Source organism: Ceratosolen solmsi, unplaced genomic scaffold (assembly GCF_000503995.2).
Source record: "Ceratosolen solmsi marchali unplaced genomic scaffold, CerSol_1.0 scaffold10, whole genome shotgun sequence".
Taxonomy (NCBI): Eukaryota; Metazoa; Arthropoda; class Insecta; order Hymenoptera; family Agaonidae; genus Ceratosolen; species Ceratosolen solmsi.
The window spans coordinates 25,384,771-25,515,362 of record NW_011948412.1 but is presented as its reverse complement, the minus strand read 5'-3'; the positions used below and the strand labels follow the sequence as shown (position 1 = coordinate 25,515,362).

Below are 130,592 nucleotides of genomic sequence, written 5' to 3'. Positions count from 1 at the left end.
CGCTCTGAGTTGTCAACGGCATCAAATTGTATCCGTCGAACCGGCCTTGATAAAACAAGTCGGAACAACGAGTTGCATTTTGTACAAATACTATCAAATACTAATCATATATATATATATATATATATATATATATATATATATATATATATAGATTAATTTGAATATTTGATTTTTATAATAAAATTATTTCAATCCATATTTGCTACATAAATATTAAGATAAAATTATAAGATATATATACGTCCTTTTGTCAATATATTTTCAATCAAGGAAGAAATGATTTAGAGATGAAATTGAGCTATCGGATGAAAATTACTGCGAAAAGTATCTGATTACACACAATCATATTTATAATTCTTTTATTTATGGAGAGTGTATGATAATATTCATCTACATATAATTATTGTCGAGCACACAAGTTGATTTAAAATGTAAATTTTATTAAAAATCATCTCATAGTTATTCATTACACTTCTATTTGTCTGCATAAAAATAAATAAAAGTTTATTATTGTGGAATAACTTTTTGAAAGGTAGAAAAATAGAAAAAAAAGAATAAATATATTTATACATATTTATATAATATAAATAGCTCTAAATTTTTGAATATGGATATTATAAACCAATCTTCATATAACTTGTGAGTGAGCACAGATACGCGGTACATTTGGTAGGTCTTCATAAAGTTTCTATATTTGTTCCTAAAATTATAACTAAACGGAACATTACAATTATAATTTATTTAAAATACATTTTTAAATAAAATTATATAATAAAATTGCATCTATTTAAAATTTTTTTCGTTAATCTATATTGTAAGGATTTTATTAAAAAATAGTATTCTTATGACATAGTTTTTAGTACAATGAACATAATTTTAATTGTATTTTTTTTAATATAGCCTCTTCTTTATTATTATTACTACTATAATTCAGAATTTAATTTAATCGAACGTTTAATTCGAAATATATATTTAATGAGTAACTATGTTTATTATAATCATATATAATCATTTAAATTTTGAAACATAGCTATATTCACTAAGTTTTAATATATTTAATCTGGAAAATTTTATAGATAATATAAATTTTTTTTATTATTAATTTAAATTTTACGTTCGAACTCCGTTAAAACTATGAAGTTTATTATATTTTAATTGTACATGAATGAACTGCCTCTGAAAATGTGGAATAGAAACAAAGGGAATTTCAATGAATAAAGTAAAGATTTTTTAACGATAATCACTAATTTTATTGATATACAAGATATACATCGCGGGTAACGCAGGCGGCACTCCTACAAATATAATATGGCATTGCAATATCTGTTAGTTTCGTCGAAAAATACACCTCAAAATAGCGCGAACGCTTCAATGTTATCGCACGCAATATCTACATTTACTATTTTGTTCGGTTTTTCTTTTATAAATATCCTATTTTATTTTATTTGGAATTGTTTTAAATTCGCGCAATAATTTTCGGTTTATTTTTCGACGAAAGTTTTTTAATAATATCAGTTTTCATATGAAGCCTAGCATTAATTAGATTTTGTCTTGATTGATTGAGCCATTATTTATTTAATTTTGTTTATTTATGTTTTTGTCTTTTTCAAAAACTGTTAATTTTTCGATTGCCAGATGTGACTTGATTTTAATATTCATTCTGATGGAGCAATATTTCTAAATAACAATTTTAGTAAAAGATGGACAATGGTTACTATGTTTTCGATATGCATGAACCACCTTTCATGAAAAATATGTAATTTTTGTAAAAATTTAAAAGTTATGTCGTTTGATTAAGACAGATTAGTATGTCCTCTTATACGATAGATAAAAATAATTTCTCAATTTTATTTACAAAAATCTTAATTCATTCAAAGCAAATTGCTTCCATCAGTTTTACTTATTATGTGTATTTTTAAAGCTCATATTTTATTAGATTTAAATAATACTCAACTCGTATTATTTCCAAATTAAATAATAACATTATATTTTAATATTAATATTTAGCATTTCATAAACAAGCTCAGAAAAGCTTAATCTTTTAGAAATATAAATATAAATATTAAGATAATGATTGAAGTAATGGTTAAACCATTTTAAATTAAGTGATAAAATAACTTTTAAATAACAACAATGTTTCAACATTATTTGCAATTCGCTACTGTATGAAATTATACATTATATTTCTAAAATGTGAATATTATATGTATTCTATTATCCAAATGAAGTATAAATACATAATATAGAATATCATTTTTATATTGAACAAGCTGTATAATAATCATATTAATGAAGTTTCGCAGTTTGAAACTAAATGATCGTAAATGCAGCATTTCAGGCTCTGATAATTATTAAAATAAAAAATATTTTTACGTTGAATTGAATTTTAAAAAAAAAATGTTTCTAAAATTTTAATATATTAATATAAGTAATTTATTTTTTGCGTATACATTTATAATATCGAAAAAATATTAGTATTTGGTGTAATTAGTTTTAAAAATTAAAAATAAATGCAGCATAATTTATAATTAACGTTAAAGATAGAAAAAAACTTTTACCAATTATTTAATTATAATTTTGAATACAATTTCAAATATACATTTCATATACTGTTATTTTGTTACTGGATACATAAAAGTTAATAATATAAAGTAGCTCCTTGGTAATTTAAAAATTTTTTTAAAGCATTCAACAATTTATTACCATAATGTAATAGGAACTTTTGTACCAATTTATTTCTAATTCAATTTTTGTGATTCAATTTTTAATATTACTTCCAAATTTTCATCTCTTATATTAATTGAATAGTATTATTGAATTTCGAGAACATATGATAAAAAAATCTTTAGTATAAATATCACCATGGAGTGGCATTAGTATTAACCATACCATTTTTAAAATGAAATAATACTAACACGTTTAAAATATTAAAAATATATTGTATATTTGAAATATGTTGTTCGCATTTTAATATTTGTTTTGTTTTGGTATTTAGTAGCAGAATAAGCCTTAACGCATTTAAATGTTACAATCGATAAATTTATAAGCATAAAGTGAAATAAATTATGATAATTGATAATTTACATGAACGAGTCTTTCCCGATTTATTACAGTGGTGCAATACAGCTTAAAGATTTAATTTTTATATGGATATTTGAAACACAGAAATCAAATCTTTAATGAAATCTACAAAAATGTTGTACAGATCGCCGGTAAAACAAATACTCGATACAATCGAGCAACTTCAACGTCAGCGCTCGAAAAACGATGATAGAATCCACTCGTATGTACTAACGATACATCTAATAATCGAGATAGCATATCATTTGACAACTAAACCAATGCGACATACTTTCTGGTCCATTTTCTCTCTCTTTAACATTGAGTTATGAAGTCTGTTCATTAACAAAGACTTTTGTCGGCCTGGCAGATGCCCTCGGCAGGGGCAAGGAAAAGTCGCCCATTAGCACAAGCACAAAGCTGATAAACGGCAATGCCTTCCGACTTGTTGGTATTACCCTGGCGCTTTCCCGATGATTTGGTCGAGCTGCCGTGTTCTGGGAGAAGAGCCGTCCTGAGACCTTTAAGAAAGACTCTACGCGATTCAATTGTCACTGCTCCATCACGGCTTGTGAGTTTCATATGTGATAGGCAGGTGGCGCTGATTTCGCCGGCTGACGACTCGACGTTTATTCCGTGTGGCGCTCTCACTTCTAGCGAACGCGTTGCTGACTCTAATCTGAAATGAGAAATAGCCGAGTCCCTATATTTATTGGCGATGGGCATTTGTAAGCTTCGATCTCTTTATTCAACTTTTGCAATATATTATGCAGACAATATTTTTATTTTTGATGTGGTTTGCAGACAAAAATCCTGAAAAAAAGCTGAATTTTAAATGATAACTTAAATTTTCTTAATTTTGACATTAGAAGTGGCATTGCGATTATTTTGGTTTCATGGTCTCTTTAATTTAAACAATAATGAGCAAAAATATAATGAAAAATATCATTATCAATTTATTGATCGTTCCCCGTTTTAGATTTCCTATAATTTTAAATGCTGTGACATGTCGTGTTCTGCTAATTAACTACCAGCCACGAATTTTTTTTTCTGTGGGTTAATTAGAATATATTATTGTTATAAAATATTAAATTATTGTAGAATTAGTATGGTCTTGGAATAAATAAAAATTTGATATGTGACTGTAATTTTTATGAAAAAATTTTGAGAACAATTTTGTAAACTACTTTGTTTAATTTTTTATTTCATATTTAAATATAATTATACATTCATACATACATACATTTTATTGAATATTTACTCGAAATTTGTACAGAGTACTTTAAATTAAATTTTTATTATTGTGGATGTCGTTTATTTCATTCATATATAGTTTGAATCATATGTTGACGAATAGCCAAAAGCTTCTGAAATATATGTTGATCGTAATATAATTTATTATTAATTACTGTTTTGCACACAATTTGGTTATTTGGTTTTCATTTTTTTGCTTTATAAATCCGAATAAATAATGTGTATAGAAATTTTTTGCGTATGTATTTAAGTATTATATTATATTTCTTAGTTTATTTATAATTTTATTCTGCAAATAAATTTTAAAATCTTTATAAATGTAAATTGTTTGTATTTTATCTACCTATCTAATGAGCTTATTTTACATATATACTCTTACATACACACATATATATAATTATATATATATATATATATATATATATATATATATATATTAGCATTGATCATGTTTTATTTCTTTTCATTATTATTATATAATGGGATTATAATGTATGTTTAATTATGTAATTAAGCATTTCATTCACTGTGCGATCATAGCAATCGTATATGTCAGAGAAATAATGTAAATGAATTTGAAAGACTGCGATGAGCATGACTATAGTTGGTAGAAATCATCTATCATCACCTTAAATCACGCGCTGCTTCCGAGCTGACAAGGGGGGTTTGGATGCTACCTTCAAAGACTGCACCTCCAACGCCTGTAACCTTAAGAGTCTTCGCTCCAACGACAACATGTTCGTTGTTCGCGGAGAATAGAAGCTCACCATTGGGATCAGTAATTCGGAATGATTTCGACACGCATTCCAACTTATCTTCACCTATAATGAATATTAATTTTATGCTTATATTTTCTTTCATAAAGCCTTACTTATAGATCACAATTATTTTTCATTATAAGACATAACATTCTAAATACCATATTTAAGCTATGTATATCGGTCAAAAGAATCTTCTTCGATTAATTAATATAACTGATTTATTTGGTTAGTTGAATATTCATTGTTTTTTTCATACCTTTCGTTCTTCTATATTACTTTATAAAATTATATTTCCGCGTATATAAAATAATTTTTCAATGTTAAATTAGAATTTGAGATGCAATTTTTAATTATGAAACTTTAATAAATCTTATTTAATATTTGTATTCGTTTTTATATACATATGAATCTACTAAAAAAATATTAGTGAATGTTTTGAAATACTTACCCTCTTTAGCAAAGTTCCAATATTTTTATGTTCAAACAGTGAAATTAATTACTTCGTAATATTTGTTTTGCAATAAAATTGAACTATGTTATAAAAAATATTTTTCATTATTAATTCAAGTTACACAACCTATATGTATAACTAGTTCAGATTACGTCCGAGGATATGGAATACTGTTACGGTTTTATATCTAGAGGGTAGTGTGAATAACCAATTGCTAACAGCTGACGAAAACTAGCTATAGACACGATAACTTTATAAAACTTAAATCATCCATCATGCATAATAACTAATTTAATAAAATTTTACCTTTGCGTGATCAATAAAATATTTCGAACCCATTTTTATATTGAGCCGTCTGTCTAGAGCCGAGTTTTCTAATGAAATGTGAAGTATATATGTAGATAAAATTATATCTATTTCTGTATGATGATGTTTCTCGTATATGCTACTATTATTAATATGTATTTTATATTATGATTTAGAAAATAATGATAAAATCTCAAAATTTTATAAAGCAGAAAATACAATTTCTGTTATGAATATACTGGATGTATTGATGGTTGGGGTTATGAGGATACATTGGTAATTTTAAATGAGAAACGACTACGGTCGAATATCGTTTTACTCTGTTCCAGAAATAGCAAGTGTTTGAATAAAACTGATCACTGTATAATGCAAAGTGTCAGTAAATGTGTAAAAATTCATAACGATAGGGTTATTTTAAATATATGAGCGTGTGGAAAATATTGTCTAAGCTTTATTAAACTTTCTATTATAAATAGAAATGTAATGAATGTTATTTGGCCTAAGTATTTCAGTATTTATGAATTTTATCTCCTCGAAGCTATTTGAGATTTCATGATATGAAATTTTAAAAATTTGTAATAATGTTCTGTTTTTAAACTGCTGCTATGATTATTAATGTGCTTATTCTGGCATAAAAATATAGATATTTAGATACATATAATATATAACAACTGAATAGGCGTTCAATTCATCAATTGGTAAATTATCGCGTATGATATCATTGTGGTGGTGAGAATCCGACAGATGAAGAAATCGTGTATTTTCAAACGTAATGTTTTATAATATTTTACAGATGTATTAATTATAATTTTTTTTATATCTATTTTATTATATTTGCTTATTTAATATTTCATTTATTTTATTTAATGCTTTGCTCATTTTTAATATATTTTATCAATAATGTTTATTGGATTTTCTATTTGATTATATTTACTATTTTTTAATTGCAAAGTTAGTTGTCGTTATTCAAAAGTCCAGTGTCATTTATTATATTATTTGAATTATATTTTCACAATATAATAATGATTTGAAAAGTAATGTAATAAAAAATATAATAAAATATAAAAAAGCTAAATATATTTATAGTTATAATGCCATATAATACCATAAAACCAAAAAATTAATCAAAATCTTCTTATCAAGACTTTATATATAATAATCATTATGATCTTAGTGAGAGTACTAACTAAAAATTTAATACAAATTATTAAATTATGAAAACTGTTGTAAGTATATTTTATTATAGTGAAGAAGTAACTGCGTTTATCTATACTTTTCATAAATAAATTCCTAATCTTTTTTTATTGACAAATTTTATATTCATTGATATATATTAACATATATATTGACTGTTAATGATTATCGGTCATTATCTATTTTAGTTCACATTTTGTACATTTGACAAGCAATATATTTCAGGTGTATTTAAAAATGGATATTCTTTATATAGCTTTCTTTAGTAAATCTGGCATACGTTTTCTTTAAGTTGCTTTTACATAATTGATGGTAATAAATATTTTTAATAGTTTTTTTTTTATAGAATGAATATGAAAATATGATTTGATCGAATTTTAGATATATTTATTTTATAATATAATTGTATAATATAATATAAATAATATAATAATATAATGATAATTCTTTATCAATTATACAATTATTTAATTTACTTTAATCTTTATTTTATTTATAAATAGTTTGATTTTATAATACGATATAAACAAATTACTATTTTTTTGTTTAGATTATTCCATACAATTGGTTATTATAAGTGCTTTAATTTTGGGTAGCATATTTCAAATATTTGCGATACAAAATACAAATACTAATAAGTGCTTACATGCGTCGAACCTATTTTTCATTTCCTACGTTTAATTTGTCTGTCGCTGTTTATTACATCGTTCATTTGCGTGTTCTCCTTAACTGGCATTTGCCCCTTACCACTAACGTCGCTTACCGCTAAGATTGGCCGGATGAACACTTCGCTGAGGACTTTTCGAGAGCTGTGAAATTTTAATATCAAATTCCATGAAAATTACCTTCCTGTCAAGATTGCTAGGTAAGATTGCCGTTTCCTTCCCTATCATTTCGTGGTCCGTCAGCTGTGGCTCGATGTATATAGGGGGTGTGCAGCTTGAATTTGAGAAGGGATAGAAGGATCAGTTTTTAAGGCTACTACAGAAAAATACGGGTTTACAAATGAATTGACGATAAAGGTATTATTGGTCTGTTTGTATGTACAGTGAGGTATGTCGGGTGATTTACTAAATTTGCGATTAAAATGGATTTTCACAATTTACGTTTCTTTATTACTTCGTGTCTTTATATTAAGTGGATAAGTTATTTTGCAGGTATAGGATTATAATAAGTTTGGTTGTTAGTTATTCCTATATTGAAGATTCAATAGGTGAATAGAATTTTCATTAAATTTGTTAATATGATTTAGGTAAATAAAATAAGAAGTAGTAGGTAAATGACTGTTACGTATCTATTCATAATTTTTCTTTTATTTCTACAGTATTTTATTTAAAACTTGTAAAAATTTTATATAACAATTATTTCAATTTTTTAAACAGTGATTTGGATCGATATATTTCGTCAAATATTATTTGAGAAATAAATACATTCAAGTTAACAAATTTAAAATATCTTGCATTATTGATAACTTAGGCTGGACTTACAATTCACCAGATTCTTAGCGTAACCGATTATTAAAGTATTAAAGATTATTAAAGATTATGTAAAATTGATGTACAAAGAATTTTAACTATTTTTATCGAGAATTTGTTTTATTTTTGTTCATATAATATTCTATATCTTTTGGATATTTAAATAGTTATGGCAAGTTAGCTTGATTTTCGTTTGTTACGTATTTATTACGTCCAAATAGCTTTTCAAGTTTCATGAAAAGGTGAAAAAATTTGTTTATTCTTGTATTTAATTTTATACTTTTTCTATTTACAGTTTTTATGATATTTTGAATTGCTAATAACATTTATCCGTTATTGTGAATACATTTATAGTCTAATGAGCTTGTTTGAAAATTTCTCCATTACACCATAAATAAGCAAATGCTGTTAGCTCTAAACAAATTATAAATTCGGAAAATCACATTCTATTTTATAATACTTAAATTATAGTTATCATTTAACACTATTTGGTGGAGTATTAAGCAATCTTCTTTATAATAAAAAGACATGCAAAATTATGGTTAAAAATGTGTAAATTACATCATCGTTTAAATATACCCGGAATTCACTCAATATTTTTAAACTTACCGCAGCCACTAACTCAGTCTTCATTTATCATCTGTCTCAACCTTCGAGCACCTATATCAACCTATTTTTCTCTTCTTCCCTTAATTTCAGCAGGCAGCTACTGATAATTCGTAGGGCTATTTCCCAAGGTCATAACGTGGACTTATAATAATTTGCCCTCGTTTAAGGTCGTTACGGAGGTCTTTTGTATTTTGCGCGTGGAATGGACTCTTATGTGTTCGTTGCCTTCGCGCACAACCCTTGTCTTTCTCCAATTTTCAATTATTTCGAAGCCGCCCAGCCTCGTAACATGAATTTCTCTCCTAGCGACTAGATTGCACCGTTAATGGAATGCAGCTGGAACTCCTGCGCCCGAGCACTTGCTTTTCTTTGAACATATTCGTCCCGTGTAAATAAGCAACTATGTAAGCTATGATTGCAATTGTAACATGTTTATCTTATATTTAAATAAAGTATTTGAAATTTTCGTTTATGATTTGATAATCGTATGGTTAATTAAAATTCTAATATACTTTATTTAATATAGGAGTCTACTATATAATTTATATTATTTATAAATATATTACATTTTGATGTAAGAACTATTGATTTTATTTTAAACTGAAAAATAAATTTTCCACAGATACAACACAATTAAGAATCAATCCTTATTAAATAAAAAAACTATCAAGAAAAAACGTTAAAAAAAGTATTCTGATCTAAAAGCTTAATTTATAAAATGAAAGTAACTTCAGTATAATTCGATAAATTGAATATTCTTAATAGAATATTTTACATAATCTATTAAATCCTGTTCCTAATTCTATTGCATCATATTACCTAATCAACAAAATAAAATTCGCAACATCATATAACTAAATGTTTCAATGTCAGTGGTTTTTCATTCAGCATAACATCGAAGTGTGGAAATATTATAAAATAATTAATAGTCTATACATATTTCTATAATTCAGATTTAACCAGTATTTAAGGAATTTTATTGTTTAACTAGCGATAAATCAAAATTTTATAGAATATAAAAAATACTTGAAAATTATAAATGGCCTAATAAAAATAAAGATATTAGTAATTTTTGAAGGTGCTTTAAATTGAATGGATAAGTAAAATGAGTCAATCAGCATTAAAAGAATACTATAATAAAATAATAAATGAATATAGAGTAATGTTTTTAAATTATTTCAAGCACATAAACTCTACTACGAAGAAGTAACATCAACACAAACTAGTAAATTTTGTTGATTTGTAAATACTGTAAATAAATGTTTATTTATTATATAATGTGTTAATCAATTGTAGTAGAAAATTCAGTTTAAATTTTGTTTAAATAATACAAATTCAATCTATTTAGTGGTATTCAAAAACAATCGATGCTATAGAATATATTCGACAAATTTTAATTAAGTTTTTCAAACATTTTATAAATTGAAATGAAATTTACTCAAATGCATATTCGACTATTTTTTCACTTGCCTTCCATATTCTATCAAATATTAAATGTTAATGCTAATATCTATAGAATATTATAGTTCAATATGTTATTCTCCGTACGTATGTTTTACTTGAAGTAATTTTATATTTGTTTTACTAAATCGCATAATTTTCAATATACTTATGATAAATATTTAAACCATTTATTATAACTGATATAATGAATTATAATAATATGACAAATAATATAATAAATTATGAACTGTTGGAAATATTTTAATTGTTCTTTCAAATTTAATAACCATTCATAAATATTAGATTCATGGGCATTTTATTTTTATCATAGTAAATAATGTAGGAACAGAATTAGTATTCAATTAATACAAATCTATAATCTCTACATTCTAAAAATATTCTCATATTTTTTTTAAATCTACACAATTTCATTGAACAATTCATTAGATTAAAATGACATAGTTTGTATTAATATATCATTTTTAATTGATTTCTATAAAAACTTATTTTCCGAGTTTCTTAATTCAAAAGTAAAATACTTCATCGCGTAAAATAAATTATATTGAAAAAAAATTCTGATATTTATAAATATTCTAATGGGCTTTAAGTGAAAAGGATATACATCAGAGTAATCAGTGTAAAAGTTTTACACTTAATTATAAGTGTAAATACAGTGTTACAATATACTAAATGTATATTGTTAAAGATGAATTGAATAAACGGTAATAATATACGAAATTAATAGCTAACAGTATTAATAATAAATAAAAAATAATTATAACTATATGGTAGTTTGGTTTATTGTAAACATTTGTTTTAAACAAATGTTCGTCTATTGAACATTGTCTGGGATCAGGCTAAAAACCTCCTTATGATGGTGGGTGGAGGCTTGCTGGCAAGTGGAAGGGGCAATGCAATTATTGAATACTGCCCTTTATGTTTATAGTTTTTCCTTTTATTAAACATAATAAATAATGAATGGTTAATAATCTATGAATATTGGAATGAGTGTATGATATAATGAATATATTGGTGTTTCTTCAGTAATGGTGGTGGCGTTAAGTTTATAAGTGTGTTGGAGCGTGATTCCCCTTCTTCCTTGTGGTTGAGTAGTGTAGTGGGGAACTCGTGGTGGTAGGAGAAGCAAGTTAGTGCCGTCTTGGCAGCCGGCGAAGGGGTGAGCTGTAGTGTACGAAGTGGTGGGAGAACGGAGACTCTAGTCCAAGAATAGCGAATGTCCCAATAAAAATGATAACTGTTTTATAAAAACTGTCTATAAAAATTGTCAAAAAAGTATCAATAAAGGTATTTTAAACATTCCCATAAGTTAATAATGATTTCTGCCAATTCAATTTATCCAATAAAAGTTGTTATTATAAATAACATGTAATAAACAGTATAAAATATTCTTTATTATTATTGCTACTATAATTTAGAATTTAATTTAATCGAACGTTTAATTCGAAATATATATTTAATGAGTAACTATGTTTATCATAATCATATATAATCATTTAAATTTTGAAACATAGCTATATTCACTAAGTTTTAATATATTTAATCTGGAAAATTTTATAGATAATATAAATTTTTTTTATTATTAATTTAAATTTTACGTTCGAACTCCGTTAAAACTATGAAGTTTATTATATTTTAATTGTACATGAATGAACTGCCTCTGAAAATGTGGAATAGAAACAAAGGGAATTTCAATGAATAAAGTAAAGATTTTTTAACGATAATCACTAATTTTATTGATATACAAGATATACATCGCGGGTAACGCAGGCGGCACTCCTACAAATATAATATGGCATTGCAATATCTGTTAGTTTCGTCGAAAAATACACCTCAAAATAGCGCGAACGCTTCAATGTTATCGCACGCAATATCTACATTTACTATTTTGTTCGGTTTTTCTTTTATAAATATCCTATTTTATTTTATTTGGAATTGTTTTAAATTCGCGCAATAATTTTCGGTTTATTTTTCGACGAAAGTTTTTTAATAATATCAGTTTTCATATGAAGCCTAGCATTAATTAGATTTTGTCTTGATTGATTGAGCCATTATTTATTTAATTTTGTTTATTTATGTTTTTGTCTTTTTCAAAAACTGTTAATTTTTCGATTGCCAGATGTGACTTGATTTTAATATTCATTCTGATGGAGCAATATTTCTAAATAACAATTTTAGTAAAAGATGGACAATGGTTACTATGTTTTCGATATGCATGAACCACCTTTCATGAAAAATATGTAATTTTTGTAAAAATTTAAAAGTTATGTCGTTTGATTAAGACAGATTAGTATGTCCTCTTATACGATAGATAAAAATAATTTCTCAATTTTATTTACAAAAATCTTAATTCATTCAAAGCAAATTGCTTCCATCAGTTTTACTTATTATGTGTATTTTTAAAGCTCATATTTTATTAGATTTAAATAATACTCAACTCGTATTATTTCCAAATTAAATAATAACATTATATTTTAATATTAATATTTAGCATTTCATAAACAAGCTCAGAAAAGCTTAATCTTTTAGAAATATAAATATAAATATTAAGATAATGATTGAAGTAATGGTTAAACCATTTTAAATTAAGTGATAAAATAACTTTTAAATAACAACAATGTTTCAACATTATTTGCAATTCGCTACTGTATGAAATTATACATTATATTTCTAAAATGTGAATATTATATGTATTCTATTATCCAAATGAAGTATAAATACATAATATAGAATATCATTTTTATATTGAACAAGCTGTATAATAATCATATTAATGAAGTTTCGCAGTTTGAAACTAAATGATCGTAAATGCAGCATTTCAGGCTCTGATAATTATTAAAATAAAAAATATTTTTACGTTGAATTGAATTTTAAAAAAAAAATGTTTCTAAAATTTTAATATATTAATATAAGTAATTTATTTTTTGCGTATACATTTATAATATCGAAAAAATATTAGTATTTGGTGTAATTAGTTTTAAAAATTAAAAATAAATGCAGCATAATTTATAATTAACGTTAAAGATAGAAAAAAACTTTTACCAATTATTTAATTATAATTTTGAATACAATTTCAAATATACATTTCATATACTGTTATTTTGTTACTGGATACATAAAAGTTAATAATATAAAGTAGCTCCTTGGTAATTTAAAAATTTTTTTAAAGCATTCAACAATTTATTACCATAATGTAATAGGAACTTTTGTACCAATTTATTTCTAATTCAATTTTTGTGATTCAATTTTTAATATTACTTCCAAATTTTCATCTCTTATATTAATTGAATAGTATTATTGAATTTCGAGAACATATGATAAAAAAATCTTTAGTATAAATATCACCATGGAGTGGCATTAGTATTAACCATACCATTTTTAAAATGAAATAATACTAACACGTTTAAAATATTAAAAATATATTGTATATTTGAAATATGTTGTTCGCATTTTAATATTTGTTTTGTTTTGGTATTTAGTAGCAGAATAAGCCTTAACGCATTTAAATGTTACAATCGATAAATTTATAAGCATAAAGTGAAATAAATTATGATAATTGATAATTTACATGAACGAGTCTTTCCCGATTTATTACAGTGGTGCAATACAGCTTAAAGATTTAATTTTTATATGGATATTTGAAACACAGAAATCAAATCTTTAATGAAATCTACAAAAATGTTGTACAGATCGCCGGTAAAACAAATACTCGATACAATCGAGCAACTTCAACGTCAGCGCTCGAAAAACGATGATAGAATCCACTCGTATGTACTAACGATACATCTAATAATCGAGATAGCATATCATTTGACAACTAAACCAATGCGACATACTTTCTGGTCCATTTTCTCTCTCTTTAACATTGAGTTATGAAGTCTGTTCATTAACAAAGACTTTTGTCGGCCTGGCAGATGCCCTCGGCAGGGGCAAGGAAAAGTCGCCCATTAGCACAAGCACAAAGCTGATAAACGGCAATGCCTTCCGACTTGTTGGTATTACCCTGGCGCTTTCCCGATGATTTGGTCGAGCTGCCGTGTTCTGGGAGAAGAGCCGTCCTGAGACCTTTAAGAAAGACTCTACGCGATTCAATTGTCACTGCTCCATCACGGCTTGTGAGTTTCATATGTGATAGGCAGGTGGCGCTGATTTCGCCGGCTGACGACTCGACGTTTATTCCGTGTGGCGCTCTCACTTCTAGCGAACGCGTTGCTGACTCTAATCTGAAATGAGAAATAGCCGAGTCCCTATATTTATTGGCGATGGGCATTTGTAAGCTTCGATCTCTTTATTCAACTTTTGCAATATATTATGCAGACAATATTTTTATTTTTGATGTGGTTTGCAGACAAAAATCCTGAAAAAAAGCTGAATTTTAAATGATAACTTAAATTTTCTTAATTTTGACATTAGAAGTGGCATTGCGATTATTTTGGTTTCATGGTCTCTTTAATTTAAACAATAATGAGCAAAAATATAATGAAAAATATCATTATCAATTTATTGATCGTTCCCCGTTTTAGATTTCCTATAATTTTAAATGCTGTGACATGTCGTGTTCTGCTAATTAACTACCAGCCACGAATTTTTTTTTCTGTGGGTTAATTAGAATATATTATTGTTATAAAATATTAAATTATTGTAGAATTAGTATGGTCTTGGAATAAATAAAAATTTGATATGTGACTGTAATTTTTATGAAAAAATTTTGAGAACAATTTTGTAAACTACTTTGTTTAATTTTTTATTTCATATTTAAATATAATTATACATTCATACATACATACATTTTATTGAATATTTACTCGAAATTTGTACAGAGTACTTTAAATTAAATTTTTATTATTGTGGATGTCGTTTATTTCATTCATATATAGTTTGAATCATATGTTGACGAATAGCCAAAAGCTTCTGAAATATATGTTGATCGTAATATAATTTATTATTAATTACTGTTTTGCACACAATTTGGTTATTTGGTTTTCATTTTTTTGCTTTATAAATCCGAATAAATAATGTGTATAGAAATTTTTTGCGTATGTATTTAAGTATTATATTATATTTCTTAGTTTATTTATAATTTTATTCTGCAAATAAATTTTAAAATCTTTATAAATGTAAATTGTTTGTATTTTATCTACCTATCTAATGAGCTTATTTTACATATATACTCTTACATACACACATATATATAATTATATATATATATATATATATATATATATATATATATATTAGCATTGATCATGTTTTATTTCTTTTCATTATTATTATATAATGGGATTATAATGTATGTTTAATTATGTAATTAAGCATTTCATTCACTGTGCGATCATAGCAATCGTATATGTCAGAGAAATAATGTAAATGAATTTGAAAGACTGCGATGAGCATGACTATAGTTGGTAGAAATCATCTATCATCACCTTAAATCACGCGCTGCTTCCGAGCTGACAAGGGGGGTTTGGATGCTACCTTCAAAGACTGCACCTCCAACGCCTGTAACCTTAAGAGTCTTCGCTCCAACGACAACATGTTCGTTGTTCGCGGAGAATAGAAGCTCACCATTGGGATCAGTAATTCGGAATGATTTCGACACGCATTCCAACTTATCTTCACCTATAATGAATATTAATTTTATGCTTATATTTTCTTTCATAAAGCCTTACTTATAGATCACAATTATTTTTCATTATAAGACATAACATTCTAAATACCATATTTAAGCTATGTATATCGGTCAAAAGAATCTTCTTCGATTAATTAATATAACTGATTTATTTGGTTAGTTGAATATTCATTGTTTTTTTCATACCTTTCGTTCTTCTATATTACTTTATAAAATTATATTTCCGCGTATATAAAATAATTTTTCAATGTTAAATTAGAATTTGAGATGCAATTTTTAATTATGAAACTTTAATAAATCTTATTTAATATTTGTATTCGTTTTTATATACATATGAATCTACTAAAAAAATATTAGTGAATGTTTTGAAATACTTACCCTCTTTAGCAAAGTTCCAATATTTTTATGTTCAAACAGTGAAATTAATTACTTCGTAATATTTGTTTTGCAATAAAATTGAACTATGTTATAAAAAATATTTTTCATTATTAATTCAAGTTACACAACCTATATGTATAACTAGTTCAGATTACGTCCGAGGATATGGAATACTGTTACGGTTTTATATCTAGAGGGTAGTGTGAATAACCAATTGCTAACAGCTGACGAAAACTAGCTATAGACACGATAACTTTATAAAACTTAAATCATTCATCATGCATAATAACTAATTTAATAAAATTTTACCTTTGCGTGATCAATAAAATATTTCAAAACTATAACGAATTTCACTTTAAATGTTTAATCCTTATTTGTTACATACATCGTTGGTTCACATATAAATGGCTTAATATGAAATAGTTTTTAATATTGGATTCTAATTAGCTTGTATTTATTGAAATATACTGATTAATAATTTTTTTATCCAAATCTATACTAAGAAATATAGGTAAATATGTATTAATTTTAGAAACAACCACGCATAAGAAACCAAATGTAATATTAGTTGTATTTTAAAAATGTGTAATTATTTTCAAAAAAGTCATATATAAATTTTCATGTAGTGAATCTAATATTTGTAGGCATATTTATTACAAAAGAGTATAATTTTGAATATATTTCAATTTTGCAACGAAGTATCGGAAAGGTTGATTAATAATTAAGAAATGTAGCTTTGAAAAACATAAAAAATCCTGCCCTCTTACTCAGAGTAAATCTTGCAAGAACTTGCCCATTGTTTCCTCTCGCAGATGCAGTGAAGTTGGTCCAGGATTCTAGCATTAAGTTGCTTCCTCTTCTCGACTTGACACTTGAGGCTATCAGGGCATCCAAAATGGTTGCTTGACCTTTCAACTCGACACCACCGGGAATTACTTTTAACGAGCCAATGCCCTCCTGAAATATATAAGATGCGAGCTCGTGAAACAAGGTGTTCTAAGGCTTAGTGTCAATGTTTATATGTTATAAGACGTTTCAAGCCCCCTCCCCGTATTTTTTATTACTATTATATTATTTTGCATTTTGAAAAGATGGATGTTATTAGAAAGTTTATTAGAAAGTTCTAAAATTCGGTATATCACTCTTTTTCTCGATTCGTAATAAATTACAAATTAAAATGATTTTTTTCCATAAATCGAATAAAATGATTGTATAAAAATTTACAATAAAAAGTTTTAATATCTTTACATTATACAAAGAGAAGATAGGAATAAATATTGTAGTTTGTTATTAAAAAAATTGGTACTGTTCATCCAATTGTTCAGGATAATGCTATTATTTTTTAAAATAATTATGAATGTTGGTTTTAAATGTTCAAATTATTAGAATCTATTAAATATTGTAATTTTATTATTATAAAATATGGAATTTGAAAATTTAATTTTTCTGGATACAAGAAATCATTGAGCTATATAAGTAGCTTTGTTTAAAGCTTAATTTTTATATCTATTTCGGATATCCTATGAAGATTTTTGTTTCATAAAGTTACAGTTATTACTACAATTGTACTCTTCTAACTATCTATCAACATATCTTTTTCCATAATGTAAAAAAAGTCCAAATCAGGAAGATTATTACACGAAAAACTTATTAACGTTCATTAACAGAAGAAGTCGAGCAATTACATCGTACTTCCTAACAGGAGAAAGCAATGTAAAATGAAAGTAGGACGTAAGCATATTATCACAGTCACACTTATTCGATTAACTGTAGTAATTCGCTATAATTTTCCCATCTATCGAAATTAGCTTGAATTCGTATGCATTTAGTTACACTGCTCTAGCTAAAGGCCGCTTAATTGAGACCCATTTTGTTATTATGAAAATTAATTGAGCTCACGTGTGTGACGAAATTCATGTACGCACGCTTCTTGCGAGTGCATGAAATTTCTACGCGTTAATGCATATTCATAGAATATGCTTGGGCATTGATTGTTGTTTCTTTCCTACGCGTGAAACTACTGTTTATTATCTACTGTTAATATATTTTAATGATGCATACAATTAAAAGCAATAATATAATTCTTGAATCTAAATGTTCTTCAGAATGGGCTTATTTGAATATATATGTGATTTATAAAGCTATATAGAAATTAATTATGTAAGTATTGATGAAGATTATTAATTGTACCTATTGAAGTTTTACTATACCGATTGTAATAATTTATTTTAGAGAGTGATCACTAGAAATTTAAAAATATTATTTTTACAATCACTAAATATGGAAACAAAATCACGACAATTACGAATACACTTATTTTTATTGTTTACTATAAAAATAACTATTTATACTTTAACTAATTTATGCAATTATTGCTATTAATTTTAGAAAAGAATATTATTATAATTGTTAAGTATAGTTATGAAAGATACAACTCTTACAAATATTTGTTTTATATTTGACAATTTATATTTCATATTTGTTTTATTTTGTAACAAGTTATTTAAAATAACTCGTGAGTTTTAAACAGCTATTACTGATGTTTATATTGACTGTAAATGTTCTATAAATTTATTAAATTTATATGTTCGGAAATTTCTTATGTCAAAGAAAATTTGACTTATTGTATTTATTGTAAATTATTAATTTTCTATACTAAATTACTATTTTTCATTTTATAAATTACCAAAGTAATAAATATTATTAGTTTACTCTTTGGAACTTGAATATTATGGTTTCTTAAGTAAATCACGCATTGAAAATAATTAAAATTATTTACCATCAATTAAGACTAAATTCATAATTATAAAATAATTCAAGTGGATTTTTTCTTCGTTTATCGAAAGAATTATTTTTTAAGATGTCTATTTTTCTATTTTAGACGTCAAATAAAAATGAAATGTATTTTCTAATATGTCATTTATGTCTAATTGTTATTTTCATATAGCTTATATATTCAGCTGAATCATCCTAATCGTATACAAATAAAAATTACGTAGTATCAGAATTAACAGTGGGCAAGAAAAATTGTTTGTATATCGCTTGAATTGAGAGTATAATTAGAAATCCAAGTTAATCAACGTATTTATCTGAGCGTACACGACTATAATCACAAATGTTCATATAGCTTATGATTCGCGATTGGAAAATTGCAAATTCTTTAGATAAATGCACACTAAATATAGGCGATAAAAATTTACTATCTGAAGTATTTGTTATAGGAATTAAATTTATACAAAATCAACTTCATAGATAAGAATAGTTTAAATTTAATCCTAGATCTTTAATATCATAATAGCAAATCATTTTGTATTTTTAATTAGTGTGTACTTTATTATAATTTAATAATATCAAGCAAACTCCTATTATGAGACTTTGATAGTTTTCGAATTTTCGACATTCATAATAAGAAAATTAAAATTTTTAATATAAAAACAAATTAAAATATATATATATTTTGACAGATCATTTTTTATATAATTTTATACATATTTTATTTTTAATCGCATACAAATATATTGATTAATAGCTTTTTTAAAATAGAAAATATGTGTAATTATATATAGATACATGTACTTGTTTTATTAAATTTCAGTTAAATAAATTTTAAAGTTATTTAAATACATCCTTGTATCATACACCATAATGGGCCTTATAGGAAATGAATTACGTTAAATATGAAAATTGAAAAAGCACTTAATAATTTAGTGTATTAATCCATACAATAATTCAGTTTAATAGTTGAATTAAAGTATTTGGCTATATTTAGTTAATTTATTAGCCGTTATGACTTAATAATTTGTCATTCTAGAAGATTCACCTAAAATGGAAACAAGAAATTCAGCTGTGTTGAGCAATGCATAATAAAATAAGAACTCTAGACTATTATTATAGTTATCTAATCATAATGAGTAACTAATATCAAATTATTTTCTAGATTTTACAATTCTTTTCAAAATGTTATTAATTTTAATTAAAATAAAAATAAACAATAAAGAAAAAATTAATCTTTAATTTTATAAAATTTACAAAGTTTTAAATTAGTATTATAGTATCATTAAAATAATGTAAAAATTTTATTTAGAATAGTTTTTTTTTTAAATATTTTATAAAGTATTAACAACAGTTTTAATACGATTTAAATGAATATAAATAGGTTAAATACACCAATATGAAAATCTGCAATTTTAAGAGAACTTTTACTATGATATTATTTTTATTATTTTTGATAAAAGATGTGTAAAATGAAAGAGGGAAAACATGGCTTGAAAATCACGTTTCCGTCATTTGATATTGTTACATCGCTCAATGGGAAGTTGCTACTCTCAACGACTGATGCGTCGTTATTGCATTGACATTTTCTAATTATAATATTCTAGAAGATTAACTGACTTTTATCTATGATGTGCGTTTTAAGCAACAGTTTTGGTATTGAATTTACAATGTTTTAAAAGGTTATATTTAACCTTTTTTTTCAATAATTTACAAAGCCATATCGGTATACAAATGCCTCTTAAGTTAATTCGAAATATTTTTTTGACTATTTAATGACAACATTTTATAACTTTGACGGTAAAGTTTATTTTGAAATTTAAATACAAAAAAAATAATAAAGTGTATTATAGACTTTATTTAAACGTAAATACCATAAGTAAATCTTGATATTTTTACATTTCTAAACAATATATAAGATTAATCAAAAATACTTTTGACAAAGAAAAAGTATAAATCAATGTAAGTATTAAAAGTATTTGATTAAGTTTTAATTTTTCACTTTTTGTATTATTATATATTGTTGTATTAAATATATATTGGTGATATAATAAGCGTATAAACCAAACATCGGAATTATATATATATATATACTAAATAAAAAATGGTTATATAATACTTATTAATTAGATATTATTTATTATTATTATATATTATACATTATTATTATTATATATTATTATTTATTATTAATTATTGATATTTATTATTATATTAATTATTAATTCTACAATCAAATTTCGTTATTAATAATTCACGATAAAATAGAATATAACTATTACAAAATATAAACTATTGTACAACATATGCAATAAAAACAGGTATACAGCTACAATTCTATCGAATTAGCTAATTTAAAAATATCTCGACATATCTTATATTGCTTTAACCGCTTAGTACAGTGAAAGAAAAAAATAGGCGTTTTTAATGAATATGGCAAACGACGAATCAAATGGCACATTCTTTCTCTTATTGGAATTATGTACTGGTGTTCGAACAGCCAATGTTCGATAGCTTATATTTGTTGCCCGCCATAGGAAATGCTTGGGAAGGAGTTAAGTGGAAGGGCTGTAGAAATACAGTATGTTCTTCTTCAATAAATATGGTTTATTATATTTTATTTACAATTACATTATTAATCTGTTGGACGTATCCTTTCTTTAATTACACAGATACGGTTGCTTGGAACGCTTCTTGTGACGGATGTTTCACGACACAAGATGCTGCGTGATGACTATTGTTCGAGAATGAAGCCAGTTTCAAGACCGCCGATTGTCGGCATCGCCTCGCCGGCCCTTTCAGATCTCAGATTTCTGTAAACACTTGTATGAGAATTTTTCGTCTACTTGTTATGTTTTGGTTTCGAGTGGCCCGTAATGTTTATATGGTCTTCTTTCGTCGAATTCTCGAAAGTTCTAGATTTTTTTCTACGCCTCGTGTAAGATTCCAGTGCAACAACGACGATGCTTTATTGTCAGGCAAGTGAGCCGCCGGTGCATATATAAGGCAAGCACGCGGCGCGCCTCTCTCTCTCGCTGACCGGTCCTCTTGTTGACCGGTCCTCTTGTTGACCGGCCCTCTTGCTAACCACCGTTGCTCAACTGCGCTTGCGGCTAACATCTTGTCGTGACCCGACCATAGTGAACCGATCTAACCATCTACCAGTAGAAGCCATGGCACACGGGTCTGGATCTACCCTTATCAGGACTGCCATGGAACGGTCAATATTTTCAGCAGAGCCGTCACGGAACGATCAAGCCTTTGATTCGTGCGCGTATTCAAAAGGTTCATACGCTCATTGTAATCCTACTTCGCACTCACTTAACTGTAATTGCCGCTTAGTGTTTTAGTATATACTGTGACGAAGACACGTGGCCATAAATTTGGCAGCCTAGTTAATAATATACGTGTGCATTATTAAAAGGAAATCGGCAGATTTAGTAGTGATTTATAGTGAAGCCAATGGAACAATAATCAAAGTGGACGTCAATTACGCAGCAACTAACACACCTTGTCTGCAGCTAACAAGGTACATTTTTTATATTAATAAATAAGCTAGTCACACCTCACGCACCAGTCGATCGGGCAAACTTACGGTCTTTCTCTCGAATCAACGCTTCGACCCCGTACAGGCCCATAATACAAGTCGATACAAGTGACGCAATTCGTCAAGCACATTGTAAAGGCCAGACAACAATATATTGAATAATCGACTATTAATACATTACATTAAGTCCTTCAAGAGCACGAAGACTTGTCATTAATTACTCTTGTGTGTGACTAGCCCTTCTACTGCCCCCATAAATAATTAGACATAATTGATTACTCACCAAGTTCTATTAAATATCTTATACCATATCAAGTATATTTATTCATACATCAAACATACTTGATTCAAACACCATCTTCTCATGCTATGATCTCCTCATCTCCTCATGAGCATGATTGACGGACTACACCAGCTGATATTTATAACATCAGCATTACCTTAACTTCAAGATACTTAGTCATATCCATAGCATCTACAATAATTTAAGAATACAAGAATACACCCTCACTACTTCAATAAAATTATTTCTCTCTACATCAAAGTGCAATATTGTTATAATTATTTACCAAATAATAAACATTGTTTTACTAAATACATGATATTTTTTAGCCTTGTCACTTATTATTTCCTTTAAAGTTATCCTGACGAGAGACTAATCCACTGCACTATTGAATTGGTAGTTTTAGCCATAAACTAAACCTTTGAAATCGAACAACTATGAATTGTTGTTGTTTTTGTATGGATCAACAACTGAGAGGCACACTTCTTCTTGTCTTACAACAACTATTTAGGAGATGTTTTAATTTTATTCTCATACATCTTACACTCTCGATGGGTTCTCACAATCTAGAGCAAATAGCGTTATGCTAGTCTTGTGAGTACTAGCAACAATTAAGTATACTCATAAGAGTATGGGTTTGTTATGTTTATAATAGCGTCACGGCATCCTTGTTAGTTGATAAAAAAGTGCCGATCATTGCGCTAGAAACAATGAGCGCGACTGTGGTACAAAGAATAATAGAAGTGATTGTGCCGTGTATTATTTTAAATGTACTGACTTTTCCAAACCTCCAACGACCGTTGGAGAATTTTTTTAGAAGTTATGGCCGTTGAATAATTTCCTTGAAATGATAGTCATTGGGATTTTTTCTCAAATGATAATATACGAGAAATTCTCTCAATCTCGAACAACTGGATATCATTTGAAGCCAACATAGGCGTTCGCCTCCACCAGTGAATTATGTTTACGATCTCTGACTGAAATATCGTGAAGGAGGAAGACGAATTTATTATCATCGATATTAGTACGATGAATGGTTGCGAGGTTTGCCATCATGTTGCTGTTTTCGACCCTTCGAGCGACGAGACTGTTTTCATTTTAGTTTATCGACTAGATAATCGGACTTATAGTTTAAGATTAATCAGCTCTCAAGGGGCCCAAATTAATATGTATACAATTTTTTAACTTTTTATACATACAAAGTATTAATGGATTAATTGCATCAAAAGACGTTATGTTGGTTTATGTGTTATTAATTTTGTGTATGATTTACCTATAATATGAGTTCAATTCAATATTGGGATGATTATATAAATTCCTTTATGAATGTTATTCCAAAAATCTCTATCGAGCGTCCACAAGTTCAATAGTACATATAATCATTCATTTCAAAAATATATACTTTTATAATTCAATTAGTCACTTATAAGTCAAATTATAATTTCTTTTATCAAGCAATAATTTATTAAGATTTTAAGTAATTTGTAATAATTTTTTTTTACTAGTTTTGTACAAGAAGTATTATCTGGAAATACAAAATAAATATATTTTATTAATTCAATTATGGTAAAAGGGAGTGAAATAACTCTAGATTAAAATTTTATTTATAATAAATTTCAATATTATATTTTTCTAAATTACTTTTATTGGTATGTATTTAGGTATTGCAAAAGATATTAAGGACACGGTAAATATAGAATTGATATAAATTCATCCAAGTCAAAATTATATTTATCCAATGAGCTATTAATATTTCATATAATAATAAAAATGTAATGCGATAGTGGGAAAGCAAATTTATTAGTTCTACAGTTATGAGTCATATGATATTAATCATAAAGTTAGAGTAAAATAATTCCTATTAATAGTCATTAGTTATAAGAAAGCTTTGAATGTTAATTTCATTCCACAATGAATTAATTATTCGCAATAATGATAAATGATAAATAATTAAGCGTTGGCATAAAATGATAAACGGGTAAAAACAAGAGTAATATTACACTAATTACGAACCCGATGTTCGACCCGTAGTGCCGACTAGCTAAACTAAACGTCTCTCCATAACGGCCCCCCAAGAACGGATGCTTGAGGAAAAAAGAGGGAGTAGAAAAAGCAAAAAAGAAGCATACCGAGGGGGAAAAGATGAGTTCCATTAACCTAATTGAAAAAAATATCTCTGAATTGACGGGAATTGTCATTATCTACCACGTGACTAATCATTGTTGAATTTATAAAATGAGGGCCTCTGCGCAAAAATGCATATTAACCAGAGAACTGTAGAGTAGCGTATAGAGAATTTATTTAGTGATATTACTATTCATGTATGTATAAATTATATATATATACATATATATATATATATATATATATATATATATATTACAGCGATACTGTTTGTAACATTAACTGAGATTTTGGAGTCTAACTCATTCTAGGGTACCATTAACCAATTATTCGGCCGATCCTAGACTTGGTGGTAAATGAATATTTTTATTTAAATTTACTTTCTAATAATTTTCAAAATTAAATATGAGTAAATATATTTGTTTTTTTTTATTTCAATTAATTTAGATATTTCAAAATTTTTAATTTAGTTTAATAATTATAAAATTATGAAGAAAACAATGATTCAGACGTAAAAGATTTCACTACAATTAATTAAATTAATTTATTAAAATAGTATTTTAATATAATATATTGTATTTGTTCTAAATTAATACTTCATGATGTTACGTTCATTATAATTTATAATTGAATTCACTATGAATAATATAATTAACATAAATGAAACTAATCATTTAAATTATTTAATTTTATATAAAAATATAAATTCAGATGAATAATGTATTTCTTAAATATTCATTATTTACATAGAAATATCAGAAATTATAACAATAGATATTATCGTAAGTCATTTAGTAGTATAAACTATATTACTATTTCCATAATAGATTGAAGTTGAATAATTTTGAAAACTCTTACTTTATAAAACTTTTAGAATAAACTAAGTACAGACTCATATAATTGTCTGATAAAGAAACATACAATAAATATGCAATGTGAATTACAGAGGAATCCACTAAGATTCGACTTCACGTGACGTCTATGTATGAACTCTATCGATTTCCAATTAATCGTCAGGTACGTAGATTTGGTGTAAACTTTCTCTATTTTAGTCTTACTTGATTTAGTTGATGACGTGCACAGGAGTATTAATTCTGATATTCGAATGTTAGCTTTAGAGTTTTCCAATTTAGAACAGGAATTATAGACGATTCAGGATGAAGATTTTAAAATCTTACTATTAAAAATTATTCTATCGAATTTAAAAATATAACATTTCACGCAATAGTCGCACCATCGGGAATTAGTTATTTTTATAATTCATTACAATTCTTTGTAAGTTATGCGAAATACTAAAAAAAACTTGGTATTCGTTATCACTTGTAAAATTTTATTAATAAATTTAATTATCGGATATATATTTTTGGATATTAATATTATAGTCACTTAGTAACATCAAATTATTATAGAATTTATTTATTTTTTAATCCAAGATTTTTTTTAACAATTTTATAAAATATGTACATTAAAAATATTTTATTAATGGATTATGATTATTAGCGCTAGATAACGAAAAGATAGAAAATTCGATACTGACACAATTTATGAATATAATTAGGCAGTTTCACTTTTTGAAAGATAAGCCCAAAATATGAAACTTTTATTTTTATTAAGTTTCTATATACCTCATTAAACAGAATTACATTTAAATTGTTTATTTTATACATATTTTTGCATAAATTAACTAATTGTGTATCTATTTTGAAATAAAAGTGCTTAAATTGTTTTAAGTATTCATAAATAAATAATTTGTTTTGTTAAAATAAATTATTTTTTATAGTTACTGGTAATAAAATTTTAAATAGAAATTTATAGATATATTATTGTATATTTATATATATACTTTAAACATTTTTTAGATAAATTGAATGTTTTTGTAATAATATTAGAAATATAAAATAAAACTAAACTAAAAATAAATGTTTTTATTTCTAATATTCAGATAACAACAATTAATATTATATTTTTTACATTCATAACATTTTAAAGGAATATTTTAACTCTTAATTATTTATTTAATTAGAATACAATAAAAAATGTATTTTTTAAAATACTATTGAAAAATTATAATTTTTTTTGTATTTTTTAAAAATCTAATTATTAACATTCATTTATGATTCCATTTTTTTTATGGAAAATTATTTATTTCATTTACAAAGTAAAAATTTTTATATAGAAATTTATATCTATAGAAGGTAACGAAAGATTCCTGGTTAATTCATTAGATAATCAAGCAAGATTGAATGTGTCTGTCTTATAATTCTAATAAATCAATGCGAGGACGACAAAATCCATCGCATATACAGTACAAAATAACTACATTTTCTTTCTCTATCTTTTTTTCTGTTGTTCGTTTCTGTTCATAATACTGGAGGTATTGAAATGCTTGAACACTATATGTTCAAATGCAAATGAAAATAGAAATTGAAAACAATGACATCACAATTGAAAATTGAGGAAAATGTACAATATTTGGTTGGTTACAATGTAATATATTCCTTCATTACTTTTTAACAATTACAGAATTATACTTCGCATGAATAATCATAATAATTAACTTAATTTCTACAAATTTTTTTTATAGATTTTGTAGACATAATTTAAGGAATAAAATTAAATACTTTTATTTTCATCACATATAAATATTAATAAAATTTAAAAACAAAATTTCTTATTTAAGCAATGCACGTATTTTAATATGTTTCGATATCATTTTGTTTAATAAAGGATTAATGAACATCATTTCTCAGAATAAAAATTATTGTTAAATATTAAAATAAATATGTAGACAGATACAGATGATATCGTGGTATGTAAGATGAGATCTAGTTTCAAGATATTTATATAAAATTTATCTGAAGAAAAATAGATAAAAATAGATATACGATTATCTTTATTTTAGTTTTTAATATAATAATTTTTTTACTAAATAAATATTATTTAATATATATGCATTTAATTTTTTAAAAATTATAAAGCTGTAGAGTGAAAAAATAAAAAATAATGCATATATTACTTAAAAGTTATTAAATATATAAAAAATTTAAGATTCGTTTTCTTAATTACATTTGATAAGTAATTAATTCATTATTAAATTAATTATATTTCATTAATTGTGATCAAAATTAAAATATGAATTTAAAAATAAATGTTTTATTTATTTAAAATTAATCGATGCAATGTCGAAAGTAACAAAATGAAACAAAAGAATAGGTGAGTAAATATTAGCTTGCATTAAGATTACTTTATTTTGAATGTATACTTCCATTTTGTTTTACTTTTCATTTTAAGAATTCAGTATAGAATAATTATAATAATCAGAGAATTTTGAAATATAACTTACAAATATGTTTCATAAGTACTGTAGTTTCATCGAACAATTTTGTTTGAATGATTATTGATATTATCGAAAATTAGAATTCATTCTTACGAGGATATCATAGATATATAAGTTATAAATTAATACATAATATATTTATTTAATTATTAAATTACGAAAATATATTATTCAACATTCTTTTGTATTAATGTGTAATACATGTATAAATAAAATATGATTACATTAAAATTTTATAAAACAACTAGTGTTTAAAACAAACATAATATTATGGATTTTATTAATAATATAATGAAAATCTTACAAGAATGTGTTGTATACACATAATTTTATTTCATAAGAAGTATCATTGCATCACATACTTAATGATGCAGTAAAACTTTTGACTAAAGTTTTTATGTCGATTGATTTGCCTTATTTCTTACCGCCTTATTCTACCCTTTATAAAGAAAAGAAAGAACACCTTTTATTGAATTTTTCCAATCTTCGACGGCACCGATTTATTACAAGCATCGTGTAGAATGATTCCGTAGAGGAATCATAAAGATACGACGTATATTTTGCGAGGCAAGTCTTCTTTCATTGCAACCTCTCTTGAGTCGCACTATAAGAAAAACAATAAAGTTCGACTGGTTGGTAAAAAGAAGCATTGTTTTGTCTCCAATCATGAGACACCAAGTGAGTGGGTGAGAGAGACATAGAGAGAGAGAGAGAGAGAGAGAGAGAGAGAGAAGAGAAAAATGAACCCTTGCGTGGTTCCATACTTATATATATATGGGAGCGTCAGACGCATACTTCGTCACCTAAAATTCATGGCATAGTATTCACGTATATTGTATTTACTTGGATACACATTCTTGTTAGGTTCTTGGTAGGTTGTACAGTGTAATGAATATTTTGTGATACTTGTTGTATTCAACGAATTTATATTTTCTTTTCTGTCTCTTGTATAAAAAATAATTTATGTACCCCAGCATGAATTGCACAATTCCATTATAATGCAAGTCAGAAAAATGAAAATTTTATTTTCAATATCACAATATTGAAGTTTTAAGTAAAGAAGTCTTACAAATAATCTGAAATATATAGTTACAATACGTAGTTAGAAATAATAAAACTTGTATGAATGTTAATGCACTCAATTAGATAGAATTTAAATTAATTTAAAAAATCTATTTTATTAGTGAAGATAGAAGAGTATTTTTGTTAGATTATATTTATAACTTATTATCAATTATATGCCTTTTATTGTATTTATTCAGATAGTTTATCTGCTGAATGAGAAAAAAAACTTTAAAATTTTCATTGTGCATATTAGAATTACATATAACTTTTATTTTTGCAACAGTTATCTTGTAAATTAAGAGATATATACATTTATTTAAAAATTTTAATTAATTTAATTTTCAGAAATATTGCCATTTAATCTACCTAGGAAATAAATACAATTAAAATTCTTGCTAAGAAACACAATGTTAGTATTTTAATGGTCGATTATTAATAATCATATTATTCAGAATAAATGGGTATAATTTCAAAATATTTATCTTTTATTTATTAGAATCCAACATACTAAATATTTCGATAAAGTAACTAAATAAAATATTTTTTTTAAAAATTCTTGTCGTAAACAAAATACTAATTAACATATTGTATACATTTTAAATTATATATTTTTATATAATTGTACTTTTTTTAAGTAAGATTTCACCTTTTACATTATTTGTTTAAAAAGCTACTATATTCTACAGTTATTATATTCTACAGATAAATATTTATCTATCTTTGGCACCTTATTGTATAAAATTTACGAAAAGTAATTACTGTTTTTAAAAGATTTATTGAAATTCAGAACTTTATTAAAATCGTATTTGTGATATTGTGTGGTTCGATATTATTATTATTCAGATATTATTAATATAAATAAGAAAGAAAATTATAAACATTTGATGACAAGTAATGCGAGGTTTTAAAGCATTGGCATTGGAATTAAAGCTTTGAATTATACACTTAAGCAGTGAATACTTGCATTATTTTTAGTTTATTCTCAGGACAAATAAGGAAGATATTGTCTCAACTATACAAGAGATAAAAATCTTTATAGAAATGTTGTGGCTTCGGTGGTCTATATAGAACCGCCTCTCTTTATTTGAAAAAGTAGAGAGAAAAAAGCGAACAATGAATAGATAGATAGATGAATAGATATGCCAAGATGAGAAGAAAACTCTGGTTCTTAATTGCCTACAACGAGGCTTAATCGATCGATCGCAAATACCGGCTGGAATGAATATTGGCGAGAAATTGAGAGAGAGAGAGAGAGGAGTGAGGGTAGAATTTAATTTAGGTACGTTATCGACAATCATAAGTTAAAGGATTAAGCAAGAATAAAAAAGCAAGGATACTGCAGTATCATAATATTCTTCAATGATGCAAAGTTTAATTGACGTTTTTTTTTCCAATAAGCGATGAAGTAATTTTAATATTATATGAAATTTTTTTTTAAAAATAATTTGTTGAAAATTATGTTACAGAACTATGATACGTTGGAATGATTATTGATTGTTGCTTAATAACAATTTTTAAAATTATAAATAAAGCATAGAAGTAATTAATTATAGAAAAAATAACTGTATCCAATTAATATGATTTGCCTAAATGATTCCTTAAAAAGAGCATTTTAATGTTTGTGTCATTATAATGAATACATTAAATTTTTTATTTTAATAATTTTTTAATGTCATACAGATCATAGTTTTATACAAAGGTAATTTTATATATAGATAAAGTACCAAATATATTTAAATAGGCCTCTAATTATCAATGCCATAGTATATATGTTATAAGTACAAATAATTTATTACCTTAGACGAAATGTAAATTACGTACATGTATTTCTATTAGTTTTCTATTCTATTATTTTTTTATTATACTATTATACTAAAGTTAATTCTTAAAATAGTTGATCTATAATTATAGTCAGTATTTTATATTACAAAATATGCAAAAAGTATAGAAGAGTACACATTAATAAAATAGTTAAATTAAATTAAAGTTAAATAGGTATTTAAGTAATATATAAATACATGGTAAGCTTTATTATATGTGTAAATATAAGATTATTATTATTATTATTATTATTATTATTATATATATATATATATATATATATAAATTAATGATTTGATTGTTTTATATAGACTCTAGAAAGCTAATATTCGCATCCAATATGTTTATTTAGTTTACGAAAAAAAGTCACATGAATGAATGTTTATAATTTCACCTTGTATATTGTAATTCTCTGCATCAAAGTTCTATATGAATAATATATATTTATAATTTTTAAGTACAGAAATATTTCATTTTTATAATTTAATTTTTTTGTTACAAGTTCCTACTATTCCTGGGCCCATTAATCCAGCAGACACTTTTCCGTATTCATTCTACAAACCATTCTTCGTGCTTCATCTTCTATTATTCCTTTGTTAATCAATCAAAAGCCGGCAGACCGATGTGATCTACATTTTCGCTTATATAATTGAAAACATGATTTGGTTATACCTGGCAGAAACAATGGCTATAAATGAAAAAGTAAGGGAAGCATCAGAACTGAATGCGAATTTTCTTTTATATTGCGATGTCTCGCTTACCATCATATTCCATTTCATTGCACTTATTTTTCATTATTTAAGATTCAATTTGAATTGATATACGTTCTTTAATTGTTAAAAGATAAGATCTATTTTGAAATTTATAAGAAAGGTGACTGCAAATCACTATTCATATTTCATTTATAACGGGATTTATTTATAACCTGCATAGTGAAATGATGTAAATCGGAACATTAATAAAAATCATGTAAATTATACAATTTGACTTTGAAGTTCAATGATTATATATTGTTATATAGGATATATATTTGTATCAAATATTTGTGCATAGATTTAAATATAAAATAAATTTCAATTTAGATTACCATAATAAAGAATATTAGTATAAATAAGAAACTTATAATTAGGTATTTTCTTTATCTATTAAACAATCTAATTTCATGGAAATATTAAAAAATATTCATATATAAAGTTTATCTAGGTTCATAATGATACGTACAATTTAAAATAAATAACGATTAATAATGAAATTACAAAATATGTAATATATGCGAATGATATAATAAACAAAAACGTATGCTAATCAATCTATATACTTTATAGCATACGTGGAAACTAAAAATAATAGTAGATATAAATACATAAAAATCATAGAGATTATAAAGCGTGTATAGAATTCATGAGGTGCTGAAATATCTACAAGTGAAGTATGAAAAATAAATTTTTCAGGTTTAAAGAGTTTTCGTAGTTATACTTCAATAATTTCTATGATTTAAAATACATAATGTATTTTAAATCGTTATAATGTATCTTCATACAGTACCACTTTGCATTACTTTTTGCACTTTTTTATATTTATTATTATTTTTACTTTTACTTAATATAAGTATATTTTCTATTTAAAAATGTAATCATAAATGTGTTATAATATATAACAAAAATATTAAAGATTTTATTCTGTATCTGTATCTGTATGTAAATTTTAATTACATTATTAAAGAATATACTTTAGTAAATATAAAATCATCGCATTTTCATTGAAATAAAACACAATTTTAGATGACTTTTCTATAATTAAAATATAATAATATATAATATATAGAAAAATATTTATATGATATATAATAATTTAGAATTGACTAAATTTCAAGTATATAAATTGAATTTGAAGTTTACTTATATTTATATTGTATATTTATATATTCTTTTCTTTGGTAAAATATGAACTGATGAATTACATTATTCATATAAAATCATTATTTTTCTGAATATTAAAAATAAGATGAAAACTTTTAATGAACGTTAAAACATTGTAAAATATTTATTACGAATTTCTTTTTATTTATTACTTACATTTTTGTATAATAATATTTAATAATAACACTTAAAGAAATATAATTATAAGGAAAATAATTCATTCGGTTTCTAAAAACTTATCTGTTATACAAACAATTGTGAGGCATTATATTATTAAAAATGTTATGGGTGTATGAACGAATGAATTTTAATGTACAATAAAGAGATACTTTTTCAAGGAGTATAATATGACACAACGAGCAGATATGTTTTTTTCTAGGGCAAGTAACACGAAAATAAGAACATCAGAGTAAAGTATATGGTCGAATGTTTATAAAAGCGCGAACAAGAAAAAGATAGAAGAAAAGGCTGAGGACATTTCCCACGGGATTCTTTATTGCTGCTCTGAACTCTTTACTCACGGATTGATACGCAATTTCTATCAAGTATGTGCACCTTGTCGAGTAAAGAAGGTGAAAGTATTAGCAGCCGCTGTTCTCGATTTCACTGATAGTCTTCTACACTTCACCTTTTTCTTCGGAAACTCGATAATCAAGCTTCCACAAATGATTCAACTGAATCAGAAAATCGTTTTGATCTTCTGGAGTCGTTGCCGTCGATGTTGATGGCACGTGTGGGCGAGAAAAGAGATGATAATGGAAAATTAAAACGTTTTTAAAAAATAGGAATATTTCTAACACTAAAATCGTCAGTTTCTTTTACTATGATAGGTCTCTCTCTCTCTCTCTCTCTCTCCACTGCTATTTATACTATTCTACATATACAGTTAATTAGAGTATTGGTATAATTAAAGAATATATAGTAATTATGAATTATTAAATATAAATTATTTCGGAATATTTTATTATTCGTCTAGAATATTTATAGATATTTTTTACATAAATAAATAATTTCGGCTTATCGAACACATTCATTGAAATACGTCTGCTTGTATTGAATAATAAATGTACATAGGAATATTTGAATAATATTTGAACTAACATAGATGTATGCAGCTTAAAAATTTATTAAATTTATATAAAAATATTTATATATTTCTAATATATATTACGAAATTGCAATTCAATTAAATGGAACTTTTAATATTTTGTATAATAATATATTTGAAATAATACAATGAGTATTAATTAATATTGTTGAAGGATAAATAGTTATAAAGTAATACTATTAAAAAATATAATATAAAATTTTATCTGGTTATATTGAAAAATAATTAACTCTGAAATGTTATTTGGTGTAATAAACATTTTTTTTTATAGAAAATCTGTGATAAAGCTATGGTTAAATAATAATATCTAAACTTCACTAATAATAGCTTTATAATTTTAAATTATTCTACAACTTTTGAACCCGAAATTATTATTTCAACGATTTTTCTATTGCTTATCTTATAATTTTAGTTCATTACTTATATATTCTTACAGATTATCCTCTTAATATTATTAAAATGAAAATTTAACTTTTTGAAATGAATTATTCATATAGTTACATAGTTACATTAAGTGTTGTTACTTTTAGAAAGTTGAATAGTTTTGATCCCTACATTATATAAGAAATTATATTTTACTTTACGATATAAAATATAAAACAAACCTTATCTATTTTTAATTATTAATAAAAAAATACTTATAATATATTTTACATAATAAGATATTAGAACTTCCATTCAATTATAGCAACTATATTAATTTTTTATGCCTGTGTTATAATACTTACTCGCATAAAAATTCAAGATGTTAACTAAAAGTTTTTATTAAAATTTGATAGAATTCATTCTAAAATGACAATTAGACAACTAATTTAAACAGTTTTATCAATCTAACATTGATCTAATCCATAATTTCTTAGTCATCAACTTTATGCCTTCTTCCATTTTCTTTCTATATTTACTTTCCCCTATTTTTCAACTTTACCCCATTATCTTCTTTCTCTATTAATTTTCTTTTTACAATACTTTTTCTATTTCATTTATTCCTTCATCTCCGTCACTTTTCTGATACGCTCAATCTATACTCTCTTCCTCTCCTTTTACGTGTTCGTCAGGAGTTGATTCTCAGCGGACGCTGGCAACGAATTTACTAGTTACGTACTAGAACTTTAAAATGGAAAAATCACGGATATACCAAAGTTGTACCTGTGATTATTCTCAAAGCTAAGCGAAACTGTTTCGTCTACCGGATTATGTGTCTACCGAAAATCGTTCATTAAAACAATTATTATTCATTAAAAAAAAATCTTTTTTACTTTTCTTGTAAAGATATATATATTCTTTTATTTAGACCAAATACATACGTGAATGTAAATATTTATATTGATGTTAGTATAATTCTAATATTGAGGCATCATGTGTGATAAATAAGGAATCTAGGTAGATAATTACAATAATTAAACATTTTTTGGGACATGTAATGAGCGAAGTAAAATAATTCTACTTTATAGTAGATTGATTTTTCTGTAATTATTATTTACATTTATTTGTTATTTAAAAATTTATGTTTTAAGATAGGTATCTAAAGTAGCAAAAAATATTGTTTTAATATATATTTTATCCTATATATATAACTCTAAATTAAATAAATTTCAATATTTAAAATTATTTTTAATTATTAATTATCAAATTTTCTGGAAATTAATTTCTGCAAGATATATTAGTATATATAGAAAATAAGTTGAAAGTATAAATCCTACACATATTCATAATGTTAATTTCACGTATTTATAATAAAAATAAAATTTTTTAATAATAGTACAATTTTTCTTTTAAAAATGTAATTATTGGCGTTTGGGTAGTTTAAATTACGATAGATTTTCTTAAACCAATTTATAAGCTTTTTCATATGATATTCTTGTTTAAGAGGAGAAATTTATAAATGATTTTATACCGTTTTAAAATAATAATAAAGATAAAATTATTTTAATAATATTACTTTTAAAAACTAGGCAATGAAATTTCATTCGCTGCTGTTGTAATTTAAAAATCATTTTAAAAAAGTATATTCTAAATTAAGCGTATGAAAGAGGAACTTTAAAAATGATTTACAAAAATTGAAGTAATTTAATATATTATGATTTTCAGAGAATTTTCATGATATTTATTTATCCTGTCAGACAGATTAAACGCACCTTATTTATATTCTATACCATTATTTTGATAAAACAGTAATTATAAATTTTTTAATATAGAAAATAAATATAAGAAGTGAATATATAAGAAAAATATTTTAATAATATGAAAATTGTATGTAATCATTTTTTATTATTAAAAAACATTTTCTTTTAATATTAACAAAATTAAATATTTATATTCTGTCTGGTTTTATTTTTTTAATTTACTATATTGTATATAATAATGCAAATAATGTTCTAATTCCAATTTGTTATATATTTTTAAGCACAATACACACACACTCACACACATGCATGTTGGCATGCATACATAATGAGACAATGATATAGAAAATATCTAACTATAGAAAATACCTAAATATAGAAATATAGAATATAAAATAAATATAGAACCAAACAAATCAGAATCTTGTATACTTGATAATGCTTGTAATGAATATTTGTAATAACGTGTTCACATAATACTTCATATAAATGATTTACAACAATTAACGATTCAGGTAATTATTACACCATTCTCTGCTTGCCATACTCTCCCTTTGTTGATTTATGCCTGTGCTGTTGCTGTTTTGAATAACACAAATATAGTTTCGACCGAATCCAATTTTCCACTGCACAATAGAAATTAACCTTAACAGCTGATAAAAAGTTTAGTAGGATCTCGACATCTAAGCTTACCGTTCTTTGTTAGCGTGAGAACTCTTGCATTTTACAGCTGAATATCTATCTAAATACTGGCAATTTAAATGCTTTAACCTAACATATAACTGAGAGCTCTTACATATAGTGCTATTAAGAAGCAATTCAAATCAGCTTCCATTTAATTTTATCCGTACATTGCCAAGGTATTTCAAATGATATACATAAGTGTACATTATACGATTATTGCTGTTTCAACAATTAAATTTGATTAGTATAAGTTTCACGCTTAATTCAAGTGTATATTCAAATTTTAAATTTAGTTAGATAAATGATCATCCTTGTAAGTCTTTGTATCATTATCAATATTCTTCGATGTGCTAAATGTTATTGAAAGTCATTTTTCACGCATAGTTTAACTTGAAATGTTAATTGTATTTCAAAACAAAGTAATTATTAATTGATCGTTTGATATTATTTGCTATTTGGTGTATAGAAATATTATAATTTCTATAATTATATAATAAATTAAGAAATATTTTTTAATAAATCAATCTATTTGTAAGATGTGTTCATAAAATATTTTCTTCACATAATAAATTATCATATTTATTTATTTTATAATGTTAATATCGAGTTTTTATGTTATTTTAATAGAGTTTCGTATTAAAAGTAATTTGTTTTTAGAAAAAATATTGATACAAGCATAAGAATACTAATTAAATAAACAAAATTTTTAAAAGAAATTTTTGTGAAATTTTAAGAAAGAATATTTTTAATATTTTCTACTAAATAAATATCAAGATCATAAATTTGTATTATTTTCATAATTATAATTAAGAAAGGTGATTGTGTGGAGTTTATTAGTTTATAAATATAAATATTAAAAATTTTATTATATTATTTCAGTTAAAAAATTCAAATATTCGGTTAAACATGTATATTTAGGTATATTAATAAACTTTTATTATATTAAAGATTAAACTATCATTCAAAAATATATCATTAATTTTTTTATTTATGTATAGTGTTATATTTACGAAATATTAATGAATGATTTTTTTATTAATTTTATTATTTTATAATATTAATTATATTAATTATTAATATTAATATTAATAAGTAATATTCAGATGTAATTATAAAGATTGTCTAGTATACATTGTAAAAATATTTCACAATTAGAGAATTACTCGGTTATTACTGATATATTAGTCTTCATTAATAAAAAAATTTTCATTTTTGATATTCGAATTTTATAGTATCATAATTTGTGTTTGAAAATTCTCGAAGTGTTTCTACTATTCTACTAAATTTAGCTATTTATTACTTAAAAAAACCCTTATTGCAATGCCATTAAACGAAATGACAAAGTTATATTTTAAATCATTTTTTCCTTCTTATAGATTTTCAATATAAGAATATAATTAGAAATTCCGAACGGATATTAAATTGCCTTGATAAATAAAAAACATTAGAATAATTGAAAATTATTTTAATCCTTACTATATAAATAGCTTTTAATTGTGTATAGTGATTGCAACAAGTCAACATTGCAAATGAAAGTAGAATACGCATTATACATGTTACGTTTAGCAGAAAGAAGTTGTAAAATATGTTTTACTCGATATTACATGATACTTATTAATAAATGTAAAATAGCTTTGAAACAGCACTATCCATTATAAAATTAGAACAATGTTACAATAAATATGTTTCGAAAAATCTCAAGAGAGTTTAAATGACTTAATATGAAAGACTAGTGGTCCTAAGGTATACTTTAAGTATGCAACTTTATAGTGCTGAAGTACAAGAGTAGCATTCCATAAATGAAGTTATAGAGAAGAGCTATAAACAATATGAAGTACTTCTATATTTTAGTCCGTATACATATGAATTTAGAGTTGGGTTGTAAGCCTGCTCAATACGAACAATAAACTGTATTCAACGGAGGATATGTTAACATATTATATTCGTTGGTAATTTTGTTAATTTACAGATATAAATGTATTTTTATTTGAATTACTGAAATTTTAATTCTATGTTTACCCATTATGACAGACAATTTCGGCAGTATATACTTAATAAAAAATTAAATGTTTATTATTTAACTCCTATGTTATATTTAAGTAGGTCTATTATTTTTATGGTGTTACATAATTTAATGTTTTTTTTTCAGTATCAGTAATTTGTAACAAAAAAAGACATTGTAATAGGAACAATAATGCATTCGGATTTGGGAAACAGTAATATATTGAATTACTCAAATATTAAATTTATATTTCTGTTTTGTTTTTATTGTAGTTATATTTTGGAGCACTAAATCGTTTTTCGTTTATGTGTTAATTATATTTAAGTTTTGAATAATAGTAATCACTTGCTACAGTCTTAACCTGTTATTATCGGTTTATAAATTTTATTATTCTCGGACAAACAATCGATAGACTACTTACTTGCCTTTTGACTCACTATTTTTAATCTTGCTTCTTGTGTTTTCATAAAAGTGTTTTATAATATGAAATTAAAACTAAATAATAAGAAAAATTTAGTTTATAATGACCTCACAACGAAATTATAATATTTATTAAAAAGGAGGTGTAACTTACAAAACTGAATTCCATGACTTTGAGCAGCCACAGGGTGAGCGCGAGATTAAGTATGACAATAATGGTAAGTCCGAGAACCAAAAAGTACAGGCACCGTTGTCTCCAACCATAAACACCGATTCTTAGACCCTTATTGTACGAAGGTGTGTGGCATTCATTACTCAAAGCGTTTGTCCGCGTTCTGGTATGTGTGGATACAGCTTCCACCGCTTGGCAATTTCCACTTTGTCTTGGTATACTGCACGAATTACTAGGTTCATCCGACCAATTTGATTGACTTCTTGATAATCTAAAAAAATATGAGATTGAAGTTTTTTGTACATATTTTAAACATTATTATAACTTATGTTTTGGTTACTGTTTCATGAGGAAAGCTTATAAGAATGTAATTTAATCATTGAATTCTAATAAATATGATATAATATTTTGTAAATGTGATATAACATTATATAAATATTATTTAATAATCTATTCAATTATATCAATATTAATTCTTCATTTAATTATAATTAGTATTACTAAATTAAGAAAATATAAGAATAAACTTTTTGTTGTAATTATTGAAAAATTCGATGAGAATATTATGGGAAGACTCAGTCATAAAGAGAGATGATGGGCTAAAACAAATTTTTTGTATTACTCTAAAAAGTATTAATTTATTGTCGCAACAAAAATGTCATGATTATCTTTTTATTCATTTTTCTATTTTGAGGATTAAGTATTTAATATAAGTAAATTACTTTATTAACTTCAGTGTAATTGTTGTATATTTAAGATCATATCAAGTATATGATTTTAAATACAGAATTTACACTAAAATTGTATCTGTATTGCAGTACTAATTAACTCAACTTTTTGAGAAAATGGAAATATACTATAATCAAATTTATTACAAAATTACATTTTATCTAGTTAACAACAATATTTGCTTAATTTGCATAATTATATTTACACTTTACGTTTCAATAATCAATTCTAGTCCGAACGAAAGTAGCAAATTACAAATATAAGTGGATAAATAAATAAATAAATAAATATACTATATTCTTTCGGCAATCTTTAATATTTAATGTAAAAAAGAGAAACTGTATTATATATTCAACTTTATATCTGAATTCAATGTATCAATTTAGATTTATTTTCCAAGAAGATGTACGAAAGTATTTCACATAACTAAAATATTTTTTAAATGCAGTTCTCATTCGTTAAATGTATGCCAATATAACTACTATAATATTTATAACCATGATTAAAGCAAATAGAATTTATTTTGTAGTATAGAATATAAGTTTAAATAGATATAACTCAAATATAATAGTAAAATCTATAACAAATAAGTAATTAATAAAATAAAACTTGAAATTCAATATTATGATTTAAATTTCAATTATTGATATAATTAATAGGCATTTAATTTATGTCGCCATTAATAATTCCTTTAACAGATATTTTTACTTTTAAAATGGAAACATTGATTTTATTACACTAATTAATTACAATAACTAATAATAATAGTGAATTCGATTATTTTTAAATTATATTATTTTTATAAATGCTTAAATCCTAGTTGGAAGAGTTTATTGTAAATTTCAATAAATATTTTTTATTTTATAGGTATAGAATATTTGCAATAATTTCATAAGAATTTATAATATTCTTTAGAATTCAGATTTATTTTATACAATTACATTTAAAGATTTTTATCTATCAAATAAAAATTTATTTAAATTTAAGCATAATGGTTTTATAATTGAAATAAGCAAAAATAAATAATAAAGTATGGAAATATGAAAGTTAAATATAAGATGTTCCGATATTAAAATGTTGATACAAAAATTGTTGAAATATTTTTCAATATATCAAACGAAATAAATATTATTTATTTATATTTAAAATTTAATTTTTAAAAACTGGTGATATAATTATTTACTATTTAATATTCTATATTAAATTTATTACTTTAACGTCCATTTTAAAAATAAGATAATGATAATAGAATATTTTAATTAGATTAATAAAATTATGTAAGATTCGAAATAGATATATTAAAAATTTTGATATAATTTTTCAAATTATAAATATTTTTTAAATCTTTAAATAATGTGCGTTTTATTTATGATAATTCGTTTTACATTATATTGGTGATTAAACGATATATTATAGGGTTATTGAAAAAAGAAAATAAATGTATGATTATTGTAGTTATTGTTTAGTTTAATTTTTATTCCTATTTATATTAAAAATTAAATACAAGAATATGACATTTTTCAAGTGACGCTAAAATAGTAATTTACTTTATATAGAATTGTATTGCTTATTAAATATTTGATCAATAATGTTACTAAAAACTTTTGAAACTTGGTTTTTGAATCAATGAAAGTAGAAGAAAATAAATATGAAAATATATTTTATATTAATTTAGACTTGAAATCATATTATTTGCAATTAGAGAGAAGAAATACAGACATTCTTGACAAAACTTGGTGATATAATCTAAATTAAAACTAGCTTAGTTTACTTGGAAAAAATCAGATATATGTTTCTAAATAATACGTCAATTGCTATTACTATATTTGCTATAATTATATTATACATAATATTTTAATATTCCATATAATATAATTTGATTTCATTTTATATAATGCGAGTTATAATATTATAATTTGAAATTAGATTAAACAAGCTATTATTTAAATTTTATTATAATTATTTAAAATATATAATTTTAAATTCAGATTTAAAATCAGTTAAAGAAACGTTTGTAAATGGTAATATCATCCCTTATTTTTCTACGAGTTTGAAAGATATTTTATACAGATAAATAACTGTCGTTCTTCCATTTGTAAAAATATGCATAAACTCTATAAAGATGCTTGTCATGGGAAGATATTTTTATCATGTGATTCTCTGATATTTTGGATATGTTGTCATTAGTGTCAGAATTCGTGGAGGTGATGCAGCTTGCGTTGCCTTAGGGGTCTCGAAGCATGATGAAAGAAGAAAGAAATAGAAATGAATAAATTCGTATTTCAAATTGGAAGTTATTTAGTATTGACTTAAATAAATTATTCGTTGTGATTCTTCATACTTGCATTGTACTTATGCGGACTGCATGCAAAAGAAAATAAGATAAAGAAGTATGTATCTGCCCGTTGATATAATTACCTCGACAATTTACAACCGTAGCATTTCGATCCTTCATGAATACATTCGTCTCCACTGCATCTCGTAAATTTTGTTCTACAATATTTTTGTCACGGACTGTCATTTGAACACTCTGTCGAACCTCTATTCGATAAAAATTTTAGCTTTTCGAATTAGATTCTATATATTTCGGTATGATAGCTATTAAAAGAGAAATTCTTTGGGTTATCGCATACAAAAACTTTATGAAAATAGAAAATTAAATTTTCATCATAAATTAACATGGGATAAGATTACGGGAGCTAGTCGATCGCTTTAGAAAGATGTGTAATATCGGACCATTCTCGTATCACATAAATTGCAATAATCACAAAATACATTGACCAACCACAAATCTTGTTGTTGGTTTGTTATAAATAGGTTACACAATAAGGTACTTCACAGTATGTGTAAGTGATATTTTTAATCACATCATAGATATCATTCAAAGAAAATTTTAGTTTAAACGCAATTTTCAGCACTTTTATCGTAGATTTTATCAAATCTTCGTTAATTATTCAAAGAATTTTAAAGGACTAAAGACAAGTTTCTATAATTATAGATTATGAACTCGATTCTAGCAAACTTTTTGCAAGTAAAAAGTACATGATATTTAAAATGCTAAGTCCACTCAAGATAAAGCATTTTAGTTTTCAACGAATTGATAGAATCATTACGAAAATTGTTAGTTAAGAACTGTTCATCGACTATATAAAGAAATATAATATACAAATATATAAATATTATAAATAGTATATTATATACTATATTAAACTATTATATAATAGCCACTGTATGTTTTCAAAGTTGTTATCACTAAGATTTATAACGAAACCGAAATGTCTGCGCTAAATAAATACACTAATGCTAGTTTTAGAATGAATCTTATTCTTTCTTATATTACGAATCAATTAAACTAGTATGATTTTTATTTTAAATTAATATTACTGTCTTTTAGCGCCATAAAATGAAGTAAATTTCTTTTACATTATAAAATTTTGTTTCAAATTATCGAAAATATTTCCGAGAGAAACTTCATAAGGAGTATATATCATTAATAAAGGATAGATATTTTTTTGTCAGATTTTTTGTTATTTTTTGATAGGTATATTTTGTTTTCTGATTATATAACAAGAATTTCATCTGGTTAGACTAGATAAGAGACGAGAAAGATAAACTGATTAGACGAGCTATACTCTTCAATTTTAGGATGAACACACGAACTTAGTGGAAAAAATGCGCTTTCGAATATTTTTTCCATCACCCAAGGAATGAGACATAAAATGATGTATATGGCTTTCTTTTACCATTGGAACTATATGCTGGTTATAGCATACGAGAGCTAATCTAAAAATATTTTATTCGAATATGGACTAAGAGATTTTAGAGAATGAAATGTTTTCTAATTTGGATGGAAATCAAGTTTCTTCATTTCAATGAACAAAAGAAATTATAAAAATGTAGATCCATTTTAAAAGTAAAATGATTCATCTGTAATGCAGCATAATTTTATTTTAATTAGATATTAGATTATCAATTAAGAAGTAAGTAATTGGTATTTGTAGATCCGTTCTTTTGTATAGGAATGAAACTGGGTATTTCATGAGGCAATTATTGAAACATACGTCAGTCAACATCGTAATATTGGAGATTCAGTTTCCTTTGTATATAGAATGCATTATATAGGTATTGGTTTTTTACGGTACAATGAGTTATTTAAATTTCTAGAAATTTTAATCAAAATAGGGTATTTATTTTATCCCTAGTTTAATAAACGATAAAATAAATATGCTAACATAAAATTTGAATTATATAAATAATTTAGTTTCATATGGAATACATGATTCAGTTAAAATTTATAAACGCATTTTAAAGGTTTATCAACTCAAAATAAATTAAACATAATATTTTAAAATTATAGCACCCGTCTAGTTAAAATTTTTTATTCAGAATTCGAATATTATATTTAATAAGAATATTTAATTTGTTTGAAAATCATTTCTATAAAGAAATTTAATTTTAAGAAAGTCAATATAAAGAACTTAAGTATTTTGTCATCAAGATGATCAAATAATTATAATAATAAAAAAATGAGTCGGAATTGGACCAAGAACAAATAAATGCCTTATAAGAGGCGTGAGAAAAGTTATGCAAAACCTATAAAACACCTGTATATATTTTATGGCTTTTATGTGTGTGTGTGTGTGTGTGTGTGTGTGTGTATTTACGTAAATTAGACTAATTATTACCAAATCAGGAAGAAATTCAGAAAAAGTGAAAAATATATACGCAGGTAGGTTCTTATTATATTTGCTCTAATAATAGAGAAAGGATAAAATGATAAGATGGAGTAAGAAAAGATGTGCGAATTATATAATCCAATCGTTTCAAAGAGTCTCATTTTCATGTAAAATATTATTAATTTTTTTATTTATATATTTCCATAAATAACTCTAATTTTATTTTTATTAATTCAATATCTTTCATTGAATTATATAAAATTTATTATTTAGAATCTCATGGTAATTTCTTGTTATTGATGATTAAATTGTATTGCGCCGAAATTAATTGAAATAATAAATCTATATTGTTTTGAATAAATATTGATAATTTATATTTATTATTATAATTGAAAATATTATGTAGCTAGTAATTTTGTATAGTTTTATAACGATTGTAAATATTCTGCTTTAAAAAAGGCAGCTAATTTGAAGAATATATTTATTCCATTGCACTTTTTTTATTTTTATAAACATTTATAGATAGTACTTTATTTAATAGATGTCAATATATATTTTTTTAATGAAAAATTATGCGTATATTAAAGAAACACATAAAATAATAGTTTATATTAATAAAAATAGGTAAGACATAATTTACCATAATATTTATGTAAATACAATTTCATAATTCTCAGTTATGCATTACTTCCATCTTCCATCTATGAATTTATCTAATTTTTTACTATTTGTTGTAAATTTAAAATTATGTCGGCTGGAATTTTTTCAAAGATATTGTAATATTAATAAAGTAGGAATAAATAAAAATAAAATAAGAGCAAACTCCTTTAATTCCGTGCACGACGTACGTAGGAAAAGCTGAAAAATTATGTAAATAGCAAAATAATCTACATTACATGCCTAAACTGAAAGTGATACTTAAAATATTCAAAATTGCTTTATTATTTTGAAAATTTATATACACCTCGCATGATGATGCAGAAAACTCCTAAAAAATTAAAGCAAAATTGTATTTAGTCGTTTATGTTGGCTAATATGAAATGGTAATTTAATTGTCTTAAAATGCTGCAGGTGAATACAGATGTTATAAAACAGATGATTTTTTACATGATTTAAACCACATTTTTTTCCATTTCTTATACCATATCATAATCAAGTTTTAAAAGCTTTCTATCTAAATAGAATAAATGCTTTTGATGCAGATTACTTTTCAATTTCATATTTTATTAAAATCATATAATAGTTGTTTTAGAATGAATTAATAGAAATAAGAATATTGTTCTAAAGATTTAAAATAATCATTTATTTTTTATTAATTTGTGTTTGTAATTTATATAGTATTTATACAAATCAATTTATAATTCCGGACATATTAAGAGAAATGTACACTATATTGATATTAAAATACCCTTAAATTACTTGGCTTTTTAGTAAGATCAATAACCTATTTTTGTATTAGTACAATTGTGGTTTCAATTATCTATATATATATATATATATATATTGGTATTCAGATAATTCAATTTATAATTGAAATATAGAATTTAAATATTGAATATATCTATTTAAATATGGATACATGTGATTTTTAGAGTTAAATCAAGCTTTATATAAATAATATATATATGAAGAATATGCCATATGAAGTATTGTTGTAATGAAATAGTTGGTTTCATTTAAGTACTGCACTCTATTGAAATTATTCTAAAATACTTATAACGGATAAATATTAAATAATAATAAATATAAAATAACGTGCAGTATCCAAAACATTGTAATAAAAACGTTATATTATCATGAATTTTAATATCTGGTTTTTGTTTTAATTTTAATTTAGTTCTGCTATACCTAAAATTGTGGACTCTATTATTTTATGATACAAAAATAAAATTAATTTATAATCGAGACAATAATAATTTATTATTATATTTTGGATAATATTTAATTATTAAAATAAATGAATCCATTGTTTATAAAAATGGTCTATTTATAAATATTAAATAAAAATATTTTCTTTAAAATTCAAAATTTATTAGAAATTAAATACTAATCATATAAGTTTCTATATACGTTTATGAAGGAGATTTTATGAATATTCTTGCAGCTGTTGCAACACGGAGTTTCTTTGAGAATTCTACTTTCCTCAGTGATTTTGAGAATATGGATGAATCTTCTAAGAAATATAATGGCACAATAAAAACTTATATATTTTAAGCATAGTTTTCAGAGTAAAAAGGAGTAAGAAATGTGAGACATTGCTAAGCATTCTACATGGTGCATGCAGATTTCGGGAAATCATTTATGTATTCATATCTCACTATGTTGAGGGCGAAAGGTGCAAAATTTTACTATGTATTAGTCATGAGTATCGAGATTGAAATGTATTTGATTTATTGAGTGTATTGATTTTTTTTATCAGAAACTCTTGTACGTTTTTATACTTTTCTTCTTATCCACTATTAATCATGCATAATAAATTACAAAATTAAATAACTAAAATTAATTTCTTGCATCCTGAATATTATGAAAACAAAACATCTCTCTATTTATCATTTATGGTATTTATAAACATATTCAAGGATTTATAAGGAAATAAGTATAGTACAGATTTATTTCATATTGTACAATCAGGAGAGTTCATCCTAAATAAGAAAATTCAATGCAGTGTCTGTACAACTATATACACGTTAGTTTTGCAGATTTATTTAATTTACAAACTGTAGAAGAACGAGACTACGATTAATTAGTGGGTAAGATGTTGTTAAATTATAAGATCGATTAAACTCAGCTGTCCTGCTATTAAAAAAAATGTAGGTTATCATGTATTTCTCTTAAAAGCCAATATCCTCGCCAAGTTTGTACAAAATTAAAAAAAAAGCTATATTTTAAAGTGTTTTTTTATTAACTGATAATCTAATTTGAAATTTTTTCAGACATTCTAATTCATATTTTCTTGTATACTTTTTCTCGAAATTCTCAATTTTCTCCTCACACCATCAGCTATTTATCTCATGTAGCCATTATTGATCGTACTGTCCATTGTGACTTATAAAAGCTTTTCCTCTTCCTGCGGATGGTATACTAAATTAATTAGTCGTATAACTTTTTAAGATAGATTTAAAAAATTTTTAAACTTGATAATAAATAAATCTAAAAATTTGTAATTAGTTATCGACCCTTTATATAATATGCGAAGAGATTTAATCGTCAAGTAGGATAACCATTTCTGTTAAAGAGAAAAATTTACTTGTAGCTTCGTTGAAGATATATTTTGAACGTATGTATTCTACATCCAATTCAATTAATCTACTTTATTTAGATATTTATATTTATTACTTAATATCTATTACTTTATTATAGAATATGTTTTATATTATAAATAGAATATACATTATATTATATTATATTAGATAACATATAACATATTATATAACATTTTAATTCATAACATCATTTTATTAAAACTATCTTAATTATCTTTTACAAGACTAAAAATTAAATTTAAAAATATTGATGGTCGATTTAAGAACAACATAGTTAAAAATAATATAAATACTATAATATTTTACTCTTAAAGAGCTTTGAAATAATGTCGTTGAAGATTAATATAAAATACTAGTTTTGAGATTTCATTTTCAAAAGTGATATATTTTAATTTCTATTTCATAAGATAGTTAAGATTTCTGGAATAAACTGAGTAAAATAATGCAATATCATGACAAATGTTTTATTTTTATCAATTTCGAATCAAAATATTTAATTAATTAGTATATATGCAATAAATTATTTTATATAAACTTAGTTCTGTATAAATGTATTGCTGTTAAATTATTTATGAAAAGATTTCTTAATATCTTATCCGCTAATATAAGATATCACTAATGAGATTGATAAATCAGCTAATATTTTTAAAGATAAGAAAATTTTGAAGTTATTCATTAATATGTATGAATGTTTATTGAAATAAATAATATAGCACTAATTTTATACATTTTTGAATATTGCATGAATATTAAATAAATTTTATAAATTATAGGTGTATAATAAATTAAAAATAGTCATTGTTTTTCTTTACATCTATAATAAGGCGACTTTTTCATTACAAAATATGGATAAGATAATTACAGTTGAAAAATGTCATATATTATTAATTTAAAGTGAAAAGTATTAGTTGTTAAATAGACTCGTATATATATTTCAACAATTAATTTGAATATTCAACAATTAAGCCGTACATATAATTTAATTTATTATTTATCAATAAAAATTGTGGAAATAAAATTAAATATTTTGATTTTGAATACGTGTATTGCAGCCTCAAATTACTTAATGTAGTAAATTTTATTATTATTTTAAACTTAATACTTTATATTTTAATAGATGAAATCTATGAATAAGTGTTCTATAGAATACGTTTGCGAAAAATTTATAATTTTGTAACGTTATTTGAAATTTTTAGAAACTTTTCGTTCTCCATATACTTTTTCTTTGCCTTCCATGGTATAAATATATAATTTATTCTTATGATAATTTCATATCTATAAAATGAAACTCAAGTTTATTATTTTAAATCGAATTTATTAAGAGATCATGTATTTATGGCTGAAGAAAAATATATTATCTGTCAATGCTGACACAATTGTGCGCCTAACTGTATCGACATGATTTTGCTTATTTCCAAACAGTATGCCATTTTATTCATACTTGTAATTCTTTCACTTTAAGTGATTTTAGGATATTGGTTTAGCAATAGTAGCTCTTCATCTTTTGGTAGATTTAGTATCATATTTTCTGAATTACTTAAATCAATCATAAATTTTATTAAACTTTAAATAAACAATCTATTCGTTTAGCAATAATAATTCAAGTCATCTGCAATAAAGGAGTGATTTAGTAAGTATGAATTGTTTTGACACGAGATATAATAAGTAGTACAAGTGACAATCGTCACTTATAGGTACGATTGAAAGATCACTCTTGCCAGTTTATTAGTTGGTTAAACGGGTACCACAGATCTGTGGTCCTTCTGTTGATAACTATGAGTTGCTTTAGCCTATGCTAGACAGTTTTTAGGTTGTTGAGGAGCTAGTAGTTCGATAATACATGTTCAGTGTAAAGCTATAATTAATGACTAATTATATTTTACAAATCATCATATTTAAATGTACTGTTTAAATAAATAGAATATTTTCTTATTGCATTGAAAGTTCATCTATATAATAATATTTTTTCGACTGAAATTTTTAGTATATATTAAATGTTTTAATGTCGTTAATTTGTAAGCAGAAATAAAATAATACTGATTACTTTAAAATATATACCATGAAAGTTAGTAATTAAATATATAAACAGTAATATAATAAACATTTAATAAAAACAAAATAATTTAACTAATTCATATCGTATTTCTCTAGACTATTATTAATATATCATCACTGTATGAATTCTAGTATTACTGTATTTTATTCAATTAATGAACATAAAAAAATTTTTTAAATAAAAATTTATTTCATGATTTAAATTTTAAGGTAATATATATGATAATTAATAATTTTATAAATAAGTTGCAATGAACGAATTAAATTACTTTTATTCTAGATAATGAATCAAATCTACTATATTATTATAATGTAAATAATAAATCCAAATATGAAATGTACAAATAAAAATTTTGGTTAAATCGATGAAAGATCTCGCTTTTAATTAATTTAATTAAATTTTTTTTACAATTACCATAAATAAACAAAATTATTGTAAACAATCTATAATTAAACGTTAAATTGTATTAGAACATATAAGTAATTATAAAGTAAATATAAATACATAAATTACAAATAATTATTGTAAATATATTATATTCAATATTAATATCTATTGAATCATAAAAATATTAAGATATTCAATAATAGACACATTTCAACACTGTATGGTCTATTACTAAATAAATTATATACTAAATATAATCATTTACAAGAATTTATTGTAAAATCTTAACATTATTTGTTTCCAAAAAATAAATTCGAATTGAATGGATATAATTATTTTGAATAATGTTTTATACATTTTATTAAAAATATTCTTTAATTGATGAAATCAAGAATAAAATCATATAATTATGAAATTATGAAATTTTGAATGAAATTATATTGTTAAAAAGTTTTGGTATTATGAAAGAGTTTTTATAGTTATAATAACTATAAAATAGTATATAAATAACTAATAAATAGTCAATTATAAAATATATAAATAAATAGAATAATACTAGAATAACATCATTTTTATCCATGAAAGTCGCCAAAAATACCATAGAATATATATCTTACTAAATCTTAAATCTGTAAAAGTACGTTTCATCTTCCAGAATAGGTATAGATCCAGTATAGATCAAATTATATAAATAGTTGTCCACAAGTTAATTGTCGTATATATAAATCGAAAATATAAAATGAGTAGTTAAGTACTTTAAGAAATTTATAAATGCATAATAAATATATAATAAATATTCAATCATAGAAGTGTTCTATATTCTATTTTATTCTATATATAAAATATTCTACGATTTTGTACTCTATAATATTCTTGCAGAAGATATATCGGGTACTTGTCTCATGTGAGAATAATATTTAAATTATGTATATATATTGGTATTTTCAAGTACTGCCAATGGTCTTGTAATCTCCTTCCGCTCTTGTCTCTCGCCTCCTCCACTAAAATAAAAGCAACGATTATTGTAGGTGCTAGTTCGCATAATAATATCGCTTGCACGTCGGTGAACTGCGCACGCGACTAACTTTGCGAATCCCGAAAGCTCCGTATCCGGAAAGCGAGTTTTGTGCATGATGAAGTCACGGGACGGGAGGAGTGGGTTAACGTAGGGTCAAGATTACACAAGCAGGAATTGCCAAGTGGCAAGAGAGTCGATCTACTAGTCGGTAAACTCAGTCTCTCAGCTGTGCACCGAGACCCAGCACTTAACTCCGTATGGCATTTTGCACACCGAGCGTTGTACATGACTTGTAGGTTTACGTGTATATGACAAAGATGTTATCTTGTAAAAATTCGGCGCCGAGCCAAACGCGCGATGAATGGCGAAACCTAACTTGAGATATTTGTCAATGCTGCTCCCAGGCTTTTGTTTACTTACTGAATATTTATAAAGAAAATGGTCTACGATTCCCAAGCGAGTAAGAAGATAACTTTCCAATTCATTGCTTAGAGAAATAACTATGGGCTATTCATAACAGAAAAGGATCATGATTTTAAATTAAACATTATCCGGAAAAGATTTAATCAACCTTAATTACTTCATTCGTGCATACCATTTTTTTTTTATCGAAGTGGTAACAACCGATAATAGTACCAGGAACATATAGATTTTCTCTATTTTACCTATAAATAAAATAAAATATATAGGTATGAAACTTAATGTTTTTAAAATATTTTCCGACAAAATACGTTGTACTTACAAATAATATTAGCTTTAAAAAATAATTAATTTCACAAGTGGTAAATTATATATTAAATTTAAAATTATTTTATTTTGTATTTATACGTTCAAGTTAGAAATTTATTTCAAAAATATAATTTTTAATTTATGAATATTTGAAAATTGTAAAAGAGAATTTATATGTATTTTTTTATTTGCGCATAAAAGTATTATAGTATGAAATAGAAGCTTTTTATTGTTTTTTTATAAACTCTTTGTTCAAATTCTTTATTTTCAGAATTAAAATTTATTTTCTACTAAGAAGGTTTCATCCTTAGAATTATTATAGTAAATTAAAGCATAGATTTTCTCTACTCATTTTAATTAAGTTGTTGAAACATTGAAAAGTTTGAGTTGAAATTGATTTCTTTTTTTATAAAAAATAGTATATGAATTTGGTAATTAATGATAATGATATATATACAAATTTATTATCGTTAAAACTTTTAGTAAAAATTTAATAGGAATATCTGTTACTCTAATTTCTTCGTTTGAGTTAATTCAATAATAAAAATTATATGTATTTCAAATTTGCATATAAATAATAATGAAACTCGGATAAATTATTTCGTTTCTCGTTTTGAATTTACGTACACGCTAAAATAGGTACATATAGTGAATGTGTTTGTTTAAGGATGACAGAAAATTTTATATTATGTAACGGTTAAATAAATATTTCGGATAATACACGACAAAACAAATACATTGCTTAATAGTCAGACAATTTCATTACATAATTTTTTAATTTGATTGTATGTAATTGCATGATACTGTAGAAATAAACAAACAATTAATTATTCACCAGTTTATCAATTAGCCTTTAAGGGTTTGTATAAAATGAAAAATTTCAGTTATATCATACTGCTGAAAACAAATCTGAAAACAAGCTGAATAACATATTTGTAAATTGATTAATACAAAAGCTGTTTCTGCTGTATTATAAATGGTATACATTCAATCGGATTGAGTCTTAAGAAAATCGACTACATCATATAGTAAATAAACTTTAAAACAATAATTAAATATTATTAAAATACCTAATTGAAGAATTTCTTTTATTTATTTGATAATATAATGTCCAAATATGGATTAGATTAATAAGTTATTTATATAAACACAGATTTTCTCTCTTGGAAATATGTTTTGTTGAATATTCCATTGATATACCTATAGCACTCTTTTAATTGAAAATCTAAAATGTATCTAAAACCGTCTTAAAAATATCATAATATTCAAATAGTATGTAGAGGATTAATATTTTATAATCTATTTGTAGTTTTAATGCACTTGCAACGGGGGAAGTTAGAACTTTGTTAATCGAATTATACATATTTAATTATATAGATTATTATTTTATTATATAGATGGAAGTATATATAGTTGTCTCGCCAACTTTTCACTATTTAATGCTCTTGAAATCTATGTGTTATTAACTACCTACCAATACATATATATATATATATACATACATATATAATGAGTTTGTTTCTTGAACAAACTTTAATATTAATTTAATTGATGCAATTTTTTTTATTAATTTTATTACTTATTTCTTGCATTAGTACTTTAGATATTTGTTAAAATCAGAAGTTGTTTGTTCTCAATTAGAAATAAAGCTTAAAATATCGAAGTTAATAATATATGTTAAAAAATATAATTTAAATCGTATTTTAATGAAAAAAATGGATTCTGTTAATAAATATCTTTAATATTTTTATTAGAAATTATTTATAAATAGTTGTATTAGTCGTAATTATTATTCATTAAAAATTATATTTAAAGATGTATCAAAATTTATAAAATATAGAATCATTTATAAATGCATCTTTCTTTAACAAAAATTATTTTCAAATTTCTATTTTATTATTGAATGTAAGTCTTATGAAAGTAAAATTATGTCCATTTTGTTTATGATTTGCGATGTAAATGGCAATGTATTTTGTATGACGTATGATGAAATAGCTTTGGAAGTTCAATTTTAGAGTAAATTTTAATTGGTAATTCGGAATATATAAATATGAGCATTGAAAAGATCCGAGAAAGAAAAAAGTTAGACCTTTCGCAAATTTCAAATGAAAATGTAAGTGACAGAGAAATGAAGGAAGTACAGTAAAAAAGAATGACATCGTGGATAAGTATGTAACAGAATAAGGAAGACACGAAGAGTGAATAAATACTTTTTAAAAAATTAAAGGAAAGCCGATAATGGAACAAGAAGGATGGGAAAATTGCATGGTAATTGTGTGAAAAGGTGTGCAGGACTACATAAACGAATAGGCCTTATTTTATTGCAATCGTAGATTGACAGGTTTGCAGATCCTGTCCAGGAGCATCGTCCATTTTTTCTACATCTACGACGTACAATTAATCTCGATTTGGCGCCTCATCATAGAACCGGGACGATTTGCTGTGGGATTTATCTGCATCGTCTGATTTCTCGGTAAATCATATCTACTTCTGATTTCATTTGGCAAGAACAACTAGACGAGCCGGTTATCCGCGGGAATTTACCACCGGTGTATCCAAATATATTTTATACGTAATCATGAGTGTTTACGTTAAAGCTTCGTCAGTTTAATAGATGGAAAATATGTATGAAAATTATAGAAAGAAAGTAAAAGAATTACAAATATTAATACACATTTGGTTAAATCGTAAAATGAACTCAAGATGACTGTTATATTTTTTATTTTAAATATAATAGTAATACTAATGTTGTAACATAATTTCATTATAGATAATTACTTAATTTAATAAATTACTTAAATAATGTTAAAGTGAATATAAAATGTTTTGAGATAGTTTAATTTTATAAACATTATAAGAAATATATTTAATTTGATCAATGTGAGATTAGTAATATACGATATTAGCTTAAATAGAATATCAATTAGTAATGGATTAATTATTTATAAATTTAGAAAAATTTAGTCTATTAGTTAAAACAAGATGTTCTGCATAAATATTAATCTGTATAAAAGTAGAAAGTGAAATAACGGATAGAAATTTCTTTATCAGATAGAACCTAGCGTCACTAATGGCAAAAGCCCATTAGTTTTTTTAGTGTTTCTCAACGAGGACGTACTTTTCTCTCGTTCCTTTCTTTTGACCGCCTGGCATTCAGTTCGATCTTTCATTCCATTTTCCGTTTCTTCGCTATCAGTCCATACGCAATAACATTTTCAGACGACCTTGTGACAATTCCTCGGCGAAAACAGAATACATGAAAGTTTGTGGCATTTGCGCCTGTGGCGTATTCGAATTTTCGTTAATAGGTAGGGTCTGAATTTTTTCCTAGCTACCTATTTGGTGAGCTAGAACGATAAAAAAGGATAGTCATAGCGATATACTGAAAAATACATTTAATTCGCGTGATTGATCGGTGATATGTCAATGTGTCCAATTTACCCTGGCATTTTAGTCTTTTAATGAGTTCATATTGATGCCGCAGGATAAATCATGAACAATAAAAGAATATATAGACATATGCAAAGATACGATATTTGTACAGTTAACCTAGGGGCTAACTTCAATTTGATAATATTTTATCAAGGTATTTTTAAAATTAAATAACGAACCATGGCCATGCCACTTTAAGCAAATTATTATTGTTATTATACATTGAATTATAAAAGAGTAATTTATATTTGAAATAAATCAGTTATGATTCAACGTGATCTTTTTAGGAAGATATTAATAATATTAAAAATATGAAAAGTTCTAGAATCTAAATTTAAAGTAATATATAATATAATTTTAAATTTATTAAAAAATAAACTATTCTATATAACAAACTAATTGGATTACTATTCATATATTATGATATATTGGTGTATGGGGATTGATAAGCACATCGTTACGTAATTGACGGAAGTCCAATACACACGATTATTTTATTTATTTTGAATATTCAGTAATCTGACTTTTATAATATCAACATATAATATAAACTCAGCACACATAAAAGTAAAAACATGTAGACAATTTTATTCCGGACAATGTAATAATGTGGGATTTCGAGTATTTGACCAAGGCAATCTGATCGCAAGGGCAGGTTGGTATATAACTTTGCAACAATGTCCTCGGCACTTACCACCCAAATTTACTTGGTTAAATAGTGAGAAAGATAGACAAGTATTATTGATGCCATAGTGTGAAAGGATAGTAGTAGGAGGACGATTGTACGACTAAGAAACAAGAGCTGCGTGTAACTTTAGGAAACTGAAAATAAAGTAACTATTATCGAAACAAATGGTATAATTTTTATTTTGTGGTTGATTTTATATTTGTATAAGAAATGTAAATATAGTTTATAAAGACCTTTTGTTCAAATATTTTCTTGAAATATGAAAAATTATAATTTTTAATTTTTCAGAATATTTATTAGTATACCATTTAATCTGTAAATAACTTTTAAGGATTTACTATATAATAATTAAAAAAATAATTATTGATAGATAAATAAAAGCTTTAAATTAAAAATGAAATTTGAAAAAATATTCATGATATTATTACACAGAATAACGTATATTTTTATAATAAACTAAAATTTTAAATTAATAACTTTTATATATTTCAAAATCAACGCCATAATTAATGTTCAATATTCAGAATATTCAATACAGTAATCACAACTTGTAATTTGAATATGAAACACTAAAATCAGAGCAATTTCGTTTTTACGTTTTATATCTATATATTAATGAATTTAGAAATAATTTAATTATTATCAAAATATTATGAACAGAGCTATATATAATTTACAAAAATCAACTTTATTTATATTTATATTGGAAATAACGAAAATTTCATTTTCGATATTGCTTCGTGAAATTCTTCAATAATATTCTAAACATTAATATTTAAAAATAGAGTTCTATTTTGTTATTGTATAACAAAACTCGGGATTCAGATCGAAATGGTGAAATTCTACCAGCCCTTCCCTTTGCAGTGACTCATGTGATATCCACTCGTGGACAACTCAAGCTATAACTCGACACTTAAAATGGCATTATCATTTATACTTGCGAAACCTGCTTTACTTCAGCATTCCTTAAGTTAGTTTTCTTTATTTATTTACGATACTTAACTTGATTCCTAAACGATTAACCCATGTGTTGTAATATAATTATCTTTAGTATAAATTATTCGTAAATGTTAAAGGTGAATTTATAGTATGTATAATATCAATCATTTATATTAGAAAAATTAATTTTTTAATTAATTGAATATTATTTTTATTTAAAAGATAAATTATAAAAATTAGCCCATAAAATTTATAAATGATTAATAAATTACAAAATCTAAGAGCTTATTTGGAGTTGGATCCTACCATGAAAAAGTTACTTATTTCAATACTTACATATAATTGTATTTATAATTTAATTTTGCTAATTTTATTTTTAATCTTAAAAAGAAAATAAAAATAATTTCATTGTTTCATTCAATTTTATAAAATAATGAAATATGCACTGTTAATATCATACATAAGTATGTGTAATGTTATAAAGAAATATATAATTATTCAAATGAATTGATATATGTATAACATATAATAAAATTAATATTATAAAAATAATAAAATATATTAATAATAACACATAATAAAACATAATAAAACTACTGTTTTATCGTCGTTAAATACTCATTAAATAACAAATTTTCTTAAATTTTAAAAAATGTATCTAGAAACCAAAAGTTGAAATTTTAAAGTTGAAATATTAAAATTTATTTAATTTATTTATAGGAATCGTAGATCCTTTAATTGGTTCTATAATTTGTTCATTACAAAATAAATAGGAGTTTGGAAGTATAATAGTTTCGACATGACAATCGAGCCTACTATTAAATTAAATGAAACTGTTAGCGAAAGAATTTGTATTCGTATTATTCGTAAAGAATTAGATAACTTCGCAATTACTGAATTTACATTGAATATTCAAAGAAAGTGATAGGCAGACAGATGTACCGACAGAGAGATGCATTAGTAGACTGATGGATATACAGACAGAAGGGTAGAGAAAGACAGAGTGAGGGGGGAGGGAGTGTGTGTGCTGGAGAAATAGAGGAGATTCAGTATGCTAAAGTGACATTCAAGACGCAACTCAAACATAGCGTAACCGGTTACCTCGTGCAGAGCCACGCTGAGACTCTACGGAATTCTTTAGACTGGAGCTGTCGTCAATGCTCGTGTGTGAACGTGTAAATTTGCGCAAGAACGTTAAAAGTTCTTTACGGGAAAATATGTTGTTTAAATAAACGGTATTGAACTTCTAGTCGCGATTACGGTATTTTTTGGAGTAATTTTAATTAAGCGTATCAAAATAAATCTGCTTGAAAAAAAGTTATACTAAATAGAATAACTTGTATTGACAGATACTTTTTTAGTAATAGTAATATTTATTCATACCTCAAATATGGATAAATGCTATTTATTGACGAAGTTCTCTTATATAATATTCCAAAAAGCATATTCTTATAGTCAAATCTAATAATTATAATTATCTTCATTTCACTCGTAACAGCGTTTCAAAAAATTAAGATATTTGTATAATAATTATTTATTATTGGTATTTAATATGTATTAATTGGTATTTATTTTTTTTTTTTAACATACTGTTAAATAAAAAATTACCACTGATTGTTATATTACAAGTATATAATCATATAGTCATAAGTGTATTTAAGTTTATTAAGCTGTTATATAGATTAAATAAAAATGAAAAATTTAACACTATTAGACTGTTATTTTTATTATTACGTTGAATAAACTTTTAGTATTTAAGACAGTTATTCTCAAGTCATATGTAATTATATTTAAAGGTAAAAAAGTATATGAAATACAATTTTTTTAACACTTAAATTAAAAAATATTGTAATTTGTTATTACTCCACATATAAATTGTATTTAAATATTTAACCAATCTGATATATTACCTGATGTATCTAACATTCATAAATAATCTTGTTATTATTAGAATAATAATATTCTAATATTATTTTTTAAAATCGAAATGCAAAACTGCTGAAACAGTACACAGAAGGGACTGATACTAGAGGATGAAAAAAGCGCCCTTTTTCACGCATGTTCAGATATACTTTCCGTTCTTTAAACTTTAAGAGGATTATTAAATAAATGAGAATGCTCGATATTATACTTTAAGTGAATAAATGCTTAAGTTCTAAAGTAAATTATTTACCTTATTCAACGTTTTTGGTCGCGTGGTAAATCCACAAATTACGATTTAACAATTTATTGTTTCTAAATTCAATTTCAAACGTAAGCCATAGGAAATATTAGTTTTATAATTATGAAGTATTAAAAATACAATCAATAAAAATAGAACATATTATAATTATAAAATTCAACTGTTCCTTAATTTTTTCTAGTATTGCATAATATAGCATTGTATTTTGATAACTATTTTACGTATATAATTAATTTACAGATAGATTTTTTTCTTTAATATTCCCAAAAAAATATAACTTAGGAAAGAAAATATATTTCTTATAATTCATTTTGAAGATCATTCGTATCAAATATAATATATAGCTTCATCATTTCCTTAGATAATAATGTGTATTATAATAAAAATTATAATAATGAATATTATGTGAAAAGTAATTGTAAATGTTAAAGAAGAAATTTTTAAGCACATTAACGATAATATATTATTATTATTTTATATTATTATATAAATATTATTATAAATTATAAATACATATATAATGTATTATTATTATTAAAGATAATTATTACTAAACCAGCTAAAAATACTCATGTATGTATAAACGAGTGCAAGTATAAGTACATGTAGGTATATAACTCTTTTCGAAATATTAAATATAATAAAGTACAAACAAAGCTTTATGTCAAGCTGACATGCTTTTATTATCTGTTAAGCTCATAACGAAGAAGCGTGTTAACTCGTTTATGAACGTAATAATGATATTTTTCGTTGTTCACTATAGTGTTAGCAGGTAACGTACTTAATCTTAATATCCCTTTGTTCATTAATCTACTGGAAGTTTTTTTGTCATTCAAACAAGGTAAAATATTCTTAAATTAAAAGAATCAATTACCGAATTTATAAACAAATATTTGAAGAAACTTTTATAAGATTGTTTATATTCAATAATTAAAAATTGCTAATAAATCATATAATTCATTTCAGAATATTTAATTAAATGAAAATTTTCTGATCACTTACGATTCTCGTGATTAATGTTTTATAAATGAAAATATAATTAGCAATACAATAAATATATAATAATATCACATACAAAAGAATAAATTATTTATAAAATATATAAAAACTATATTATGAAGTATTCATATATAGATTATTGAAAGAAAGGTAATAAGACAAATGTAGTATATTTAGAGTATCCTAGATTTTAAAAATACATTTGTAATCGATGTATATTTATATCATTCCTTTAATTAAATAGTGTTTATTGAGTAAAATTTTTCTGAACGAATTTTTCATGTAAAAACCTCTCGACTCACAGAAAAGTATGAAAATGAAGAAATAGGTTGGCCCCATGAATCACTAGTTTGATAAAAATAAATGTTTCCGAAACGTGACCTCATATACCGTTTTCTCGAAAACTTCATAAAACATCCATAAGTATGATTATGTATGAAAACATAATTTATTTCTTTGATGGTTTATCTTCTTAAATATTAATCACGTACATTACAAATGAAAGATATGGATTACAAGTATATTTGTAGTGCTCATATTTAGTGTTAAAATTCGTTTAAATATGCATTTTTTAATAATGCAATCAAGTTTTGTTATAAAAATAAATAAAGAATGATTTTTCATTAATCATGAATCATATTATTCTAATTTATTATGATATTTCATTATATTGTGGTATAAAATAATTAATTCATTTAATATTTTATTATATTTTTGTTAAGTATAAGTGCAGTATCTTTATAATAATTATAAAATTTGATGATAATTACGTTATGCAATTATACAAATGTTAAATACACATTTTATATAATTAATTCAAGATTGATTAATTTTTGTATATTTTATAATACTACTAACAGTCTACATAAAGTTAGAAATAAGTAAAAATTCATTATAAATTTTATATTTTTCGATATTGAATTATTAATTTACTTTCTTGTTACTTATAGCTATTTTATTGTAGTAACTGAAAATTATATTTTTAAATATTAAATTTTATATAACACAATAGTTTTCAGATAAAGAAATTATTGCGTTCTAATGACTCTTTGCGTATTATTTTTAGTAAATTGTGGGAAAATGGGGAAGACGGCTCCAGGCGTTTACCGAGTTTCGCCAGAAATTTGAAGCGCGACGATGGATTAGCCACTGCCACCGTCCGAAATTTCTGTAATGCATTATTTCAATATTGAACAGCGGTTATTTTTTCCTAAATATATTTTTCAGTTGAGAGAATGAGTTTGCAGATAATATTGGTGTCGTACATATTTGCGATAATGCATATAAGGAGAACACTTGGATATCATACTTGAATACTTATACATGCATACTTTTTACTCTATAAATATTATGTGACTTAAAAATTATCTATTAATTGGTGGTCATATTTTAAGGAAAGTGGTTCTATTAAAAATAAATACTACGACCTCCAGTTACGAGGTTGTATTATATTATCAATATGCAGTAACTAGATTATACAAACTTTCAATTTTTGAAAACATATTATTTAACTGATTTTATCTTATAATATTAGTAGTTATTGTGCCCGATAAATGTTTTTTATTCTATTTACAAAATGTATTTTGTGGTATGTATTTATTTAATATATTGAATACCTTATTAAATCGTTAAATTATTTAACGTTTATAATTCAGGAATTTTAATAAATAATATAAAAAAATGAATTAAAATCTTATTAAATTTAATATTATTAAAATGTAATTTTCATTATTACATTTTCATACTATTATGATTTCATATAAATTCATTATTGAAAAATTTTTAAAATGTCAATTCAAATTGTTAAATCTTGTGGGAAACTTGAAAAAATCAGAAATAGAAAAATTTTACATGGATTTTCTCTATACCCTCTCTCTCTCTCTCTCTCTCTCTCTACACACACACACGCGCGCGCATACACACACACATATATATATATATAAGCATTTGAAACTATACATAATCGTTTCAATGTTTTGAAATAAAAAAGTTAAATACAATTATGAATGTTTAAAGTGTATCTGATATTTTTATCTAGACATTTTTGGGCTATTAGTAATACAGAATAATGAGATATTTATTTCTGTGGATATTTTAAGTCTTCTTGTAAAATTAACCAGTTTTGTGAATGAATATAAATTGGTTTTATTTAAACATTTTTTTATGTAATCGTAAGGCTAAAATATGATTTAGACATTAAATTTGTATTTAGATACTTCTTTTTAGAGTAAAGATTAATAAACAATTGTACGAAGTTGATATATATACATGACGTTTGCAAAATGTAGAATACCACAATTGCTTCACCAGGTGCAAGATAAAACTCATGAAAATTCAAATTCGAGAAAAGGTGAAAATAAAGCAAATGACCCAGCAAAAAGTACGAATTGTATAAGTATACTTTTAGTTATATGCGAAAATTCTGCTCGGACCTTTGGGAATTTTAAGTTGCTCTGCTTTTCTCCATTCGACGGTCTCGCACTACGATTATATGAAACGGACGCGAATATGGTAGAATGAGTATATATGTATATATGTGTGGGTAAAAGAGACAGTGAGAGAGAGAGAGATGAAGCATTTTTAACGACACGAATCTCAATGATTTTCATGCAAATTTATGTGAAAAGTTTAGACTGTTTGATGCACAAAAATAGAGCGATTAGAGATGAATAAACGCTCTCGATGAAACGAATCTCGCTTGAACGTTCCCAGATCATATATATATATATATATATATATACTTGAGTTTGATTTACGGATGATGATGTAACGTTATGCTAGCTGAGAATCTTTATAAAAGTTTTCATTGAAATGCATATTTGTCTTTTATAGTTTGTTACAATATAAATATTGATAGATATCTTATATATATATTTAACAAAATTAAATAAAAATTTTTTTTCAGATAATTATTATTAATTACTAGAATACTTTTAATAATAAATGATGAAAAGAAGAATTATTGTATTTCTTTAGAAATATTCTAATTTGGGAATTGTAAATTATGATAAAATTTGAAAGGACACAATTACATTTTGTATCTAAATATTAATACTGCGTATAGTAATATTGTTTATATGAAATTACAGTATAAATGGAACTTTAAAAATCTAGTATTAGAATATGTATTAGTGTATATTTATATGTTAGTAATATGTAAAAATACTGTCATTATTGCTATAATTTCATATAACACTTTTAGTTTCAAATTTTAAATAATGAGAGATGAATTTTGGTGTTCATTTATTTTTTAATACTATTTCTGTATTGCTTATAATTTAACTTCAAACAAATATCTCATATTCTCAAGGTATAAAAAGATTCTTCAAAATTATTGTGAAATAATTAATAGGTTAAAGTTATGGCATTGGAATCGTCTGAATTCAATAAGTTAACTTAAGAAGTGTGCCAGAACAAATTGAAAAATTAGGAGCGTTGAAATCAAGTTGCTAGAATATGAAGAAATTTTGTCAAAATTATTCGAGGTCATTGTTCAATTCTCGATACCAGGGTTGCCACTTGAGAAAACCCTCCAAAGGAATAAAATTGTCCCGTTCACGATAGTTCGAGTTTAGCATTTTCTTATCGCCCCCTGGAGGGGACAGTTAGTACTGATTCTATTTTTAGGAGTTCTGCGATTCATGAATGTTGACGAGTTCTACTCTACCTCGTCCTATACAGCCAATATTCTGAATATTATAAACATTATCGACATTACATTGTGCATTATTAAAAGCATATACTGCTACTCATAATAATTTTTTTAATATATTATTTATACAAAAATAGATAGGAAGTATAAAAATTATAAATTTAAAAATTCAAAATATTTTACTTTGTATATGTTAATTATTAAGTTTTTTTAAACATTTTTAATTTGAAATATATTATGATAGATTTAGTAAAATATTAACTAATCCTTACTACTAATTTGTATGTAAATATTTATGATTGAATTTTATTATTGCAACAGTTATTTATTAATTAATAGTATTTTATTTTATCAAATTAATATTCATCATTTTATAAATTTAAATTAATTTAACAAAGTAAAAAAATTTTTTTTTTTAATGAAAGTTTTATACTAAGTATAATATAATGAAATTAATGTTTCAGAATGTTTACAAACATATGAAGTTGAGATGTGAAATGAAATGTATTAATTTAGATAGTTTTGTGACTCTTCGAATTGCTAAAAGGTAATACGAAGATGAAATTTTTTCTAATTACTACACTACTAACTACCAATATCCCAGTACTTGGAATTTGTATTTTCAAATACGAATGCTTATAGTGATAATGCATAGTTATTATTGATATAATTTTAAAAATTATGAATACTATTTATTATTTAATTGACAAAAGCGGAAATTTTTGTTCTTCAATGTATCGTATTTAGATCAAGTATTGCCAAATACTACTCTCGTATTGATATGTATAATTTTGACGAAGGATGGTTATACAATAAATCAAAATTGATTTAAATGTCAAGAGTCAACTGTAGGTAACATATTATTTATTTATTTGTAATATATAGTATTAACCAATCAAATAAAAAAATTAAAAAGCAACTAACAGATTCCAGTGACATAAAGTTTTATATTGAATAAATTTTTTTATTTGAATTCGAAGCATAGACGTAATTTGCAACATATTATAATGTCAGGGTACCCAAAATAACATGCTAAGTTGTAAAGCACAACTCTTTGGTTCTTTATTCACAAATTTTTAAAAGACAGTGAGATAAAATTTCAAGACATATCATTACTTTTTCTTTTTGAGCTCTCAACCATCCCTATATGTTCTTCAGGTTATTTTATTTGATGTGAAATACGAGTTTTTCACTTAATTGAAGTACAAACGTTGCTTACAATATTTTTTCTTATTTTCTCGTTTTATGCTATTTTCATTCAGTTTCTTATTTGGTTACCATAGTACACTACTTTGATTATACGTTAAAAATTTTTTCGTCCTTGTAATTATTCCTTTTATTCGACGTAACATTATTGTTGATTAGTCATTCTTTAATCTAATGAGTATTTTTAAAAAAGAGAAAATGGAAAAACTGTTTTTATGTATAATTTTCTCAAGACTATGAAGTAACTAGTAATATGTTTTTTAGTTCAATTACTTCAATTAGTTGAATTAAATTATTATTATTTTTACAGTAATTTTAGCTGTTCTTAATTAATGAAACTCAAGTATTATAAAATTATATCTTTAAATTTATACATTTAATCTTTTTAAAAAATCACTGAGCAATTTAATAAATTCATTTTCATTTAATATAATAACATAAATCTGTAATAAATACGCAATTAATGTATTACTTGTTTCAAAACATACTAAAAATAAAAATAACAGAAAATTTACAATAAATGTCTTGAAATATTTGAATGTTGAATATTTGAATATTGTCTTGAAATAATTTATCAGTTCAAAGATATTATTAAGCCTTTTGTTATATATAACTACTTTTATCCCAATAAAAATTGGTCTTAAAGAAAGAATGGTCTTTATATCTTTATAGGTAATAATCTCTACAGGTTTTGTCATTGCACACTTTTTGAGTTTGGTTATTAAAACAAATTTTGACTAATGAAATTAATTATAAAATGGTTTAAGAAATGTAAACGTGATTTATTTATATTATTTTTCAATTTATTGGATTATTGTGGAATTATTAAGTAATAATAGATTAAGAAAAAGAAGAATATAAGCGGAATAGAAAAACTTGTGTCGTACCACTTTGTGTCATATCAACAAGGAAAACTCAAATTATGGATGATAAATTTAGATTATATAGAAAACAGCATAGTTGAAATACTAAAATAGCTATAAAATATAGATTTATTATATATTAATTAATATTGATAAATAGATAAATAAATAAATAAGCATATATATATATATATATATAAAGTATCAATATGTAGATTAATTATATTTAAGATAAATTTATATATAATATACTTGTATTTTACTTAAATATATTTTTCTTATATTTAAAAGTTATTTACTTTTATTTATTTAGTATGTACTTTAAATAAATATATGACAATGGTGAAATAATAAAAATTTATTTCTTTATTAGTCAAAAACGAATTATAATTGTGTAAGTACATTTGATAGCCTAAACTTGTATATAATTGTTAACGATCTCCGTATAATTGGTTATATAATAGTATTAATAATAGTAGTATTTAGTAAAAATATATACTTAATAATATTAAATAATTATTTTATACATTCCTAATGAGGCTGATGTTTGTAATCATTTTCTGTGAGAATAATTGAAAGTATTTCATATTCTATTGCGGTTGTAGTTTAAATGATAGTGCAGTTTATGTTTACACAGTAGTTAGTCTTAAAAAATCTGTAAATAAAATAATAGAAATTCACATAATGATTAACTCGCTAAGAATTTTGAAATCTCGACATAATGTTAAGTTTAAAATTAGTGGTATAGCTGTAAACGAATGTATCAATTGTGTGAGTAGGATGAGTGATAATGCGTGAAAAGTAGTTTGAGATGGATTGATGGATCACTTAATGGTGAAAAAGGTAAGGAATATGATAACAGATTTTATTGAATGACAAATTGTAAAGTACTATTTCAATTCGCTTGCTGATTTTCTTAGTCGAACAGTTCAGGTTTCTTATTTACCTTCAGTGCTGAGTTGTTGAAGTAGACGTTTATGATTATTGTCTGTAGCTTTTGATTTAGTTCTAGATAAATTATGAAGTTATATGTTGCTAAAGTAGTATGTACTTGCGGTAGACGACTCTTGGATTTGCGTGTTCAAAGAGGATAAATTTTAAGACGTGGGTGAGTTGTTATTGATTACATTTTCTTTCACGCGTTTTTTTTTACTGTTGCGCACTTCCGTGATATATATCTTGTAGACTATTTTGAATATATTGAGTCTTATATTTTATTACATCCACATACTATTTTCAAAAATCTTTATTAAATGTTTTAATTGCTTATTTTAGGATTCATCATTAAACTAAAAAAAAAATAAAATATTTTGGGGAAAAATTATGTTTTGTTACAGAGAGAGAGATATTCAATTATAATTGGGATGAGCTGTTTTAATTACATTGCAAATAAAAATTAATTACCATACAATTTTTAACGTATTATGCAAACAGAAGTTTGAAATATAATTTACAAATTTATTTTTTATATGACAAAATTATGTTTTCTTATGAATTGCTATACATTTTGTTTAAGTTGCTTTGCTATCGCTCTAATACTTTTCTAGCTACAAATCTACAAATAATTATTTTTGCCGAATATAATAAAAATTTTTAAATTCAATTTAATATCAGTAGTATTTTTTAAAAGAATATTATAATATTAAAAAAATATGCATATATATAATCATGTACTAAAAAGTTTCAAAACGTAGATAATATATTCTTAAAACTAAAAATCAATTTTCATTAAATTTATTTACGTATCGAGAAAAATTGTGTATATTTCATATTTTATAAATTATTTCTATATATCAATTTAATAATACTAAGTACTAATTTTCGTTTACCACTTCTTTTATTTTGACAATAATATAAGTTGCACTAAACAAATGTCTAAAGTATTTGAACTAATTTGAATGACCATTGTTTCATTTGTCTTCATTATTTTTATTTTTTAAATTTAAGATATATTATTGAATAATATAAAATTACTTTTATAATTTATTGCTATTTAATCAAAAGAAAACATTCTATGATATGATTCTAACATTTTATGACATGAAATTAAACTTAGATATAAAAAATATAATTATATGTTAATTAACTAATTAATTTAAGATTCATAATTTTTATCTCATTCTCTGTTTCTCTCTCACTTTCATATTAATTCTCTTAATAATGATATAATGGAAAAGGGAGCACTGCCATCATTTATGACGCTACAAAACAGATCGACGAAGGAAATGAGGAAGTGCCTTCCTCAGAATTTGAGCTTCAAATCTTCAGGATTTTCTGTTTTCCAGAAGCTCTGCAACGAGCTTCCGTGCATTTGAAGTCTTGGAAAATTTTGTGGTGTTATAGAAACCGTTGCTAGTAAATGGGCTATCGAGTCGTTATTACTTTAGTGAAATTCTTTTACATTAACATGACCGAGGAGTGTAGAAGCTCAGTGTTGTGTGAGAATTGGGAGACCGGATATTCGATATGATATAGCTCGGAGGCGACATCCTTGCAATTCTTGGATTCTGAGATCCTCACTTGGGTTCATCTACACTGGACTTCTTAGAATGGAATTTCATTCATATTTCTGGTCAATATGGAACGAATCCGAGCTTGAATTTCCGGATTCTCGTTATATTGCTCTTCATTTTATAGAAATCCTGTTATTCAGATGATGTATTTAAATAAATTAGTGTGAAAGCGATTTATTTATATAAGCATACCTAAATTATATCGTTTATTTCTATATTAATTAAAAATAGTATTACTGGAAAATTGAAATCTAATTGATTTACATTGAAAACTTATGGATTAGAAACTTTACTGATGACTTGTGTAATTATGCGATACACATAGTCAATGTTTGGATATGTTTGAGTTTCTAACAGATAATTTAAGGATTAAATATTACTAATTGATAATATTAATTCATACAGATATGTGAAGGTGTACTGAGATTATTAAATAAATTTCTGCATTGACAATGTATAGACAATAATATTAACTTAAACTCTGTTACTGAAAATTAGAATTATATAAAGAAAACTATTTTATTATTCCGTAAAAGTATTTTAAATATTTTATAATTTATTGATATAAAATAATTTTAATTAAATATAGTAGTTCATAATAATTTATTTCATTAAAATAATAATAAATTTATAGATATATGATATAAGAATATTGATATAAGAATGTATGTACAATACGCAACTTTGTCTCTTTTTTATATTTTCAGCTCGAAATAGGTTTGTGGTTTAAATAATTATCTTTAATTATAATATCCAATAGTTATTTTCGAAACTTAATTTTTTTATTTGACATTTTATAAACTTTTAAATGACTCATGAAATATGTTACTAATACTTTCTCTTGAAATTTATTTATACTTGTCATTCAAATCTTGCAATTTGTCTGCTGATTCATAAATATAAGTAGTTTATACACTTGAATTCCAGGCCCGAACACCTATAAAAGCTCAATATTCTGTTTATAAGTTTTTCAGACTTTCGAAGCCTTTTACTCTTCTCAATTTCAAAGTAAATTAAGTTCTATCAAAATTGTGAAACTCCTTTAGCTATTGAAACCTGAACATGCCTCAAACTATTCAGACTTTGCACAATGCGTGTAACTGAAAATTTTCCATTGTACAGCATTTATCTATGTACGCGACCTTCATGACGTTATTTCTCTAATAATGTCCTTTCGTTTTCATTTCTTCTCTCTGAGATTGTAAATCCATTAATAGCTAGTTGAGCAAAAGAAAAACTACGTAACTTTTGGATATTTGGTTATTCCAATACAAGCTTACAATTAGGAAATAAAGCACTTTGACCTTTTATCTATTCCCTTGTGAATATTTTGTGAATATTTGGTAAAGGTTTTTGCAACTACGAAAATATTTTATCTGTTCTCTTTGTTTTCGTTTGATTTGCATTTGTTCATGCTATTATTTTTAGTATATCTCTTTGTTTTTAATTTCATGGAAATTTAATTAGTATAATAGTTTTGCACATAAAAATTTTTTAATTTTTAAAAATATTATATTTAAAAAATGAGTGAATTTACAAATACTTGTATTTTTTAATGAGCAATAATTTATTTCCATTTTTATTAATTATATACATATATATATTGTAGAATATTGTAGAATATTGTAGAATAGTGTACCATGTATTTCGGTGTTACTATTTATATTATTAATAAGTGTTTTCTTTTAATATATAATAAGTAGTTTTAAGATTATAAGATTCATAATTTCATAGTGTAATGCAAAATATTTCATATTTATCTTAGAGCTATGTTTTTTTCTAAAAATTTTCTACGGTTTTTTTAATATATATTTTGTATATTTTTTAAAAATAGGTCGAAATTTCCTTGTTAATATATTATAGAGAAATTTTAATAAAATTATCATTTGATGAGCACGCATTCGGGATCATTCTTAAATGAATTTTGATAACAGTTAGAAAATGTTAAATTTGCATTAATAAAAGTAAATTTTCTTTTAAAAGTTTTCTAACTATGAAAAAACATTCTTCTTTTAATTAGAAGTTAAAATAATAATATTAATAATTAAAAAAATTAGTAATTAAACAAATTAATAATTAAACGAAATAATAAATAATGACAAATAGTTGCAGAATTTTTCTACTAGTTGGTAAAACTGAATTGAAAATGCAATTATGAAACGGTTAAGTTAAATCGGCAGGAAAAAAAGTAAAGTGATTAAAAATATTTCGAAAAAATATTACTTCATTTTCAAGACATGAAATACAAGACATCGCAATTAAGAATGAAATGAAAAAAAGAAGAAGAAATGGAAACATAAAACTTGTACAGAAAAGGGCTTTGGATATCTAGTAGGATGAAGTATGAAATGCGGTGGAAATGGAAAAAGAATATAATGAAAAACGAAGCGTTTGCTCAGCGCTGGCATCACGTACGCGTCGATCCGTTGATGCGCAAGACAAAGTAGCATTTGCTTTTTCGAGATATTCTTCGTAAAGCACAAAGTGAAAGAGCTTAAGCTACGTTTATTCTGTTTCTCTTTACCTGGGTTGCTTCACTCGACTCTCGATTTTATTTTCTGATTCTGAAATTCTGCTATTATTAGTCTTTATTTTTATTTATATTTTGCATTTTGTTTTAAATTAAAAAGTTAACGATGAATTCGTTTTTTATGCATTTCTTGTGAAATATGTACATTGATTTTTTAAATAATTCATCGGAAAGCCAAAATATATTTGAAAGAGATTTCACGAGTGAAAAAATTAATCATTATTTTTAAGTTCACTTATAGATAATTATGATCGTAGGTAGCTTTTATTTGATAAACCGGTTTTTTCCACCGATATATTTAAATATTATTAAATAAATAGTTTTATAAAATGTATATAAATGTTCATACTATATGAATAAAGAATGAAATAAAAAATGAAATAAAAAATTAACATTTAATGAAACCAATTTTAATTAACTTATATCTTTCTCCTATATAATATTATCAAATTTAATTATTATGTAGTGATATAGAGGTAGTCGAATAATTATCGTAAAAATATAACGTGAACTGTAATTCCTATAAATATTTTGCAAAACAAAAACTTTGATATAAAAATACATTTAAATTGTAATGGTCGTTGGTATGCATGAAAAATAAAATCAAAATTTATTGGATTAATATGTATTTTTATAGAATTATAATAAAGTAACATTTTTTATTATTACTTGTATATTTTTATCAATTTGAAATTTCATTGCACTAACTTTTTTTAATGTGATATTATAAAAAATTGAAAGATCGAATAAGCCCGATGAGATCTAAAATAACTAAGGTTAAATTTTTTTATTTACTACGAGTTTTAGAAATTATAAACTTAGCAGAACTGTTAAGTGTTACTACGAATTTCTTTCACAGCCTCAGGCATTGACCTATATACTTCTGGTATTCAAAACAAAACCACAACAATTTGTGTCTCTTCCACTATTTCAGACTAACAGAAGGACCTCAACACAAGAAGCTCTCCAATCTATTGCACACCATCCAATAGAAGTACAACCTTAAGGAAGATTCATTTAATAAAATGAAGAAGGAAAGAAATGGGCGGTAAAAGGAGATTGGCAGTACTTGTGTAGACCGACGTCAAAGAAATCTCTTGAGTTCACCTGCGTATATTCGTCTTTGGCCGTTTCTGGCCTTCTTCCTTTATATCTGCGCGTACGCTTCTGGGTTATTCTTAGCTCTCGGCTTCTTTTTTAGACATTTAATTTCTCCACTTTATCGAGTCATGACGAATTAGCAGAGTTTATATATATGGTTATGCCTTGTGCTTCTTCGCCTGGTGAACCAACTTTCTCGATTGAATCAATTATAAAGCTTTAATGCTAGCGACTTTTTAAAATTGGCTCCAAATTACTCTCTTCCAAAGTTTGCTCCATTTAAAAATAAGTTATCAATTACTATACATTTTTATTAATTGAATTGTACATTTTCTGTTTTAGCATTCTTGCAGTTTCGTTTTATGATTGTATAAAAGATATCTTAATCACATATAAATAATTGATCATTTATGACACGTTCTATTTTTCAATTGAATTTTAGATATTTTGTTTTATTAGCTTAACTATTTTTAGAAAGGCTAGAGTAATCAAATGTACACCATTTATGGTAAATATTATTTTTTACCATGATTTATGAATCAAATCTAGAATATATTTACTAAAACAATTTATATTTAATGAATTACAGTGTATTTTAGCTTGATTTAATTAATAAAATTGTTAATTAATCATTTTTTAACTGATATAAATAAATAAAGCTATTGATATTCTGTTGGAAATAAGAATTATTCATAATATGTAATTTTGTTTATGTAGGTATTAATATTTTACTTTTTTATTACAATTTGTATACAAAATATATATAAATAGGGATATATTATTAATTAATTGACAATTGTTAATAATTAAATTGTTAATACGTTTTTGTAGAATTTTATTTTTATCTTGTTTTTTCAACTAAATATTTTACTTGATATTACTATTTTTGAGGTTACTATATATTTATACATACATCTATATATGTATGTGTCTATCTAACTTTCTGTCTATTTATCTGTCTGACTTTGTGTATTGTCTATTAAGCAAGATTTATTTTATTCAGGCTAGTGATTATACTATTGACATAAATCTAACATAAAACTAGAAATAGTTAGTATTTTTTTTACTTAGTACATTTATTACTACATATTTTTAATCTGTATACATTAATAATAATTTTGCAAATATCGATCATGTAGTGATTACGCTTAGATTAACACATAAAATAAACATATAAAATACATATACTTATAAAATACATTTTAAATGAAAATCCTGTATATAAAAGCAAAAAGAAAGACTCTTGTATTCGAAAGACTTGAGATATTTTTAGAAGCTTTTGTAAATTAAACATGTTTTATTGAGTTTCAATACAGTCGTAAATGCAAATGTAGAAACATAGTTTGACAAAAATGAAATAAATAAATGAAACATTATTTTTAATTTTATTTTAAATATAATTCCAAATTTTATACATAATCTAAAAATATCTCAAAAGCTCTCTTGATAATTTCAATTAATACTAAAGTGAAGATTCGTGGCTCGTGCATAATAATTTTTAGTGTGGGTCATTTTCGCTTAGAAGCAGCGTGGCTTTTATCCATGCTCTGTTCCAGTAAATTATCAAAGTCACTGGAACAAGAGCACTTAATAATTCATTGAGAAGCGCAAACTTTCAATTGATTATTAAGAACGTTGAGCCTGCTGAAAAATTTCTCGTGTCTCCCGAAGTCATTAATATTCCTGAGTTCAATTTCCCTATACTGCTTCGCTCTCTGTTTTACGTTTCCTGTCGTTCTTCTCTACCTCTCACTTGCCAGTTAGAGTAAAGAAAATTTTAACAGAAGTTTTATATTTTCGAAAGAAGTATTCGTTATGGTTTTCGTTCGAAATATAAGTTAAAATTCATTCTTTTTAGTTATATTTCATAAAATTTCTAAATTTTCATTCTGAAATGTTAAGTTTTCATTAGCACTGCGTTTGAATTTAAGAAACTAAAAAATATTATGTAATTTTTGACAATAACCAATTATGCATATTTAATTAAATTTAAATATAATTTGAACTTATTTCTGTTATTTTATACACTATTTTATTAAAATTTTGTTTTTAATAAAGAGGTAAATACTTAATAATTTTAAAGTTTGTAAATAACATACAAAAAATAATATATCTCTAAGAATTAAACAATAGAATTATATCTATATAAGAATAAAATAGAAAAAAAACAGGAAAACATAAACATTTTAACCAAAGGTCTTGTCTCATTAAGTATGATTATTTAGACGTTTTACAGAAATTTAAATAATATAAAATTTAAATAATAAATATATTTTACAAATTAGAAAATCTTTTAAAGTATTTCATGATGTATGCCATTTGCTAATAATGTATCATTACATTAAATAATTTTGAAAACCACATAGTAAATCTTTGTAATTACAAAATTTTTAAAATAAGATTATTTCTTGAAGTTGCTTTATCAAATTTTATGCTTTTCAAACCGAAGATAAGACAGAGATAAAATGTTAAAACTCGTAGAATTTTACGAACAGTTCTTAAGTACTTTCATACATATCAAGTACTCGACTTTAAACTACCTTAATCTGCCTTTTTTGTTCAATTCGACATAGTTCGCATGTAAATAGAATCACGAACACAGCGCGACCGCCACGATTCTTCACCATCAAAGAGGCAAACTTTGCTCCATCTCATTCAAGAAGAGGAAACGAGAAAGAAAGATTCACGTTTCAGATTTAAAAAATAGTAAGTTTTTTCCACGATTGATAAAAACTAAAAAAATAAACATAATGGCGCTAAAATATTATATAGTTTGATAAATTATTAATTAGAAATTGTTACCATATTCTAATGTATAAGTATATATGTCTTATCATCAATTGTAATCAGAAATAAGAATATGATATTTGCGAAAAAAAATTAAGAACTTTAGTGTCAAAAAATAGTTATATAATTTAGCCAATTATGAGGCCAACTATTGTACTAAATTTTTATTACAAAAAATACAACGTATAAAGCACATTTTTTCAAATTTTCTTTTATTTACATTATAACAATACACATTATATTTATTTATTTAAATATGAAATATATTATAAAGCACCGGCTATTAAAATAATTTAATAGTTTGTATATATTATATTTAATAAAAAACAAGAATCTATTTCCATTAACAATAAATAAATTAACATCTATAATTATAGTAAGCAGAAAATAATATACATTATTTAAATATCAAGAAAAATTAATTTGCTCATGAAAAAGATATAAAATAAGATAAAATTTAAATTAAAAATGAACTTTTGTTTTTAAAATTCTAAAGTGAATATTAAAAATCCTTCTAACAAAGACTAGATGCATGAAGAAGAAAAAGTCCTTCATATCCGGTAGTACACTTGGGTAAAAAAATCATAATCCTCTAGTATTCTCTTGTACCTTTTAGTCAGCGCGTGTAATTATGAATACGCGTGCGCAAACTTTTACACGTAGTCGTAAGCGGAAGTCACAGGTGCAAAAATCAACGAATGTCGACAACAGCTAACTTTTCAACTAAATAAACTACAATATTAAACTACTTGGTTGGCGTTTCCTTTATTCTGCACCTGTCTTTAATAATCCAAGGTGAAGGGAGATGAAGATAAAGATTGAGAAATATAATGTTGGATCAAATATTTTCTCCATTATCGACGGTTTTCGTGTCTATTCTATCGTTACTTTAAAACAAGAAAATTTCAGATGGACTGTAAATACATACAATTATAAATATTATTTTTTCTTTTAAGCAATTGTCTGTAATACGATGAAAATATATGTTATGTGTATTTTTTATCTAGAAATATTATATTATACATAAAATATAAAATGTTGCAATAACCAAAATTAGAAAATTATTTTCAGAATATATGTAAAATAGCAAAAAAATATATTATTTTATGGCAGCAATATTTAATGTAATTTTATGTAAACTTGATACAAATAAATTTCACAAGTTAATATGACATTCAAGATTAACTTGTGAACTTACGTTCATTACATTTAATTGGTTTTTTTTAAAGACTTCTTTGTAAATTAAATACAATTTGAGATTTTTATGAAAATTTAGAAAGAAAATTTTGTACCTATTTTATTACGTTAAAGACATTAAAAAATATTTTTATATAAATTCTTTTATTCAAAAATATTTCTTGTCAACTTCAAAATATATATAAAACATTATCAATGTTATATAAAAAATATTTTTAAATATTGTTTAAAATAATTCATTTATATTAAATTTTTTTATTGAATTATTTAAAATATTTTGTTATTTAGAGTCTTGTTTAAAATATTTGTTATTTGTCATTTGAATCTTAAGTATAAGATTAATTAAATTTTTTTATAGTTTTTAATTAATAAAATATTATGAAGTAATAACAAATAATTAAGTTTCGGGAAAGTGAATTATACGATTTATTACTATTATAGCAAACTACGCTTGTTGACAATTGAAAAATATAAATTTAAAATATTTTAAATGAATATTTCCATTAATTATAATTTTAAGAATATGAAAATTATAATTCAAAGAAATGCATTTTAACAGAAATTATTATCCGTACAAGATAAAATAAATAAAAGCATGACTGCGGCAAAAATGTTTTATGTGCATAAAAGAAAAACAGAATTAGAAGATATATAATAAACACAATTCCTATTAGTGTTCATCCTGTGCAATTTGTGCAATTTGAGAATGGGCAGCATTATTCGAGAACAGGGAAACTCTTAAACGGTATTTGTAGGGATTTTACGGTCGCCGAAGATGAGTATTGGTTATCAGTGGTTGAGTTAATGATATCTGCAAGCCTTGACAATTGTACTCAACTTAATCGAAACATATGAAGTAATTCAGAGCTGAAGATATACATCGAATTACACAATGATAATGACAATATAGTCTCAGCCATGTTACAACAAAGTTTAATAAACTGTTTTATTATTGATAGAGTAATATTATTGAAAATATATATTGTTTATATTTCGTACAAATAATGCGTTACTAACATGATATCCATAATTATGATAAATAATAACGGGAGGTTTATATTTAAAATACTATTACTATTGAAATTAAAGTAATCGATAACTTTATAATTTTTTATTAAATATTAAATTATATGAATAATTTTTTTTTTGTTGAAGACATAATTTATTTGGAATCGAAAAATTATAATATGAGAATGTTTAAAGGTACTATCTGGAATGATTGATTATGAGAAAAATTAATTTCTATACCAATTACAGTTAATAACTAAATAAAAATGTTAATTTTTTAGTATTAAATAATATAAACTAATTGAAAAGTGAAACAATTAAATAGAAACATAGTTTTTCTTATGATAAGTATTTAAAGTAAAATTTGGAGAATAAAAAAATTTCATAATTCTATCCAATTATTTATTGAAACTACTTTGAAATAAATGTTTTATAAAATATTGGAGGAACGAATTTATTTAAAATATTTTTCTTTCTTTTTTATATTATTCGACGTAAGTTTCGTTTTTAGATAGGAAATAGCAAGTAAAGACGAGGTACATGAGTTTTATGACAGTTTTAAGATTGGAGTTGAATTCCAACGTGAAAATGAGCCGCGATTGTATTCCGTAAAGTGTTATTGTTGGAAAATTGAAGAGAATTGAAAATTTTAGTAGAATGGCTACGAATAAAGCACTACCCCTTCCACTTATCATTACTTTCTCCCATCAGTAAACTGATGATAATAGTCTAATCCAACCATCCTGGTCCGTCGACCACTAGATGGCTGGAATTCTGAACAGGCTTATAGACAATTTGTTCGATTATTTAAATTTTTTTTCGTGTTTATATATTTTTCAACAGTAATCTATGAATTTAATTTTTTGATATGCTATAACAATTTAAAATAATGATTTATCTCTTTAGGGAAGTAGAGATTTAGAAAATATTTTTGATAATTGATGAAAAACAGATTTTGTTTTTTGTAATACATTGAACGTAAAATAATTATAAAAAATTACCCATATTTCATAATACCTTTAATTATTTACAATAATATTTTATAATGACATTATAATTATAAAACTTTAATACTTCTTAAGTGGTACCAATTCGTAAAATATTAAGAACTCACTTGTGGAATTGAAGAAACTCGATCAATAAATAAAAGATAATTACAAATTATGTCATGAAGGCTTACAAGATAATGAAAAGATAAGTTAATGAAATACTCACAATTATGTTATAAATTTTTTTAAATTATGAAATTGTATAATTCCATTGAAATTTTTCAGTAAAAACTTAAATTTGTTTTAATAAAGTAGATAAAGAATTTTTTAAAAGTTAAAAAATCAACTAGTGTTAAGAAACGTTTTTTATAATAATAACAATATTTATATAATAATAATAAAGAATTCTATATATATTTAAATTAGAAGTAATATCTATTATAATTATTTAAAAAGTTTCTTACGTGTATTTTGGAACAAATATTCTCTATGATAACTTTAATATTAATTTAACTTTTGGGGTAATAGCAAAAATGTTATAATTATTTATGAATTAATGTAATGAAAGTAAGTGTTACAATCTCTTACTAAAAAATACTTCTTAGTTTGATCATCTCTTGAATTATTATTGTTCGTGGAAATCCAGAGTAGTTACTATATTGAAAAAATAAAAATAAATAAATACAAGAGATGAAATCTTAAACTGTATAAGTCAAATCTTCTATTATAAATTATACTCGAGATTCATTTTAAAAACAGCCCTCGTTGGAGTATAATTAAAAAGAATTTGCTCTCAACATATAACGAAAAGATCATACGAAGCGATTGGTAATCTTTCTCCAGCACATTAACTTGTTTCATCTTTGGACAAACCAAGGGAAGAAGAGAAGTCTTAGAAATAGTTGATAGGAGCTTGAGAGAGACAGAAGGACAGATGAAAAGAGGAAGAGAGGAAGAGAGAAAATGACAGGAGTATAGGAGTGAAATCCGTCATGATTTTATGGACACGGTAGTGCGGGACGCAAGTTATGAGATAACAGGGCAAACGCGTATGGGAAATATAAATGTTCTCGTATATTAGCTGGCATGAAAGTAAATTTATGAGAAGCTTATACCGAAATTTTAACTATTTTATAGAATGTTCCCTATTGACTCCATTCACTTGCAATTTATAGGTATTATATTCCAGTTAGTAAAAATTTAGAATTGAGATTAGCGAATTTCATAAAACAAATAACCATTCAATAACTACTATATTACATAAAAAATTTACATTATGCTAGAAGTTTAATTAGTGTAATTAGATTTTTGGTTTAGCTATTACATTATTAGATTATTTACTCATTACTTTTTATTGTTCGGGTCCTAGAGAGTTAAATATAATCAATAAACGTACATTTTCAAGTTAAAAATATTCTATTATGGATATCACTTTTTTCAAGTAATTAATTTTGTAAATGATTGAATTACTTACTTTTATATATTTATTGTTAAATCTAAAAATTTTATAAACAATTTACTAATAATTTAGTATATGTATACATCATACATATAATCGTTATTTTTTTCTATAATAACTAAAGATTTATAAAATAAATTATTTTTAAAAAAATTTTCAATTCGTTAACAACATGTATGTACGAATGGCATAATTCATGGCATATGGTTAATGGCATAATCATCATTGTAAAGTGATGCCAAATGGTTCTTTACTTATTCAAAATATATCTTTTATAAATAAGTAACAAGTAACTTAATCATACATTTTTTTATATATGCACCCAGAAGAAAGTTGTATGTATGCGGTGTCTTTTGGAATTACATGTAATTGGGTGTAATAAGCAACGAGCGGGAAGATAAGCGGATGGATTACTTTTCAACGATCTGCACTGGAAATATGGAAAATTGTTCGAAATTGAAGACGCCAAGAAAGAGGCAATTCGTAAACGTCTACTGGGATGAGCAGTTTACTATAATTCGCACTCCAAATACGGGAGTACGTGCTTGGTAGTCCGGCCCTTTCGTGGTATGAAGGTGATAGCGTCAACGCCCGTCAACTGTAGTACAGGAGGGTTGATGTATCTTCCTTTTTCAGTGGGTCACTTAGAAAATTAGTCACTAGTTTTCACAATGAGTGAGAATTTCCTTGTGACTTGCTGCTGTGTCGTCCCCAACTTTAAGGCCTCTCGCAATGAGTCTCCACTCAAGGAGCTCCTGGTCATAATTTTCGCTTTTAGGCGATATGATTGAACATGTACGCCTCTTTTGATACTTCCGAAGAAATTAGGCTTAGACAATGACAATATCGAAAAAAATGTTCTTGGGGAGGGAGGGGGGGTCTTGGTCAAGCGTCTTTGCTTGGCCTATGCGAATTGCAATATTTGGTGCACTTCACAACAATGCATGCCTTGTCTCGTGATATTCAAGGTACATGGTGCCGAGGATTCCCAGACGTCGCACGTGCTGGGTTTCAGGTTACAATGAATTTTTGGAATTGTTTTTCTACTCGATTGTTTTCTTATATCTTAACTTTCAAAATATTCTCGTCTAAAGACACTCGCTGCAATCTTCCTAGTAAATAACACAGGTCGTTTATTATACTTTTCGAGCCTTCAATCACCGTGGAAGAATTTTTATAAAAGTTATGACCTTGTTATTTTCCCCAAAATAATACACGAGAAATTCTCTCAATCTCTAACCTATTCCTACTAACATATTCCTACTAACGATAAATACACATAAGGTGCCTCGCGAGGCAAATATCTACAGTTAAGATTAAGTGCCAGACTTTAGAATTAGGCACTTGGCTTACGTAAAAATATATCAGCTTACAAAACAGAAAAGCCTGTAAGGTGCCACAAGAGGCAACAAGCTGCAGGCAAGTATTAAGATGCCAACAAGAGCATCAAGATCTGAAGAACTTAAAAGGTAAATGTTCAATCCTTACTAAAAGGAATAAACCAGTCCTCCCCATAATAAGAGCAAGATAGGTGCACTACACAAACTATCAGAAAAGCCGAGGGAAGGAAATAAAAAGCGACTAAAGGTGCAAGAAGAATTGCCAACGGCCACACCTGATGAACAGTGGTGTAAAAATCATTATAAGAAAACTCTTTCACGTTAAACAGGGAAATACATAGTTCGGATTCCACTAAAGGAATCTGTTTAGGACCTTGACAATTCTCACAACATTATACATCAATGCCTACAAGTTTACTGAGATGATCCTCAAGAGATGCAAAGTATCGCCAACACTACCAAAAATCATGGCGGAATATGAGGAAATAAAGCATATGAAAAGAGCGTTACCAGTGTCCCAGCAAAAAGTACAATACTATCTGCCTCCTTAAATAGCATTACTACAAGATTAAGAGTGGTATTCAACGGCTCCAGTCCATCGACTTCAATAAAATCGATCAACGACCTCATGCACATGGGAGCCAATCTGAATCAAGAAATTTCAGATGTGTTACTCTGGATACGCCGACATAAATACCTGTTTGCTACAGACATTATGAAGATGTATAGGCAGATACTACTTCACAAAAACGACTGGGACTTGAATAGAATTCTATGGACAGAAGAATAGCCGCTCCATTTTTAGCAGTCAAAACATTGCTGCAACTCGTAGAAGACTAGAAAGGTACCCATTGACACTGTTATCCATAATTCATGACAGATATATCGACGACATTTTTTGAGGTCAACAGCTAACTGAAACCGCACTACAACAACAGAACCATTGCATGACAGGTGGTTTCCCATTGGCAAAATGGCACTGAATTCATAGAGATGTCCTCATAGCTATCAATGCAGACAGAAAACAGGAATTAGCAATAGCATTTGACGATTGCAAACCGAAAATTCTCTGGCTACAGTGGTGTTCGATATTTAAAGATTTAGTTTATAGCTCGAACTATCAATTCAATAGTTCAGTGGATTAGTCTCTCGTCAGGATAACTTTGAAGGATATAATAAGTGGAAGGGCTGAATAATATTATATATAACGTAATTTTAGTAAGATCAATGTATTATTTGGTAAATTATTATAATAATATCGCACTGTTGTGGAGAGAGAAGATTATTCTATTATAGTAATGAGGGTATTTCCTTGCGTTATTGATTATCGTAGATTCTATGGATGTGACTGTATATCTTGAAGTTGAGGTAATGCTGATGTTGTAAGTATCAGCTGATTAAATTTAAAAAAATGATGTATTCAGTAAAATAATGTTTATTATTTGTTAATAATTATAATAATATTGCAATGTTGTGGAGAAAGAAGATTATTCTATTAAAGTAATGAGGGTGTGTCCTTGTAGTCTTGATTATCGTAGATTCGATGGATATGACTGTGTATCTTGAAGTTGAGGTTATGCTGATGTAGTATCACCTGATGTAGTCAGTCAATCATGCTCATGAGGTAGCATGAGAAGATGGTGTTTGAATCGAGTATGTTTGATATATGGAATAACTATATTTGATATGGTGTAAGATGTTTAATGGAACTTGTTGAGTAATCAATTGCATCTTTAATTATTTATGGGGGTAGTAAAAAAGACTGGTCACACACAAGATTAAATAATGTTAAGTGTTCGTGTTCTTGAAAGACTTAATGAAATGTATTAATAGTCGATTATTCAATATATTGTTGTCTGGCCTTCACAATGTGCTTGACGAATTGCGTCACTTGTGTCGACGCTTATGGGCCTGTCCGGGGTCGAAGCGTTGGTCCGACCGAGAAAGTATATAAATTGCCAAATTTATTCTTGTGCGAGGTGTGACTAGCTTATTTATTAATATAAAAATGTATCTTGTGAGCTGCAGACACGGTGTGGTATTTTACTGTGTAGATGATATCCCCTTTGATTACTATTCGAACTGGCTTCACTGTAAAGCACTACTAAATCTGCCGATTTCCTTTTAATAATGCTCAATTATATTATTAACTAGGCTGCCAAATTTATGAGCACGTGCCTTCATCACAGTATATACTAATACGCTCAGTGGTAATTACAGTTTAGTGAGCGCGAAGTAGGATTATAATGAGTGTGTGAGCCTTTTGAATACGCGCACGAACCGATAGCTTGATCATTCCGTGGCGGCTTTGCTGAAAATACCGACCGTTCCATGGTGGTCCTGCTGAGGGTAGATCGAGACCCGTGTACCATGGATTCTACTGGTAGATGGTTAGATCGTTTCACTATGGTCGGTTCACTGCGGTTGGGTCACGGCAAGATGTTAGCCGCAAGCACAGTTGAGCAAGGGTGGTTAGCAAGAGGGCCGGTCAGCAAGAGGACCGGTCAGCGAGAGAGAGAGAGAGAGAGAGAGAGAGAGAGAGAGACAGACAGAGACAGAGAGAGAGAGGCGCGCCGCGTGCTTGTCTTATCTATCCACGAACCGGCTTACTTAGCTGGCAACAAAGCATCTTCGTTGTTGCACTGGAATCTTACACGAGGCGTAGAAAGAAAAATCTAAAACTTTCGAGAATTCGACGAAAGAAAAAGTAGGGCGTAATACCGATAGAAAACTTCGATTTATGAATTGGCGATGGTGGCAGTCCTATACCGTACCGTCCACATCTCAAATGATAAGAAAGTTGCCTTTATGTGTTCCAACACAAAGGTAGCCCGCTCTCAAGCGGCTCACCGTTCGAAGGTTAAAACTGACAGCCACTTTACTGCTGTCAAAACTTATGCTCTATGTCAGGACCATATTGAACATGAAGGTAAAGGCAACATACCCGTGGGCGGATTCAAGGGTAATACTCACATGGATAAAGTCTCATACATCACGCTGAAAGGACTTTGTTAGAAACAGGGTTACTTAAATTCAAGACATTACGCCAGGCGCCCAATGTAATTATGTTCCTGGGACGTCGAACCTTGCAGACTGTGCATCACGAGAACTGACTACAAACTAATTCCAAGATCATACAATATGGTGGACAGGACCACCCTGGATGCATTCTACAGACTTATGGCCAATCCAGCCAATGCAGAGTGATGAGCAATGTGAACAAGAAGTTCGTCCTGGCATCTCATTTGTAACCACAACTAACCAACCTATTTATCACTGGGACATTATTTACAAATACTCAATTCTCTATAAGTTAGCGAGGACAACAGCTCTATGCATAAGATTATTACACAGCTGAGGAGAAAGCATGAAGCTTCTCCACCCAATGAGATAACGATAACTGATTGGAAAAATCAAGGATTTTTTCTGGATAAAGATCTTATTTAAGTCCGAAGACAAGCACCAGTTGAAGTCCTCATTGAAGAAGAGAGCGAAAAGTCCCTCAACGGAGTCCAAGATTAATCTTCACATGCAGTATCAACTACTTTAGGCATCATAGCCATCATTTGAGATTCGGAGTCTAAGAAGCCAGGTCATCGAGCATACATAAAGAATTGAGGCCATCTCACAGGTACACGTAAAATTATCATAATTAATTCTACTATTTGTATTCAAGGAGAAGCACGTGCCTATACGCACGGAGCGCCAATCTTAGCACCATTCTGTGCTCATAGCAGAAACAAGACGCGACTCTACTCGAAGAAGTGGTAAGATTTTATAACTAATCACTTTCCAGGGAATAGTATCAGTGTACTACGCCAAGAGAAGCAACATAGTACATCAAATTACCTCTGGTAAAGTAAGCTTACCACCGAAAAGCGTGATCTGCCCAACAAGAGTTCAACGATTGATAAAAGTAATAAGAATAATTCCTGTATCTGGAAAATAACGGAATAAACAGCATAATAAACAGATGTATTGATTTATTACATTATATATAATAATGTACAATATATAATATATAATATATAATATATAATAATTGAATTTATTACACTATCCTTTCTACTTGACTGAACATTGCTACCACATAACTGTTGTCTGTTGGTCTCTGAGTTGTCAACGGAAACAAGTTTGATCCTACAAACCGGTCATGGTAAAACTAGCCGGATCCTCAGATACATTTTGTACAAACTCATAATCCTTCAGTCTCAGGCAAGCGTGCGGAGTGATCATGCGTTCCACCGCTTGACAGCATACACAACTCACGTTGCCATACATACGCCAACAATCTGGGAGCTTAATCTAATTCGAGACATTTTGGTTCTTCGAGCAGGATGGTTTATTTCTATACTGTTCGAGAGTGAAAAGAAAACCGATTACCGATTATGAATCTACGTAAATATTAAATTAAATTACTGTAATTGCTCTGGATGAAAATATTATCAAGAATTTTAAGTCTATTTGTAGACACATTAACAATCAATTTTAAAAATATATTATAGAAAAAAAAATTGATATTTTCATTTTTTACACATTATTGTTAATTGATATATATATACTATTCTTGTAATTCTTATTATACCCATTATTTTAAAGACGATAATAATAATGATAATGTTAATTATTAATTAATATAAAATTTCTAATGATATAAAATCTGTAAAATGATATTTCAGATATTCTTGTCTACAATATGGTATAATTTGGTTTATAATAATTTTTGGTTCAATTTTTTAAAAATTTAATTAATCAATCACTTCACTTTAAAATTCATATTATAAAATTTATATAATCTGGTTCTATAGAATTTCGTATATTACGTTAAAAATGTACATTGTGTATATAATTTAAACTATAATGAAAAATAGAAAATCATTTATTATCAACACCGTTTACTCAATAGTTGTAATGATATTACATTATTTAATTATTATAAATAAATAATTATTATGAATAAATAATTTGATAATAATACTTCAGGGCATGTTTCATATAAAAATTTGAAAATCAGTACAATGTAACAAAATAATTTCAATGTATATAACACAAATAATATAAAAATAAGATTTTTATCAAAATATAATCGATCGTAAAATATTTATTAAAAATTTATTCGAGGTTTGCAAATAAAACTTATGTTATATAACGAATGTATCAGTCTATTTATATATATATATATATATATTCAGGGTAGAATCTAAATTTGATAGCATTTGTAGGTAAATGTAAGTTTACAAATAATCAGGGTATTACAGCCTGTAAAATAAACTCACTATAAAAGTGATGTGCCACCACTACAGGTGGTAGTGTAAAATTGCACACTTAGTTGATAAAATTGCTGTTACGTTTGCTAAATATATTTTGCCAAGACGCGATAGCACACACGCTCCTCACACCTTCTTATCACTAATTATTACCGGAATACGTACACGATAAACACGAAGTTCATTTGTGAGTTTGTTTGAAAAGTTCTTCTAGGTTTAGATACTTTTTCATGATTTATTTTAAGCGCTTCAAGAGGACATCTTATAATATCATATATAAATTCTATGACATAAATTAATTAAGAATATTTTTTAATTATTATATTAATAAAGATTTTGTGAAGTTTTTGTTGTAATATTAAAGTACTATTGATTAAAGATTAAAACTAATGGATGAAAATTTTGAGTGTGATATTAATTTTTAAAAGGTATTGAATCAATTAAATGAAAGCAATACTGGAAATCAATAATGGTGATACCGTTTGATTACAAGTATAATGTATAGATTTAAATTTCAAGAAAAATAGAAACAATAAAAGTATTAGAATATTGAAACAATTCAAGTGAAAGTTTTATGCTGTTTGGTTTTTAATATTAATACTATATTACATCAAGATTTACAAATGAAATGTATTGGTTTTTTAAAGCAGTTAAATTTAATAAAACACATTCAAGAAACTATGAATTAAATCCCATCTAACAATACACACAAGTATATATTTGTAAGCTTTCAATACAATTTATATGTTTGAAATTTCAATATATTCTTTACATTTTATTTGACTATATTACATCGAATAGTACATTATAATTGAAAATTTCACATAATAATCTAACAATTCGTAACTACTATGTAATGATTATAGTAAACTACTTACAACCTATTTCAACGAATATTTTTCTCACGAATAATTATTCAGAAAATTTGATACATGAAAGCCGTTATTATTCATTTTCATTAAATGCATCCACGTTTTTGCTTATAGACGCTTTAAAATATTTATCAGTGCATTGAAGTCAGTTTTTCATATTCTACTTATTTTTCATAATTTATGATTTTAGAGTTTAAGAACATTTTAATTATATTATAACCATGATGCGAAACGTACAACTAAGCTTTAATATTTTTAAATCAATTTAAAGCCAACCGTCGTTATATATAGGGTTAGTTGTATATTTTCGTTTTTTATATACATAGTGCATAGTTTAAATTAAAATAATTAGTATATATTAATGATAATTCTTTATGTAAGTTTATCATTTTTTTATATTTGTTTATGTTTTCTTAAAACAAATGAAATCAATGTACAAAGACAATTTTTTTATGTACTTCTTGTGTGAGAAGATAAAATAGTTTTGAAACATATGATCATTCAATATGTATACATTTCAAGTATTAGTTGCTTATGTTATAATAGAAGGAGGCGAGTAATAGTCTTTGCGCTATCTCTTAAGGAGCGATATAAGTGACTACACTTGCCCGCTGAGTAGTCATTACTAGGTGCATGAATATTCCCCTCTCCGACAACTATTAGTTACCCGGTAAAGACCGAACCTGTATAATTAACTCGGGTTCTTTGATAATGAGTTTGATTACTCATAAGAGCGCTATTATAGTCTGTCATTAAGTTTTTCTAACATTCAAATCTTTTACTAATTTTAATAATTTCAACAAATAATAATTGTTAATATCAAGTTATAATTTTTAATTTTCTTTTTTTGCCCTTTCGCTTTTTTACAGAAATTCTTTTCTCTTTCTCGAGGAAAGAAGAGCTTTTCATATTCATCATAAATTCAGTGAATTTCATATCTTATTAACTGTATAATTTTATTACATTATATATATTAATTAGATGTCGAATACTGAATTCACAACCGTATGCTGAACTATATATAAATAGTGTAATTATGTTATATTATGTTTAACTATCAAATTTTTAAAGTATAATAAATTAAAATATGTTCAACCATTTAATCGTACCAGAGTAATTAAAACTTAATTAGAAAACATGTTTTTAAATCCTTACTCGTAAATTGAATATTCACATCTATCCTTTAAGTATTTGGTCTCTTTTAATATCTTATCCAATAGTTAATCCTGCAATTAATTCTGAACCATCTCTTAAAATTCACAAATAACTGGATTTGTAGATTGTGAATGAAACGCGATCAGTTCTTATCGATTTCGCCGCTGTTCTGATTTTACCACTACTCAGGTTTATAGTGCGAGTATAGCTGAACACTAATTTCTGACGGTAATAATGCTAAGCCCCTGAGAGATCTTTTATCTCGTATCGGTTTGTACGGAGTCTTCATGCGAGGCCCCTTTTCCGGATTATTTACATTATGCGGTGTAGGTTCTACTTAAAGATGTGTCAGTTACGATTCCACTGGGACCTTGAAAATTAACAAAAATAACGCGGATCTTGAGTGTTGTCGTCATCTTTGCTTGACTATGTGTACACGGAAGGTTAATCCGAGTGAAGAGAAAAGGGAGATTTTACATTATTGGAACGAAAGTTTTGTAAACTTGAAAAATGTAAGATGGAAATATTTTTGTTTTATCATATTGAAAAGTCCTTGCAACATATATATTCTATTAAATCTTTTTCAACAAAATTTATATTGAAGTTTGTTAATAAAGCAAAGTATATTACATGTCGACAGTTGATGGTACTTATAAGTTATATTTATATGACATATACACAATTAAAAAATATGTAAACTTTTAAAATAACACTTTTACTTTTTATATATTTAAATATAGAAAGTTTGTATAAAAAGACTATAGTATAAAAATATAATCATTAATGTACATAGTTCTAATCAAAGCATAGTGAATACAATAATAAATAAATGAGTATCAATAGTTAAGTAAATAAAATGTCAACCAATTTGATGGTCAGCGATATATTTAATATATAATTCATAATTTATGAATATTCATACACCTTGAGTCTGTCTATTAATGATCCATCTTGCAATATTAACCTTTGGACTAGTGAAAAATAAAGAAAAGGGAAATAGGGAATAGAAAGAGCTGCATTAAAAAGAAATGAAGGGAGAAGAAAAAAGTTAAGAAAGTGGATGGAAGAAAGCGCAGCGTCGTAAATATTGGAAAATTGGAAATCGGTTAGCCACGGAAAGTCCTCGGCTTAGTGTTGAACTAAACTGTATATCTATAAATACGTATGTGTATTAACTGTATGGATACAATATCGTATGGATAGCGTCAGAAGAGTGAGCGGAGGGAGGAACATACAGAAAAGACGATATTATATTGAAATCTCAAATCCACGTTATTTTGATCGTAGAAAGAAGTAATGTTTAACTTTTTCTTTCTTTACTTTTCCAAAGCAGTTAGTAAAAAAAGATACATCGCCGATATTGCACTTGGATTATTAACAGTTTAAGTGCGAACTAAAATTTTGAATTTTGATTTGCATACGTTGCTTGCTAAGTCATATATTATACATATAGAATATAAGGATAAATAAACCTGAAAGTAAAAGGCCTTTCAAAACTTAATTTGAATCACCTTCATAACCACCGATTTATTATCAAAATAAGTTTTAAGTTAGAAAAAAATTCTTCCCATTACAGAATTACTTTTTTTATGCCTTTGCACAAAACATTTTTGCACATTCTCATTCCTGCCTTTCTTTTTTATTAATATAAACGTGGAACTATTGAATTTGGAAATATATAATACCTTCACTCTAAGAATATGTCAAAAGAAAAGTCAGCAAAACAACTTTGCATAAATCAATTTTATGCAATAGAATGATATATGCGATAGCATGGATGTTTGTAAATTTTCATCTATTTCATTTTCTAATTTCTATCTAATTTTCATTTTAATCTTTGATATCAATTTATGGGAATATAAAAGATTATAGCAAATAGATAACTGTATGTTCTCATAATTATGGTAAATTCAAACATATTTTCTAAATTTAAATTTCTTTTAATATTAAACTGACTTTAAATTTAAAATAACAAAATGTTTTACTTAATAGGATATTTAAATTTTCATAATTTTTATGCCAAAGTCTTACATCAATATTTTATCTCTAAACATTTTGAAACAATTACAAGTTTTATAAATAAAAAATTAATTCAATTGTGTTTCAATGTTTAGTGTAATTTAATATATATGAAAAAGTATAGTTTCTTTTAAACATATTCCTTTTATTATCAAATACATAAATTATAAAATTTTTACGTATCTCTAGAATAGGTGTTAATTTTATGTCAATATTAGAGACGCTGTGTTTCCGATATTTTTTCGTCAATATCTGTTGTAGTACAAAAATTAATTTGATACATTTTTATTAGTACAATATCAAGTAAAAATTAATAAAATTCGATATAATACTAACGAAGGTAGTAAATAATGGTATCCAGACTAAACTAGATAAATCAATAATAGATTAGATGTAGTAATGTATTCAGTATTTAATAAATATTCAAAATATGACTGTATCAGAATATATATATATATATATATATATATACGAATCTTCTAAGTAACGGTACGAAGGGAAGTGAGGATGAAGAAAATTGAATTGTCTTATTGCTTAAGAGAAACGAATGAGACGCGCTCGAATTTATTACGTGGTTCCGTTGCGACAAGATCATTTATTATATGTCGAATTACATTTTCAGTTCTATTTTTCCAGTTATTCTTTTTCAATGTATATGCTTGAGTTTTGTTTTCATTTTCATACAGGTAGTATTCGATATTTTTTAGTCTTATATTTCAATCTCAAAATCAATTATTCTTTTATTGATATCTATACTTAAGTAGAGGCATAAAAATATTGTGATATTTTTCAGATTTTAATGTTGTGAGGAATATTTTAAATAAATAATTCATAATTCAATTAAAATTTTGGTATTGAATGACAAATATGAAAATTTTATTTTCTTTGCATACATGATAATACATATAACTTGAACATTTAATAAATTTAGTTTTTCACTATTAGATATTTATATCTATGTAAGACATAAAGCAAAAGTATCATTGTAGTTGTTACATTATATAATATGAGTTATGAAAAATTGCGTAAAAATGAAAAAATATATTAATACTTCACATTGAATAGAAATCTATTTATAGAAAAATTTACTTTTTGTAAATTGGAACATATAATTATTTTAAATGATTTAATGATTTATTTATTTAGAAATAATTTACATTATTGTATAATATATTAATACTTACAAGTGTAAAAAATATAATACAATTTTAAACAATAGTCCATCTGTATAGAGAATAGAAAATTAAAATTTGTATATTAAATATATATTAAATGTATATTAAATAAATCACGTAACATATATATATTAACATTGAGTCATTCAAATTTTTCACTTTGACATTCTTCTTTCAATATGGAATACAGATTAAATATTATAGTAGAAGTAATATTACAATAATATGAAAATTACATTGAAAATAAGATTGGCAACAAAATTATATATATATATATATATATATATATATATATATATATATATATATCTGAGAAACATTCTTTTGAAACATAATTCGACAAAATTTTGAAAGTTATAATATAGGGATATTGTTTTTAGTATTTTTGAAAAAGATAATTAAGATAACAAGTGTTTATTTAAAATCGAGCTATAAAGTTATTGTTTGAATGTACAAATTTTGCTCTCCAAGAATACTATTTGATTCTATAAACAAATAGAATTCTTATATTTATAATGTATTTAAGATGTAATTCGATTACATCTTTGAACTATTTTTATTTAAACATAGCTTGAACTAATTAATATTAAATTATTAAAGAGTTTCATTTTTAAATACATTTCAAGTAAATATAGGAGAGGGGAAAATTAAAATCACTTATTAATTATGTAACATTATATGATCCCTTGTCAAAAAATATGTATAAATAGTCATAACTATTAAATAGAGACAATTATTAAAGTGAAAATTATTAAAATTTATTAAAATATCTAGAGATAACGTTGGTATTGTTACAAATAATCGAGCGACTATTTAAATTATTATTTTGAACACGCCATCCATTTTTCTAATTTTGGCACCATTTAAACACTCCAGTAGTATCTCCATTTCCTGGCATGTATACACCCCAAAAACCGAAAATTCATTGATTTTCTAGGGTTCGTTTTTCGTGTGCTGTGACCGCTAAGGCGTTAGACGCCTCGGCCGAAATGGGATGTTAACACGGAAGCGCGCAATCCTGTCGACGAGGATTTTCAAAGGGTCGACGGACGATTGCGTGGCGTGGAGCGACATTCGTCCCACTTTTTTCCTAGCCCACGGTTTTTGCCTCCCTGTTGATTACAATCACGGCGAAAGTGTGAGGTAACGAGCTTAAGCGTCTAATTTATGCAGATCCTTTTTTGTTTCTTTTCGGTCTGTTGTTCAATTAAGTTGTAAATTGGTAAGGTTTATTACCTTTGCCTTTCCATTGCACTAATAGTGAAGAAAAGCTTTCAATGACAGTATTATATATGCTACTAATAATAAAATCATCATACTGAAAGTCATTCTTTTACATTTTATAGTATAATTGCTGTTATAGAAGATAGTACTTTTTAGTGCACATACAGATCAATTTATAAATAATAATATTATAATAAACTATATACACAAATGTGATTCTTCATCTTTATTGTGGATTATTAGATTTATGAACTTCTGAAATATTTTAATAATTCGTTTATATAATATGTTAAGCAATCTATCCTAAATTTATTATAATATTTTATTATATTGAAGTAAATATCTTTTATCAATTTCACAAGGTGAAGTACATCATATACATTAAAAATCTGTAAAAAATATGGCATTATTTTTATTCGTTTGAATAGTTCTTGAAAAGATGAAATAATGAAACATACATAATCATAATATACACTTATGCACTTATGTACCTATTCATATCTGTTCTTATTTTTTCCATTTCTATTGCTATTCATTTGGCAATACAAATTGTCTTTATTTCTGATTGCTGGAAGATGCCAAGTACTTATATATTATTATATAACTTATATATTATTGTGATAATTAATCTTTAATTGTTGAAAACTATAATTTCAGTTTAGTTACTTATAGCTAACTAAGATTAAGGAGTCTATAAAGCAAAACCGATACAGGGTTTGAAACTCTTATGAAAATTAATGTGTTATTTATTTTTCTTTTAGGCAATTATGTTTTCATCTTAAATTAGTTTACTAATGTTATTCATTGATTTAATTTAATCATATAATACGTACAGAATTAAATTATTGCAATTTATAAATTTCTTACGTTAAGTATTTATTTAAAAATGAAACGTTTATAATAAATAAATATATATGTATTGTATAAGATTTACAATTATTAATGTGATTAATAATATGCGTCGCCAACAGAATGGTAAAGCATACGTGTTCATGTGAAATCGAATTTGACTCAACTATAAAAGTCTCTTTTGTTGATGGTAATGCAAATAACAATTTAGCGTTCAAGTCGAAATTTGACACACATTCAATCGGTACACCATCAATATTCCATAATCATGACGTACACGCAAAACTATAAAATTTAATTGAAGCGAGGTTCTCGCTAACGGGATAAGTAAAAAGCTAATAATGAAAGTGGACGGCATCACTTTAACTTTTCAATAAGTCATTGAATGACAGTTATTACTTAATTTAATATCTCGATGACTTCTATACAACATCTATACAGATGAGTACAATAGTTATTATTTCCGACAAGCAGAATAAGGTAATTAAATCATTGCACGATCGTGAAATTTGTTTACATTTTGTCCTTTTTGTTTTTCAATCCCTAGATACTTTTTAAGCAAATTGTAGTAAGTACCAAGAAGTATTAAAATTATTAATTAAAGTATTAAAATTCTTGATTCTTATAAACATGGTAATTAGTAAATGATTTAAAGGAAGACTTTAAATTGTTTAAATAAAATACACGTTTATTACCATTGTATGATAAGTTTATATTTACAAAATTTGACTTTAATCGATATATATTTTAAATTATTATATATATTTAAATTTTTTAATAAAGCTATATTCATATTATTAAGTAGTAAAGCGACATCGTCTCTTAAGTAAAATTTTGTATCATCAATTCAAATATTATGTATTGTTATAATATGTGAGTATATATATATTAATACAATAAATATAATAAATGAAAAAAATTTAATAAGTAACTTAAACTGAGTAGTAATGTAATTAATTTAAAAAAAAACCTTAGTATACATATTAATTGATCATCGATTAATTTTAATTTTAAGCATTCTAAATTGATAAATTATTTTTTTTAATTAATTTTTATTTAATATAATCTATTATGAAAAATGTTTACTATTATATTAGTGTATCCGTAAAAAATGTTCGACTGTGTTAATTATAAACGTTTGGAATATTTCTAAATTGTTTTAGAGTTTAAATATTAAATAATATAAAGTGATGTAGAAAATGAATGAAAATGATACAATATTTTATCTTCAACACTGTTCTTTCTTCTATTTTTTTTCTATGATTTTTTTTTTATATGCATAAAAAAAACTAGGTAGTTTACCAAGAAGCAGGGCAAAAACCGTGATTAATAATACAGTTGACAGGCGAATAACTCGAAGCTTTCATGTTTCTTCTATTAATCACTATTTTATATTAGATTTATACTAGATCGTGATACATTTAACTTGACCACATAACTTTACTACTTAAATACAACAATTCATTAAACATGAATAAGTCAGTTTACGGAATTGTTGAAATTAATTAGATTACTAATAGAAAAATTTTAATATTGTTCTGGAACATATCGCATTTTAATTAAAGAAGTATAATTAATACAACAAAATAATTTTTAAACAAAATTGAGTTATAATAAATAATTAAATGTGAACTTTGTTTATTTCAATTTTGAATTTTAAAAGATCACAAAAATTTATAACTAATTACTACTGATAAATTTCATTTGGTATTTCTTTAATAGGATTTATCTAAATAGGTTAAAAATTCTGAATATATAATATTTATTAAACAAATTTTAAAATAATATTAGTAAAATTTGTGATTATATAATCTTCAATTTATACTGTTTCTATTTTATTAAATAATCTAGATGCAGTTTAAATAATGTAAAATATATCGTGCATTAAGATTAAATATTTTTTTAAATTGCAGTTTAAACCATTATATGTATACATTCATACGATAAATTAACTTTAATGGATTTTTTATTTTATTTTATAAAATGTCTATGCAAGGTTTGATACGTATTAAATATAATAAATTCAAAGATTATTTTTTAATTTTATCGTTTATACGAATTTTTGCAGCTTATTATGTTATATATAATATTCATTTACTAAAATTATGATTTAGTCTGAAATTCAGAAAGTTCATGTATTAATTAGATTTTTCTATTAAATTTTCTGGTAAAATAATTTAAAGAAATTAAAATAATATAGCGTTAATAATCTATAAATATTATGTATCAATAGTATTTATTTGGCAAATAAATTTTAATTAATTAATTTTTCCCCTTCATATTCATATTTCTTCAATTCTTATTTACATTTCTTTCTCAGTTTTTCATATACAATTTATATATAGCTGATTAAATTATAATATATTAATCATTAATTTCATACATTTAGAACCTTTTTAACACATATAATTTTTACAATTTCGATTGCTGTCGATTTCAAATAATAACTTTTATAATTTTCTATAGTGAAAATTATAATTACTAAATTGTGCTTTTAATTTTTCTTCAAAGTAAAAAAAATTAATAAGCTTGAATAAAATAATTTATGTACCAAAAAACGTTAAAACAAAAGAAAAAAATAAAATAATAAAATTCGTATATCAAGAGTATATAATATAGTATATGTATTGAAATTTTATAAATAATTTTTTACAAATAATTTTTTAAAAATTCAATAAAAAATCATAAAATCATATTCCTCATCGTAATCTCCATAATATCATTTTACGTCGTGCATTGAAGAATCACGCCAATATCTCACATATCAAGAACTTCGTAATTTTGAATCGAAAAGTACTTCGGTGCTAGTACTATTGAAGATCTGACACTAAATTGAAAAAGTTTGAACGACAACAAGGCGAGAGGATAGTCGGTTCAGGCTAGGAAGTGCATGGGAAAATAGAGATTACCGAGGTATCTTAGCGTTTCGAAAATGGATGTCAGCAATAGAAGCGTTTTTACACGAGAATGAAAAAGTCAGGGATGCATAAGGATGCAACTCTGTACGCGTATGCTTTTCGAATCTAAAATATGAAATGAGAAAAGAGCTGCTGTGCAGTAGTCTTAGCAACGAGTGAAACACCTGTAGATTTTGAATATTTTGAATAATTATTTTGTGTTACTTTTATTTTATTTATTATTTATTTTTCAATGAAATACATAATATCTTTAAGATTCCCTAAGGTAAATAAAGTATAGGTATTAAAATTTTTATTATTAAATATTTTTTAATATTTTTTATAGCTTGAAGAGTTGACAATTATTACAGAACAATAAAAAATAAATGTTTGATGCATAGAAATCTGATGATAAACTTTTAAGTAAATTAAATAGAGTTAAATGTAATATTTATTCTATGAATTATTTTCGGAGTGTCTCAAAATTACTTTATTATTAATGTTATAATTAGTATTAAAAATTGATCTTATTACGAATTCTTTTAAGTTAAGAAGAGCAGTTATGTCACTGAAGTTTAAATTTCTTTTCTTAATTATTTTAATGTAGGTATAGAAAATAAAATAAAATTGAAAAAGATTTAACGAAAATATAATTAAATTAGTCTAAAGTTTCCATATTTCATTGATTAATTTTACTCTTCATAACTCAGAAAAATTTGGAAGTCCACTTATTTTCTGTGTGAATTTTCTTTAAAATTAAGAAGTTTCTTTAAGAAAGAATGTAGAAGAAATTATATAAAAAAATTTTATTTTCTTACCTAGTTTATTTCATTTACAGCAAGTATTAATGATTATTTTGAAAATTTTTCGAATTTTTTTGGTATATGAGAATAATTTACATTATTGGATAAATGTATCTGCTTCAATGTAACTTCTTATAAGGATATTTTATAAATTAAATACTATTGCACATGGCTTCTAAATTCGTATGTTTATAAATTAATAGATTTATTAATTTTATTAATACATACACCATTAAATATACATAAACGTATATTTTTGAAACAACCAAAATATTTTTTATATATATACTGTATGAATGACGTGATAATCGATGATAATGATGGATAATAACGATTGGTAACAAAAAATTGAAGTCATTGGAGTTTAAGTATTGTTATATTATTTTGATTGTAAATATTTGATTTCAGTATATTAATAAATATTCGGAACTTTCATTATTTATAAAAGTTTCGAAGTACTTTAGTAAATTTGTGGCCTAATCTTCAATAATGATAACGATTTTCTTAGGCTTCTTTATCATTTTAAATAATGGAAAATTTTCATAAGTTTTGACACTATGACATGAGATTTTTTAAAGCCATGCATCATTTTAAGAAATGCGTCATGTCTATATCTATGTCCTTTCGCTGCTTTACCATTGAACTATTTACAGCTATAAGTGCTTTTAAAATGGGCACATCGAAGCGATTAAGAAGCTTCTGCATTTAAAGCGATCGTTCGACCAGAGATTAAAGTCGATAAGCAACTAATATGCATTACATTGCGAGTTTTTTCTATGGTATAAAAATGGATTTCTTTTTGCTTTTAAAAAAAGTTAATTTAATATTTGTATATCTCCATCCCAATCGATGATAGAAATAAAAACTTGACTGTGAATTGAGTACAGATTGAACATAATTTGAAAGCTATTATACTACCTAATAAATTGATACATATTAAATGTAATATTTACAATATATATAGTACATATAGTACAAATTTTTATATACATATGTTTGCATAATGTACAAAAACATAACTACATATAGTATACTCAACATTCCCATACTCTTATAATTTTATTAATTATAATAACTTAATAACAATATTCGTATTAAAAAGTGTATCGAAAATATTAATTTTTTTATTACAAATGCAAGACTTCAATAGTAGAATTTCTGTTGTATTTTTTTCGTTTCTATTATAATCAACAATTATAAAAAAATATTATATTGAAAGGTATCGTTATATTAATTCTAATTAGATATTAATATTATATTATAAACAAGAAATATATTTATGTATTTACTTACTATGAAATGGGTAATATTGGTTTCTAAATATATGAATCTCTTACCTCATCTTATTTTCTGCTTGTAATGATGAACTTTCTACGGCTTTATAATCACTTCCAATCTGTTAAAACAAATTTTCAAACTTTAACTGTTTTATATTTATCATAATGTATTATTATATAACCTATAGCATGCATGTTGATTATTTGATTTGCACTTTCTTAAAATGAGATGTGTGTATTCATATGCACGTATATGCATACATATATCCATACTAGGTTTATATATATACGTACATATAAAATCATATGAGATGATCATATAAATATCCTTTAACAGATTTTTAATATAGAACAGTTACATGTTATTTATAATATCATTATTGTTTATAATATTTGATAATATGATGTAGTTTTACATCATCTTATTATAATATAACATATTTAATAATTATTCGTTATAACTAAAATTATATCGAATTTGTAACGGAGTAATTATATTTAAAATTTATAATAGTCCAATAAAACTTATAATACATGATTTAAATTTATTGAAATATTGAAATTATTATTAATAAAACTAATTATTTTTCATATTATTCATAATGTAAGAGTACAAAATAAGTTGAATTTATAATTTGTACTGTACATTAACTATTATTGAAAAGGCAAGTAGATTCTGATTGATTATATATCGAATTAAACGAACATATTTAATTCAACATTCACTATTTCACATCTTATTATATCATTGATCAAATGTGAATCGCATCTCTGCATATGGAGCTAAATCAAAATAGTAGAAGTAATTAGTAGAAGTAGAATAGTAGAAGTAATTGCGGATTGTGACGTATTGTAATGTAAGCGGATTCATATTTCTTTGCATATTTGACAAAGCTTAAATAAAATTTAACTTTTGGGCGAATAAGATAAATTTTTATAATCTGTATTTGATTACATATTAAATATAGTTTTTTTTTTATTCTGACAAATTACATATTTTTACGTAATTAAATTAAATGTTATAATTTAAAACTAATAAAATAACATTATAAAATTCCTAGCAAAAATGGTGAATTATTTCGAAATTAATTACACATAATATTATATATATATATATATATATATATACAAAAAAATTATCGAATATATATACATATATATACTACTTAAAAATTACACATATAAAAGTTCATCGTATTTGTCGTATTAAAAAATGTTTTCATATATTTAAAAGACAAATGTTATTCAAATTATAACTTACAGACCTTACATAATTTTTATAGATATTAATACGTAAAATATTTATGCAAATATCAAATTTCAAATTTTTTTCTGTTTCAAAATAACAGACATGTACTTTATTTTTGAAATTTATGTATCAACTATTAAAATTTTTTGGAAACCCTCTGTTCGTTCATGTATATTCAAATAATTTCAAATCTATGTTTTTATAAATAATCTTTATTGAAATTCAATCTGTATTTTATATTGTGTTTTCTAACCTTAATGCCTTTATAATTCACACAATATCAAAAATTTACATCGATAATTTTTTTCTAGCTATAGCTGATTTATTGGTACTATGCTTGATATATATCATCAACGTTCTAATAAATAGCGCAGATATATAATGGGAATTGAATGCTAAACCTTACTAAGGTCTAGTGGGATTTCAATTTGAAAACGTAAAGTTCAGAGTGTATAATCAGCCACTATAACAGTGGACTATTGAGACAATCCAAATCGGAGCTTCGAGCAGCATCAGTTACTAGGTACTTTCATTATCCGGACATGAAACTCTGTTACTGTACATTAGAAGACAGAAATTGTAAGTACTCAAATTTTTTGTTAATTTTAATGTTCTCATTTGTTTCTACCTCCAAGTACCTTTCGTAATTTCTACCTTTTCTTTTTTATTGACTTGTGTATTGATAGACTGCAAATAGTGTTACAAAAATGATACAATTTTTAGTCACTAATTTTATCTTATGATTTATAAACCTTATATTTTTATATATAATAAATGTTATATGAATTTTTGTTATATGAAAGCTTTTATTTTTTATCTGATAAATTTGAATGCTTAAAATCTATCATAAAAATGGAATAAATTTAAAAATAATTCTTTAGACCTATTTTTTACACATAAAATTATAAATTTCATTAGAGATATTTTATGATAATATTTATTTTACAATTATTTTAAATCGAAGATGATATACTTACAATCACTATAATTTATAAATGATTTTATATAAAATAGTGTGTGTTCAAAAAATAATTCCACAATCTGACTCGTCAGCCAAACGTGCAAAAATCAACTTAGAACAAAAAACCTACTAGATGTGTGGAGTTGCCGGGCAAGTAAAGGGTTAATGCATCGATCTAATAATTAACACATATCTTTATTATTGCTGTTTGATTCATTTATGTTACTTTATTTCCAATGAGAATTATTAACCTTGGTTAACTTACAAACGATCTTTATATTTCTTAATAATCTTGTGGTGTTGATACATCTGTTTGTAGTAGAACTAGAGGATAATCAATTTCTTTCTTATTCTCTGCATGTCACTGGTGAGATTATGATTTACTGTAACAAGAAGTAAGTTATAATCTATTGAATATTATCACTAAGAGGTTATGGTTATTGTAGTGCTCTGATGGAACATTACAATATTATTGTGTTTCATCTCAACAGGTGTGCAGTTGCCTCTAAATATGGATCGTATAAGAGCCTAAATAGAGGTTATGCGAAGCTGTGCGCCACCTGTGGCGGGAACAACTTATCGTTGGAGGGATTGAAAAGCCACTGTGGCGTCTGTAGCTGGTCTTGTCCTAGAGTATGCCTGGTAGTTGGACCTTAATCCGTCCGTTTTCTACGTAAGCCGAGAAATCAAGAATCAGTACTAGCTGTAAGGACTTACTTACAGTGTATAGTGATTTTTCTAGTCTCTCTTCGTTGGCTTTTTGTCAAGTTCCCTTGGAATATTGCAACTCTTAAGTTCTTTCCTTATCTCCAAATGAGATTACAAGTGGTCAGGTCCTATGCAATCTAGCCTTGATGAGATCAATTCAACTGTATATACTAATTCACCATCGTATAAAGAACTTATTAAAACTCGGCTAAACGACTTGAATCTCCGGTCCTCCTCCGTGAGAGTAAGTCGTGACTTATCCTTCAATTGTGCGTGAAGTGTTAGAAAAGAATAAGTGGTGGTACATTACATTGTCCTTCTTAAATAGTTCACTGACCCAGTTCCACTTGGGATCCCTTCTTCTTTTAATTATCCAATCAGAGGTTGACCTTGGGCAGCAGAAAGGATTATGCACGCCTTCATCTCCACTTCCTTCCGGGCTCAGCCCCGAATGTGCTAATCGGGAAAGTGTCAGAAGTGGGGAGCCCTTACTATTGGTCACCTCTTCTTGGTCGCCTCTCCCTTTCCTGGGACTTGGCTATATGAAGGGTCCTCTAGGGCGTAGTCGGTTGGCTAGGGACGACCGACAAGATTTGGCGTAGTTAAGAACAAAGCAAGCATTGTCTTAAAAAGCCGTATGCGCACATACGCCTATTGCTTGTTGTCGCACGTGCGGGGTTTTGGGTTGCAGCGAAATTTAGGAAATGTTTGTACTTGATAGTTTACGATACTCTTTCAGAATCTACGCCTTCTTAACAGTAAACAACGTATTAGTTTTTACTGCACAGGAAAAGCATGAGCACGTTTTTAAATAAGCTAGAATAAATAAGCTAAATATTCACTGGAGTTTTCCAGATGTATTGACAATCTCGAATCTCCAGCGACAGTGGGAAGTCGTGGCAAGAAAACGTTCTCGCATTCTCGAACAGTGTGATAAAATTGTTTGTACATAATTTGATTCACTTTATTCTTTCTAGTAATATTCGATTTTCTGCAAACTACACCAACTATGATATTATATATACATTTAAATTTTAGTGGATTTCTTAAAATTTAATAAATATTATCCAAGTAAAGTTAGAAAGCACTAGATTAAATATTTTATAAGATTAAAAATCAAATTTGTCTTAATTATTCAATCAATAGTTATATCTTAATTTTACAAACGAGTTTAGTATTGGTAATATGTAATTGAAACAATACAGTTTTGTAAGCGAACTGATTCCAATGTTCGTCGGAATTACGTTCCATCTTAAAACTATTTTTATTTTTCGCTGATTTTCATAACGTTCCCAGTCATTTCTATTATTTGATTGTAACAGTGAAGGACGTCTGCAGTTACGAAGCGCATTATTAGTTGTTAGTGTCGTGTGAGAATGAGATAAAACGGTCGTTCAATGTCTGTCAAGGCTGCTGACATGTGAAGTTTCAATTTTCAAGTATGCGATCACCGCAAGCGTCGGGACTTAATTACTGGAGTAAAAGTTTCGACGCCTGTTTTTGCCGAAATTATGCTGACGGTTGTGAACGTAAATTTTTTGAAGCTAAGAAACGCAGTAGGGTAATGTATTTTCATCTTTTCCAGTTTTCTACCCCCGCTATTCATGATTTATATTTTTCTATTTTCGTACACCTTCTTTAATTACTAAGTGTTTTACAAATGTCCAACTAAATTTCAATTGATAGTACGGTTTCGGTAAAGTTTTCCACTATTTTTGTTATATATATTTTTAATAGTTATTTGAAACTGAAAAATTAGTATAATAAAAAAATTAATAAATCTTTTAAATTTTAACTACATCAAGTGCATTAATTCTCTATAAAGCGATAGATAAATTTTATTTATAATTTTTTGTATAATGTAATACATTATAAAAAATATTTAAAGCACTGAAAATGAATTTTTTTCTAATAATTAAAGCTATTAAAAATGTAAACTTATTTATAAATTAAATTGATAATTCCTAAATTCCTTTAAGAACACACAGATTCATAAGAGTATTAATCTTACTATAGATATCAATTATAAATACAAATTTGCATTTTAAAACAATATATTAATTAGTTGAAAAAGTTTAAATTATATATAATTAAATTTGTCTAAACTATACTTTTATAAATGTAATATATTATTTAAAAAAAAAATATTTTAAATATATCAGTACTTAATTTTCAAATATAATGAATAGTTCTAAAATGCACGGTTATTATAAATATATAATATAGTATGTACAAATAGTTATAAAATGCATAAAAAGTAAGAAAGATTAAAACAGGCAGTCGTTATATGCCGAAAATATTCCTTTACTTAATTTAAGTAATAAAAGAAAATTTATTAATTAATTTTCATATATTTTTGTTAAATTTATATAAAATTATAAAAATCTTTTTAAGAATAAAGTTATATGATTTAAAATGAAAATACTTATATGTTTAAATTTCATTTTGTTTAAATTGTTGATAATTTATCTATTAATATAAATTTATCTTCAAATCTTATATAAATAAAAAATAAATTTTACTTATACGTAAAATATTTGAATGTATAGATAAATAATTATTAACATAGAATTCTATAAATAATTGAAAAACAATAGTTTCAGACATCGTCTTTTGAAACTTGAAATGTTGAGCGAGTTACATCGCGTCGAAATTTTCGACTTAGTGTATGACAAGAAGCAAACAACAAAATTCAAATAAAAACAGACAAACATAGAGAAAGAAGAAAATTACGAAAAGAACGGCTAGTGTTAAATGCATTATAGTTACGAACCGCATGTAAATCCGAAACCACACGAACACACAAGTAGCTTAATTTTCGCTAATCTTATATGAAAGAAAGAGATCACGAGAAAAAATTAGAATGAGAACAAAGAAAGAAACAAAGCTACCACTGTAATTGATGGCGAAATTATTTCAAAACGGAAACACCACTACTGTGCGTAATGTGAGAAAAGTGAAAAACATTAGGTAGAGTTCTGTGTTTCAAGAGGTAAAAGAAGATATATAGAAGTTGCTCTTTAATTAACTCTGTGCATACTAAGCTTTTTGTTTAATTAACATAGGTAATCCTGTATAGCAATAATACCTCTCCGTGAAATTTAAAATTTTTCCTATTTTCTTGTCGTTAATATAGTACACAGTAAACATTCGCTTTCCTTTGAATATTCTTTTTATTTAAACATTTGGTACATTTGATTTTCAGATGTATTTTAAGGTCCAATAACATTCGAGTTTTAATTATTAAGAGTGATATTAGCTCATATTTAACATTATATTGTGAAAGTAAGCTGTAGTAATTAATGCCTGATTAATTTAAGCTTAATTTATTTTTATCGGGAATTTCTGTGTTGACGAATATATATAATTTTAGAAATTTACTGATTTATTAATTTAAATACTTCTACGTTGGATGTCAAATATTTTTTTATTACATTCAGTAATTCAAAAATGTATACACGTGGATGCAACGTAATGAACTGAAAAATGTTTCATCCTTTATAAACGCAGTTTATTTTGCATGTTAATTCATTTCCTTTTATTTGTTCTGACGAGTTTGGCACTTTATTACTAATAATTTCGTCAAAAGTGAAATGATTTGGTGGATATATTTTTTTGCCAAATTGATTACATAAACCTTTTGAAGTTTCGAGAATTTATATTGTCATTCATTAAATATCAAATGTTAAAAGGACAATGCGATTATGATATGATAAACATTGAATTTACATAAATTTTTCAAATATTTTTTATTTGACGAACTATTTCTGTTAATTGTCAGTTTGTGATGAAAGCATCGATTACAATTGAAAATATTTGTAAGTTGCTAGTCCATTTAAATAACATTTATTTATTTATACAACAAATAATAAGATTAAATAACAATTTGAATTATCAAATATATTTAAATGTTTTTTATTGAATTTTTATCTTAAAATAAAAGAGAAAACTATACTTTATAATTAATAAAATTTAATTAAAATAATTCGTCCCAGGTTTATTTATATCCTAGTTTATGAATATACATATTTACTCTAATACATCATAATGCTAATACTATTACTATTCGGTTTTAAATTTTAAAGAATTTAAAAATCTTTCAATACTCTCTTAGATACTTTTTATAAAAGAAATTTTGATGTGAGCCTTATTTTTAATTAATATTGATTTGATAATGTAATTTTATAAAGTTCATTTATTTAATGTGTCGTTAAATAAAAATTATAAACAACTTATCATTTATAAAAAGTGTTAAAGTTTCTATTATATCTTTTTTATATGTTGCTTATGCGTTATATGTAAATGCATAACGATTTATCAATGATGGTAATTTAACCATTTGAAAGGTTGCAACGAACATAGTATTAAATGCTGGTTTCACATCATTCAGTACTTGGTTATTGACACAATACATCTCGCGAAAAATAGGCCACTAGCAACTGAATTTCGCGGTAGCTTTTGTTCATAGATTTTCAGCTTACTAGTACTTACGCGTGTGATGTGAGCCCGTCTATATTGCCATACATGCATGAGGCCAAAGTTTGTAACGATCCTCCGGATCAACCGAGTTGATTGCATCTCTGGGGACACGCATGACGGCCCTAATACCATCCGTGGCATCGACATTCACTTTCCAACAAAATCCTATACTAACCAGGCTGGTATAACCATACTTGTAATCTTATGTATAGGAAGTGCGATAGCGGTAGTAACAGTACCGTCGAGGACAAAAGGATAAAGCATTAACAAATAGCTGATAGTGAAAACGAATATTATATCTGATACTTTTTCTATCCACATAATTAGCAAGTTATTTACATATTTCCAATTTATTAAATTCGGCTAAAAAATGTATTATTTTAATAATCATATATTTATTAAAATATATTACACTAAGATGCAGCAATGTTATATATTTAATTCATTTCTGATGCATAATCATAATCATGTCTGATACCATATTTATTAAAACGTATAGTGTACATTAAATGACTGATAACAAAATAATGAACTAATATGTTTTACAATAATTTTTCATATCTGAATGGACTTAGTACTTTCAATATTTTACTATCTGAAAATTCATACATTTATTAAAATGCAGAGATCCAGCTATTGTTTAAGGTATACGTTATTATTTTTCCTTAGTTGAATAAAATATTCTAAACATAGTTATAATGTAATCCTATATTCTGTAATATATGTGTTTAAGCGAATTTTGAGAAAAATTTAAATCCGAATGAACGTAAAAATAGCCACAATTATAAAACTCTATTAATGTATGGATATTATAGGATTTATTAGATGCCATAGTGAAATTTATAGTGTTGCGTAATAAATTTTGCGATAACGCAATATTTGCTAAGAAATGAAATAAAAAATATGAAGATATATCATGAATTTTTATTATACAGTCGCTATAAATTTTACGTTGAAGTAAGCTTAAAGTCGAGTAAACAATTTTTAGAATAGTTGGGAAAGAACAATTCTTATCGTTTTAAAAATAAAATGACAAGGTTTTTTGGCATTTCAAATTGTATTATAAACATTTTCTAATGAAAATTTATTATTATAAGACTTTCTTTTGAACATGTTTATTTCTCACTTAACATTATTATAACAGCATTATGTTGTATCAAATAATATTATAAATATTCACTTATTATATCCTTTTATTATAACTATAATATATTCATGTTATAAAAAAATTATTTAGAACATTTCTTACATATGTAATATTTTTTCATGGCTTTTCAATTCAATATCTTATGTTGTTGAACAACTAATATTAGGCTTTAGAATATTAGACATTGAAACTTCATGCTCAATGCTCATTCTAGTTTTCAGGAATTATCCGGTTCTATTTTTTACACTAATTCCTTACGTTAATTTCTATTTTATAATTAATATAAGAATTCATTACAATATGTATGAAATTGAATAATAACTTAATAAAATTTAATTTAATTAATTTTCGAGTGCAAAGAATATATAAATATACACAAAACACAGATAGGATTAAAATATTTTAATTTTATTTACGTTTTATCCTGTTAATGCAAGTTAAAGCTAAATAAATAATTTAAAATAAAATAATCCATAACCGATAAGCTTAATATTAATATTAAGCTCGAAATTTATTTAAAAGTTTCTTTAACCATAAGCTTAAACGATTATAAATTCTTTTCCTACATTCACCTATTGTAATAAATCATATAAAATTAGTCCACTAAAACGTAAATAATATAGATTTTTTTTATTGCCTTTGAGAGACGACAAAACAATATCTTTTATTTATATACAAACTTTAGTTCTACAAAATCTAAATAAGGACGAATGTGGAACATTCAAGTTGTAAATGCATTTACAGAAATTAATACATATGCAACGGGTCTTACACGGTTATACTCCATCATCTCTTTCTGTTTCATTCAAAATTTTACATTAATAAAACATCTTTCTAGTAACTGCAACAGGCGCATATGGCGACGGCAATATATTTGTAGCCGAATCGTGACAACCCTCGCTTCATTTGCTACATCTATTTAAAAGTAGGAGAGTGTCGTCAACTCGTGGGGTCCGAAGTGGGGCAAAACGGAACGAGAATTAAGGGACATGGAGAATAAAGACATCGTGTCGGACCAACGCAGATTCGTGGCTAGCAACGACCAGCAGCTGCTACTCATTTGGAAGATGCACCGCCCGCACAAGGGAAAGTTTGGTCTTGAAAGTTGGCCAGTATAGGTCACATCTCCCTTTACTCTACTACTCGTAAGGGAAAATTGAATTTTCGCAGAGTGAGGATAGTTTGGCCAAGTCTTACGTAGAAATACCGAATGGCCATTATGTATATACAATAAGTATTTGAACAATTGATATATTTGGTGTAAAAATATTTATTTTGTATTTTTTACATTATGATTTTTAGCTGAACCAATTAGCGGATTAAAATCTTGAAACTAATGACGTGGTCTTTATAAAATAATGACATAAGTTTTCAGTTGAAAATTTTAATGAACTATAAGTTTATATTTTTCAGTTATTATAAACAAAATTAATAGCTTATTGAAATATTATAAATTTACTTTGCATATTTTATATAGACTATAAGTGATAGAGACACATGATACAGACTTTGGAAAATCAGAATAATGATTTATTATGAAACCGGATTAATGAATAGGATAGGAATTTCAAAATCAGATCTAATTAAATAATGTTTAACAATATACGGTTAAATATTTCTTATGCAAGGCATTTTTACTTATAAATTTTAATTATGAAAAGTAGATAAAATATATAAATATGCATAGAATCATATCTTTTCATATAAATGTGTCATGCATTAAAATTATAATATAGTTTTCATATAATACATTAAAAGATAAATGACAATAAATTGATTGTGTTCAATATTTATAATTTTATATTTAAAACATCATATAATATGTGAAATATTTTAAAAGTGTATAAATAATAAAATTAATAATATTTCAAGGCATAAATCGAATACTATTATATTATGTTCATAGTTTTTATTTAATTTACAATACATCTATATTTACATTAAATACCTCTTGAATACGTAATCCTCTATATTTTTATTAATGTAGAAAATAATATGATAGAGGTTTAATTAGTCTAAACAATTATATCTGAAACATTGTTTAATTTTAGAGATAATTGTTTAATTTTAGCTTTAAGGTTAAAAGTTGCATAGTTTTAGTACTTAGTTTTAATTATTATAAAGCTATTTTTAAAACATTAATTAATTATAATAAATTATATATATAAATAAATAACACATAATATTAAATATATATTTTGTAGTTAAATAAAATAAAAGAATAATTAATATATGACTATAAGTATTGAAATAATTTGAATATAATATAAATTATTTAAATAATAAGTGTAATATAAATTCAAGGTTCATTAATTAATATTAATAGAAAATATATAAAATAAATATTTAACATCATATCGAAATTTTTATTTTGATAATTAATTAATACATAAATAATTCTTTTTTAGTAAAATTGAAGTTATTAATATTATGAGTATTTGTTGGACAAGTAATCTGATTTTTATAAATCTGTTAATATTTTACTAGCATTTAAAAAATTTAAAATACTAAAAATGCTCTACTATATTCAAGGAATTAGGAATTATTATGAGTTTTAATATATATGCTTTTTTTTTATTTTCACTCCAATAATAAATATAAGGGTAAAATTTATAATTAATTTGATTGGCAATAATTTTTCAGTATAATATTAAAAATGAATAAAAATTTAACTTTAGTGTTAAATTACATTTATTGTTGTTGTTTGTGAGATATTTTAAATAATTAAATAATGTATCATCTTAGAGTTTTAAAGTTACAAAAAAAACAAACACGAATTTTGCATTTCTCATTTTTGAAGTCAATCATTCTATTTTCATTATTATCGAAATAAAAATATATTTTACACATTTTCACATTTTCTCTTATAGATGTATTTTATTTTTACTACCTTGTACATGTTTTGCATTTTAACTTTCAAATAAATTTATTTAATATAGAATATATATTATTAGATAATTTTTTTTTAATCAATTTTGTCATTTTAATCAAATATAATTTATGTATAATTGTGATAATTTGAATTTTTTTAATATATTTTTTAAATTTAACAAGAACTAATATAATTGACTATTCGATAAATTTATATTTCCATTCTACTCTATTTAAAATTCTTTACATAACTTTTTCTACTTACAATATTACAGCTGAATACATGTTAAAATAAATATGAATGTTTAATGCAAGTCTTTATTATGTATTGTGTTATTTATTATGTTAAATAAAATGTTGGAAGTGCCATAGTGGAAATTTATAGGAAACTTTAGTGATTCCGTTACGTTAATAATTTTTTCAACTATGTATTTCATATAGTTAACCATTTTATTGGAAGCTCGACAGAAAGCAAGCCCGTTTGACGATAATGCGAAAAAAACAGATAAAGCACAGAGAAATGAATGAGAAGTGGGAGAAAGGAAGCAAAAAGCGAGCAAACAGCTGTAGATAGCCTTAGTTCCGGAAGTGTTGGCAATTTTTCTTAGGGGCACGTTTATGGAGAAACCGTAACCTTCATGTCAATGCAGCGACGAGAAACCATTACACGCTTTCGGTGATGATCGAAGACTGGCGATAATGGTATCACTAGAAAGAGCTATTACGAACACTCGCGATCGTCTGCGCTTATGTCAATGTTTCACACATGACCATCAGCTGATATATACGTTAGGTGGATGTACATAGATAAATCAAGAAAGTGAAATCAAGTATTGACTTTTCAGTTGCTGTAGCCGTATGTAATTCAGGTCTTCGTATTTATACGCAGAACATTAAATTCTACACACTTTAGTCATGGTGTCAGATCATTGATGGATAAGCTGCAAGTATTAGTAGATTCAAGAAATTGAAGAATCATCAGTTCATATGTAAAATTGAAGAAGGAATAATAGAAATAGTTCTGGTAATATTATAAATTAGAAAATGTTGGATTATTTCGAGTTATTTATGAAGTTCTGAATTCAGAACATATATATATATATATATATATATATATATATATATATATATAATAAATACTTTCATCGATATCAAATTCATCGAAACAATAAGTTGAAAATAGTTGATTATTGTATTTTATATTCCAATGAAAATTAATATTTTAAATGAGAAATGACCATATTTTATTAACTAATTATTTTAACAGAAAAAGATAAATTTCATTCAGTAAGAGTTGCAATCAAATTTAGAAATATAATGATTATATATACTACATTACAACAAGATGAATCTGATTTATAGGTGTGGAATGTATGAGAGCACCCGACAGAGTAATGATAGGTGAAATCTAAAATATAAAAATTGTAAATAGCAAGTGAGATCATGAGGATGAAATGACTTCAGCTTCATAATGGTAGAAAAATATAAGAAATGATAGATATATTTCCTATTATCGAGATATAGTTGTATTTGCTAAGTAATTTTGCTAGATGAAAATAGTGGTACAAATTACCACTACATTAGCATATTTTTGATGGAAGACTTTTTGCTATTCTAACTGCGCGATTGAAATAGTTAGAAAGATTGAATAAATAATCCTTATTACAATTCTTTTCTATTATATTACCTGTAGAGTATCCATCGGATACCATCTTTGTAATGGACTTTTTAAACGGATTTCAGAATGTAAGAAAAAATATGTAGAAATTGTAATAAGTTCGTATTGTAAAAGAATGCACCAGAGTGAGAAGCCAAGCAAAGAATAATTTTCGGTAATATACAATATAAATATAAATTTAAAGTTAAAAAGGATCATTACTAAAGTTTAATTACTCTTAATATAAATATAATTGCACCCTTATTATGTATTAATTTTGTTTACGTAAGAGGCTATGTAAGTAATTATATGATTTATGTATAAAAATATTTATATTAGTTATAACAAATTTTAATGTTATAAGAACTATAAAAAGGAAGAACTGAATTAATTGATCATAAGATCATTATATATAAAATTAAAGAGTAGATGACAAAACAAATTATTTCGATATTACTTAATATACTTCGATATTCGATATATATATAACAGAACTTAACGTATATAAAATTTTTTTTTTAATATATATTGTAATATTTAAAATATATCAATTTTATTTATAATATGTATTATAAATTCAATATATAAAGTACAAATATATAAAATATTACTATAATTGGAATGATACTATAAGTAATTATATAAAATGTATCTTTTTATAAATAAACTTCAAATACTATTTATAAAGATTAAAATTTTTTTATCCATACGTAAAAGGAATGGTTTATATATATACTAATCAACAGTTGATAATGAAAAGAATGATAATTAATAAAACTAAGAAATAAAAGTTTAATGTAAAATTTACATAAAATATAAAAATATTTTAATAACACATTTTGATTAACATTTTCAAATCAGTAGAAAATAATTAAATATTTTTAATTATGCAAAAAAAATTTATATAAATTTATTTTGAAGTATAAGAATTTCTTGAAATTTCTGAAAAAATTATTTTTTTTTAAAAAATAGGAAAACTAGAAAACGAAGAAATAATGACTAAAAGATTTAATCGTGGTTTAAATCTTAAAATTCAAGGAGGGAAACGTCAGCTGGGAATAAAATGATATAAAAGAAAACGAAAGTGCGGAGGAAAGTGGGAGAAGAGTACTGTAGGATAGGAATGAGAGGTCACGTGCAACACCTGTTGCAATTCTGTATTCGCGTACTATACTTATCCCTCTTATCATTTCATTTTCAATGCTCCAACAGATCTCATTTTTTCTTATTTATTTCTCGTGGCTTTAATTAACTACTAAAAGGCTTTGCGGTGTATTGCCTACTCTATTATTCAACTTCGCAGATTCTTTTATTATTCCACGATATTCGCAGCTGACCGAAGTTTCGTTTTTCTTAACATATTCCTATGGGAATAAGATTAATTGAGGATCTAAGCTGATAGTCCGACTAAGTGAATAAAATTATATAGACTATCTAATATAAGAAAAATGAATTTTTTTATTTTAGTAGGACATGCTGCAGTTTAATATCTATTTAATTCATGAGAAATTGAAAAATTACTATTAAAAATTTAGAATACAATATTTTTCACACTCTATTTTCATAAACTATCCATTTTGTTAAATTTAATTCATTAGATAAATACTTGAGGAACTGTATTTTATCATTATAATTGTATACAATTATAACTGTATTACAATTTTCCAGAATAAATTGAACGTAAAGTTTTAACATTTAATAATATACAATAATACAGAAATTTACTGCTAATGCATAGTCGTATTAATATATACTAAATTTACTATCATTTTAAACATTATTTTAAAATCATTTTGATATTGTGCTGGAATTTCTAACCTTCCAAAATAAAATATATTATTACATTCTACACTTATTATATAATGTGTAATAAATTTAATTTGACTATAAAAAACTAGTAATTAGGATGTACTAAATCGAAACATTTAAAAATTATTTGATTAAATTATTGGATTAAATTTGCAAACTCAAACCTTGTATTTTTGTAATTTAACTAAGATTTTATTTCAATAGCTCTATTATTATAAAAATAAGCTTTTATTTATTACTTTTTTTATAGATTCATCAACATAATAAAATAGACTTATATATATTTTTTCATTACTTTTTGGTAATATTCTCTAGTAGTTTCCGATATAAAAATATCTACTGCATTGAAATTAGGCAATATGCTTTATCTAGAACAATCATGTGTAACGACTGTTATTGAAGTTCATGAATTAAAAATTTATTATCAATTATTATTATACTTATCTGAATTATTGACAATAATAACTATGAATCTATAAGGAAGAATCAACTTAAATATGTATTTCAATAAATCTATTATAGAATTTTCACTTTCAATATTTAAATGAACATTTAATATCCAGAAGAATATTGAAGAAAAAATTTTATATTATCATTTATTTAAATAATTTTTATTTATTATTTAATAATTGATTTGATTATTTGATTATAATTATTTTAATATGTTACTTTTTTTTGTTATATTCTGTACATTGTATAACCATATATAAATATTCTGAAATTATACGAAAGTTATAAGCTATTTAATATTGTTTTCTAAGATTTTGGGATATTTTATAGTTATATTTTTGTGACCACTATAATAAAAAAGGCTCTTGTATTTATATGTCTATAATGAATATTATAGAAACAATTACATAAATTATTATAATTTATTAATTATAACATAATATGAATATTTAATATATTATTAAAAATGTAAAGATATATTTGTTATTTAATATGAATATATTATTTGATTAAATGAGATATCAATTATATATATACATATACATAATATTGCGTAAAAAGACAAATGGACTAAACTAATATAACTTTAATATATTTCTTATTTTTTAGTTTTTTAGAGCGTCATTCATTAAAAAGTATATTATTTTTTATTGAAGTGAAGATAAATAGTTCAAAGATTGATTTGTTCAATTACAATGAGCATATAATAATTACTATTTTATTATAAATATTTAATATTTAATATTAGACAAGAATTGATGAAATGATAATAAAGGTTTCAAATTAAATATTTTAAAAATTATATTATAAAATACTCACGATAATTATAAAAAATATGTTTTTCAATTATTTATACTTGTATTAATGTCTAAGAGTTATCGAAGGCCGATATTCATAGTTATACTATCTTCATATATTCATATATTCCTAATAGATTTTAGTAGTGTTCGTGGATATAATTTTTTATTACTTATTAATTTAATAATATGATAAATAATTCATTTAATTTCATTTTAGCTGACATAAAATATTAATTTTTTATAATTTTTATTCACAAAATTAAAAAAAATATTTTTATCAAACATTGCAACCTCGTATAAAACAAGTACTTATTTGTTGCCAAATCTAAAAAGTGAACAATTCAGAAATTTAATTCCATACATATATATTTATATCAAGAAGAAAACTTCTAATTATATTATAAACAAATTATATTATAAATTATTTAAATAAAAACACCTAGTTATTTATCAGCTTATTTGCAGAATGTTTGATATAGTATTTCTGTATTCTAGTTAATATCATGAATTTGATATTATTATATTTTATTGAAAATATTAAGTTGTATTTTAAATTTATATATACTGGGCATTAATACACAATAGAGAAAATTATTATTAAACATTGTAAGAATAATAGAATTAATAAAAATTATTTAAGATTACTTTATAAAATTGAATGTATATTTGATTAATAAATTCATTAAATACTATTAAACATTTTAAATAATCAATCTTGAATGTCAATTGGATTAGTATGTATCTTTTCAATTCCTTCAGAATTACTTACATATGGAGAACATTTCTTAGTCTTGAACAATTTCTGTAAATGGAAATCGTTTAATATATAAACAACACAAAAATAATTATATATACAACACAAAAATAACTGCAATATTTTAAGTTACGCACAGCACACATCTTCTTTTTAATATTGGATATTGCATCTTTACAAAAATCCACGGTCGCTTTCTGGCAATCACCATTATACAAAACTAGGAGCTTTTTCATTTCATCATTCTATAGATTTCGTAAAGTATAATATTGATATTTGTAAGATGATTTTGTAAAGTATAATATTTAATAAAAATATTTTTATATTATTTTTTATATTATTACAATATAAATGAAATGTTTTTTCGTAAAGTATAATATTGATATTTGTAAGATGATTTTGTAAAGTATAATATTTAATAAAAATATTTTTATATTATTACAATATCAATGAAATGTTTCTGCAAAAGGCCGGTACTAAATAAAATGTATTCATTTAATGTAAATTTAGAAGTCTGTTTATTTAGTTAATTTAAAATATATGTATATTGATGAATTTTTATCACAATTCTCGTATTAAAATGTTATTTAAATATTAAAAGACATACCAAATTTAATGCTTGTGCAGCTATTAAAATAACAAATCCCAAAAGTAAATAAAGATAACTTTTATAATTAACCATGATTAAAATCGTTTTGACTGCACTATAATTTAGTGAATCATAAATGCAAAATTTAATATAAAATGAATATGGTTATTATATTTTCTTTTAATATTAAATACATTACTAGTTTCTTATAATATAAATGAACGTTTGACTAAAAATAATGCTTATGATTATAATGTAATAATAATGCTTTTAAAATTAATCAACCATGCATTAAAATGTTTAAAAGCTTTTTTATATTTTTTTCGATTTTATGCAGTTCGAAATTATTTCAGTAATTTTTTATTTTTAAATAAATTGTTTTAAATCATTTAAAATAGTTATATAAAAAATATAGTAGGTAGTAAATCTTAATGTAATGTAATTATAATGTAAATTTGTCTTATACAAATATCTCAATTGTCATATATATATTAAAATAATTTCGATTATTTAAACTTAAAATTTGTGTTATTGAAATAAACAATCTAATAACTTAACTAAAATAATTAGAATTTCATATAAAATTATGAAATAGTAAATTGAAAATGTTTAACAATTTATAACCAGTGAAAAAATTAATTTATAAATTTGGTAAATTTAATATTTTAATATAATCAGTTGTAATATATATTACAATAATATGCTATTTTTATTATAATATTATAATTTTGAATTTTATCATTATTTTTTAAATTGTATTTTAGATGAATAAGTACAGAATTACATACATCTAAAGCTATAAGTATCAAGTTAAATAATCACTATTTATGGATGTACTAAACACAAATTACTTAAATTTTTTAAATCAATATTTCTATTAAAATTATACAACTTTCGTGTAGTGTTATATGTTATACAATATTTTTTATAATTTAATATCAATTTATCTATACTATACTTAATACTATATTTGTGTAGGTGATTTTTGAGATTCTTTTCATTATTTATGATGTGGTGTTGTAAATATATGTTTTAATGCATATATTTAGACGCAATAATATTATTTGAAAAATATTTTTATTTTCAAGCAATTATATTTTAACAATTTCAGAACTTACCAATTATTGTGTAAAAATTATTGTATATAAAATATTAGTTGTTATATAATAGAATAACCTTATTAATAATATAATAGAAATTTTAAATTACTATAGAAATCTTATCATTTTGTATTGTAGTACGTTTATTCATTTATAAAAAATCGTAAATTATTATATAATAATATAAATTTGGATAATAATATATGAAAACACAGATATAAATTATAATATTGATGAAAAGGCTGAAAAAATGTATGACACAATTTATGGATAATATTTTTATGTAATTCTTTAGTAACAGATGAATGCATTGCTGCTGTAGAAGAAATATCTTACCACATAAGCAAAAATTTTAAATTAAAATAAAGATTATGCATTATCAAGAAAAATTAAAAAAGATACCGACAAATATATAAATATTTCCGTTGAATTTAAATTATTATTATTATTATATATATATAAAGTATATAAATTTCTGGAAATTGAATTAACTATAAATTTTCAATGCATATTAAAATACGTAATGTATTTGTATATTATATGTTTTTGGAATGAATAAAAAGCCGTTTTTCATTTTCATGATTGTTAATATTGCATAATACATGTTTCTTGAAAAGTTGTAATTGGACCGTAAATATGAGAGATATATTTATCACATTAATGCTAGAATATTGCAAATTAATACATTTCTTGCAACTCGAAAACTCTGAAATTCTACCTCTTGAAAGGGGCGATGTAAAACAGATTTTTTTTTAATTTAATGGTGAAATCCAATGAGAATATGTATGATTATATATTTTAAATTACAAGGATATAATCATCAATTAAAATGCACTCTTCTAGAAATATAAAAATAATAAACTGTAAAATGTAGGATTCGAGATCCGTTATTCTCAACAAACATATTAACAAAAGCCGAATTCACTATTTCAAAAACTTTAAAAATTTAGTTTATATACTTTAATTTAAATTTAGTTTTTAGACTTTTACTAACTTTTTTTACTTTTTTCAAATATTTCATCATTGTTTTAATCTCGATCAATCATCGTATATTTTATTAAATTATATTTATAGATAGTAATCGTTGGGAAGAACCACTTCATGTTTTATTCTTTTTTAAAACATCGATTTTATATGCAAATAATTGTTAATAAAGTTTTGATTGTTTCAACACCAAACATTTTACAGTGTTGGAATAAACTAAGAAAATTCTTATTTAAATATAATTTATTTCCTATATTCTTCAGAATCTAGTATCCATTAAATATTTTGTATATAATTAAATAGTTTCTTTTTTCAATATATTTGACATTTACTGGTATATAATTGTTTCTCATTAAATTTTGGTTTCTTATATATATATTTAATTTTAACCTAAAATATATTTTACCCTTCATTTTTATAATGAGAATATAATATTGAATGATTAAATATGTATGAAATATAATTTGATTTCAAAGTTTTATGATATTAGTAAAAACAAGTTCTTAAAAATATCTAAAATTTTTTAAGAATAGGAAACTATGTTTATTTATGTACTAAGTTAATATATTAAACATTATATAATTTATATATATATATATATACATATAATTATATATATATATATTTTATAAATATATTTTATAAAATATGTGAAAATATTTATTGTAGATTTGTATTATTGTATTTATCTCATTTATACAAGTACAGTTGAAATTAAAAAACTATTAAATTGTAAAAGAACCTGTGAAAATATATCTTTAATATTGTTTACATAGAGATACAGATAAATCAATTACGATATAAGAAAATTCCTTATGCACAGTAACAGAGTTTTACAAATAACAAATTTTGAAATATGCACATTTGAAATAGTTATTTTAACTAAGTCTCATATTGATTAATTTTGACTTGTAAAGTACTGCGGTGATTTACTTAAGTATTTTTCATTATTTCTGAAGAAGAGGTGCAATAATGGTAAAATAATCTAATAAATTTTCCATAATAATTCTTTGCTATTTAATATTGCAGTTACTGGAAGAACATGTTATAATTTATAAATTTATTATATTTCATTTGACCATTATATAAAAGTAAAATAATAAATATCAATAAATATTATTTTAATTCAAATTATTTATAACAGTTTAAGTTGTAACTTACAGCGAATACTAGTTTTTTCCCAAAAAAGTACAAAATTAATTTAAGGTCAAAATAAAATATATTCTATTATAAACAAATTGTTTTTAGAGGATATTATATTTATATTAAAATTGTTTTTAAAAATGTAATATTTAATAATGCTTCTTTAATTTATTAAAATTAAAACAATTTTATACAAATATACATATAGTTCAATAATTAGAAATAATATAATTCGAGATAATAGAAATAAAAAAAAGATATATCATTTATAACATCTAAGATATGAAATACTATATGGAATAAATAAACATTCTCAACTATGAAATATATAAACATTCTTAACTATGAAATATATAAACATTTTTTGTACGTAATTATGAATAATTTGCATATATTTATTTATTAGTAAATTCAAGTACTGAAATCAGATGTGAATATGTATAGCCAGAGTCGTTTATTACTTCGTTTACCACTTTCAACTTACAACTACATTGTTTATAGCAGAGTTTGGATGGAAGCAGAATTAATTTCTTTATGGCTATCCGTTTTTTATTTGTTAGTTATTGCCATCTCATTAGTATTATTTGTAATTCTGTAACACTTTCATGTACGCATAAGTTTCATTAATAAACGGTACTTTCGAAAATATGCTTGTATTCCGTTAAGTTGTTATACTGATAATCAGTACCAAGTTATTGGTAGCACTACGCTTTTATTCTATAATTAGTTTTGTTATATTCGAACTCAGTTTGTTGTTATGTATGCATGAACTGCATCAGTCCATGACTTTCTAATGATTCGAGATATTTTTTTAATAAACATGGGGCTAGTATTTTTATATGTCCTTACATATATAATTATATAAAGATAAATATCGCTGATAAACTGAAATATTGTATATAAAGAATATATCAGATTGAAGTTTGTCAGTGAATAATGTTCTTATTTACACAATGTTGTTATACTGCTTAATTAATATTTATCCGCCAAAAATTTTAGACATAAAACAATCACATTTATAAGAAAGGGAGGTTCAATTCCAATTTCAAATATCAAAAATTATTAAGGAATAATACAGAATACTTAAATATCTGATCTTTTCATCAATTTGAATTTTTGAAGTACATAATTATACAAAAAAAAATATTCTCTATTTGAGGTAGTTTATACATCATAAGGCAATATTATTATATATGTAAATTATTAAAATAATATAATTAGTTATTATTGATTAAATAGCTTTATGTTTTAACAGATTTTTAACGTATTTTGGTTATTTGTTAGAAACATTACATTATTTTTACCGACATACAAGTTTTTTATCTTTGATTTTAAAGGAAATACTTTGATTAATTATTGTTTATAAGGAATACAAGTATATACAAATAGATATTGCAACATGAATTAGAGATATCAGTAGTTAGTAGGTAATCGTCAATTTTTTGAAAATGAATGATTGACATATCTAAGTGCACATCTCAAGTCGTCTCCATTACATTGACAATGGCATTGAATGACATGTGTAAGTTTGTTTGAGAATGAGAGACCTTTTTTAATACAATAAAACATCTGAAATATTTCCAGTGAATAATTTGCTTATTTACTCTTGCCTATTTTCTAGCGTGCTCATATTTTCCCGGTATGGTAAAATTGATGTGTTTACTGCCAAGAAGGCGTAGATTCTGACTGAGTGTCGAATATACGTAAACTAACGAGTACAAACATTTCCTGAAAATTCACTGCAACCCAAAACTCTGCACGTGCGACAACAAGCAACAGGGATAATGCTCGCATTGTTTCCAAGTTCGCCGCATCTAGTCGATCGCATCGGAAAAACGACCACGCCCGAGAGGACCCTTCATATAGCCAAGTCCCAGGAAAGGGAGAGGCGACCAAGAAGGGGTGACCAATAGTAAGGGCTCCCCACTTCCGACACTTTCCCGATTAGCACATTTGGGACTGAGTCCGGAAGGAAGTGGAAATGAAGGCGTGCATAATCTTTTCTGCTGCCAAAGGTCAACCTCTGATTGGATAATTAAAAGAAGAAGGGATCCCAAGTGGAACTGGGTTAGTCAACTATTTAAGAAGGACAATGTAATGTACCACCACTTATTCTTTTCTAACACTTCAAGCACAATTGAAGGATAAGTCACGACTTACTCTCACGGAGGAGGACCGGAGATTCAAGTCGTTTAGCCAAGTTTTAATAAGTTATTTATACGATGGTGAATTAGTATATACAGTTGAATTGATTTCATCAAGACTAGAGTGCATAGGACCTGACCACTTGTAATTTCACTTGGAGATAAGGAAGAACTAAAGAGTTGCAACATTGCAAGGGAACGTCATAACAAGCCACCGAAGAGAGACTGGAAAATCACGATACACTGCAAGTAAGTCCTTACAGTTAGTACTGATTCTTGATTTCTCGGCTTATGTAGAAGACGGATGGATTAAAGTCCAACTACCGAAGTCTTCCAGGCATACTCTTGGACAAAACCAGCTACAGACGCCACAATGGCTTTTCAATCCCTCCAACTATAAGTTGTTCCCGCCACAGGTGGCGCACAGCTTCGCATAACCTCTATTTAAGCTCTCTTACGACCGATATTTAGAGGCAATTGCGCACGTGTTGAGATAAAACACAATAATATTGTAACGATTCGATCAGATCACTACAATCACCATAACCTCTTAGTGATAATATTCAATAGATTATAACCTACTTCTTGTTACAGTAAATCATAATCTCACCAGTGACATGCAGAGAATAAGAAATTGATTATCCTCTAATTATCCAATGAATAGATATATCAACACCATAAGATTATCAAGAAATATAAAGATCATTTGTAATTTAACCAAGGTTAATAATTCCCATTGGAAATAAAGTAAAATAAATGAAATAAACAGCAATAATGAAGACCTGTATTAATTATTGAATCGATGCATTAACCCTTTACTTGCCCGACAACCCCACACAACATCTAGTGGGTTTTTTGTTCTAAGTTGATTTTTGCACGTTTGGCTGACGAGTCAGATTGTGGAATTATTTTTCGAACAAAGATAAAATATTATGGATCGATTAAGTTATTTGTCTTTGGCTTAAACTACATGGAAAGTATTTTTAATAATATATGATGTCGTGAAGGATTTTGATTAATATTCGAGTCTAATCTATGACGGATGATCTAAATAACAAGTTCAGAGCAGAGATATAATGTTTAAAATACGGGATTCTGAATAAGTGGATTATAAATGGACCAGTTCGGAATAATCGATCTTGAGTATAGAATATATTTATGAATATATGTTTAGCCGCAATTAGTCAAGTTTACGCAATTATGACAAATATTTAAGTAGCATACAAGTATGCCAATTTCTTGTACGAGAATTTGCGTACACGCTGTTGATAGTTTCAAGTACAGGTGATAAACAAATAGAAAGTGTTTTGTCATAAATTCTATGAAGTTCGGCCTTGATGTTTCATTCAATTACGATTTTATTTTCTGTCCATGATCATAGTTCAAGATTGTCATGCGTTTGGCGCATTAATAATAAACTTGATATCTAATATTATCAAAATAAAATATACTTGCTATCTCATGAATATTAGCGGGTTACAAAAAATAGCATATTCTCGAGCATTTAGATTTTGTAATAAAATCAGGATTTGGTTATACAGTGGAAAATGTATTTTCCTCGTAATATTGAATAATCTATGTCTATTTCTTCATCTTTTTCGACTTCTATCTGGGTACCTTACGTGCATTAGTTTTTAATCTGTTCATCCATTTATATATATCATCGATTATCTGTATTTCTTAAGGCATTTTATGGATTATAGTTAAAACTAATTGTGCTTCAAAATTAAATATTAATTTAAAGAAATTTAAATAATTGTAAATTTATATAAAATGAAATAAATAAAAAATTGTTATAAACTGAATAGATATTACTTGTGGTTTATACGGATTTTGTACATACAGAATTCGATTGTTCATAAGCCTTTTAGCTTATCATGGATGTGATTCTTCTGATCACGAAAGATTTGAATCTTAAGGCTTCGATATTTTATTTTAGCGTAGCTATATTTCGTTAAATTTATTTTGACAACTGCGTTTTACATGTTATAGAGAAAATATTCAAACTTTGCACAGCAATGCTATAATTCTATAATTACCTGAGTAGAGAGCGGATAATTTATAGTTCTTCAATTTATAATTCTTCGATCAATTTAACTTAACGATGAAATTTGCAATTATAGTTTGATTTTGAAAATTTTGATACATGAATACTTTAATAATATCATTAATTATTATTAACAAATTATTATATTTGTAGGCAATTAGAAAAAATTTTTTTAACATTTTTTTTAAATGGACATTTCTTCAAAAGAACATTTAATATCTTAAAATTTTCATTTCCATACTTTGTATTTATATGACAAAGTATGGAGTAACACATATTCATACTACTAATATTTTAGAATTCAGTAATAACAAACACTGTTTTATATTCTGTGTACAAGACGAGCTACAATAATAATTAATGTGAAATGTAAATTATAAAAATATATTATTTGAATATAGCTAATTATATGAAGAATGTAGCTTTTAATATTGAAGAATATTGAATATTTGTAGAAACTAAATTAGTTTAAAAATAATATGCTTTTATATTTTGACCTGATTTGGATTCCGTTTAGCATTAAAATTTGAAAAGATATCAATAAGTTTATTTATAATGAATAGAAAAAATGGAAATAATATTTTTACTTTATCGATTTTCGTAGAAAACTTGTATTAAATGTACCGGAATAAAGTAGCAGATTATCGAAAACATACTGATCTGATCCAGAAATACATAAATGTCTGTACTTGGGCACTAAGTTGACTAGTTAGTTGATTTTTTGTACGCTTACTTTTACTACAATACTTTATGATGTGCATTAGTCCTATAGTTTTCCTTGTCCTGTTTATCAGTATTAACAAAATTTATAGCCTAAATTATTTTTTTTATTTTTTCTTTTTTTTTTATTCTTAATCTGAAAGAATTTATTTTTCTTACTTATTCATAAACAGTTAAATAAAATTAAATTTTTTACTTCAACGCGCTTCTTTTTTATTTACTAGATTTAATGGAATAATTTCTGTTTTTTTTGTGATTTACATAAATTCAAACAAAATTTTGTTATATATTTTGATATTGTCATTCATATTTTTGCGAAATGTTGTGTATTCGATTTAGTTCAAATGAATAACACAAGAACTTTTAGTTTATACGATTAGGTAGGGATGTATCGAGTATACACGAATTTCTAACAAAGTACAACATTCGTTTTACGCGCGCGTAAGTACCGATCGATAATTTTTCACTCGGAAAAAGACAAAATACCGTGTAGCTTTAGGATTCATAAATTGAATGGCCGAAACATTTTCCGATTCATTTAACAGTTGCGAGCATCGCACTTTTTTCCTGTTGCTTTTCGCATAAAAGTGTAATCTTTCGGTCGAATGACCATTGGAAATAAAAATTTTTTCTTTGTCATTGCATGGGTGGAGAAAGTTATTATGCCGTTCGATGAATCAGCATTGACGAATCTCACGTTGATATTATCCATATATATGTATGCGTAGATTCTGATCATACCACAGAATTCTATTCCCCAATTATGATTTTTATTTTTCAAAAGTAGCCGTATCACCAACAGAATATTTTTGTGAGTGATTTTGTGGCATGCATTATTATATATATATATATATATATATATATATTATGGTTTTTGAATTGTTATAAATTTAGCATGTCTTCTTTTCTGCAGTGCTATTACATATATAATGGTAATATATAATTGCAAAATACTTAAATTGATAGCTGATTTTTTACCTTTTTTTTCAGGCTTTGTCTATTGAAAAATATTGTTTGGAACTGATATTGCGATATTTTATGAAATCGAATAAATGAAAATATTAATGTATGATATAAGTGTATATTAATTTTATTTCAGATATTTTATTTGATTATATAATATAAATTTTTGTTTAGTAAAATGAAAAATTGTTTTTAAAGAAACGGAAATGGTTTAGAAACTTTTCTTATGTCTTACATAGTCATCTTCAGTGTTTCATATAAGCATACTTTTCCTTCTTTTAACCATGGTTCCGACGTGACAACCAATATTGAAAGAATCAAGAATTATTAATAGGAAAAAGAACGAATGAAGTATTTCATTAAACTGGGAGAATTTTTTAAGAAAGGTAGTACATTGAACAGCAGATGGTACGAGGGATTTCTTCCAGCAGGTAGAAGTTTCTTGATTTCACGTAGAATTAGGATTAAATCGATTCATTTTCTATCAGCTTAAATTCTATTAAATATGTATTTTTAATGTTTCTGAACTCAGTTTAAAAACTGCAATAATTAGTCGTTAATATTTTTAATAATAAATAATGAATTGTCTTAAATAATAAAATGAAATTTTCTTTCTATTAATTTTTTCAACTTTGTTTATAAATATTTTATTAATGATCAGTAGATTAAACTTTTTAATTATGAGTATTAGACTCCTTTATATTAAATGGTTTATCGTTAGTTTATCAAACTGTTCGAAATTCATAGAATCTCTCGAATGTTATCATTGGAGAAAAATCCCAATGGCTATCATTTCATGGAATTTATTCAACGGTCATAATTTTTAAGAAAATTCTCCACGGTCGTTGGAGATTTGGAAAAGCTGGTACACCCAAAGTCAGTGCACAATCACCTCCATTGTTTCTCCCATCACATTCGAACCCATTGGTCTAGCGCTGTGATCGGCCCTTTGTCTTCAGCTAACAAAGCAGCCGCATAGATGTTTAAGGCAAGCGTACCATGAGATAACGGCTACTCAGTTATGAGCCGGTCAGCTAAGAATCATTCAGCTAAATCTAGTCAACGAAGCAGTCACAAGCCTTTCCAATACTAGTGCAGCCATTCCACATACTCTCAGCAGAACTGCTAGGAAAGATGTACTCAACAGGTTCATACTTGCCGGATAAGTGGAAGTGAGTGCATTCCTTTAGTATCCATACATAGAAAGGACGTGCCGCTACATTCTCAGATCATACGCCATCGCATCATTGCAGTTTCTATCATAAAGATACAAGGTAACTGTGTTACAACGCAATCAAATCTCCGCAACACCGTAAGTACTCCACTATTATTCTTCTCTAATACTGCATAATGAAAAAAATCAAACCACGAGAAGAAGCAAACAAGAGTACAAATCCTGAAGTGACTATCAATCAAGAACAGGAAGAACGCATAACCAGTAACGTTACTAAAGAGCAATTATCCATGGAACACATATCCACTGAACTGCCAATTCAATAGTTCAGTGGATTAGTCGCTGATCATGATGACTGATGAGGAAATAACAGTTGAAAGGGCTGAAATTAAGTACAGTATATTATTATTGTGTTAAGATATCGTTTATTATTGTTGTCCATTCATATAATATTACAGTTTTTATTATTTCAGGTGAGAGAAGGGAAAATATTCTACTGCTGTGGTGAGGTTATTTCTTCAGGTTGATGTCATTAATGCTATAGAGATTATTGTGTCGGTTTTATGCTGATGTTGTAAGAATCAGCACATGTAGTCGATCATTCTCATGCATGAGCATGAGAAGATGGTGGTTGGAATCACGTATGCTTGGTAGAAAGAATGATCATATTTAGTATAGTATAAAAAAATGTCTTGATGGAAATTGGTACGTAATCAATTATTTATCTAGTTAGGATGGGAGTAGTTGAAAACTAGTCACATGGAAGAATCATAAGTGACAAGTCTTCGAGCTCTGAAGGATTTGATGAAAATGTATTTATAGTCGATTATTCTATAAACTGTTGTCTAGCCGTAACAATGTAATTGCGTATTGCGTCACTTGTGTCGACTGTTTGAGGGACTCTACGTTCTTAGAAGTGTTAGTTCGAGAGAGCGTACTCTATCACCTACAGACTATTTAAGGGAAGTTATATGAAATTTGATTTGCACGTGTGTGACTAGTTTATTTAAAATAATATAAAGAGATGTACCTTGTAAACTACCGACAAGGTATGTTAACTTGCCGTATGGCTGGCATGCCCCTTTTTTATTAAGATTCCAATGGCTTTACTGTTAAATCACTACCTGATCTTGCTAACTCTTTTTAATATGCACATGTATCTTTAGCTTGGCTGCCGAACATGCGGCCACATGTTGTGGTCGCAGTATAAACTAAAACACACTTAGTAGTCATAACAGTTGAGTGAACGCGAGATAGAATTACAATGAGCTATAAGCCTTTTGAATTCGTGAACGATTGTTCTGTTGCGGCTCTGCTCAAAGTACCGACCGTTCCATAGCGGTCCTGCTCAAGATAGACGGAGACTCGTGCCATGACTTCTACTGGTAGAGGATTAGATCCGTTCACTGTGGTCGGTTCACTGTGGTCGGTTTACTGTGGTCAGTTCACTGTGGTCGGTTCACTGCGGTCGGTTCACGGCAAGATGTTTGCAGTAAGCGCAGTTCAGTAAGATGGAGCTTCAGCAAGAGAGCGAGGCACGCCGCGTGCTTGTCCTATACATCCACGCGGCGGCTCACTTAGCTAGCAACAAGGCATCGTTGTTGCTGCACCGAAATATTACATGAGGTGCAGAAAGAAAAATCTAGATGTTTCGAGAATTCGACGAAAGCAAAAATAAGGTGTAATAACTTTAGAGACTTCCAGGCGATGTTATTACCCGAAGACCATATAAACATTACGGGCCATTTGAAACCAAAACATAATAAGTATACAAAAATTCTCGTCCAAGGTGTTTACAGAAATCTGAGATCTAAAAGGCCGGCGATGTCGACAATCGGCGGTCTTGGAACTTGCTTCAATCTCGAACACAAATCATGACTACTTTACGAAGAACGCACGAGGAGAAGAAATCAAGCACCACCAGGCTATGTAACGAATTTGATGAATCAACATGAAAAACGACAAAGGCTGATAAAAAATCGCTCACAATGAGCTCTGTCTCATTCATATAAGAGGAGGTCGGTGAAAGCCTATCAGTCGTTAGATAAGACTGAAAGGAAGGACCTACGAGAAGACCCCAAGAACGACAAGATATGCGATTACAGTAACAGAAGCATTTGTTGACATTTGAATGTCCAACATTTAAGGAAGGAAAGGGTGTCATAATTAACCAACACTTGTGTTACAACTGCGTGGGTTCCCACATAATTTATAAGTGCAAAAACAAATACAAGTGCATAAAGTGTCACAACCGGCATCACACGCTTCTGCATGACAACCAAATCTGAAATTCAACTACGGTAAATTACAGATCATCACCACCTTCCATATGAGGAGGCGATGCAATCGTCACATCACAGAAAACAGCGCATCTAACAACCCTGTTGACCACCGCATTGGAAAAAATAAGCTCATCATCGACAACATTACAAGCTCGTCGTCTAATTGATATGGCTCTAAAATCACATTCGTAACAAAGTATCTCATGAGAAAGCTCAACATATCTCGTCAATGTTCCGTCAACCTGATTCATGGAATCAGAGGATCTCGATCAACTCAAGCACAAGATGCTGTATCATTCACCCTACAATAAATTATTCAAATTTCTTAATCACAGTTCTTGCTCACATCCATAACACATTGACTACAATGCTCTCATCCTTCTAAGCATCACGTCAGGCATGGCCGCGAGTGAGAAACCTAACACTAGCCGATCCAGAATATCTTACACCAAGGCTACTAGATATTGTTGTTATTGAAGCAGATGTATATGGATAGATCATCAAATCTAACATTATCAAGTATTCTCCATCCATGCCAATAGCGCAATTGTCCATTTGTGGATGGCTAATACTTGGGCCTGTCAGAGTGATAAACACTTTGAACTCAGTAGCATTCTACCTGTCAACACAGAAAGTATAGGACACTTTTGACTTTGTAAGAACTATTGACAAGATTTTTGGTGCAAAAATAAATTCCAAAGGGCAACGATCATCAATTCATAGTACGGATCACACTGAAAGAGTCTGTTGAAGTTCTTGGCCATTCTCAAAATACTGTTCATCGATGTCTGCCAAAATTTAATGATACAATTCTCAAAAGACGAAAACTATCATCATACTATCAACAATTCATGACGGAATAAATAAATGAATAAATAAATGAATCAATAATGAATGAAATAATCAATAAATGAACTTATGCACACGGAAGCTAATCTGAACTCAGTAGTTTCTTTTATTTATCATAATAAAAAGATATTCAAACACTCTAAGAATAATAAAACTGATTTCTTTTAACGTTCATTGATCGATTGAATTAAACTATTTGTTAAAAACTAAATATATTACTCTTATTAATATATATATATATATATATATATATATATATATATATACTCCTATAATATATTACTTATTATTAATATGTTAATATAATATAATATATAATAATATAATATAACTTAAGCGACTGCTGTATTCATATTATGTAGTTAATTTTTTTCACCACAAACAAAAATAATATATATATATATATATATATATATATATATATATATATATATATATGTGTGCGTGAGTGATAGAGTTCTCTGTGTATAACA

The 130,592-nt window shown here is 25.3% G+C and overlaps 2 protein-coding genes across 2 annotated transcripts; both read right to left on the bottom strand.

Moving 5' to 3' along the window:
* Positions 1-3,320: 3,320 nt before the first annotated feature.
* LOC105366411 (delta-sarcoglycan-like) lies at positions 3,321-7,922 on the bottom strand. Its single transcript, XM_011504857.1, has 3 exons — positions 7,793-7,922; positions 4,946-5,138; positions 3,321-3,742 (listed from the first exon to the last, which is right to left on the bottom strand). Exons 1-3 carry the CDS (start codon positions 7,920-7,922, stop codon positions 3,406-3,408), a joined length of 660 nt encoding a protein of 219 aa, XP_011503159.1. The 3' UTR covers positions 3,321-3,405.
* A 6,453-nt stretch (positions 7,923-14,375) lies between these two features.
* Positions 14,376-99,353, bottom strand: LOC105363162 (delta-sarcoglycan-like). Its single transcript, XM_011500785.1, has 5 exons — positions 99,300-99,353; positions 39,941-40,229; positions 17,349-17,538; positions 16,001-16,193; positions 14,376-14,797 (listed from the first exon to the last, which is right to left on the bottom strand). The coding sequence occupies exons 1-5, from the start codon at positions 99,302-99,304 to the stop codon at positions 14,461-14,463; spliced, it is 1,014 nt and encodes a 337-aa protein (XP_011499087.1). The 5' UTR covers positions 99,305-99,353; the 3' UTR covers positions 14,376-14,460.
* Between the last annotated feature and the right edge of the window lie 31,239 nt (positions 99,354-130,592).

Coding starts and splice junctions, on each gene's coding strand:
- LOC105366411 (XM_011504857.1), bottom strand. CDS start 7,922: ATGATAGGGAAGGAAACGGCAATCTTACCTAGCAATCTTGACAGGAAG. Junction 5,139..7,792: donor TCATCCGGCCAATCTTAGCG/GTAAGCGACGTT, acceptor TATTCATTATAG/GTGAAGATAAGTTGGAATGC. Junction 3,743..4,945: donor GAAGCAGCGCGTGATTTAAG/GTGATGATAGAT, acceptor TTCTCATTTCAG/ATTAGAGTCAGCAACGCGTT.
- LOC105363162 (XM_011500785.1), bottom strand. Junction 17,539..39,940: donor AAGTCATGGAATTCAGTTTT/GTAAGTTACACC, acceptor TATATATTTCAG/GAGGGCATTGGCTCGTTAAA. Junction 14,798..16,000: donor GAAGCAGCGCGTGATTTAAG/GTGATGATAGAT, acceptor TTCTCATTTCAG/ATTAGAGTCAGCAACGCGTT.